Source organism: Durio zibethinus, chromosome 6, assembly GCF_047325235.1.
Source record: "Durio zibethinus cultivar Kanyao isolate XHJ-2024 chromosome 6, ASM4732523v1, whole genome shotgun sequence".
NCBI classification, from domain to species: Eukaryota; Viridiplantae; Streptophyta; class Magnoliopsida; order Malvales; family Malvaceae; genus Durio; species Durio zibethinus.
The window spans coordinates 15115137-15259315 of NC_143167.1; the positions used below are offsets into that span (position 1 = coordinate 15115137).

The 144179-nt window shown below is 30.2% G+C and overlaps 1 protein-coding gene and 2 non-coding genes across 3 annotated transcripts; 2 read left to right on the forward strand and 1 right to left on the reverse strand.

The window, feature by feature from the left end:
- The first annotated feature begins 63923 nt into the window (after positions 1 to 63923).
- LOC111284338 (putative LRR receptor-like serine/threonine-protein kinase At1g56140) lies at positions 63924 to 101212 on the forward strand. The gene is made up of 6 exons (XM_022873032.2): positions 63924 to 64099; positions 64180 to 64310; positions 64686 to 64899; positions 65835 to 66066; positions 100460 to 100610; positions 100700 to 101212. The coding sequence occupies exons 1-6, from the start codon at positions 63961 to 63963 to the stop codon at positions 101027 to 101029; spliced, it is 1197 nt and encodes a 398-aa protein (XP_022728767.1). The 5' UTR covers positions 63924 to 63960; the 3' UTR covers positions 101030 to 101212.
- Positions 101213 to 106843: 5631 nt separating this feature from the next.
- Positions 106844 to 106949, forward strand: LOC149518463 (small nucleolar RNA R71). Its single transcript, XR_016343415.1, has one exon. It is a non-coding gene; the product is annotated as a small nucleolar RNA R71 (small nucleolar RNA).
- A 2932-nt stretch (positions 106950 to 109881) lies between these two features.
- On the reverse strand, positions 109882 to 109988 carry LOC149518464 (small nucleolar RNA R71). Its single transcript, XR_016343397.1, has one exon. It is a non-coding gene; the product is annotated as a small nucleolar RNA R71 (small nucleolar RNA).
- Positions 109989 to 144179: the final 34191 nt, after the last annotated feature.

The window sequence follows — 144179 nt, forward strand, 5'->3', positions numbered from 1 at the left end:
AAAGAAAAATAGGAATGCTTGAATCAAACTTGTAAAATAAAGAGAATGCTTTGCTAAAAATAAGAAAGTAAAAACAATATTTGAAACTAGAATAATGAAAGAAAAGATCTTGCAAAAATACTTCTTTAATTGAAAAGAAATAATTTAAAGAACAAAAACTTTGGTTATTAGCAAATTTGTCACCTAAGCCAATAACTCATAGTAAAAAGAAAGAACTAAAGAACTAAAGAGAGAAGAGAATAATCAGATAAGGGATAGGATGATGAAATGAGGTGAATGACCTCCCTATTTAAATGAGGGATTCAGCCAAAAGGGATAACTTTACACGATTTTGATTTAAATTCAAATACTAATAGATGTAGGCTATCTTGATCTTCAAATGAGGCATGATCGAATGGGACTCTTTCTTCTTGAGAATGCTTGGCTGAATGGGATGTTTAGAAAGTAATCTTGGCCTTTGATCATTGCTTAATGCAAACTTGATTAAATTTGCACTCTTGGTTTGGCTATGATGGGTTTCAAAGTGAAGTGATTGATTCTTATCCAAACTCTTAAAGATGTAGCTTGAAAATCTTCAAAAAGATCAATGAAAGAATCCTTTCCCAACACAAACATCCTTGGCTTAATCACTTAATGTTTTTCTAGGCTTGAAAGTTTTCAATTGATCATTATCTTCTTCTTGGATTTGAAATAGTCGTATGATAGAGTCCTTGTGCCCTTAAACTTGTAATGAAACTCTCCTTAAGATTGGTGTGGCTGAATAGGATAAGGTGATGGAATCCTTAAAGTTACAAACTCTTTCAAACTTGCATTATCCTCTCTTGCAAATATCTTAGCCGATTGTCAAGGGAGTGTCCTTATGCACTTCAAACACTTGCTTTGTCACATGATTGGATGAATTTAGGCCAATCTCGTTTGGCTATAGGCTTTCGAGATAAGGTAAAAAATGCTCCTTGCATGCATGGATTGCATAAAAAAGGAGTACATGAGCTAGAAACCCTTCAATCATGAAAACAACATGAGAAATACCAAAAATCAACCAAAATTTAAAATTTAGCACCACTTTTAGCATGTAAAAACACTATATTTTAGGCTTCTATCACTAATTTTCTTTTTCATTCTTTTGTTTTCTCTTCTTTTCATTTTTTTTTTCAAGTTCTACCTTTCTTCCCTAATAATGCATAGCTCAAAGATGATGCATAAATGCCTTAATGAATGTTGGGTAAAGGACCAAAAGGTAGAGAATATAAGAACAATGGCTTGGGTATATAATGTGGTTTAATGATAAAGAAAGGTATCATTATGCTCAAAATGGGTGCAATGGAAGAATTCGATCAAGTTTAGCTTGAAAGGCTCAATTAATACAAAGAGGCCTATATCATTTCTCTAATCATTTTTCATCTAGGATTTAATCTTAAGAGATGATCAAAACAAATTCTAGAACATGAAACACAACTTTAAAGATCAATAAAAAAAAAATCTCATACTCATATAATCATGCACTAGATAAAAAATGCAATTCAATGATTAAAGTATTAACTCACAAATGAAAACTCATACTAAAAATTTCATTAAACTTGATCATCGTCTCATTTTTCACACAATATTGAATCTTTTCATAAAGTTATATTCATTCTCAATCTCTACCTATCAGTGGCTTCATGAAGAACTAATCAAAGAAATTATATTAATGATTTAAGATACAACAAGTCAAGCCTAATTTCAAAGCAAAACTCAAGGAAATTTTGAAAAAGTTTGCAAAAATTTTGAGCAATATTCCCATACCCCCAAACTTAAAGAACATATTGTCATCAATGTGTAAGCAAAAAGAAATAAAGCATAAGAAAGGAACAAGGGAAGTCCTCTATCATCATTGGAAACATGGTGGCCAAATGCATGAAGTGTATTGCTAAACCTTGTGCTCCTAGTTTTCAAGCTTTTATTCAATTACAAAAAAAAGAAAATACTTAAAAAAAAACATCAATATGTATATAGAAATATAAGCAAAACAAAAAGAATAAGTAAATGAACAAAACATGAAATGTAAAACTTGGATTGCCTCCCAATTAAAGGTAATAGCTTCACATTCATTGGTTTTAAAAATTCACTTTACATTTTGTTCCTCCATTTACCCATTTTTTTTTACACCAATTATGTAATGATAATCTCTAAATGACTTAGGTGCTCAAGGGTTGATTTGTATCCCACCTTTATGAATAGTCTAAGCATATTGTAATCTAACCTAATAGAGGTGCTCATTGGCTTTAATACCAATGAATTAGGTACCACCAAGAAAAGTATGGGTTTAGGCTCTAAGATGGACAAATCCTCCAAAAATGGTATAGGTGTAAGATTAACGAGGGTTATGTCTAGTGGTGAAGTCAAATGGCCCCAATTACTATTTTTGAAAAATGGGTTTTCAAGCACATGCATTTCCAACTCATCAAACAATGGATTTTCAAAGAATAATGGAAATGGCATGGTTATACTATAAGGCTTAAATTCTTCTTGAATATGACTCTCGCTATGACCTTCTTATAGTTTGGTGTAAGAAATTTATCTATCCTTTCTAAAAGCCTTTTTGTTTGCTTTTTCCTTCATGGATGGTCTTTCTTGAGGAAGCTTAAAGAATATGGTGTCTAAAGCTTCGGGCATAAGATTATGGAATAGATAGGCAACTAGATAAATAAATTCTTTGCTAATGAGTTCCTTCTCATCTTTAAGCTCACTATTAGATTTAACAAAAAATGTGTTTAAAGGCTTAAGTGATTAATCTAATAACTTTGCCTTATCAACACATTTATCCTTCTCATCCATTTCCACATAATTAAGTAAGTGGTCTTTAATGAATTTGGGAAATGACATGAATGGAATATGAACATCAACTTGTTCTTAAATGCTATCTTCTTTCTTAACTCCCCTATATGATCCGTAATCATCAACCTCTCTAGCGATAAACTGGTCCTCTATTTCCACAATCCCTTCATCTACAACTTTAACAAAATGTGGCATCCTTACCACAATGGGCTCCATATAATCATCATAAAACCATATTACACCCCTTTTCCCCAAATCATCCTTTAATGTGCATTCCTCTTTATCTACCCAACTAAGTTTTGACTTTATAGTACTAGGCAAGGAATCTTGAAGGTAAGTATTTATCTATGTGCATTTTGACCAAATTGCACAAGATTCCTACTAAATGCCTCTTGAGTTTGGAGGAATTTATCCTTAAGGGATGTCTTTTTCTCTTGTTGGAGAGATGGTAGTGAATATAATGTAGATGAAAAGTGATATGAAGATGAATGGTATTGTGATGAAGAAAAATATTATTATGGTGGAACATAATATGGCATTTAAAGGAATGATAATGATAGTGGAGAATATTAGGGTGGTGAGGTTATTATGGAAATGAAGGCTCAATAGGATAAGTAGAGGTGTACTTAGGTGGTAAACTAAAGGATTGCCTCAAGCTAGTATCCTAAAATGTGCTTAGGATTACTGTTCTAAGTTTGACTAGTGTAGGTGTTTGAGTAAGATTGGGTTTGTTGGTCAAGGGTAAACCAATACTATTGTAAATTCCACCATGCACTTTACCATTAGAATATTAGGTTGGAAATTGATGGACTAGATTAGGCTTAGGATCACTTTTAGTTTTATTGACCTCTATCTCATTTGTTAGAGAGCCTAATTATGTGGATAAAGCTTTAAAGATTGCCTATCTTTTAGCATTCTTTTCATCACATGACCATTATACTCAGTAATCATCAACAGAAAATGGTCTAGTTAGGTCTTTATGGTGCTCAGTTGCCATATAAAAGTTGAATTCCCACATAAGAAGTAAAATAAAACCTAAATAAGAAATTAATAACTATTTATACTAAAGCTATCTACACTAACCTATCTACAGTAAAAGCTATGGAATTTTGATGAGCTAATCTACTATAGAGCTTATCGATGGATGATATTAGACTAAAGACTAGCTTCTTAGTCCTAGGCAAGTGTCCTAAAAACTTGATCAGGACTATAAGTGCATAGGCCATTCAAGTAATAAAATGATAAAGTAGAGTATTGTTTCCTCAGGGATTGATCGTTGGAAGCTTAGAATAAGTACTGATTATCAATATATTCTAACTATATTTAGCTTTATCAAATATCAAGAAATGTTCAAAAATAGAATTGTCATGCATGATGCATAAAAACTATGCATAAAGGGTAAGATAAAAGATAGGTAAAATAGAATCCAAGGGCTAGGCTCATTAATGTGGTTGCATAATAAAAAAAGGATAGTATCAAGCTCTAAAGGGGTGATTGTGAAAAATATGATCAAGGTTAGCTTTAAAGACTCAAATGATCTAACGATAGCCTAAATCATGTCCTTAGTTCAATGTTGCCTAGGATTTCACCTCAATAGATGATCAAACAAATTCCAGAACATGAACACTACTTTAAAGATAAATGTAAAAAATTTCATGATCACATAAGTATGCACTAAATAACATGTAATTCAATTATCAAAAGATATACTCACAAATGAAATCTTGCAATCATCAAGCAACCTACTCAAAAATTCCTCTCATGCTTTGCACGACATTCATTCTTTTCCTTATGCTATAATCAAATGCAATCATATTTCTATCATTGGATTATGAAAAATCCACTAAGGAAAGCAAAGTAATGACTTAAAGCAAAAGCATTTTAAGCACAATTGCATGAAAATTTTGGAAAATTTTGAACAAATTTCATTTGTACCCTAAAACTTAAAATACACATTGTCCTCAATGTGAAACAACAAAGAAATTAAGTGTGAAAGGTGAAGGAAATTCCCTTTATTATTATAGATGTCATTGTTAAAGCCTCATAGATTGCTACCTTTTTGTAAAGTTCCATAAAATACCTTTTACAACCTACAAAACCAAAAAAAAAAAAGTTGGAGACAGCTAATTTTGTTTAGGACATTTTGTTATTTTAATCTGGATTTGTCTTTGTAATTTGGCCTTGATCATCAATTTTCAAGCCCATAACATGATTCATTTTTAAATGCTTAAGGATGAGGCTTAATGTGGACTCATGGTGAAGCCCATTGCATTGGCTCGAATAATACCCAAAGTGACTCGATAAAAGGCCCAATAAAAGGGTCGATTAATGATTCCTTTTAAAAATCCATTAATGGACCATTATTGACCATTAAGTAAAAAAATAATAAATATAATAAAAATATAAAAATATAAAAAGTAATAATAATAAATATAAATATAAATATAAAAATAAATAAAAATAACTTGGCCTTAAACAAAATAAAAATAGCAATAATAAAAAGAAACTTAAAAAGCCCAATTGAAACCATAAACTTAACAAATAAAGCTTAATCCAAATCGAAAGGCTTTTTTTTATAGCCCAAAATATGGCCAAAATAGGCCATTCAGTTAGCCTCATTTAGAGGTAAAGCCATGCAAAATAAAATAAAACATATGCATGAAAGTGGCTTACACATGGACATGTGAAAGTAAGGAAAATTGATGAAAAGCCATGCCATGGAATGTGAAGGAAGGCTAAAAAAAATGAAAGAAAATGCATAAGAACAAGGAGATTGCATGGAGGTTTGGCAACGACAGGCAACAAAAAACTGAAGCAGAAGGGGAAAAACTCGCAGTAGTTAAGAAGTAAAAAAAAAGAGGAAATAGATGGGGGTGGTGGTTCAGAAAGAAAAAACTTGAAGTAAAAACATGGCAGGCAAAAATATAGCAACGGGTAGATGAAAAAAAAAAAAGAAAACTATAAGCAAGAAAGTAATTGAAAGCAAAAACATAGGTAGCAAACATGCACCACAAAGAAGTAGAACAAGCTAGAAAAAATAAGTAAAGAAATAGCAAAAGAGTGCAAAGAAAAGGCAAGTGGTAGTGGGCTAAAAAGATAATAGTAAAAAAATGAAAACCAAAAGTTGAAGCTAGAAACAGTGAAGAAGAAATTGCAAACAAAGAGAAGATAGGAGCAAGCAATAGGAAAAGAGTAGCAGAAAAAACTAGAACCAAAAAAGAATGAAAAAACATGCATGACAACAAAAAAAGAGGGAAAAGAAACAAAAAACAAAAGACAAGTGAGGGGTCTTCACGCACAGTAGGACACGCCAGTGATAGCTAAAACTAGGTAGAAACAAGAAGAAGGGCTATGGCAGTAACAGGATTCAACAACACCAAGGACAAGAACCAGAAAAGAAAAATAAAAATTTTTTGAGCAGTAATGAAAAGCAAATAGGCAACAGGGAAGCAAAAAAAAAAAAAAAAGACCGAGAGGTTTTATAGCAAAGGTTTGTTTTTTCTTTTTTATCATTGAAACTTTGTTCTTCTTGTTGTCACATGCTCTTATTTTCCTCTTCTAGTTTCGTTTTTATGCATTAACATGTTGCATGCATTATTTTTTTCTTCTTTCTCTTTGGCATGAACTTTGTATCCAATTTTTAGTGTTTTATGTCCATGCACGTTCAGTTGTTGATGGTAGTTTCTATTTACATTGTTTCGGGTTCATGAGGAAGTTGTTGTTGCCACGTTTACCTCTTGTTAATTTGTTTGTGATCTTCCTTTCTTATTCACCCATGCTCTTAGCTTTTCATGGATTGGAAAGTGTCATAATGTATCGGTATAAAGACTCAGTTGTTATATGTAAAAATTTAAGATCATAAAAAAAATTAGGGAGTCGCCACCAATTTTTTTTATGATGTGATTGGCCATCTAAAAATTTTATCTTTTTAATAAAAAAATAAAATAGGTTTAAAACTTTATTAAAAAAATATTTTTGGTTTCAGACAACTAGATCGGGTTCGAAAGTTGGTTGTGTGTGAAAAAATTAGCACCCCCACAATGCCCACAAAATTGGTGCCAATTAATTATATGCTATTTGTAATTCTAGATGAAAATGGTTTCTTATATGAAATTTGATTATAATTCCCTCTATTTTTAGAATGAAAATTAATTTAAAGAAATCTTTATTTAGGAATATTATAAAAATTTTAGATTAAAAAAATACCTTCAAATTTCTCAACATAAAGGTAGAATTCAAAGATAATCTTTCCATCTAAGATTTATCATAACATTCATTCAAAAATAATAAAATAACACTCTTTGTAAATGTTAATCATTGATACCTTTGCAATATTTAGACAGATTACCAACAATTATATTTCATGGAATACTATTCTAATTTCTTTTACTTAAAATTAATTTTTAAGAACTTTTTAAGCACTAAAAAGTGAAAAGTAATATAATTAATATTGAACATCAATAATTAGAACAAACTTATATATGCATTATCAATGTACATATTAATATGAAAAATGAGATGTATGCAAATAAGGATAAAACATGAATTTAGAAATCAGGTTTTCAAATATAAAGAGATCACTTGGACTCTCTAACATCTAGGCAAAGTTTGGGTGGGACTATTTATATGTAAAATCCTGTTTTATTGGTTATTAGTTCTTTATTCTTTAAAAGTTTTGTTTTAAGTTATGAAAATATATGAAAATTCTTAATAAAATAAAATTTCGTAAATACTCCATCATGTAGGTAATGTTTAGGAACAGATTATTTGATAAAAAAGTTTTCATATAAATCCTTAAAAATTTTGGGATTTTGGATGGATTAAGATTTCGGACTTGACCTAAAGTTTAGGGTTTCACCTAGGATTTTGGGATTTCATTTAGGGTTTAAGATTTTAGCTAGGGTTTAGGGTTTAGGGTTTAGGGTTTCACCCAAGGTTTCAGACTTTACCTAAGATTTCAGATTTTACCTAAGGTTTAAGGTTTTATTCTAAAGTTTTAATTAGGTTTCGATTTTAGGAATTTACGAATATCTTTAAAAATCTCTAACATCTAGGCAGACTTTTAGAGTAGGCTTGTATTTCATAATTTCTAAAAATTAATTTATATATTTTTTTTTACTTATTTTCCTTTTCATTAAAAATTTTATTATTATTAAGATTTATTAATCTTTTATTATTTTATTTTTATTATTTAATAATTCCCCAACACTTAGGCAGAACTATTATTTATTTTTTGCTATATTATTATTATTATTATTATTATTATTATTATTATTATTATTATTATTATTTTAAAATGATTTTGAGCTCCCTCCAACATCCGGCAAAGAATTCAAAACACTTTTTTATAACGTATATCTTTATTTATTATTACTATTATTATTTGTTCTATTTTTATTTCTTTTGGTATAAACCTGAAATATACGAAAGATCAACTATATAAACAGTAAATGAAAATATGAAAATTGCATAATCATCGAAATGAACATACAGCCTTGCGTTCAAAAAACATGAAGACAAAGGATGAATATCGCAAATAATAAAAAAAACAAGACCTGATTAATTTCATGTTAATGTTAACCTAATCTAAATACTTCCTAACACGGGGATGACATTGAAAGATCAATCAATCCTAGGAGAACTAGTGAGTTTGTTCAATTTTCATTCCTAAGCTGCCTAAGGGAACAATATTCAAACTTTCCCCTCTTATATGAACTCAGGCAAATGCATCATGCAATCTGTCAAATGGAGAAAACAAAATTTCCTAAAGACTGTGGACTGAACTCTTTTTTTTTTAAAAAAAAAAAAGCCCCTAAAGCTTTTCCATTGTATATCCAACTAATAAACCCTAAAACATTACAGCCTCCATTTGCTGTGGATTATAGTAGAACCGTATAAGTATTACATGCAAAGAAAAATAACAAAGTAGAAGTAAACCTGAAAATGCAGGAAAGCTGAACTTACTGTTTTCTTTTCTTTGCTTCTTTTTTTTTGCTCAATTTCCTATAGTTCCTGTTCTGCTCCTTTGTTTTTCGCATTTTCTTTTCAATTTGTCTTCTGTTTCCGGCTCCTTCTCTTGTTTTTCCACTGCTGCTGTCCAGTTTTTTGCCCAGCTTGTTTCGGTTTTCACGCCCTATTCTTTTACAGCAGTTTTTATTTTGCTTGCCTGCTGCCCTCCACTTTTTGGCTTTCCTCCCTGTTACTGCTTGTGCTGCTACTGACTTTTTTCTTTTATTTCACGCTTCTTCCATTTTTGCCTGCTGCAGCTTTTGTTTTCTTCCTCTTCTCACCAGTTTTTCAAAACTACTTCCTCATTTCTTTTCAACTACCCTCACTCTCCACCTTGTCCTTACTGCCAGTTTCTTCCCTTTTTTCCTACCTCCTCCAGTTTTTTCTTTTCTGCCATTTGCGCTGCTTTCTCCCCTCTATTTTCGCTGGCCCCAGTTTTTGTTTTTTTTTTTTGGTAGTTTCGTTCCTCCCACATTGCTGCAGTTTCCTCATGTAGTCCTCCCCACGTTATTCCTTTTTTGTTTTTGTTACTGCCAGTTTCTGTTTCCTCTCCTTACTTTTTCTTTTCACCCATTCATTTCCACGTCCTGCTTGTTTAGTTTTCTGCCTCATGCATCCCACGTTCATGCCCCCTTTCCTTCTCCACGTTACCAACCGAACACGCTTCTAGCTTTCACGTCATTTTTTTTTTGTACATATATTATGGGCTTCCTTTATAATTTATTTAGGCTAAACTTTTTTTTTAATTTATTTTTTTAATTATTAATTATTAATTTTTTATTGTTTTATTTTTATTATATTATTATATACATTATTATATATTTTTAAATTTATATTTATTTATTTGGTTTCTTTTTATTTGTTTATTTTCCAATTTTTCAATTTCAATTTTAAATTTTTAAATTTTAAGTTCTAAGTTTTAAGTTTTAAGTTTTAAGTTTTAATTTTATAATTTTATATGCTTATATACTTATTATTATTATGGCCATTAATGGACTTTTACGATTGTGCTTTTTATCAGGCCATTTTTGGCCTTATATAGAGCATTTAGAAGTAGATCATATATTGGGCTTGAAAAATGAAGATCGGGCCTAATTGCAAGAACAAACCCAGATTACAAAGTAACTGGACAAAATTAGGTATTTATTGTTGCCTTTTTTTGTATATTTCTGAAGATCAAGAGTAATGTAAAGACATATAACAATTTTATCTTGATATTACTTTCTAAGGGAATTTTTTTTTGCTTTTGTTTTTTTGTTTTTTTTTCTTGCTTTATTTTTTGTTTTTTTTCCTTGTTTTGTTCTTTTGTTTTTATTTTTGTTTTTCATTTTTTTGTTGAAGAATGATCGGCATAACACCATAAGTCAAAAATAAATGACGACCAAGATAAAATCACAAGTCAAAAATAAAGAACGACCAAGACAAGACCCTAAGTAAGAAATAAATAATGAATGACTAGGACAATACCATAAGACAAAAATAAAAGATGACCGGGACAACACCACAAGCTAGAAATAATGAATGATCGAGACAACACTGGAAGTAAAAAATAACAGACAATCGAGACTACACCATAAGTCAAGTATAACGAATGACTAGGATAATATCGCAAGTCAAAAATAAAGAACGATCAAGACAATATCATAAGCCAGATATAAAGAATGATCAAGATGAAATTTTCACTGGTGCTACTTAAGCTAGCTTAAATTTTCCTTAGTGCAAGCTAATTGAGCTTAAAATTTTCATTAAGTGCCAACTAAACTAGGCTTATATCTTTTCATGAGGTACTAGATAAGCTGGGCTTAAATTTCCATTGGTGCTAGACAAACTGGGTTTAAATCTTTTCATGAGATACTAGATAAAATGAGCTTAAAATTACATTAGTGCTAGTGAATACTAGACTTAAATTTTTTCATGAAATGCTAGATAAACTAGGTTTAAATCTTTCTTTGGATGCTAATTAAACTGGACTTAAATCTTTTCATGAGGTGTTAGCTAAATTAGGCTTAATTTTCATTAGTGCCAATTAAACTAAACTTAAATCTTTTCATGATGTGTCAAATAAACTAGGTTTAAATCTTTCATTGATGCCAGTCAAACTAAGCTTAAATCTTTTCATGAGGTGTCAACTAAACTGGGCTTAATTTTCATTGGTACCAGCTCGACTAAGCTTAAATTTTTCTGAGTACTAGATAAACTAGGCTTAAATTTTTCATGAGTTCTAGGTAATTTGGGCTTAAAACTTTATTGGACTAGGTAATCTAGGCTTAAAACTTTATTGGGCTAAGTAATCTGAGCTTAAATCTTTCATTAGATGCCAACTAAATTGGGCTTAAATTTTCATTGGTGCCAGTTAATAGTGGGTTTAAAATCTGGGTGCCAACTAATCTGGGCTTAAATCTTTTCATGGGATGCTAGCTAAACAAGGCTTAAATTTCCTTTAGTGCTAACTAAGCTAGGCTTAAATCTTTTCATGAGTGCTAGCTAAACTAGGCTTAAATCTTTCATCAATGCTAGTAAGACTAGGCTTAAAATTTTTTAAGTGCCAGATAAATTGGGCTTCAATCTTTTCATAAGTGTCAGCTAAATTGAACTTAAATCTTTCATCGATATCAGCTAAACTGGGCTTAAATTTTTTTGAGTGCCAGATAAATTGGACTCAAGTTTTCATTGTATGCTGGCTAAACTAGGCTTAAATTTTTTCATGAATGCGAACTAAATTAGGCTTAAAACTTCAATTGTGCTAGTTAGACTGGGCTTAAAACTTCAATGGTGCCAGCTATACTAGGCTTAAATTTTCTTGAGTGCTAGATAAATTAGGCTTAAGTTCTTAAGAATTGGCGATCCCTATCATAAATGAAAAAGGTAAAAATTTTCTTTTCAAATGGATTGAATCATTTAATATATAGAGGTTTTTGTTTATTCAAAAAGGTTTCTCCACCTAAAAGGGATAAAAGAGGCATATAGTTTTTCTAAGCAAGATCATAAATGAAACATAGTTTTCCAAAAAATGAATCCCTTGAAAATCAAACATGTTAAACACTTTCTTTAGCCTCTATATGTGACATTTTTATATGCATCAAGGTTAGCTACAAAGGGTTGAGATTTTGAAAAGTTATTTAGGAATGGAACAAGGTTGAGATTTTCAAATTAACCTTTCTCAAATGTTTGGCACTGTGATATTTTGGATCTTTCAAAAAGGTCTGATTTATTGTTGTTTAGCATCCACCTTATCTAATATCAAGAATGGCTTTCAAAATTTGCTTTAGACAGCCTTTTTTAGGGCTTTCACCCTAAGCCACATTTATTTTTCTATTTTTCCCTTTTTTTTATTTTTTTATTGATTATCACACCATGCACTTAAAATTTTCAAACCTAATCAAAAGGGATTAGTGGTCCAAACAAAAAATTAAGTAATAAAAAAGGACCAAAAGGTTTATGGGTTTTAAGGCCATTTTTTTCAAGAAAAGCTCTTTAATTTTTAAGCATCCATGCTCAATCCAATATGGATTTTTCATAAGATGTAACGTAAGCCAAGGTTTGGGGCTTTCAAAAAAATGGGATAGACAAGATAAAAATAAGTGTATAAGGGTAACTAAAACTAAAGACCATTTTTCATTTGAAACATACACTAAAGTACATCCCCTTTCATTTTTTTGTGCTTTCCATCTATTCATTTCTTTTCTTCTTTTTCTTTTTTTTCTTTTCCTTTGTTCTTTGTTCTTTCCTTTTTCCTCATTTTCTTCAATTTCTTTTCTTTTACTAAGTGGATTTAAAACATTTTGGAAATGTTTTTTTTATATTGGGCCTTTGCCCTATCATAAGGGATTCCATTTGGATATCACCATTCTTAACCCTAAATGCATCCTTTTTTGCCCTTCAATATGGATGGTGATCCTTAGTTAGGATTTATTTTGAAAGAATATTTATCAAGCTCAAAGGGATAGCAAAGGATAAATTTTCACATCAATGAAAAGATGATGAAAGATGGCCACTTGTCATTCAAGCATGATCACTTAAATTGAAGAGTAATTCCCTTTGGAAAAATGAACTTAAAGAAAAGTTTTTTTCAATTCCCTTTGGAAAAATAAACTTAAAGAAAAGTTTTCATTTCAAAATTTTTTTCATTTTTTATCTAGTCTTTCTTAGGCCTTTCACTTGGCTTTTCATGTTTGGTTTTTCCTTGTTTCTTTTCTAAAACTTTGAATTTGTCAGGACTTTATTTAGCTTGATTTAACTTTTTAAGTGCATGATGTCATAACCATTTTTCTTTTCCTTTTTCTTTTTTTTTTCTTTTTTTTTGTTATTTTTACATACCCCCCATAACTCATATCTAAATTCATTTTGCCAGTAATGCATTTCATGAAAGAAGCCCCATTTTAATAAACCATCCTTAATGAAAGCTATTATAAGAAAAGAGTTATATGAAATGAATGAGAAAGAGTTATATAGAATAAACCCATTTAAGGTATCAAATGGTTTATATCACTTTACCAAAAATAAAATGAATGGGTTGATTATAACTCACGTTGTCCTAACAGCAATAAGGTCTTTCTTTTTTTATCAACATGCCCTCAAGACATATGGAGTAGGTAATTTTAGGGTAAAAAGTTGAAAGGTTGGTAAATCTAAGATCATTTTACAAGACTTGAGTTGGCTTTGATTTTGAAAAATTTTTGGAACTACAGTGTAACATTTACATATCAAATTGCTACATCTAAATTTTTTAAAAATGTTATGCTTGCCTGATCTTCTAGGAATCCAAATTTATTTCTTCCTTTTTTAAATAGATGTTTCATTGTTAATTACATTGAAAAATAATATTACCCCTTAATCATAACATTATCAGGTGAGGACAAGATTCATGAATTTAATGTTATGGCTTTTGAAGTGTTATGACTGCTAATTGGAATCAACTAAAAGGCTTAAGAAAAAGTGTTTAGGTATTTGAAAATTTTTTAATAGTGATCACCAACTATTTTGAGACTCAAAACTTTTTTTCCCTTATTTTCTTTTTTTTTTCTTTTTTGCTTTTTGTTTTAGCATTGCTCTTTATATAACCTTAGGACTTAACTATGTGAGGCTTTATTCAAATCTAATAATTTTTCCCTTTTTACTATTTTTTGTTTCAAAGAAAACCTAAAAGTCCAAAATTTAAAAGAAATTTTGATGCACACTTATGATGCACAATACAAATTCATAAATAGCAATATAAATCTATGGAACACTATGATGCACAAGATTTATTCATGTAACACAAACACTTAAACATGACCAAAAATTCACGTTCCTAATAGTATTCTTAAGATGACACTCAAACTTATAGAAACAAAAGTTTCCCTCTTAACACCTCAACTTTAGCATTATTGATCACTGACTCCACCATTATCTATCATCAAGACCACTAATCAGTTCTTTAAAGTTCTCAGGATCTATGTCAATCAAAACCTGAATTGTATTCTTGAAGGCAGTATAGTCTTTTAGAGAATGCCCTTCAACCCTATCATGTAATTCACACTCTCTTAATCTCTATATGCTAGCAACTTATTTGCCTTTTAAGGAGCTAGTTAATAATTTTCTTAACTCGAACATCTGTTCCTTAATATTCAACTGTATTTCCATTACTCTCTCTCTTATCTTTTCTTGTGCTTTCTTGACCCTCTCAAACCTAGCTTACTTCTCTTCTTCCATAACTCGAGAATTAGAGTGGGTATTATACTTGTGCAAAACTGTTTGAGCTAACTTCTTTAGCTTCACTATCTTTAAACTGCATTTTATTAATCATGAATTAAAATGAATGGTATAATCATTATTGTTGTTATTATCAATATTATTATTATTATTATTATTATTATTATTATTATTATTATTATTATTATTATTATTATTATTATTATTATTAGTTTTCTTTTATTAATTTACATGTTTGCAATGAATGTAATGTAATGCAAAATAAGTATTGCTTTGGATCAATCTAAGTAAAAAAAAACATCCATTAACCATAGAAATCTCTAGACATCAACCAATCATTCTTGCATTAAAACCATAAAAACACCTAATTTGAGCATACTGCTCCCTAGCTTCACATAAGAAACTCAATAATCGCTGACTACAATGTTGAGTCAATATGACCTCTCGCTTAAGTTCTTTAGCTCTCTCCACCATTTCATTGGCTTTTTGCACCGCCTTATAGATTTGAGAAGTTAAGTGCTCTATATACTATTACTTTCCTAAGCTTTTCGCTCTCCTCATTTCCTGAGCTTCCACTTTTATATTACAAGTATGGGCCCAATAATCCTCTCTCTCTTGCCATTCAGTCAAAATTTTATCTATGTGGTTTTGATTGTTGACTAATTGGATTTCCAAGCTCATCAACTCCTGTTCTAAAGCTTTTTCTCCTTTTGCAAATTAGAACTCCTATTTTGTTCTCCTTTCAGTTTGACCCTTAGTTTCTCGTTTTCCTCTAGTCACTTGGCTACCTTTGTAGAGACTTTAGAAAGTTTATCTTTGCACTTTTGATGTTCTTCAGTGAGTGCAAAGATAACTTCCTTATTTTCTTGAGCTCTACTATTCTAATACTCCACCATCTTTTTTAGTCCTTCCATATCCTTCTTGGATCCCCTTGAAGGTCCAATGTTTATCCTCAATCTCTTATTTTCTTGGCAAAGATCTTGCAAATCTCTTTTCAACACCTTTTGCTCCTTAGTCAACTTCTGTAATCCATCATTTTCCATCATCAAATTATACCTCAACTGGTTAACCTGATCTATCATTGTCATATTCTCTTTTTTTATTTTCATTCTTTCTATCTAGAACTCTTGCTAAGTGATCTCAAGAGCTAACAATACTAGCTCTGAAGTATGAGTGAGCAACTGATTTGAAACATTACTAGTAAGGGCTTAACTTCATTGAGTCTCTTCATTTTCCATGCAAAACCCTTTTTCATAACATTATCTACATATCTGACTTTGTATATCTGATTAATCAACTTCCACTCCTTGATGACCTCTCAGACCTTTTCATATAATCAGGTGCCACATAGTCAAACTAAAGTGAACTAAGTCCATGACTTGCAGAGAGGAATTGATGGGAGTCATTTTGCCTTTGAACTATGAGAGGTGCATAACTCATTGCCCCTTATATCTCTAATAATGATACCCATGACTCATTTCCACAACTGTACAAAATGACTGTGGGAAGCATCCAAGGTGTCTTTCATGTTACATCCTTACTAGTAAGCTTTAAAAAGAATGACCTCCATTGACTTTTTGTTTTATCCCTCCACCATTTTTTAGTGACAAACTTCTTGATGGGAACACAATGAATAAAGAAAGGCTGAAATGAAATTTTTTCTTTTCCCTAAAAGTGACTTCTAAGCTAAACATAAAGCACTTGAGCACATCCTATGAATTGCCCCTCACCCTTCTTCTGATACAAATTAAGTGATCTAATGGTCTCTGTTAAAATAGTTAGTGAAAGATTTGTACTTTTATCCAATTGCTTGAAAAAGTCAACCATTGATGAGTCTACATGTCCTAATACTTTGGGGAATATCATCAACCCATACACAGCCAAAGCAAACAAATCCAATGCCTAATTAGTATCAAGATACTTTTTTATATACTCTAATAGAAAGGTTGATGGAATGGTCTCAACCCCATTCTTTTCTTTTTTATGCTTATCTATCTCATTGACCCTTATTTGATAATCTTGGCTAACTTCTTTCTATATTTGGTGGTCATTTGCTCTTTCAAAAAACTTATCTTAATTGGCAGGCTCTATCCAGAGTAAATATGAATATTCTTCAATTATAGGGGCTAAGTCTTGTTGGTTAAGCATAAAACAACGATAAGATGGATTCTAAAACTATATTGCATCCCAAACTAGTGACTCATCAATCTTCACTAACATGAGCGTTGCCTCATCAGTCCTTCAAAAAATACTCATTCTTTTGTACTCCCTATTGTTGCCATATAGTTTCCAATTTAGCTACATCATTCTAACTCCAATCCACATGCACTAATCCCTAAATAATCTTTTTTTTTTTGTGCTTTATGATTGGCTTTTGACTTTCAAATAATTCTTCCTTGAGGCTAATGCTACTAATGACTTCATGAGTGCTTCTTTTACTGTTGATTGACCTAAAACAAATAACCCTCTTAAAATGTAATATCTATATGATGTATGCAACAAAAGTAAATGTTATACAAATAAAAGAAATGAAAGATCCAAACAAACAAATAATAATAATAACAATAACAAAACAATCATATTATACAACAAAAATAATAGAATACATACAATGTCCTAACCTTTGGTAATTTTCTAAAAGGTGGCATGGCTCTACCCTAGATAGGCTTCCTATGGCTCATAATATGTTGGGTTAAGATTTATTCATCTAAAAGTTTCCAAATCAACCTTACATCATTATCCACTACAGACTAATAAGGCACACCAATTCTCACCTATTATAGGCTTCAAATGGAAATAGTTTGATATGAGTGGAAGTGTTTCACTAACAAATGCAAAGGTTATCACCTCACAAAGGCGTAGCCACTTCACTTTCGCTTAATAAGGATGGAGCCTGATCTAGAGCTCATGCATGTTAGTGAATATGCAAAGGTGTGCAAAGTGACATATTAATCAAAATAATACAAATAAATCATAAGCACAAAATTAAAACAAAGCAATAACTAACATGCAATTTATTTTATTTATTAACTTATGTATTTTTTTGAAAAATTAAAATAAAGGGAATTAAATTAAAAATTAAATAAAACCAATTAAATCCAAAATTTTTAATAGCGTATACTTAAAAAAAAATTTGGCCTGACTCTTAAAAGATCCCCAGAGGAGTTGCCAAGCTATCATAACGTATCAGTCTAGAGACTCGATTATTAGATATAAAAATTTAAGATCATGAAAAAATATGAGGAATTGCCACCAATCTTTTTTAGGGTGTGATTGGTCACCCAAAAATTTTACCTTTTTAATAAAATAATAAAACAAGTTTAAAACTTTATTAAAAAGATGATTTTGGTCTACGATAATAAGATCAAGTTTAGTGGTCAGGTACATGAGAGAAAGGATTAGCACCCCCACAACGATCACAAAATTGGTATAAATTAATCATGCACTATTTGTAATTTTGGATGAAAATGGTTTTTCATATGAAATTTAATTATAATTCCCTTTATTTTTAGAAAGAAAATTAATTTAAAGAAATCTTTTATTTAGAAATATTATGAAAATTTTAGATTAAAGAAATACCTTTAAATTTCGTGACATAAAAGCAAAATTCAATGATAGTCTTTCCATCTAAGATTTATTGTAACATTCCTTCAAAAATAATAAAATAATACTCTTTGTAAATGATAATCATTGATGACTCTCCAACATCTAGGCAGAGTACCAATAATTATATTTTATGAAATGCTATTTTAATTTTATTTACTTAAATTTAATTTTTAAAAATTTTTTAAGGAGTAAAAAATAAAAAAATAATATAATTAATATTCAACATCAATAATTAGAACAAACCTATATATGCATTACGAATGTACACATTAATATAAAAAATGAGATGTATGCAAATGAGGATAAAATATGAATTTAGAAATTGAGTTTTCAAATATAAAGAGACTACTTTGACTCTCTAACATTTAAATAGAGTTTGGGTGTGACTATGTATATGTAAAATCCTGTTTTATTGGTTATTTATTCTTTATTCTTTAAAATTTTTATTTTAAGTTATGGAAATATAAGAAAATTCTTAATGAAACAAAATTCCCTAAATATGCCATCATTTAGACAGCGTTCAAGAATAGATTATTTCATAAAAAGTTTTCATATAAATCTTTAAAATTTTAGGATTTTGAATGGATTAAAATTTTGGACTTGACCCAAAGTTTAGGGTTGCACCTAGGGTTTTGGGGTTTCCTTTAGGGTTTAAGATTTTACCTAGTGTTTAGTGTTTCACCTAGGATTTTAGATTTTACCCAAGGTTTTGGATTTTACCTAGTTTTTACCTACGATTTAGGGTTTCATTCTAGGGTTTGGTTTTGATTTTAGAAATTTACGAACCTCTCTAAAATATTCAACAACTAAGCAGACTTGTATTTCATAATTTCTAAAAATTAATATTTATATATAAGACCTGATTAATTTCATGTTAATGTTAACCTAATCTAAATGCTTCCTAACATAGGGATGACATTGAAAGATCAATCAATCCAACGAGAACTAGTGAGTTTGTTCAATTTTCATTCTTAATCTACGTAAGGGAACAATATTCAAACTTTCTCCTCCTACAAGAACTCAAGCAAATGCATCATGCAATCTGTCAAATGGAGAAAACAAAATTTCCTAAGGACTGTGGACTGAACTCTTTGTTTCAGAATACAACCCCCTAAAGCTTTTCCATTGTATATCCAACTAATAAACCCTAAAATATTTACAACCTCCATTTGCTGTGGATTATAGTAGAACCGTGTAAGTATTACGTGCAAAGAAAAATAACAAAGTAGAAGTAAACCTGAAAATGCAGGAAAGCTTAACTTATTTTTTCTTTTCTTTGCTTTTCTTTTTTTTTTTTTTTTTGCTTACTTTCCTCTAGTTCCTGTTCTGCTCCTTTGTTTTTTGCATTTTGCTTTCAATTTGTCTTCTGTTTCCAGCTTTTTCTCCTGTTTTTCCACTGCTGCTGTTCAGTTTTTGCCCAGCTTGTTTCCGTTTTCACGTTTGATTCTTCTACTGCAACTTTCTTCTACTGCTTGCTTGCCGCCCTCCACTTTCCGGCTTTCGTCCCTGTTACTACTTACGCTGCTACTGATTTTGTTCTTTTATTTCATATTTCTTCCATTTTTGCTTGCTGCAGTTTTTGTTTTCTTCCCCTTTTTTCAAAACTACTTCCTCCTTCCTTTTCAACTGCTGTCCCTCTCCACCTTTTCCTTACTGCCAGTTTCTTCCCTTTTTCTCTATCTCTTCTGGTTTTTTTTTTTTTTTTTTCTACCTTTTGCACTGCTGCCTCCCCTCTATTTCCGCTGCCTCCATTTTTTTTTTTGGTAGTTCCATTCCTTCCACGTTGCTGCAGTTTCCTCATGCAGTCCCCACGTTCTTCCTTTTTTGTTTTTGTTATTGCCAGTTTTTATTCTTGGCAGTTTGTTTCTTCAGTGTTTGTTTCCTCTCCTTACGTTTTCTTTTCACCCATTCATTTCCACGTCCTGCTTGTTTAGTTTTCTGCCTCATGCATCCCACGTTCATGCCCCCTTTCCTTCTCCACGTTACCAGCCGAACATGCTTCCAGCCTTCACCTTTTTTTTTTCTTTTTTTTTTAATGCATATATTACGGGCTTCTTTTATAATTTATTTGGGCTAAACCTTTTTTATTTTTTTAATTATTTTATTTTTATTATATTTTTATATTTAAATTTATTTATTTGGTTTCCTTTTATTCGTTTATTTTCCAATTTTTCATTTTCAATTTTAAATTTTAAAATTTAAAATTTAAAATTTTAAGTTTTAATTTTTAATTTTAATTTTAATTTTATAATTTTATATGCTTATATACTTATTATTATTATTATTATGGCCATTAATGGGCTTTTATGATTGGGCCTTTTGTCGGGGCATTTTGGGCCTTATATGAAGCATTTAGATACAAAAATAAGCTCAAGCATAACGTGAAATAGGGCTGGAAATGAAAGGAGAAGAAGCTAGAAAAATAAAATAAAAAATACAAACTTTCATTGATAAAAACTTTAAATAAACAAAAGTAGCATTTTACTGTGAGCTTGGTACAACAAATATAACTTTAAATCATAAAGAAAGTTAATTTAAAGCATGAAGAACAAAGTTAAATGAAGCTTAAAATCCCAAGCAAAAACAGCAAGAGTGTTGTTGACCAAGACGTCACTTGTAAGGAGAACAAAGAAAATAAAAATGAAAAAATTTTCAAGAACTAGTTGGCTACACCCTTTTCTCTCCTCACATGACTTTTTTGAAAAGCACTCTTCTAGTCCCAACTCAACCCTACAATGGTCCCTTTTTGAGCCACCGTCACCATCCCAATAGGCCAGTTGGAAGATAAATTTTTGCTATTGGCTAGAAACAAGGAAAAACCATGACTTATAAGGCTATTTTCTTCTCCATTTTGTGCATTGTTAAGCTAACCTCCACTTAGGACATGTGAGCTTTCATATCATCACTCAAAATGAGCCATTTGGCAACTGGAATGAGGTAAGAAACTAAATCTGGTTTGAGCTAACAACTTGGTGTTAACTTGGCTCTAATGCATATATGCCCTTTAAATGACCCCATATGCTTCTCCAATCAACCTTATCCATGAGACAATCTCTGAACTGTCCATCCTAAAGTCCCTCCAAACTGTGCAAACTAGAGATAAAAAGAATGGTAGCTACTTGTCCCTTTCCTTATGGTCCTAACTTTTATTTTGTGGTCGAATTGGTCCCTCACTTTTTCTTGCATTAATAGCTAGTTCTCTTGCTTCAATTTTAGTTAGATTTTTAGCTTGTTCTCTTGGCTTTCTTCCTCTTTAAGGTTTCCAAAACTAGCTTGCGGCTTCCCTAATTCAGCTCCATACAATGCAAGCTACAAAATGTAAGACATAAAGCTTAAACAAGCTAATTGCTAGCTCATGGCTTGGGCATCCCTTAGTCATGGCTTGGCAACTTGTTTCATATCTTCATGGCTTCTTTTCCTCCAAATACCTAGTTCACTTCACCTCCCTAGCATCCCTCACAAAGGCCTTGGCACAATTACCCCATTAGGTTTGGCCATAGCTAGCATGAAGGCACTAGGTTTGGGCATATTTCCAATTCACTTACACATGCAACAATTAAAAAAAATAGGTGGTTAATTAAGCAAAAATTGATCAAGTAAGACATAAAATCAATCAATTAAGCATATGATAATTCTATAAAAAATAAAATTATCACACCCTCAAACTTAAACCTTTTGCTTGTCCTTAAGCAAAATCAACCTATGCTAAAAGTAAATTTCACTTCCTATGATCAATTAGAAAATTTTTCTTCAAAAATTGCATGATGATTATAACTTAAGGTAAATCCCAAACTAATGGTAGGCATCAAAATTATCTAAGAATGTGCATCTATTCAATTGAAGTTCCTTTGTGTGCATTATTTAACACATATCATTTCTTGCAATCTAGCTATGAATACACAACCATGGAATTAACACAACATAATCAAAGTACACATACATTCCATAAGTTTACCTTTGTCACCTCTCTCCACTAATGTTAGGCCAACATTAAACTCGAGATCATTAGGTCTTTACTAGTTTGTAATGTTAGGCTAAGGTAGAGGTAGGATAGAAAAGATTTTTTTAGGTTCAAGTGCTCTAATCTTGCATTACAAGACCAATTAGAGAGCTTCCAAGGCTTTAGCACCTCCTAACTTGAACTTTTTCCACCTTCTTTATTTTTTTTGAGATATTTTTTCTTTCTTTTTTCTTCCTTTTATTTTTTTTTTTATTTTTCTCGTATCCCAAATATGACATAGCTCTCTAATTATGTCATAAGTGATCTTTATGCACATAGGGCAGGGACAACAAATATGAAAATGCAAGAAATGGTCTAAGTTTATTGATATGGGTGCTTAACAATAAAAGGGTAACATAAGGCCTAAAAGGGGTGACTACAAATATATGCATTACAGTTGGCTTGAAAGGCTCAATTGATCCAAGGATGGCCTAAGTCATTTCTCTAATTTAGTGTAACCTAGAATTTTGACTTGAAAAGTGATCAGACAAATTCTAGAACATAGGCACAACTTCAAAAATAAAATGCAATTCCTAGGCTAACATAAACAATCACTAAATGACATACAATTCAATGATCAGAACATATACCTACAAGTGAAAGCTTGCAATCAAATATCAACAAATTCTAAAATTCATCTCATACTTTGGCTAAGTTTATTCTCTTCCCAAAGTTATTTTCAAGTCAATCATGGTTTCTATCATAGGATCAATAACAATCAACCCAAGGAAGCATACTAAAAACTCATACCAACTGCCAATTGATCCTAAGTTTGAACAAATTTTTGAAAATTTTTGAAAATTTGGCCTAAATTTTTCTCACCCTCAAACTTAAAATGCACATTGTCCTCAATGTGTAGGCATATATGAATTTAAGCATAAGAGGTGAAGAACACTCTCCTAACTGGTTGAGGTTTTTCCTTGAAGTTCCTATGATCAACTTTATTTTTCTTGGGTACAAAGCGCACAAATAGAAAATGAAACAAAGCAAAAAGCAAAGCATAATGTAAGTTGCAAAAAACTAAAAATCCCTTTCTATTGTTTCGAATGTAATCATGTAAGTCCAAATGGTGCCTTTATTCATATCTACAAGGAACAAAAGAGAAGGGATTAGCAAACATGAACTAAATAAAAACATTAAAAAAATGAAAGAAAAAGGGATAAGAAGCTTGGGTTGCCTCCCTAGAAGTGTTGATTTGTAGTTTATGGCTTGATATTCTTTTAAAGCTCAAAATGGCTTAAAAAATAGAATTACAAACTAAAACTGATCAACAACTCCACCAAAATAGTGCTTCAACCTTTACGCATTCACGTTGAATGTTTTTTTCATGTTCTCATCCATAATTTCAATGGTCCTATGGGAAATTACGCATGTGATCATGTAAGGACTCTTACCACATAGGTTTCAACTTATTTGGAAAGAGCTTTAATTGAGAATTAGAGAGCAACACCTGCTAGCTAGCCTTGAAGCTCCTATCCAAGTTTTTCTTGCCATGCCACTTTTTTGCCTTTTCCTTGTAAAGCTTGGAGCTTTCATAGGCTTGTAATCTGAACTCATCAAGCTCATCAAGTTGCAACAATCTCTTTTCACTAGTTGCATTCAAATCAAAGTTCAGATTTTGTAAAGCATAAAATGCCTTATGTTCCAACTCAGCTAAGAGGTAACATGTTTTCCTAATTTCAGCTGGTATAATGACATCCCTATAGGAGTTTTGAAGGTGGTCTAGTATGCCCAAAGTGAGTTGTCTAATCTCTTTGACCAATCCAACTTTAAGGGATTCATTGCTTTCTGAAGGATCCTTTTAATTTCCTTATTTAACACCTCAATTTAGCCACTAATCTATGGGTGGTAGCTAGTACCAACTTTATACAAGACTCCATATTTCACAAAAAGCCCTGTAAAGTGTTTGTTGCAGAAATGGGTCATTTCATCACTAATAATAGCTTTAGGTGCCCTAAAATGAGTAAAAATGTTCTTCCTAAGAAAGTTCATGACCCCTTTGGCATCATTAGTGGGTAAGGCCAATGCTTTCACCCATTTAGAAATATAGTCAACCACTACCAAGTTGTAGAGGTTACCATAGGATAAGGTGAAAGGTCCCATGAAATCAATACCCCACACATCACAAATTTTCATTTCAAATATATTGTTTAGGGGCATTTCATGTCTCTTTGAGATGTTCCCCACTTGTTGGTATTGATCATGCTGGGAGACAAACAAGTGTGCATCCTTAAACAACGCAGGTTAATAGAAACTAGATTGTAGCACTTTAACTACAGTTTCTTTTCATGCAAAATGTCCTCTATAGTTTGATGTATGAAAATGTCTAAGTATGCTCTCTACTTCATGCATGGGGACATACCTTCTAAAGATTTGATCCTTGCATTATTTGAATAGATAAAGTTAATCCTAAACATAGTACCTGACATCATGCAAAAATTTCCTTTCTAGTGGTAGGACAATTTTGGAGGAAGGCCTTTATAACCAAGAAGTTAACATAGTCTATATACCAAGGTAAACTGGAGTAGCCATAAGTAAAGAGTTGCTAATCAAGGAATGTCTCATTTTTTACAGTCTTACTCACTCCACTAGCCTAGACAGATGATCAATGACTTAATTATTAGACCTATCTTTAATCTCCAAATCAAACTCTTGAAGAAGAAGGATCCATCAAATAAGTCTAGGCTTTGCATCTTTTTTTGCTATCAAGTACTTGATGGTAGAGTGATTGATGTAGACTATCACTTTTACACTGATGAGATAGGAGCAAAACATATCAAATGCAAAAACAATAGCTAAAAGCTCATTTTTTATGGTGGCAAAATTAAGTTGAGCATTCGAAAGAATCCTACTTGTATAGTAGATAGCATGGAATAACTTACCTTTCTTTTGTCCTAAAACTACCCTAACTATGTAGTCACTAGCATCACACATAAGCTCAAAAGGAAGGTCCCAATCAAAAGCTACAATGATAGATGTCAAGATCAATTTCTTTTTCAAGGTCCTAAAAGCAGTCATGTATGACTCATCAAATCTAAATTGCACCTATTTTTTAAGTAAATTGCATAAGGGCTTAGAGATCTTGGAGAAATTTTTAATGAACCAACTATAGAAACCAACATGCCCAAGAAAGTTCCAAATACCTTTAACTGTGGTAGTAGGTGAAAGTCTCTCAATGACCTCAATTTTAGCATGATCAACCTCAATGCCTTTGGAAGAAACCTCGGTGGTGGCCATGCAAGAGTATTGCAAGTGTACGAGCCGCACAATTAATATAGATTGAAAGTATTTTGAGCTCTCATCTCTTTAAAGATTGGGTTTCTAGTCTAAGGCAAATTACTGAAATTAGACATCTAGGATATGTTTGGATCAAAGGGAAATTTTTGTTTGATTAAACTAAATTAATTAAATTAAACCTATATTAACAACTAATTAAAACTAAAAATTATACCAAATGAAACTTTAACCCTAATTACTAACAAATTATGAAAAACATCTTAAATTAACCTAAAAAGTTACTAAAAGTGGAAAGTTACCTAAAACAATAGTTGTTAAAAAAGGAAAGTATCTAAAACCTAACTAAAATGGTTCTAAATTAAAGCATAGAAATTATAAAAGTAAAATACAATAATTAATCATGCATAATATGAAATTAAATTGAATGAAAAGAAATAAGATTGCAATTTACCCTAAATAGTAACCTAAACCATAAATGACATTTAAATGCATGAACATAACGGTAAATGGCATGGAACTAAAATCTTAAAATGAACTAAATGGTATATGGGCTATGGCAAAAACACAAATACATGAAATCATAAATCTAAATTACAAAGCAAATTAACAACAATTAAAACCAAATAAACATGTAAATGAAGCTTAATTTGACTAACAAACAAGCATACATGCAAGCATAATTGTAAAGGCAAGCTAAAGGCACAAATTAAAGACCAAATTTAGCAAATTTAGGGGTTGGAATAGAACCTGGAACAGCAACAAAAATTAGTCCCTAAAACCTAGCAAAAGGACAAAAATGTAAAGTTAAACATTTTAGAAATAAACCCTCAACAGACATGGACATTACCCTACCAATCAAGACTGTAAATGCACACGATTTAAACATGAAAATGACCTAAAGTGTATCATTTAACTATTGTATCCAGATTTAAAGACTTATCCTAACCAAACATTTAAACATAAAATGAAAAGATTGAATTCCAAGTAGGCATTTCATCAAACACTTCAAATAGTAACATGTAAGCAACTAAAAAAATGCAACCTAATCTATATGGCAGCAAATGACATAAACAAGACTTGAATAATAACCTAAAGATGAATTTTTATAGGGCTGGAAATAGCCAAAACCGAACTACATAGTACTTGAAAAAGAAAAGTAATAAAATAAAACAAAATGGACCACTAAATAAACCTATGAGCTATAATGCAAGAAAAGATAACATGAGATGCATGGAAACATTAAAAGAAACATCATGAACTTAAATTAGACTTAAAATGCAACAAAAAACCTAGAAGAACCAACCCCAAAAAATCGAACAGAATAGAGACAAAAATAGTGCTGAAAATGCATCATGAAAAATGAGAACCACGTGGACCTTGTTGCCTAAATGCTAGCGTAACTAAAGTTATATCCATGATGTACTCAATGTAAAGCCATATCTTGAAAATAGACTTAAAAAACATATAAAAAAAAATGCATAGGTGAGTAGGTCCAAAAACCAAATAGAAATAGGTGAAAAACTAGGTTGAAAACAGTGCATGAAAACTAAACAATAAAATGAGCTAAAATAAAATCAAGCCATTTAAGACCCCTTATATGATTTCTCAAACTCGAGGCCACTTTAAGCTTTCATCCTCAACCCAAATCCAAGATCAAACAACATAAAAATGGTAGAAACTTAAAGAAAAACCAAACTGAACATAGTGGAAAAAAAACAACAAAACAGTGTTGGAAACAAAGTAGCTAAAGATTGAAATTTCATTAACTTAAAAGTAACCAAAGTGTTTGAAATTTGAAATGGAGCTTAAGACATGAAAGATAATTGAATGACAAATAAATTGGCTAAGAAAATAACCAAAAAAAAAAAAGGCTCCTCATTTAGCTTAAGAATAACCCAAGTGTTTGAAATTTAAAAAAATAACCCAAAAACAAGGGCTAAATGGCAATCAATGGCTTTTAATAATACAACTCAACCCTTAAAATCCTAGCTCAAACATGGATTGTTTTGGAGTTGAAAAAAAAAAAGAAAATGCAAAGGCTCTCTTGTCTATGTCATTCGTCCATCATGTGAGCTTCCAAGTGTGGTCCAGTGAAAGGATCCTAATTAGCCATGTGTGAGGTATGTTGGCTGAAAATTGGTAGCAATGGGAAATGTTTATGCACCATATTCCTATTTTAATGAATTTTACCTCCTTTTTTCAATCTTATTCCTCATTTACATGGTCATGTACCCTCTAATTTTTGCAACAAAAAGCCTTTCTCAAACCCTAAAAATCAAAAGCAACATAAAAGAAGAAATTTGGTAGCATTGGGTAATAATTGGCAATCCATGATTTGTTCATCTTTGCATGTTCTTGTATAGATCCTTGTGTATTCTTGCCATCTATTGGGAAATGAGGAAAATTCCAAGTTATCTTCGCAGAATTGGCCCCAAAATTCCCTCCAAAACGGTGACTACCTAGCCTCGGTAGAAATTTACATTCCATGCAGCTCATGCGCACTTGATTTGGCTTGAATAATTTAGGCAAGTGGCTTTGCATTGGCTTCTGGTCTTTGCAACTTCTCCACCTCTTCCAAGCTTCTTCAAGGTCTGAAATTCACCATTTTCCTTCCCATGTAGCTCATGGACAGCTAGCTAACTTAAATAACAATAAAATGTACAACTCTTAAAGCCAAATAAAATGCTCATTGCTAGCGCCATTTAAAATGTGACTACCTTGGGTGTTTGCACCAATTTTTGCTTCCAACTTCAGCTTATAAAATTATAATTTCAAGCTTAAATAAATATCTTCAATTATGGCTCAAAGCTAACTTAAATTCAGCTCCAAATAACTTACAAAACTACCCTTAAATAGCCCACAAAAATGATGCCATTATTACCTTGTTGTCTCCAAGTTTTTGTCTAGCCTCTTGCATCCAATTTGGTTTCCAAATTAGCTCTTTAATTCAGCCACTTGTCTTGAATTTGCCCCTTCAAATGTATTTCCAATTTAATCCACCTCAATCTTCCATTTTCCTACAATTAGGACAATTAGCATGTTTAGGTAGAAAATTGATTTAATCAAGCAAAAATCAAGTATAGAAGTATAAAAATTTAGCATAAAAATCCTATGATATTTTTATAAAAAATAGAATTATCAAACTTGTGGCCTAGTACCAATCTTTCTTGTACCATAAAATGAAACTTTTCCCAATTTAATAGTTAGTTGGTTTTTTCACATCTCTTTAAGACCAAACTAAGGTGAGCCGAGCATTATGTGAAGCTATCTCTGAAAATAGGGAAATCATCCACAAAAATCTCAAGAAAATCCTCTACCATATCGGAGAAAATGGCCATCATGTACCACTAAAAGTTAGCAGGTGCATTACATAATTCAAAGGGCATCCTCCAAAAGGCAAAGGTCTCATATGGTAAATGTGGTCTTCTCTTGATCTTCTAAGGCGATGGTGATCTAGTTATAATCAAATTAACCATCAAGGAAATAGTAAGACTCATATTCAAATAACCAATCGAGCATCTAGTCAATAAAAAGAAACAAAAGGTGGTCTTTCTTGGTCACTTTATTGAGCTTGTGATAGTCTATGCACATACACCAATCGATAACAATCTTCATGGAGATGAGCTCATTATTGTTATTAAAGACAACAATTACTCCACCCATTTTCAGCTTGTAATGCATTGGGCTAACCCATGAACTATTAGAAGTGGGATAGATGATACAAGCGTCATGATGATTGGGGATTTCTACAAACGCATAGATCGTTCAAGTAATAATAATAACCTAAGGTCGAGATATTGTCCCACAAGGACTAGCTAAAATGGCCTAGACTAAGTACCTAGTATTTCCACACTTTCTCTATAGTTAATTCAATTAAAAAAAGTATACAAAAGTAAGCTAGTAGTAACAAGAGTAGAAAAAATAAGCAAAACATACTATTAACAAAGGACATACCTATAACATGTAAAGCAAGCATACTTAAAAACCTATTCAAAACAATAGCTAAAATACTAGGAATGAAATCTAACATGCTTTGAATGTAATTCTAATCTAAGAAACTAAAATTTAAAAGCTCAAATAACAACAAAATAGCAACTAACAACTAATAACTAAAATTAACTAACATGTAACCAAAAAAAAACTAATAACTAACTTCCAAAGGAAATGTAATCTAAAAACTTCCTAAAATTGATCCAAATAACTTCTTAATTAAAGAACAGTAAGTAAGCAAATATCAAAACACAATTGAAAGGCAATTATAGAACCAAAATCACAAGATCAATAAGAAAAGTGCTAATCGAAATTAGAAATTCAAAATTGGAAATTAACCAAATGCATGGAAAAACTTAGATATACATTTCTACAAATCAAATGAACTAAAATTGAGCTAAAGCAAATTAGATCTACAAGATTACTATCAAATTCATCAAAGAAATTCAAGAAAACAATGAAAAATCAAGCTCAATGAACTAGAACAAAAACTGAGTGTAGTGAAGAACAAAATAGAGCATGTAATAGAAAATCATTGAAACAAAATTGAAAATCATGGAATTAAAGGCAAGCAATGGAATCTTTCCAAGTAAACACATCAATTAAAAAGTGCAAAGTAAGAAAAGATTAAACTAATTGCCTAACTAGGAGAAAAGTGCCTTCAAGTGCCGTTACCCACTCAAATACCAACTTTACTACTAGATACAAATTGAAACTTTTTAGAGTTTTGTATAATGAATTTGAACAAAAAAATTTTCAGATTTATATAAGTATGAATTAAGAGTCCATAGAAAAGAATTGGATCAAAACTCACAAAAATTGATAAAGATCTAATGGAAACACTATAACTACCTTAGTTGAAAATTCTGCCAAACAAATTTAAGCAATCAATGAAAATACACGAAATTGAACAAGAAATCTTAAAGAACTTGAACTTTTATTGAAAGATTTTTAAAGTTCATGTAAAATAAAATCAAGAAAAGCAAATTTTGCTAGAAAATTAAAGTAATTTTCTCCTAAATAGCCCTCTAAAAGAATAAAGAGGAAACTATTTAAAGAGAAAAGAAAGTAAAATGTAAGAAACTAATAAATGGAAAACCTGAAAAAATCTCTAAAAGTCTCTCATGAATGGCAATAGAAGGACATGCACACTAATTTCGGCCTTTCATAGCTTTTTACACCAAAATGCCTCAAAAATAAGTCCAAAAGTTCTAGATTTCATTTTTTTACATTTTTTTACCTACACAATGGATATTTATGCATTTAGGAGTATTTTTGCAAAAATTCTTAAGAATCAATCAAATATTCAAGAATAATTGTGCTGAAAAGGTATGATAAAATTCTAAAATTTTAGTGCAATCAAACACCCAAACTTAAGCTTTTGCTTGTCCTTAAGTAAAACAAGATTAAGCAAAAATTATCACTAACTTTCAATGCTTCATTCATCATGAATACCTCTTGGATTGATTAATGGATATAACAAAAGTAAAATGATGAACGTGTGCTAATCTACAAAAATCAACCTAAGTCAAGTTTCTTCTTAACTATGGTTTCAAATGCAAGCAATACATCTCTCAAATTGTTGCATGAAATCTAATGATGTTATGTAAAATGTGAGAATTCAGAAACAAAGATCAATAAAGTGTGATCAAGTTTCATAAGTTTGCTTATTACATCTCTTTCCATAAATGTAGTTAAACATTTAGGACTTTATAAGCTTGTAATGTAAGGCTAGGGTCAAAGTATGATAAAGTCATTTCAGGCTTAAATATTCTCACAATACTAATACTTTATCTAGGATCATTCATTGTTGAGATCTTAAAGGAAATAAGTTTAAGCTTTTCTATAGAATCACCCTTAAACTTACGTTTAGCTTGCTTTTTCTTTCTTTTCTTTCTTCTTTTGCTTTTTACCATTTTATTTCCTTGTCATTCTTTCTTTTCTTTTCTCTTTCATAATTTTTTTCTTTTGCAAGCACTTTTTAGCTTGTTTATTTTCCTTTTCCTTTTTTTTCTTTTCTCTTCTTTTATTTCTTTTTTTTCATTTTTTTCTACCTTTTTAGAAGCTCCACCCTTTCTCCCTTATAATGAATAACTCAAAAAAGATATATGATTGTCTTAATGCACATAGGGTAAGAGATTAAAAGATAGGAAATATCAAATTAAAGCTTGGGTTTATAATGTGGTTTCATAACAAAAAAAAGTATCATTAAGCTCAAAAGGGTGACTATGGAAGAATTAATTCAAGGTTAGCTTAAAAAGGCTCATTTGATCTAAATATGGCCTATATCCTTTCCCTACTCATGAGTCTTTTAATATTTCACCTTGATAGATAATCAAAATAAATTTTAGAACATAAAACACAATTTCAAAGACTAATGAAAAAAAATCTCATGCTCATATAATCATGTACTAGATAAAAAATGGAATTCAATGATAAAATTATTAACTTACAAATGAAAACTCATACTCACAAAGTCACTAAACCTAAGCATCATCTCATATTTCACACCATATTCAATCTTTTCTTAAAGTTATATTCATTTTCAATCTCTACCTATCATTGGCTTTATGAAAAACTAATCCAAGAAAGCATTCTAATGATTTATGTTATAACAAGTTAAGCTTAATTTTAATGGCAAAACTTAAGGAAAACTCTAAAAATTTTGTAAAAATTTTAAGCATTTTTTCCATACCCCCAAACTTAAAGAACACATTGTCTTCAATGTGTAAGCCAAAAAAAATGAAGCATATAATAGGAACAAGGGAACTCCTTTATTATCTTGGAAGCATGGTAGCCAAAAGTAAATGTAACCTTGGCCTGAAACTTGTGCTTCCTCTTTTCAAGCTTTTATTCAACCTATAAAACAAAGAAAACAACTACATAAAGAAACAACATCAATATGTACAAAGAAACAACAAAATAAGCAAATGAAAACATCAAAATATGTAAATGTAAACAAAAAGAATCAACATGAAAAGTAAAATTTGGGTTGCCTCCCAAAAAGTGCTTTATTTAAAGTCAAAAGCTTGACTTTTATCAGTGTTAGAGAATCACACCACATTTCCTTCCTGCATCTACCCACTTTATTCTTTTCTTTTGCACCAAATATGAAATGACAATCTTTAAATGATTTCAATGCTCAAGGGTAGATTTATATCCCACCTTTATGAATATTCTAAGTATATTGCAATATGATCTAATAGAGGTGGTCATTGGCTTCAGTACCAATGAATTAGGTACCATGATGGAAAACATGGGTTTCGACTCTAAAATGAAAAATTACTCAATAAATGGTATAAGTAAAAGCTCAACAGGGTTGTGTCTGGTGGTGGAGTCAAACGACCCTCGTTACTATTTTTGAAAAGTGGGTTTTCAAACACATATTTTCCAACTCATCATATAATGGATTATCAAAGAAAAATGGAAATGGCATCTGTAAACTATGAAGCTCAAAGTTTTCTTGAATAGGACACTCATTATGGCCTTTTTGCAAATCAATGTAGGGAATTGAGCCATCTTTTTCAAAATCTTTTCCATTTATTTTTTTCCTCCATGGATAGTCTATCTTAAGGAAGCTTAACGAATAAGGTGTCTAAAGCTTTGAGTATAGGATCATGAATAAAGAAGCTACTAGACAAGTAAGTTCTTTACTAATTAGCTCATCTTCATCCTTAAGTTCAATACTAGATTCAAAAAGGAATATGTCTAAAGGCTTAAATAATCTATCTAACAAGCTTGCCTTATCAACACATCTATCTACCTTATTAATTTCCATACAATCGGGTAAGTGATCTTTAAAGAATTTTAAAAAAGGCATGAGTGGAATATTAGGCTCAATTTCTTATTGAATGCTTCTCTTTCTTAACTTCCATAAATGATCCATTCTTATCAACTTCCCTAGCCATAGAATTATCCTGAATGTCCATTATTTCTTTTTTTTTAACTTTTGCAAAATGTGACATCTTTTACACAATGAGTTCATCATCATCATCAAACCATAACAAAGTTACCCTCCTATAATGATCTAACTAACTAGGTTTTGTCTTTATAATGCTAGGCATAGGCTCTTGAGGGCAAGTATGTAAAATATATGCATTTTGACCACATTGCCCAAAATTCCTAATGCATGCCTTTTGTTGGTCTTAAAGGAGTTTTGATATGGTTTGATGCCCTTCAGTTAACATCTCCTTAAGGGATGGTTTTTTTCCTTTATAAGAAGTGATGGTGAATATTGTGTGGATGAGAGGTGATGTGAAAATGACTGGTGTGTGATGAAAAAAAATATTATTGTGTTGGAACATAATGTGAAACTTAAGGTACTTGTGGTGATGGTGGAGAATATAGGGGTGGTGAAAGGTACTGTGGAAATGAAGGTTTGGTGAAATAAATCAGGGTGTACATGAGTGGTAAACTAAAGAAATGCCTTAGACTAGTTTTCCACTTATTCTTAAGATGATTCCCCCAAGGTTGATTATTGTAGGTGTTTGAAGAAGATTAAAATTGTTGATCATATGGACACCTAATATGATGGTAGTTTCCACCATGCACTTTAACATTTTCATTTTGGCTTGAGAATTTATGGATAAAGGTTTCTAAGTTATTCACTATAAGTCTAATTTCACATCTAAATCTTTAAAAGCCAACTTTCTTTTGGCTTCCCTTGCATCATTTGGACATAATACTAAGTAATCTTTAGAATAATAAGGTCTTGCATGGTCTTTACGGTGCTTGGCTACCTCATAAGGCTTGGATTCCCACATGAAAAGTGAAATAAACCCTAAACAAAAACATAATAGTTATGTATAGTTAAACTATCTAGACTAACCTCTCTATACCAAAACTATGGAAACTAAATAGTGATGCCTATATTCTAGTCTAAAATGTGCGAAAGCTATGAAAACTAAGTAACTATTCTATGTATGGACAACTAATGAAATGTGACAACAAAGAAACTTAGATTGTGTGCAATCTAAGGAAACAATAAATAAGGTAAGTTAGTGACTAGCCTAGCAAATGTACACTAAAGGTGAATCAATCTATAGATGAGCATGGTGAAGTATGATATTAACCTAAGACTCTTGACAGCTAATCCTTGACAATGGTGCCAAAAACTTAATCGAAGATTTTCACAAGCTTACAAATCATTCAAGTAACAATAGTGACCTAAGGCCAAGATTCCTACAAGCATTAGCTAAAAATACCTAGACTAAGTACCTATTGATTGATACTTTTTAACCTGCAAGTACATAGGTTACATCCAAGTAATAAAGTGAGAGTAGAGTTATCATCCCTTGAGGATTATGTTGGGGTGTAAGGTCAAGTACCTAAGTGATTCCTTTAAACATTACTTTTAGACAAACCAAAGAAGTTGCTGGTCAAAATAGAAAAAAAGAACTTGAATATTATAAAAGGCAAACACCTAGGTCACCAACTATCACTTAGTAGCGATAAAGACTAGCCACAAAAAGTAAATAAAGAAGAAAGCAATATTGCAAGGTAAATAAAGTTGAAAAATAAGAGAACAAATGATTTTTTAAAGAAAATGAATGATGGTCGAATATAACAAATGAATGGAAATTATCAAAAATAAAACCTAAAAGCTTTTAAAAGTAAACAATGGTACTTGAGAAATTTAGATTGTGCATGCAAAGTAAAGTAAAGAAGCTTTGAAATGAAAATGGAAATCAATTTTGTATTGAAAACTAAACTTAATAAAATAAAACATGTAGGATAGTCCGTCACCCTAGCCAAAAATAAATGAAACTACAAGAAAACTTTTAAAAATAAAAAATTAAAGAGAAATAAAATGAAATGAAGTGAAAAATGAAATGAGGGATGAGGGATACTTTTCAAGTGAGTTACAGTAACCTATTTATAATGGATGACTTAGGCTAAGAAGGATGAACCTAGACACTTTTGATTGAAAATCTAAAATATTCAGTAAGTTATTGAAAATGATTCCATGATCTTATTGATTTATTTCCTTTAGCTTCAAACTCTATTAGAATGGAAAGAATTTGTTTCCTTTAACTTCAAACTCTTTAAAAATGAAAAAAGTCCTCATGCAATCTTCCTCTTTGGCCAAACATGCTAGCTTGCACTATTGGGCATTTTTGGCTCGACTAAAATATGGGCTGCATGTTGTCAACTATGCATGAATTTTAGTCCTCCTCTTCTATGCATGGCCAAATGGTGCTTATCACCTTTTGCATGGTGATTGTATGGATTTTGACTTTGACTTCCAAGTTAACTAATTTTTTCATACAGACCTGAACATCATGAATTTGACACACTAAGGCCTTCAATTCATGAAATTTTTCAAAATTTTAAGTCTAAAGTGACTTATAAAAAGCTATAAATTTTATGGTCATCACACCCCACACTTAGGTTTTTGCTTCTTTTCAACCAAAATCCTCAAATTAACAAAGCTAACATTGAAATAAATAAGCTCAAAGTCAGAGCTTCACAAATTATCAATCATCCACTATGGTATAATGTCAAGATAGATGTCAACATTATTAGACATAAAACTCATTCAAAAGTGAGCTTTCAATTTCATGCAACTTTCATGCATGTTAAGTTAATCTATCTCTAATATATCCATGTAATCTAAGCAAAATGTATGTTAAATATGCCATCATATATCAATTTAAAGATACAGCATACTTCATATGTTTACTTTCCTTGTTCCCTCTCCACTAGTGCAGACTTACATACTTGACTCAAGATCAATAGGTTTTTTATTGGCTTGTAATGTAAGGTTTAGGTTAAGGTAAGAAAAAGGAGAAATTTTAGGCTTAGAACCCTTTTGCTTATTTTGAAACTTTTAGAGTTGATAACTTTGAAACTTTCTAAGACTTGAAGCATCTTTATTTTGATTTTTTTTTTACTTAGCCATTTTCGGCTTTTCTTTTATTTTTCCTCTAGCCATGTTGGCTTTTCATTTGCCTTGTGCCTTCCTCCCAAATATAACTTTGTTATCTTTATTATATCCATTATATGCATAAGCAATATGGGTTGGGTGAAAATAATAAGAAGGATAAAACATAAAAAAAAGCTTGGGCTCATTATTGTGGCTAAATAACAAAGAAAAGGAAATATAAAGACTCAAAATAAAGGTACTAAGGATGATTTATTATAGGTGAGCTTGAAAAAGCTTAAACAATCTAAAGAATGCCTAAATCATCTCTTAAGTCAAGTATAACCTAGGATTTTAATGCCTAAATCATCTCTTAAGTCAAGTATAACCTAGGATTTTGCCTTGAGGGTTGAGTAGGCAAATTCTAAAGTTACACTCATACCTTAAATTTTTATGCAACTACATACTTACACTACTCTTCACAAAAATTGATGCATGTCAAAGATCAAGACTAAAATGCATAAAATATAAAAATCAAAATCCAAAGAAAAACCTATTTAAGACATCATTTCATGCTTCACTACATTCACACTTGTTTTAATATCATACTTAAGTCATTGATGAACAATTTAAGGAAAATTAACTAAGATTGCATTATCATGACTAAAGGCATGTTAACTTGGTTTGAAAACAAAGATTTTAGGGACTACTTAAAAATTTTCATGAAAAATGTTTTTAGCACAAAAGATTTGCCTCCCACATTTGAATTGCATTATATTTTAATTAAAATAGTTAAAAGGCTAAGGTAAAGAAAAACTCCCCTATCTTTGTCTCTTAACACCGAACGGTTTGGACTCCTTTAAACATCTTAGCTTCATCCTTATTTCAAAAAACAAACAGAAACAAACAAGATAAAAGCATACATGTTCTAAGAAAATGATGAAAATGTAAACTCAATAAGGAAATGTAAAACTTAAAAATATAAAACTTGGGTTACCTCCAAAGCAATGCTAGTTTTGGTCAAGTTGGACCATACCTAAAAAATCTAAAAGGTAACATAATTACTCTAACTTAACACCAGCATCTACCCATTCAACGGTCTTTCACTTACCATATCTTTATTGACAAGCACCAAATGGCAATGGTGCTAAATTATTATGGCTAAATTTTTTACCTCTAGTAATGTCTTCATTATAGCACTAGCTAAACTAAGGTAACTAGGCACTGGCTTTAGTACTAGTAAAAAAGGTACAACCATGAAAACTATAGGGTTAATCTCTATGGTTAGTTTTGCTAGGTTGAGTGATGTGTTTTCCTCATTTTGCTTAAGCTTCACAAGGGGTGTTTCTAAAGGTTCAAGCAAATTTTCAAATAAGCATCCCTCATCAACTTTCTTAGCTACACCATTTAATTCCATATCATACATTTGATCATTGTAGGGTTGGGGAATTGGCAAGGGTAGACTAGAAGGCTTAGACTTACCTTTAATGGGACTACTGCTAGACTTTTAGAAAATGTCCAATCCCTAAACTGATTCTACTTTTCTTTCATCAGAATGATCATTCACTTCTACCATTTCTTCACAATCGTCTTTTACATCAGGTTCTTTCATAAAACTAGGTAGGTTCACTACCATAAGCTCATCCATTAGATCTTTATCATTAGAAAAATAAGCCTTTTTTTCCCATAAGAGTACATATCATTGCATGCCTCCTTACCTTGTTTCTTAGGGTTAGAGTCTATGTTACTAGGCAAGGTTCCTAATGGGCAGTTGTCTATGGCATTAGCTAGCTAGCCTATTTGAGTTTTCAAGTTTTTAGTGGATGTGGCTTGGTTTTGGATTAGATTCTGAGTTTACGTAAGCTAGGTTAGCATCTCATCCACACTTCTTTTCTTAAGGTGGAATGTATGCTAAAAAAAAGTATTGTTATGATGAAAGGTTTATAAGATATGTAAGGGTATATGTGGATAACTGCTATTGACTGCTCTCGTATGCATCTTGAGTGTAGGTGTTTAGGTATAAGTTGGATTAGTTATCTTAACACCTATCATTATAGTATTACCTATTATAGACATTACAGTTATAAAATGAGCCTTAAACTAAATGGTCATGACTAGGATTTTGATTTTTTCAAGCGTATCTATCTTTTTGGCTAAAAAGGCTAATTATGAGGTTATGGTTGAAGAAGGTCTAAGTCATACCTTTCAATAGCACTTCTTAATCTAGTATTTTGGAATGGAGGTTGAATGTAGGAATAATCAAATGATGCAACGGCATAGTCCACAAAGGTTCTGGCCTTATTGCAATAAAAGTTAGACATAACAAAAAAAAAATAACACATTAGAATAAGAAAATAAAAATATAAATTATAAAGCAGAAAGAAGTGTTATCAATATTGGTCTTCTAGCATTGATATAATCCCTGACAATGGTTTCAAAAACTTGATTGCTACTTTTTAGCCTACAAGTGCATAGGTCGCATCCAAGTAATAAAGTATGAGTAAAGTTATCATTCTCTCAAGGATTATGTTGGGGTGCAAGGCTAAGTACCAAAATGATTCCTTCAAACCTTTTATTTAGACAAACCAAAAAAGTTTCTACTTGAAGTAAAACAAAAGAACATGAATATTGTAAGGGTTGAACACCTAGCTCACCAATTATCACTTGGTAGCAGTAAAAGCTAGCCACAAAATGTAAATAAAGAAGAAAACAAGATTACAAGTAAACAGTGTTAAAAAATAAGAGAACAAACAGTTTTGTAAAGAAAATGAATGATGGCCAAATATAACAAGTGAATGGAGATGATCAGAATAAAACTTAAAAGCTTTCGAAAGTAAACAATGGTGTTTGAGAAATGTAGATTATGCATGCAAAGTAAAGTAAAAAAGCTTTTAAATAAAATTGGAAATTGAATTTGTATTAAAAGCTAAACTTAATAAAGCAATAAATGTAGGCTAGTTTGTCACCCTAGTTGAAAATAAATGAAACTATAAGACAACTCTTAAAAATTGAAAACTAAAAAGAAATGAAATGAAGTGAAGTGAAAAATGAAATGAGGGATGAAGGATACTTTTCAAGTGAGCTAGAGTAGCCTATTTATAGTACACAGCTTAGGCTAAGGGGTTAAACCTAGACACTTTTGAATGAGAGTCTGGAAGATTTTACTAGTTTTTGAAATTGATTCTATGGCTTTCTTTATTTATTTCCTTTAGCTTCAGACTCTTTTAAAATGCAATCAGTTTGGAAGATTTGGCTGGTTTTTTAAATTGATTCCATGATCTTCTTGATTTGTTTCCTTTAACTTCAAACTCTTTAAAAATGAAAAGAGTCCTTATGCAATCTTTCTTTTTGGCCGAACACACTAGCTTGCACTATTGGCCTTTTCTGGCTCACCTAAAATATTAGTTGCATGATGCCAACAATGCATGGATTTTAGCCCTTCTCTTGTATGCATGGCCAAATGGTGTATATCACCTTTTCATGGTGACTGCTTGGATTTTGACTTTTACATCCAAGTCAACTCATTTCTTCATGCAAACTTGAAATCATGATTTTAAACACATTAAGGCCCTTAATTCATAGATCTTTTCAAAATTTTAAGTCTAAAGTGACTTGCAAAAAGCTATAAATATTATGGTCATCACCTATTATCTTCATACTGCCTCTATAGTTAATTTAATAAAAAAAAGTATACAAAAGTAAGCTAGTGGTAATAAGAATAGAAAACCATAAGTAAAACATACTATTAACAAAGTACATACCTATAACATATGAAGTAAGTATACATAAAAAATAAAAAAAAAAATAGCTAAAATACTAGGAATTAAATCTAACATGCTTTGAATGTAATTCTAATCTAAGAAACTGAAATTAGAAAGCTTAAATTACAACGAAACAACAACTAACAACTAATAACTGAAATTAACTTACATCTAACTGAAAATAATTAATTATCATTATATTTTTTATAGAATTATCATAGAGTTTTATGTTAAATTATAACACTTATATACTTAATTTTTGCTTGAATTAATCCATTTTTTACCTAAATGTGCTAGTCACCCTAATTGTAAGAAAAAGAAAGATTGAGGTGAATTAAATTGAAAATACATTTGAAGAGGTTAATTCAGGGTCAAGTGGATGAATTAAAGATCTAAATGTGGAAGCTAAATTGGATGCAATAAGCTAGTCAAAGACTTGAAGAAAATAAGACAATAGTGGCATCACTTGTGGGTTGTTTTTAAGGTTGATTCTTAAAAGACTTAAAGCTATTAAATGAGCTGAATTGAAGCTAAACTTAAGCCACATTGGATGATATTTAAATGTTCATTTTATAGGCTGAAAAAAGGCAACAAATAAAGGTTATGTGGATTGCTCCAAAGAAAATGGAAGTTGGACAAAATGCTTTACATGTTTAAAGCTACCAATCCACTTATAAACTTACAAACTTTGGCTACATAGAAAAGGAATTTAACCACCCATGTCTTGTATATTTCATGCAAAGTTTTACACTTCAAAATGGCCTAAATATGGATAAGCCTCTACCCTAAAATCATAGCTGACATTAAGAAAGAATTGGGGAATTTTCAAAAAACATGCAAAAGCATGCTATCACCTTGCATGTTGCCAACTCAACTGCCAAAAAGGAAAACCAGCTACTATTTCATTCAAAACTAAGCCAATCACCCTACACATTAGCCAATATTGTACACTTTACACACTCAAACACATGTTCTCCATGACTCTAAGTCAACTGGATTAAATGAGAAAATTTGTGAGCTAGTTGTGCATTAAGTTTAAAGATGTTGTCTCCATTTTCTAAAGATGATAGTTGGCTATCTTGCCTAATTAAGTGTGATAATTTTCAATTCAAAGATGGTCATTAAAATGGGGAGATATAGGAGGGTAGGATACAACTCATCCTTGAAGAAAAATTGGTGTTTTAGATAGTTTTTAGGAGAAAAAAATGGGTTCTGGTTTAGGCATAAAACTGTTTTCAATTCTCTTAGTTCTTATTTAATTTCTTTTTCATTCGGTTAGTTGTTTTGAAAACTTAATTTCATATGTTTTTAAGGATTGTTTGTCTTTAATTTCCAACATTGTTCTTCTTAATATGCATTTTTATTTTCTAGTTTTAATTTGTGGAATAAAGCACTAGTTAGTTTCGGTTTTACACTTCTAGAATTTCCAAATTTTAGTTCTAGCTTTCTAGCTCATGTTGCATCCTAATTTTCATGATTTTTTAACTCTAAAACTTGATATCAATTGATTGTTAAGTCCTTTAAATGTCCACCTTTGGTCTTTCTTCAAATTCTTCATCAAATTTTACTTTTAGGTAAAGTTTAAAAATATGTTCAGATTTGGTTTTACATGTTGCCATGTTTCATTTGAGGGCTATTTGCCTATAAATTATTGATCATTTGTGGTTCATTTTAGTTTATGAAGTATGTCTTATGAAGGATGTTTAAGATAAGGATAGTAATAGAGCTTAAGGTTGAGAAATCACCTTTATGGCTCTTAAAAACTTTAATCTCGTAGTTCTATTAATTTTTTGTTGTAGTCATTTAAATTTTAAGCACTTTATATTTCATGTTAGTTAATTCTCAAGTAATTTTTTTACTTGAACATTGCTTACATTTTTTAATTAATTTTATTTTATTTCATAAAACCATTATGTTGTATGTATACATGTTATTATCGTCTCCTAGTATAATTACGAACTAAAATTTTCCATCTAGGATTCTAATGTAGCTTAACTTGTACTTTGATTTTATTGTTCCTCTTTTCGGTGTTTTACCTAGTTAAATTGGTCATTTTATTTGTGCTTAGTGCTCCTAATTATATTGTACTAATTATATAAATTAGAAACCTAAAGTAACTTGACAAAGTGATTTGGGGGTTGTTAATACTACTAGACATAAGGACCTAACAACCAAATCATTTTTCTAATTAGATATAAATTTATTAGGAAATTAGTAACCTTAATAATCCTTAAGAGGAAAAGTTAATGGGAACTTTAGTATAACTAGACATAGGGAACTAAAGTTCTAGACTTATTAAAATGACATATGCATAGATAAGATAGAAATATTCTTACTTGCATGTGTAGCCATAATAAGGGCTTTAGGCTTAATGAGTTTTTGAAAGTTGGAATCACTATAGACATATAGGATTTTAAGTGGCAAAGAGATTTTCACATGTTTAGACATAGACTTGTGAATAAACTGACATTCTCAGTTAAAAATTTACTTAGGAATTTTTAATTAAAGAGAAGAGAATAAACCAAGTGAATCAATTAAGTGAAATTAAAACCCTAGAGCTTTCTTTTTATGATAACATGCCTTATTACTTCATCCATTTCCATTTATTTTTCATACAATTTTTATTAGTTGTTTGTTGTGTAATTTATTTTTCATGTACTTTAAATTTATGCAATTTAATTATTTGCAATTTAAATTTAATGTTTCTTTAAAATTTCAAGCTCTATAATTTTTGTTAGATTGGAATATACCTAGGGTGTCCAATTTTAGTAGTTGGCTCTAGATACCACCACAGTTCTTGAGAGACGACACTCGGAATCAAAATTTCCACCTTATTACTTTATGAGCCATATATTTATGGTGTTGGCAATAAGTTTTTGGAGACATTGTCGAGGATTCTAGATGTAGTTTAGTACTAATATTAATACCAAGCATGCCTAAGTGTAGTTCAGATCATTTTTTTTCTTAGTTTATATACAAATTATTTTAGCTTTTAATTTCTTTTTATGAATTACGATAACCTATCAAGTCTTTCTAAGCTTAGGTTTTAGAGTGATTATACCTTATCTCACATCGATGGATTTCAAAACATTATGACTGAACCTTTAGGGCATAATACCTTTAGAGATTTCACTTCCCCTTTTGAGTTTGAATTTCAAAACCAACGGTCATATGAGAGTTTAAGGTTTAGGAATGCTACTGATGAGTGTGAATTACAAACCATTAAAGCCTTAACCTCTCAAATACTAACTCTGGCTAATAAAATAGATACCATTGGAGCTCAAAATGACCCTAGCCTTGTCCATTGATCCTTAAGCCTATTTCCATGTTGTAATAGTTGTGGTAGAGATCACTTTAGTAATAGGTGTCCGATTACCATTGAACCTATTTAGTTTGTGGGCTACCAAGATAGTCAACAATTTGAATTATGTCTAAACACCAACCCTCTAGGGTGAAAAAATCATCTAAGTCCTTTATGGGATATGAATCAGTAGCAATCATTCAATTTTATACTTATCTATTCATCGACTTACCAAATTGAATTTTCCCTACCTTAATATCCTTCACAACAATATCCCAACCCACCACAATATTCTCAACCTTACGACTTGTCTCCTCAATACCTTTCAGATCCAAAATATCCATCAACTCTCCATCATTAGATTAATTTCCTACACCATAACGATTTCCATCACAATAGTTTTTTCCTTCTTAAGAGCAAACATGATCTTAGGAAGAAATGCTCAATACAATTGCATCACAATAGTTTGCTGTTCTTCAAATGCAAGACACTCTTCTTCAAGAACAAGTAACTTCCACCAAGAATCTAGAGATTCATTTAGGTCTAATTGATAACATCTTTAGCAGCCATGATTGCATTAAAATTTTAGCATTTTTTTACCTCTTTTAGGCGCAATTTCTCTTGAAAAAGGGAAAAAAATGAGGAATTTTGGAGATTTTGGATACATTTTGGAGGATTTTTGGTATTAAAAGAGAGAAAAGATCAAAACTAGTGTGCTTGTGCTACATTGTCATCTATAGGAGTTCTTCTCAACCCTTTCTTCTATATTTCCTTAGCATAATTTAGCTTAGTAAAATCTTATTTCAAGTCCTAATTCTTATATCTCTCATTTGGAAATGTTACTTTTAGTTTATTAGTGCTTTACTACCTTTGTCATAACTTTACAAGTGGCTGAAAGATAATAGGTTCATTAGTGTAGTTGGAAGCTAATTTTGAATTTGTAATTTTTAAAATTTTTCAAAGGTTTATAATGCATAATTTGTACACTTAATGGCCTAAATTTTTGGCAATAAAATGAAGGAGACAATTTTTATAGAATATCTATACTGAGATCATTATAGAATATCTGAATCTATAGCCATTTGGGAAGACTATGTTGTTGGCATTTCCTTAATAGCTCTTTGACTCTCTCCTAAGTGTCTTAGAGATTCTCACCATCCACTCATATAAAGGTGGTGATTTTATTCCTTAACTTAGCAGTCTTGGCAGTCGAAAAGAATTTTGGTATAAATTTTTGTACCAAATCCTCCCAAGTGGTAATTGATTTAAATGGTAGTGAAGATACCCAACTCTTTGCCTTGTCCTTAAGAAAAAAAAAAGCCTTAGTCTTATTGCATCATTTACAACACTGTTATAATTAAAAGTATCATATAATTCAAGAAAATTTAACAAATGAAGGTTAGGATCATCGCTTGGTAAACTGCTAAACTATATAGAAGTTTGGACTATTTGTATAGTTGAAGGCTTGATCTTACAATTATTAGTTTGTATGGCTAGCCTTTGGATGGATGGTTGAAAACCATAAGCACTAAGGATAGTATAATCCCTCAAAGTTCTTGGACCTTCATTGTTTGTATTCGCCACTGGTGGTTAGGTGGTGTTGTTTGCTTTATCCTTATATGCTTTAAATTTCTTTCAATCTTTTGGTCGAATGGAGCTAAGTCAACACTTTTAGATCTATCTATACAAACAAGAAAAAATCAAAACAGATAAAAACAAATGAAAATAAACATTTAGATTAGAAAAGATTAGAGAATCCTTATTGACATTGAATCAAACACCACTATAATCCTCAATAATGGTGCCAAAAGCTTGATTGTTTATTTTCTTAATGCCTACAAGTGCACAAATCTTAATCAAGTAATAAAGTGATGAGAGTAAGAGTATCTTCCCACAAGGATTATAGAATTAAAATGTTGGGTGGATTGAAGTACCAAAGTTGATAAAATAAACATTTATATCTAAACTAATGAAAACTTTGATTGATTTGCAAAAAAAAAAAAAAGATAAAAGAATAAAAGAAAGATTGTATAGGCCTAGATCTACTTAACCAACTATCAATTGGCAAGTATTAGATTTGGCCAAAACTAGATTTTAAGGAAATAAGAAGGCAAAACTTGAAAGAAAGAAAGAAAGAAGATTTCTGAATGCTGAATAGAATAAAAGTACAAGAAAAAAATGGTTGAAAAAATCATGCACAAACTGAACTTGTATTGAATCTAAAAGCAATAGCCAAATACTATGAACAAGAAAAGAGCTTGAAAAACCAAATGCTACTTTTTAAAAAAAAAGAATATTTGTATAGTGAATCAAAATTTAAGAAAACAAGAATTTTTGTAATGACTAATCTGTCACCTTCGCCTAATAAAAAGAAACTTAAAAAGAAACTAAAAAAACTAAGAACTAAGAAAAAACAAAGAATGGGAAGTGTGGGATGATGGATATAACAGCAAGCCTTTCCATTTATAGAGGTGGGTTTGGCTAAGGGGTGAAGATTAACATTACAATTCCAATTTTATCCTAACTCTTCATGATACAAATTATCTTGATCTTTAAGGGAGTTGGCCGAAAGTGGAATGTTCATTCTTGAAGAGTCTTGGCCAATCATGCTTCTTGGGATTCCATCTCAGACCTTGGACCATGGTTGCCTCATCTTGATCTTGAAATCCTCAATGTGTTTGGCTAGGCTTGCAACCCAAGACTAGGTATTTGTTTCTCATCCAAGCAACTCATAAGCATAATACAAAAAATCAAAAACAATGAAAACCTACATTTTGGTACCAATATGTTGCACCCAAAAGTGGAAACTATTTTGTGGTTTGTTTAGGTTTGGTTAAACAAAAGAAATGAAAGAAGAAACCAAAATTCAATTGACTAAAAAGTTTGCATGCCAAAATCAAAAAATAATGGGCTGATTCACCACATTCTTAGAAAGAACGAAGGAAAAGTGATAAGAATCAAGGTTAACTTTCCATAAAACAAAGGTATTGTTTAGATAAGAATTAAAGAGAATACAAGTATGCAATTCTAAATTTTATTGATGAATAATCCAAAAGTCGCTAGCTATTACATCATATAGATTATATATAAAAAGGGTAGCTAGATAATACTCCTAAAGTAAATCATGGGCGGTAATTACAAAGAAATAGAAATATCTAAGATATTCCTAAGTAATGAGATCTTTTATTGATTTGGTCAACTAGGAAGTCTCTCAAATTTACCTAAATAAATATGAAAGATTATAAAACATCAAATCTATCATAAAGTTGCAAAATTTTCCTCTTTCCATATCTTCCACACACAAGGCCCAAATATGAGGCCTGCCATGCAAAACCTATATACTAGGCTAATGACACGCTTAGGCCCATAAAAAACCCAAACATGCAAAAGCCCAAAAGACCCTATTTGGTGTAGTTTCCATGCAAGTGATCATTATGTTGAATATGAGTTTCTTTTCCTCAACTTCACTAATCAAAGTATTCAATTGGATCAAATTTTGTCTACAAGGCAATTCAAGGGTCAATTGAAGTTTTTTGGCCCTACCAAGGGATGGCATAATAGGGTCTTGATCCAGCCAATCAAGATAATGGACCATATGAGCCTCTATAATGTCTTTATGGGTCTCATCATATGTGTCTTTACCTTTTTGTACTAGCTATAAATGTGCTCCCTAAACTCTTGGAAATCGGTATGCAATTTGATGTATTTACTTATTATCGAAAATGTTAAATGATCATTTAAGGGTAATTTGGATTCTATTGTTGATATTCAGTGCATTCTACATAGTGGCATAGCCACATTAGAAAATTGGGGCATTTGGCCCCATTGAAATTTGAAATTCTTCTCTAATATATGCATTAATTTAAGATAAATCATAAATTAATTTTACTAAATTTAAAATTTAAGATAAATTGACCATACTGAAATGAAAATTTAAAAATCAATTTATAATATAATAAAATAGTATGAGGTCAATAAGTAATTAGTGAAAAATAGATATCATATAAAGAGTAGTTTAGACTAGAAAAATATTAATTTTATTTATGTATTAGTTTTTTTAATATTAAAATTAGTTTTGATTTTACCAATTGTGATTGATTATACAAAAGATAAATTTTTTATGAAGTTATTAATATAAGAGAAATTATAATCATATTAAAATATTGCGCACAAAATATCAATGAACTAAATCTAATAGACAAGCCAATCAAACAATGAACCAATATATGTTGGATAAATCCATCATAAAGTTTAACCAAACTTGAGTTGATAACTCAATGTTTTAAGATCTTCTTATTGCCACTAAGTCAAAATCTTACTAGCAATATACAAAGAACCCTTTTAGTAGTGGAAAGAAGTAAAAAATTTATTACTTAAACCAATAAAAGATAACTTGATGAACTGTTTAATTACATATATTGAATAAATACTTTTGATATATTAAAGATGATTTTCAAAATATGAAAACTCTTTAAAAAAATTGTAAAAAAATATTTTGAAGATTTCCTTTTGGATTATTCATAAAATCGATGGTCAAATTTTTAAATTTCACAAGCGAAACAACCGGTTTTAAAATGTTTATTTAATAATTAAATAATTTATTATTTTTTAAATATATCTTAACAGATACATGCTAACTCTCCAATCTCACTTGTCAAACTTAAAACTTCATTGTTATGCAAGATAATACTATTTTTCTTTTAACTATTTGTACTTAATTTTTGTAATGCTTAATTTTTGTAATGGCATTATTATTTAGAGATTTTGTATGAAAATATATACTCATATTTTTATATTTTAAATGATATTTTTTAATCTTTATATACATTTTTTTCTATTTTCAAAGATTAAAAGTAAAAAAATAAATTAATAAAAAAGATAAAGAATACCATTTGTTTGAAAAAAAGAAAGAAACTATAATTTTATGAAAAATAAATAATATAAAGAAAGAATTTGTTTTTGACTCTATTGAATGACATTTCTAGCTACACCATGGATTTCATAGTAGTTTACTTCTCTAGGCTTCAATTGAATTGTGATAAGAGTAAGCTTTCATTGCAATTATCCTTGCAAAGCCACTGTTTACAGATGATGTAATCACAATTATAACCAGACTCATTTTTATGTTTTTCTGCTAGGCACTTATAATCATCCCCTAAAGCTGATGAAAGAAAAAGCACAAATAATGAGAGTTTAAGATCTTTTTCTCCTCAGCTTGATACTACAGAAGAAACTTGTAAGCAAGGAAGAAATTAGACAAGCCTCATATTCACCCAAATCAACTTAAGCTTATGGGACCTATAGATTGAACCTATTCTGATCATACAGGTCCTTGATTACATTACAGTAGGTTTTTAGTGGCATTTTTTTCAATGTTTAACGGCATTTATAAATGCCACTAAAATATTTGTGACATTTGCAACAAACACCAATAAGAGTGTTGGCTATACACGTGTCAGGAAAAATAGCAGTGTTTTCTATAAAACGTCGCTATATTAGCGGCATTTGTATGTGAAAAATGTTGCTATATTAGCAGTGTTTGTATTTGGAAAACACCACAATATTAGTGGCATTTGTATCCGAAAAATGGTACTATTTTAGCAGTGTTTGTATATTTGAAACACTACTAATTTAGTGGCATTTTTATTAGAAAAACTTTATTAATATAGGGGCAATTATATGATAAGAAGTCGTAAAATTAGCAACGGCTATATAAAAAAAATATCGCTAATTTTAATGGCATTTTATGGTACAAACGCTACTAAATTATTCATTTAATGGCATCTTTGACTATGGACACTACGAAATTAAAAATTTTATTTTTTTTTAAATAAGAAATTTAATTTTTTTAATTTGTTAATATTTATTATTTTCATTAACAAGAAATGTTAAAAGAAATAAAAACAAACTTAAATTCAGAAAATGAAATTAATAAATACTTAATCATGTTCAAATATGCATCTAATTAACAAAAAGTTTAATAATTAGTATAATAACATTCAATTTTTTTAATACATTAACAAAAATAAAATAAAAATGTATGAAATTGATGATTGTATAGATTTGGGAAACTACCAATTGATGAAGGAATTTTTTCACTTGGTCACTAGCTTGCTTAAAAACCTATTGAATAATACCATACAATTTTTAACACTTCATAGTAAGCTATATTTATATTAAAAAATATAAATATTTACTAAATTTAATACCTAAGTTGGTGGACCACCGAGATCAGTTCCTGGAAATTGTTGTTGCATAAAATTCATAAGATGATCAAATTGATCAAGCAACTACTAAAATTTTGCATGCTCTTGCTCTATTCTAGCATGTTCTTCCTCAATTTTGGCATACTCCTAATTTTTTTCTGCTTCCATTTGCTGGAAATATTGTTGTATAGTTTGCAACTCCTCTCTTAATATCGAAATGTCTTGCAAATACTGACTTGCTGAGAATGTAAATTATTGAGAGCTATGTCCATAGTAGGTAGATGGTGTTGGACCCAATCCAAGGCCTCAAACCCGTACATGCCTTTCTTTTTTAGCAACTTCTATGAATATTGATTTTCCAATTCTTGCATGTTGATAGAACTATCAAATGCTACTTCAATCTTAGTAGTCATTTTCTCTTTCGCTTTCTCCTGTAAATTAGTCACATACAACTATCAAGTTTAATGATTAATTGATAATATGTTAAAAAGAGTAAATATTTACTTTTGTTAAAATAGATGTTACAAATTACCACAATTTCTTTTGTTTCGACATTCATGTAAGATCCGTCTTTTTTTGTGTGTGTTAAGCAAAAAAGTTTCACAGTCCAATTTTACCACCCATCTCAATCTCCTATACAAAAACATATGTTATTGTTACATACATATCAACTACAACTTATTAATGCATATCAAACCTGTCAATCAAGTTTAAAAATTTTGAATAATTTTAATATCATGTATTTAATCTTCTAATGTGTTAAAATATAAATATAATCGTAAATATATATTTTGGCCCCTTAACAACATAATAGTCTTAAACAGATGCAAACAATAAAAGTATTTTGACTTTTCACACATATCAATCATGGAAACCAAATTCAATTATTTGGACAAGTTTAATATCATGGATTAAAGCCATACAAATTGTTTAAAGCCATCCAAAAGTTTATAATGTACTTTTGCCTTTTAAAGGCCAAAATAGTCCCAAGTATACATAAATGACAACTTTTTCACATATATCATCCATAGAAACCAAGTTTAATCAATCGGACAAGTTTAATATCAAGTATTGAAGCTATCCAAACTGTTAAAATAGAACAATAACAACAAAATTATATTTTTACCTAAATAGACGTAAACAATAACTTTTTCATACATATCAACTGTGGCAACTAAGTTCAATACTTTCAATAAGTTTAATATCATGTATTGAAACTATCAAAACTATTAAAACAGAAAAATAAATGTTAATTTGCATATTTACCTTTTAACAGCACAAAAAGTTCTTTCATTAGAATAAGTTTAAAATTATAAACTTACTATTTCTTTTTGCTTTCTTGCAAAACTTTTTGATCCACTTATGTGGCTATATTTTTGTTGCTTTCTGCTACCAATCCCAATTTGTTCTCTTTCTTGTCATAAAACATAATTATGTATATGGTAGAAATACAAATATTACCAACTTCAAGCATAAAATACTTTCATTATTTCATTCTACAATACAAAGTTATAAATTAGTACCTCTCCTTTTCTTGAGAACCAAACTCTAACTAATTGTTCATATTGCCACCTAATCATATTACGGGATAGATTTTCCATTGTCGCCTCTATAGTAGTATTTTGATTGAAAAACTTATTCTTCAAATTATGCTTATAGTCTTTCCATTTCTTTCCTAATGACTTAAGCACAAATAAAGTTGGCATTTCAAGTACAAATCTTAACTGTAATAATACAATAAGAAAAGTTTGAATAAGTAAACAAAAAATAAAATAATTATATTTGATATGTAATTAATTATACTTATACCTCAATAAAGTTTAAAGCATCGACCTTAACTTCTGCTGAAACTTTATGCCATGTTTCATAATGAATAGGCAATTTCATTCCATTACGGGCAAGCATGCCTAGAAATCTAGCCAACAGTTAAGCCTCTTCACAAATTGATTGCCTATCAGAGTTTACAGATACTACAATACACTCATTCGGAGGTAGTGCAAACAATTCCTTCAAAGTTGTCCTCCCTCTGGTCTTTCGTTAACCATTGTTATCAACTGCAAATAATAAAAAATCAATTAGTAAAATGCCAATGCTTTAATCATTATAATCGAATTCTAAATATGGGGTATATATACTTGTATTCAAATTTAAAGCATAATCAATTGACAGGATACTATCTAAACTTGGACCTCCCATATTGCTAGATCCAATAGCAGTTGAAGGGTTAGAAGTGACTAAGTTAGAATTGATAATATGTTCATTCCCCTTCAAAGGATTTAGTCCATAGCCAATATCAACATATGCCGCAGACGGTTTTGAACTAATATTCCTTTCAATCTACTCCTTTGCATTGTAGCTTATCTACGTCATTAAAGGGAATATATAAAAGATATTAGTTTTGAACATATATAAAGACATTGAAAATTAAGAAATCATAACCTACGATATATAAATAACATATCGCTTTAATTAAATCAAAAGATAATGTATGATTTAGAATACAATAAATATACAATAGTGAATGCAACATTAATTATATACAAGCATTTACTACATTATGTTTTAAATATTTGAATTACAAAATATAGATGATCCATCATGGTTCATAAATGTCTTCATTAACATCTTTGTGGACCCACTGAGCATAGGTACTGGAGATATTTTCATCCAAGTTTTGTTCAACAAAAGGATAACATTTAGTTCCATGTTTAACATCATCTTTGGTATCTAACCCCATATCAACTATTCAAAGAACAACAAACCAACCCAATTTTTTAGGATCTTTAAAATAAAAAACTTGTTTGAGTTGAGATGAAAAAACATAAGCCTAATCACATAAGCCCTTGCACTATTCACATCAGCCCAATCACACCGAAATAAGACCACTTTCCATTTGCCATAACAATCCAACTTAATGATTCGTTAATCATGCCATAATAGTCAACATTTCCCTCAAAGGGTTTGTGTCCCTAATAGTAGCATAGCTAGTAATGGATGAAGTAACAACAACTCCTAAATTTTGTGTACTTCTAAACCTCTCACAGGATTTAGTGTGAAATCTAAATCCATTGATGATGAACCCTTTGTATCATTTCACAATCCTATTTAGACTTTGTGAAAGACACTTCACCTCTTCACTAACAAGCCTTCCACTCCAAACCTATAAAAGGTGGAATAAATATATATATGTTATTAATGTTAGTTATACCGTAAGCATTCTATATAGATTTCTCATAATGGGAAGTATGGCATTACTTACAGTTGTTCCTAACCATTCATGAAAGTTTTTAATGAACAACTTATCAAGCTCTCGAGAGTTTAATCATCGATAATGTGCACAAGCTCTCAAATTATTTCTATACTCACTATAAAACATCATGATAAAGTATTAACAACAAGAAAAATACAATAATCTATGATTAATGGAATGAATTATTTCCTTGTAAGAAAACTTACATACGAAATGATTCAATTGAGTCATGATCGAAAATAACATATCGATGTGCTTGTGTCCATGATTTATCATCTAACTTCATCATGTCAGCTTTGCCTATTGGTTGTCCAAAACTTTCAAAAAGATAAGTGTAGGCAAAATCAATATGCTGCATACCAACATTTCTCGATGGTTTATTAAATCTTATTTCAACATCATCCAAATAACAAGAACAAAATGTCATACATTCTTCTGCTAAATATCCTTCAGCAATAGAACCTTTCGGATAGTGTTTATTGCGACAATAAGACTTTAGCCTCCCCAAAAACCTATCGTATGAAACATTAGTCATATATCTTTTTAACTAGAGTGGCATGATCATCAATAACAACCTAATCAATCTATTAACAAATAATACCTTTCGATAGAATACATTCATCGATAATAAATTAGCTCACTAACTTTTGCTTCATATGGAAGGTAGATAACCAAATGTATCATAATAGTGAAAAAGTTTGGAGGGAAAATCTTCTCTAAATGGCATAAAGTAATCGCGGCTCAATCTTAAAGTTTATCAAGCTCTTCCACATTCATACAATTCTCACATAGAGATTTAAATATTCTACTTAATTCAATTATCGTAGAAGTGACTTCAATGAAAAAAGTTTTTGCTCCTTCAAATTCACATATTTCGATATATTTGATACATAGCCATCTAAAACTTTGACATTTTTCAAAACCTTGCAAAACACATCTTTTTCAGCTTTAGAAATCCCAAAACAGCCAAGAGGCAATCGATATTTGCGATTAGCAAGTAACTTTGGATGAAGGTCAAGGCAAATCCTCATATCAACTATGTCAAGCTAACTATTTAAGTCATCATTTGATCTTCTATTCACATTAAGAATTGTCCCGATAAAATTTTCACAAACATTCTTCTCTATGTACATCAAATCAAGGTTATCATATAATAAATTATATAATTATATTCCCAATAAGGTAACTAAAAAAAGATACTTATTTTTTTTCACAACTCAAACTCATTGGGATCATCTTTTTCATCGTCCTCTTCATCACTTTGAACATTAAGATCACCAACTTGAGTATTAGTATCACCAAGTTGCATAATATGAGGCCAAACACTTTCAAATATGTCCCTCACTCTTTTTCTTGATAGGGTCATTTTTTCATAAGTGAAATTGATATCTTTTAACTTTGACAAGATATTAGACCTGCTAATTCGTAAAGGCGATCTCCTCAACTCTTCAATTCCATCAAAGAGATGTTTTTAGAATCTAAATCAAAGATTATCATCTAACCATCAATGATGTCCCATATAACAGAACTTCCTACCATTAGGTAACCACTTCAAACATGCCTGTGCAGCACAACATAGATAAGTATAACGACTTTTTATACTCTAATTAGATAAATTCACATAAGCAAAAAAATCATTTATAGTCTATAATAAAGCAGCACGTATATTGAAGTTCTCTTTTTTTGAAGTATCATAAGTCTCAACTCCTTCCTATAATTGCTTTAACTTTTTAATAAAAGGTTGTAAGCAGATGTCTATATCATTACTTTGACTTTTTTTCTAGGAATTATCATAGACAAGATAAATGAATATTGCTTTATAGCAATCTATAGTGGCAAATTGTAAGGAATCAATACAACTAGCCAAGTACTATAAGAGTACTCATCATTTTAAATGAGTTGAATCCATCAGATGCTAGTCCAAGCATAACATTTTGAGGATCAGATGCAAAGTTTGGAAACCTATAATGAAATGATTTTCATGCCAAAGAATCTATAATATGCTTTAATGATCCATTATTCATCCACTTTTCATGATGTCACCTCATTGAATCTGTAGTTTTGGAAGACATAAAGAGTCGTTGAAGTCTTGGTATTAATGAAAAATAACATAAAACCTTAACAGGCTTCTTTTTGACATAGACTTCATCACTATCCTCATTGAACCTTTCATCGGGGTTTTTGTCCACCCAATGAGAAATACCACACAAATGACATGATTCTTATTTTTTTCTATCACCCTAATACAACATGCAGTCATTGGGATAACTATGAATTTTTTCATATCTAAAACCCAAATCCTTGATCATCTTCTTTGATTCCTTACAAGATTTAGGAATTTTTGCAAACGGAAACATTTATTTCATAAACTCTAATAATAAAGTCAGAGAGTTTCCTGTCCATCCACATAAGCATTTTAAGCGAAATAGACAAACACAGAAAGATAACCTTGAATGCTTTAATCCCTCATAAAGTTCTTCATTCATATCCTCAAGCAACCTATAAAACTTTAATGCTTATTCTCTAGGTTGTTGGTCACCTGCACCTATCCTAGGTTTACCAAATTCATTCATTTTAACATTGGACTGATTAAATCCATCATTTTGGGGAGACGAATTATGAAAATGTTAGTTATGAATATTAAAAGCATCTTGAACATGCCTTCAATGTCATTAGCTATAAAAAGATCATATTGGTGTTAGGAAGCCCTCAAAGTTTAAGGAACTCTAGTAGAAGAACTTGATGGTATAGACTTTCCATAAAAATACCAATTAACATATCTCAAGACAAATCCAATACAAATTAAATGTTCGAAAAGAACTTCACGCATTTGCCAATCGATATTAGCACATCTCACACAAGGGCATAACATCATATTATCTTCACTTGTATTCTCAAATGCAAAATTAAAAAAATTTTCCACTCCATCTCTATACTCTTGACTTAATCTTGACTTTTACATCCAACTCTTATCCATTTAGTACTTGTTACATTATTTGACCAAATGTATATAAATAATTTATATGAAAATGAACATGTAAAATACTTAAGTTTACTATGTTTTAAACAAAAGATAATAACAAGACCAATATTTACAAAAGATGAAAACTCCTTGTTATGAAGTATTTTCTCAGCTACTTGATATAAAGCATTTAAAACTCTACTGTTAACCTATACAATACCCTAGAGTATTTGTTGTTGGGGTTGAAATAAGGTAAAAAAGGGTTCAAAGGAAACCCAAAAAAAAAAGAAAATGAAAGGGAAAGGGAAGTGGATGATGGGTTCCAAAAGGGTATTTATGGATGGTGGGTTTTAGAGAAAATTTTTAAACCAAAAAGAATATCACAAATTGCAAATGCTGAAAGAATAGTAGAATGAAGTAAAAGCTAAAGTAAATAACTAATGATAGTCAAAATAGGGTTCTAAAAACTGAAGGAAAGGAAAAACAAATTGTAGTTGGTCTGGAAAGAGAAATAGTAGAATAATTAAGAAGAAGCTTGAAGTTAGTGATTAGATATGCTAAATTTGGGGACAATTTAATTGGACTGCATTATTGAAGGCGTTTACTAACAAAAACGCCTTTAATAATTTCCTCTTAAATATTTTTTGGGTATATTATAGGCACCTACAATAGTCTCATAGTAAAATTTTAAGGTGATTATTAAAGGCATTTATGCCCGAAAAATGCCTTCACTAATTTTCTTTAATTTTTATAATGTATTTATCAAAGGCTTTTTTAGTAGAAAACGCCTTTAATATTATATTACTAAAATTTTAAGGGGTTATTAAAGGTGTTTATTCAAGAAAAATGCCTTCACTAATTTGTTCTAATTTTTTAATAAAGTTATTAAAGGCGTTTTTTGCATTATACACCTTCAATAATTTTTGTACAAAATTATTGAAGCCATTTTTTTAGAATAAACGGCTTCAATAATTTTTTATTAAAAATTTATTAGGATTATTAAAGATGTCTTGTAGCAGAAAATACCTTTAATATTTCACTACTAAAATTTTAAGGGGTTATTGAAGGCGTTTATTTGAGAAAAATACCTTCACTAATTTGTTCTAATTTTTGAAGAAATTTATTGAAGGCATTTTTTGCATTATATGCCTTCAATAATTTCCTATTAAAAATTGTTTGGTATTATTAAATGCATCTTGTAGCAGAAAATGCCTTCAATATTCTACTACTAAAATTTTAAGGGGTTATTGATGGCGTTTATTCGAGAAAAATGTCTTCACTAATTCATTCTAATTTTTGAAGGAATTTATTGAAAGCATCTTCTAGTAGAAAACGCCTTCACTAATTTGTTATAGTTTTGAAGAATTTGGTGAAGGCGTTTTTTGCATTATACACCTTCAATAATTTTTGTATGGAATTATTGAAGGTGTTTTTTGAGAATAAACAACTTCAATAATTTCCTTTGAGCAAATTGTTTGGGATTATTTAAGGCATCTTTTAGTATAAAATGACTTCAATGATTTTAAATGAATTATTGAAGGCGTTTCTTCCAGAAAAATGCCTTCACTAATTTGCTCTAATTTTTTGAAGGAATTTATTAAATACATTTTCTGCATAATACACCTTTAATAATTCCCTCCATTTTTATCATAAGAATATCAATAAAGGTGATTTTTTATTAAAAATGCCTCAATAGTTTTAAGGGGATTATCGAAGGCATTTTTTGAGGAAAAATGCCTTTAATAATTTTCTTTGAAATTTTTTTTTTGGATTATTAAAGGCATCTTTTAGTAAAAAACACCTAGTAAAATTTTAAGGGGATTATTGAAGGTATTTTTTTTCAAAAAAATGTCTTCACTTATAATTTTTATATTCATTCTCTTGTCTTGAACATCGGAATCACAAACTGCTAGTACAGAGAATGATTAAAAGCTACATTAATCAACCAAACCAAGCCCATAAACACATTTCTATCAGACTTTTGGTTTCTTTATCTCTATTGTCGCCATTGACCTTCAACAACTCAGCAGCGCACACCTTTCTATTTATCGATATATCTTTATTTTTGTTTACTGTATTATTTATATTACTCGATAGAGGTATTTTTTTTGGTTCCTTACTATTTACATATGCATATATATTTTTATTCATTCATCATAACCATCATCATCCAAGTACCTTTCATTTATGTGTATGCTGTTTCTATGTAGTTTTCTTTAAATATTGTGATTTGCTGAATGGTATTGTGTGATATTGTTTTGTTGAATGGTATTGTATGATATCGATATGCTAAATGGTTCGCTGAATGGTGTTTCTGAACACATTGCTGATTGGTTTATTGAATGGTGTTTCTGTACGTACTATGGTATTGGTTGTATTTAATTATATATATTGTTAAATTTAGACACTCAATTTGGTGTATTCGTATAACTATGATCAAAATCACAAGTATTATGGACTCTAGACAACATAATTCTCCTTTTACTAAACATACACAAGACACACCTGTAGGCCAAAAAAGAAAAAGAAAGGGATGAAATAAACAAATTAAAGTGAGTGACACAAAAATTCACGTTGACTTCAGTCAAAGTGGGTAGCCTGTATTTGAAAGAGCTTCCAAGCTGGCTACTCGTATTGGTGCCATCATCCGGAGTAGCATTTCAATTGCGTAAACCAATTGGCAACGAGTTCCTAATGATCTAAATGATGGTGTATGGTAGTCAATTGTGGTATGTTTATTCAACTATTTCATAAAATTAGTTAAATGATCATTTAATTGAAATTTAATGTGTTCATACTAATTGTGTTAAATTATTTAGGAATGGTTTGACATCTCAATTGACTATAAAAAAAATTGTGTTGTAATCTGCTAGGAAAGCATTCAGAGACTTTAAAAGTAGATTGACAACCTAATATATTTTACCATCGACTGATCATGGTGATGTATTGGTTGTTCCACCTATGTCATATGAAAATGTAATAAGTGTTGAAGATTGGAGAAATTTTGTTAGAGATTGGCTATCAGAAGATTTCTCAGTATGTAAACCCATTACTAAAAAAATTGTTTATAAGATTTTATGCAATATATTCGATATCTTTATATGTGATTGACATAATTTCTTTCTTTTGTAGAAAATCAAAGAAAACTAATGGAACATTCAGGCCAAACAAATATATCACCATTAAATAGTGAGAAATAGATATGCAAATGTGAAGTATGAGCTTGTAAGTATTCACGCACTTGTTTTATACTCATTAACGAATATTTATCAGCATTTATTTCATTGATTTGATTCTTATATTATGGTAATTTAATAGAAATCAGCAAGCTCTGGCACCAAAACTTTTAGATGGGATGTCTAGAAACAAGGACATCTATGAAAAGATAGATCTTTTACAGATGAAGTAATCGAAGAAATGGCTAAAAAGATTGTATGTATAACTGCTTATTTAATATCATGTATGATTGGCATTATAGTTGTATGCATGACTTTATACTAGCTTGTATAGATTTGTTGTTACAGCCTATCTTATTATTGTCTTTCAGGATGATTATGTTACCAAAGTTAAATTTGGTGAACTGGCAATTCAGTATGGCAAAGATCCTTTATCTTTAGCATTAGGAGCTAAAGAAAGGCCTGGTCGAGTTCATAAGGTTGGTAAATTTGTGTTGCCATCAAAGATTTTAGTAATCAACCCAAAACCTCGTAAATCACAAATGCATAATATGAAGCAATCATTGAGCAACAATAGCAATGACTTGATGACCAAGAGCAACACCTCAATAAGCAACAGCAAAAACTCGCTGCTTTAAAGGCCATATTGGTAGTAATGCAGTATAGCATGCCTGTAGGCCAATCGGATAGCGTCGTCCACATAAGACAAGCTTCTTTTGCAAGTCAAATAGGGAACCCAACCTCCGCTACTAGCCATGAAGTATGATTTTGTTTATAAGTTTAATATTAATTTGTTTATTATATTTATTGATTTGGTTTTAATACTTATATTTCATTATATATTATAGCAGGATATTAGGACTCAGAGTATGACCCTTGCTTAGGCTATCATGGATGAGTTATCTAATTATTCACTCGATCATTTATCCAGAGAAAACTGTATAACCATTGAGTTTGAAGAAGGGTCATTTGATAAACCATCATTTTCTTACATTGGTGTGGATGAGGTTAAAGAATTTTGTAAACTGGATGAAATATCAGCTATTGATATTGTTACTTATATGAGGTTAGCTTATAAATACAAATATAAACACTCAATATGTATTAATCTATATTATGGTGTAATACTAACTAGTATTATTAATTGTTATAGTGCAGCTTCCTATATAGAAAGGTCAAAGCGAGATAGTTGACCCATAAATTTAGATTCGTTGATCCTAACTTCATTAGTGAGTAGAGTGGCACAGTCGCTTTTCGTGCTAAACATGTGATAAACAGCATGCAAAAATTGGCTAATTATTATTTGCTCCTGTATAGCGTAGTAAGTTATATTCATACAAATAATTATTCCAACCTTATCTGAATCTGATATGATGCCTAATCTGAGTATATTATTCTTATTATTTTGCAGTTATCATTGGGTGCTTATTGTGATTGATACCAAATCCTTAATGCTGTACTTACTTCATTAAGCTAATCCAATGGTGATGCCTAACGCCAAAATCTAAACTTTTATAAAGAGGTATTACATGTTATTATATTATATATCTTCTGTTTCTTCATAAGTAATTTTATTTATGTATTAAGTAATTTTTTTCTTTTCAATTTAGGGTAATATCTGCATCCAATAAGAAGGCAAAGAAAAAATGGGTGTCATTACCGGTAAATGTGAAATTTATTCTTTTATGTTGAGTTTGTGTAGATAAATGTTTCCTAAACCCACTAAATTTAATTTTTAGATACTTCATCAATCCGAAAATATTGAATGTGGATATTATGTCCTTCATTTTATGCGGAAGATAGTTTGATATGATTTTATGACCACATCATTCAAGGTTAGTATAAATTTCATAAAGTCATTATATCTTTAAAAAAATAAAAAGCTAAATTATATTCTCGTTTATTAACATTTACTTTTAATATTTTTTTTTTAGTGGGAGAGTAAAGAAAGTTTCATGGTAGAATGTAAATATATGAGGATGTATTATTATTGAATGGTGTGAGTATGTATTATTATTTATTGATAAACCTTAAGGTTGGACATTATTGGTTGAATGTAAATATATGAGGATCATTTGTTATAATATTTTTAACATGCCATGTTGAATGAATAATTTAAGTTTATAGATTGGGGTATTGGTTTAATATTATTGGTATATATTTCTTTTATATGAATACACATATATTAAGTACGATTAGTTGAGAAAAGTATATTAATATGGCAACATTATCATTTTTAAATTCAGATGTGCGATCAATTTATTGAAATACAAGAATGTTCATAATGTAAATTTCAAAATGTAATTCGTAGTATTACATATATAAACCAAATGTTTTTTGGGCATAAACCTACAACTGACTTCACATATATAATTAAACAAAAGTTTTTTTGATGGGATTACTGAAGGCGTTTTTAGTAAGAAAATACCTTGAATATTCCCTAACAAAATGTTATTGAAGGTGTTTTTGATCAAAACCACTTACAATAATCCCACCCAAAAATTTATTGTCTAGATTATTAAAGGCCTTTTGGGCCAAAAACACTTTCAAGAATCTACTACAACTTTTTTGTATGGATTATTGAAGGTATTTTTTACAAAAACCACCTTTAATAATCCCACTTAAAAATTTATTGATTGGATTATTAAAGACGCTTTTAGCCAAAAATGCCTTCAAGAATCCATTCCATATTTTTCCTGTAGATAATTAAAGGCGTTTTCCTGTCAAAAACGCTTTCGATATTCCATCTCCAAAATTTTTTAAATCGATTGGTGAAGGCGTTTTTGCCCAAAAAATACCCAGAATAATCCGTTACAAATAATCATTGCAAAAACCCCAAAAAAGGCTAAAATGAGGGATCGAACTTGCCACCTTATGGTTAACAACCGTATGATTCTTAAATTTTGATAAGATATTTATTGAAGGTATTTTTTACCAAAAACGCCTTCAATAGTCCTGTGGATTTTTTTTGTGCATTTATTAAAGGCATTTCTTGTAGAAAATGCCTTCAAAAATCACATACATTTTCTTATGAGGAGATTATTTAAAGCGTTGTCTACCAAAAACACCTTCAATAATCCCTTATCAATTTTTTTAATTGGATCATTCAAGCTATTTTTTGCCAAAAACATTTTTACTATTCACTCAAAATTTTAAGATAGGATAATTGAAGGCATTTTAGTCCATAAACGGTACTAATATCAAGTCTTGGGTAGCGTTTATAAGTAAAAACGTTGTTATTTGAATATTTAGTGGCTTTTTGATAATAAATGCCTTAGGTTTTATAAAAACACGGAAGCTAGTGTCATTTGTAAGTGAAATGCTGCTGTAAAATTGCCACTAATCTTCTATTTTATTGTAGTGTTAGTTACAAGGAACTCAAACAATAAAGTTAACCAAAAGTTTTTCCATGCTTGTCACAAAACAACAATGTACTTCAAGTACAAAGGTAATCTATCATATATCTACATGATGCATTGCCAATGGTATATTTAGCAGTTAAAAAATTAAACACATCCTAGAAAATGATACCTTTGCCTAAATATATACTCCATAATATTGCCATCTCTAATTCAAATCTCAGGCCTAAAAAATTCAAATCATACCTAGACTTGTCACCTAGTGATTCCCTCAACTTTCTCCATGGTTCTGATTCGCCACCTTTAAAAGGACTAAAGGAGTCATTCACCATGCACATAGAGATTCCTTTTTCAATGGAGAACTCTTTAAAAACAAAGGCACACCTCTGAAACGTTGACTGCTCCATACCTCATCTTTTTCCACATACCCGAGTTCCTTGATGTTGGATCTTGTAAAATCTCACAGCTTCCGACATCCCTAGCGGCTGGAAGGAATTGATGAAAAGTCAACTGAAAGTGGGGATGATGCCCATGAGGGTTCCCCCAGCAAGCTTCGAAAAGGATTGACAACTCAGTGATGGCCCTCCCTTCTATATTATTTTTTTCTAGACATTAATTGCAATTAGGAAAGTAGCAATCAAGTAATAACGACAATAGCATCTCGAAGCCAACAACAGACAACCTCGACACAGAAGTTCCAAACTCTGTTGAAATACCAAACTTCTCGTCTCGCTTACCTTCTCTATAATTTCTGGAGGATTAAGGAGTGTTTGACTCACTGGAGACAAAACTTTGATTCCAGCCGAAGAGCGGAATTCTGTCAAAACAAAGGCAACATTTTATCTGCAATAGAAAGAAATCAAATTTTAAGAAAAATGAAAAATAAAAGAAACCAATAAAAATAAGGGCATTGTGATATTATGACTAGAGCATTCTCTGCAACCACAAACAAAAAGAAATATTATCATATTTTCAAGAAAAAAAAGGTTAAAAAAAAAGAAAACAAAATACTGTAGGCGTTGAAACCGGAGGGGCCGGCACTCAGACTGTTTGATTGTCTAGAGTCCGAACGGCACACCTTTTTTTATTATTACATATACGCTCCATCCTAAAGGACACAAATTTGCAATTCCGTTCCATCGTTTAAAACAATGCAACATTGAATCTTGTCTCCATCCTTCAAGTTTTTGCCCAAAAAAGAAGAAATTTTAAAATTGAATAAGGTGGCAAACTCGAGGCAAACAACTTATGTTGCTGTTTTGTATTCCAAGTCACAATGAAACAGTCTTGACCGGGACTGGGTGTCTACTCAGACTTCAATAATGGCTCCCCCAGTATTGCAACGCAGGCAAGTTATGGACTTTATTTTCTTTCATTTCTATGATAAATTAGGAATATGGCATCGCAAAAATCATGATCGATTGGCTGGTTGTAAATTGTTGCGATGATAGGTAGCACCAGAAGTTAACTTGGATTGGTCTTGTTCATACCATGGCCAGAGCTTGATGAGTCATATGTACATGCTCTAAACTGGAGATTACAAAGGGTTATATGTTGTTTATGGATGATGTCTGCTCAACTTTTTGGCCTTACTACTGCATTACTTTCCAATGTTTTGTCTTGTTCTACCAAATTCTGCTCTTCTGATTCTGGATATAAATTTTAATACATACGTTTTATGCTTATTCTTGCAGTGATATAATCTCAAACTAAAGTTAAGGAGTTGGTCTCTGATGGCACCTTCTTCCTTATTCTTTTTCCTCGGAGGGATTGTTGTGCTAATAATATTATTGATTATGATAGCAATCTATTGGAAAATTTTCAAGCCAGCAGGGATGATGAGATTTACGTCACAAACTGCAAGGCGGGCAGGTAATGGAATTGATGAATAACAGATAAAGAATGTGTTATCCTTAGAAATCATTGGCTGCTAAAGTTTCTGTCTCTTGCAGCATCGCCAGATTTATTTAGTGGGAACCTACGAACTATCAGCTATTTTGACTTCAAGACGTTAAAGAGGGCAACCAAGAATTTTCACCCCGAGAATCTCCTTGGCAGAGGTGGATTTGGGCCTGTCTACAAAGTAAGCAAGCTTGATACAACCAATTGAACTTATTATCTGGTGCATTAGCGTGTATGTATATATTTAATTTCCATGTATATCTATAGTGTAAGATATGAGTCGATATGTTTCTCTTTAATTTTAATGTCTAAAGTTGAAGATTGCAAAATCATTTGAGAAACACTGGATCAACTAGATAAGCAATGTTTCAGTCAGTTATCTTACAACTTAAAAAGCTCAATGTTTTGTAGCTTTTGGGTATATATATATATATATATATATATATATATATATATATATATATAGGGTGCATAGGTCATTTGAAACATACAATAAAAGCAAGAAGGGTATAATTTGGTAGGAAATATTAAGATTTTTTCTTTTGACTTTTGATAGGGAAAGTTACGAGATGGAAGATTGGTTGCTGTGAAAAAACTGTCCCATGACAAATCCCATCAAGGAGAATCAGAGTTTCTTGCAGAGGTGAGGATGATCACAAGTATCCAACACAAGAACCTGGTTCGCCTTTTGGGATGTTGCTCAGATGGGGCTCAACGGTTGCTCGTATATGAATTTATGAAGAATGGTAGCTTGGACCACATAATATATGGTATAACTCACCCCAGTTCTCTGTTTTCTCTTGCTTTGCGTTAACTAGATATTAGTTCATTATGACAAATACTCAATTAAAAACAAATAACCAAATACAATACACAACTTTTATTGTGACAAGATCTACAATTTTTTATTAGTAAACTTTCAAGAGTACAGTCACTATTTTTTTTCTCTTTCACAATATCATGCACCCAAAACTCATTAAGCCAAAGAACTATCTCATAAGTATCCTTCAAATCTCAAACAAATGTCATTTGCTACACGTGAACTTGACGAGACCAACTGTTGTGCTAATGACTAGTTGGCATTATTGCAGGCTTGCAGCCGTGGTAGTTTTTTAATTTTTGTGAAATTGATCACTAATATAAAGCGAGAAAATTTTCCACTCAGTCAATAGTTTGATATGAAGGTTCCTGATTACTGAAAGAAACATATCATGATTTTGCTTAAAACCTATGAAGCATGTAGACTTCTGAATGTCTCGCGTACTTGTGTCATATTTGCATTCGGCATTTTAACGCTTACGACATGCCGAATACGGGTCAAATTTGGGTAGATACAACAAAGGAGAAAAAAAAAAAAAAAAAGATGATTATCATATGGATAATGACACCATATATTATTTTATTGATATGTCTATTATCATTTTTTTTTCACAAGAAAAATATCTTTTAAAAATCAATCCATTATTTACTATATATTTTTAACTGATGATTATAATATACAAAATTTATTTTTTATTATCATATCCGTATCTTAATTTTTTAAAAATTATCATATTATTATATCTGTATTGTATTACACATGTATCATGTGTATGTGTCCGTGTCTATGTACTTGTTCATGCTTCATAGCTTAAAACCATTTCTAATGCAAAAATTCTCCAACTCGAGAATACTAATTTTGTACTTAAAATGTCCTATGACACAGGAAAAAGCGTTATCTTCTTGAACTGGGACACTCGGTTTCAAATAATGGTAGGCATAGCTCGAGGGCTTCAGTATCTACATGAGGATTCGCATCTAAGGATTGTTCACAGAGATATAAAAGCAAGCAACATTCTTCTTGATGACAAGTTTCACCCAAGGATTGGAGATTTTGGGCTGGCTAGGTTCTTTCCCGACGATGAAGCTTATCTCAGCACCACATTTGCTGGAACTTTGTAAGCCTCTTCTCCAACCCTACGTAATAAACAACTCGTGAAGCATATATGAAATCAACTCTCTATTTTCTGGTTAGTATAGATTCATTTCTCTTCTTATCCCTGCTATAAGAAGAGTGATTATACAGCAACTCCCATAATAGCAGGACAAAGGCATTTACATTCTAGGCGACAAAATGAACCACCACAATTACTAATGTTTTGAAATCCATTCACCACTGCATTAATGTTTTGAAAAACATTATCAGCATTTTTTACTGTTCCCTGTCTTCAAATCTTCACAAGTTTCAAAACTGACTTTCATGAAACTGGTACTGTTGCTTCTTTTTCTACTTCACTTATGGAAAGCACGTCTTAACCAACATATATTTTAATTATCTACGTACTTACATAAAATTTGAACATTAGTGGTTCTAGTATAATTCATAAAAATCTTGTCTTCTTATAAGCTTGTTTTTTATTTTTGAAAAATCATATAAATTAAATTTGATAATATTGATCCAATTATCAATGTGATAGAGGTGTTCATGGGTTAGTTCCATGCTTGACATTTATAGCTTATATACTATCCAAGTTTGATTCAACCCGATATTTCGAATCTAAATTTTTTCTCAGCCCAACCCATGTGAAAAAAATAAAACCCAAGCTACCCATTAAGCCAATTTATAGAATAAAAAAAAATACTTTTTAAAAAAAATAAAATATTGAAACAAAAATTTACAAATATTTTTTGTAATTATAATAATTTAATTACAGTTATGAAATTAGGGTTGGGTACGAGCTTTAATTCTTGTGTCTGAGGCTCAGCCTAAATTTTAAATGAACAAAATTTTTTTTTCCAAACCCATTTAATAGGTTTTAATTTTTTGTTCAAATCTTCTTAGAACTTAAACGCGCTTTCGAGTTGTATTGGTCTGTCCTTCGAGCAAGTCTATAATGAGATTAGTTACTTCCCTTTAACTTTACTTACCATATTAAATTTGTTGACTAACAACTTGCATAGATAAAACCAATTTATTTTGGTAAACTTGACATTTTTTTTCATTAGGATAGATCTCTTATAGATGAAAAACTCTAATTAACAAAATATTATTATATTAATATTAATATTAATATATGTATTAAAAGATATAAAAATATTATTTAAATAAACAATTATTATTTAATATTATTTTCTTTAAAGTTAATTAATATAAGTTCAATTAAAAAATTTTTATAACTATTTAAAAACCTAGTTACCCATAAAAAAATTCTATTGTCAACATTTTGGAGTTTATCAAAAATAAATCTCTCTATTTTTTATATTTAATAATCTAAATCTAGAAAACATTATTTTTATTTAAATGAAAACATATATAAATAAATTATAGAGAAGACATAGTTTGTAGAATTTGTTCTAATTTGGTATATTTGAGATGGAAAAGTATAAAAATTTAAGTAAAACAAAGTAATAACAAAGCACAAAAAGTTTTTGATTTGATTTATTCTTCACTTGAATCAATTTACTGGGAAAGATCTCACTTAGAATAAACCTAGCTTCGATTTGAAGAATTTAAGTCCAACTTTCTTAAAGTCTACATCACCCTCCTAATGTCTTCGCTCAATCTCCTAGTTTGCTCTCTCTCTTTGATTCACCTAATAAAAAACAAGGAAGATTTTTTTTAATTAATGCCCTTTTTTTTATAAAATTTAAGGTTAAATTGAATAAAATTCAAATGCAAGTAGATATGATTGATCCACTAGTTTAGAAGATCAATCCATTCTTTAACAAAAATGTTCATTAGAGTTTTTAAGCTAAAAAGGATCGATCCCTTTTGAAATAGGATTGATCCCTTAACTAAAAAAGGCCATGTCAACCAAAATAAACTTATTTCATATGCCTAAGTTGTCATGTTAACAAAGTCAATGCCACACCAAATATGGCAATGACTACGTAGCAAAGTTAACAAAGAGTTACTAAACACACTTGTAATTAAACCAACATTTTTAAATTCAAGTTGTACGAGGACGAAATTTTTTGAATTACACTAGAGGAATTAAATTTCAAATTTCTTATGAATATAGAAATTATTTGCATAATTTGATAATTGATTTTATTCATTCAAGTTGTCACATCAGCAAAGTCAATGTCTACTTCATCAAATCAACAGTCATGTCAATATTTTTAGCAACAAAACTTTAGTAGAATTAATGATTGTACTAATATTATTAAATCAAAATAGCATAAGGACTACATTTGTATGAATTACAATAAATAGACAAATTTTAAAATTTCAATAATACAATGATTGTTAGCCTAATTTAACCTATATTTTGTTGTCTTAATTAGCTCCTCTCACTTTATTAATTAATGTCTTGAAGCTCAATCAAATATGTGTTGGCTTGGGCTTAAATATTTAGGGCAAGCCCCTTAATAAGATTTCGCATGTGTATAAATATTGTCACATCATCAAAGGAAACAATTCAAATTTGTACATGTGGTAAACTAATGAAAATATATAGTAAAAATTTAAAATAAATTTTTATTTCCTTTTTCTTTTTTATAAGATATTTCTTTGTTTTTTTGTTTAAAGACTAAAAAGGTTTATAAAATAAATTTTATTCTATAAAAAATACAAAATTATAATTTTTATTACATTTTTTATTTCTTGTAAACTTTTTCCTTTTCCATTTTCACAAAAATTTAAAACAACCAAAATAATAAAAAATAAAATAAAATATATCTTTTCTTTTTTTTCTCCCATCCCCTTCTTCTCTCCCTAACATCTCCCTACCCTCCCCACTTTATGGCTAGATCTAGCCATTATCTTATTAGATTTGGCTATACTAGCTTATAGAGATATAAAACTTCTCAAAAAACACTCACATTGGGTATACTAGATTTATGGAGATGTGAAACTCCTCTAGCTTTAATTAATAGTAATAATCTCATCTTAATCATTTACTAAGGTGACAATGAAAGATAATTATTTTGTTTAATTAGTAAAAGCAATAAGATCACTAGTACCTCACTATTAGTGCTATAATTGTCACATGTCTCATTTTGCATGCATTAAAGCTTTAGTGATCATTTGTGTGAGAGGACAAATTTAAGCCTAGTGACATTCTATACTTAAGATATGATAAAGTGTACTGATTTAAATTGAAAAAGTAACTTATATCTCAATAACAAAATTTTGACCAATAGTACAACCATATCAAATTTTACATAAACCTAAGCTCCAACTTTTTAACCAAAAACATTGTAATAGAGTGGTTTGGTAAAAAGAACTACAACCATGTCTCCTATAGAAATATAACTAAAGACAATTTTGCCTAGTGCAATAATGTCTATTAAGATGTTCTTTTGAGATTTTTAAAAATCTTTTCGAGAGTAGTCCAATGATCATCTCCAAGATTACTTTGATATATACTAACCATTCCAACAATGAAACAAATGTCTATTAATTGTAGTAATGGTTTTAGTGACCACTAGATGAATTTGAAAACAAAAGATGGAGTCGCCACCAATCTTTTTTGGCTAAGTGTGATTGGCCACCTATTAAAATTTACCTTCTTAATAAAATTTTAAAATTAATTAAAATTTATTAAAAAGATAATTTTTGAGTCTATGACAACAATTTGAGTTTGTGAGTCAGTTACGTGTGAGAAAAGATTAGCACCCCCACAGCGCCTATTTAAAACGATACCAATTAATCATGTGGTATCTTTTAATTTTGATTAAAAAATGTCTTAATTTTGGTATTTAAAAATTAATTTACTTAATTCTTTAAAAGCATATTTTTCATTTTTAGTATCCTTGAAAAATAAATAAGAACCTTATATTGAAATATTCCTAAAAATATTCCAATATGTTGACAATATCAAAAGAAATTATCTCATCTAAGAAATTTTTAAGAATCACTACTTGGAAATCTAAAAAATTCTATCCTCAATGGTTCATATTTGTTTCTTATATTTATGTTAAAAAAATAAAATATGATATCTATAATTTTAAAAACAAATAGTATTTTTTAAAACTCATTTTTATGCCATTTATAAAAAATATAAAAAATCTTTATTGAAAATTAATCTAACTGTTCCAATACATTGGCAACATTTTAGATAGATTTTCTTACTGAAAGATTCCTAAAGAATCGCTACTTAGATTTCTTTAGGATCTCATTCTTAAAGATTTTTTGTTTGTTTTTTTATAAAAAATATTAGAAGTCATGTAAATATACAATTATCTACAAATATATTTATTTCCTAAAAAAACACAATCTTATTTATTAAAAAAACTGTTCAAATTATAGAAAATAACTATAAAATGGAAATTTTTCATATTGAAAAAAAACTTCTAAATATTCTAGTACTTAGGCAATTTTTAGAAGACTTTTCTTACCTAGGAAATTCTTAAGAATCACTACTCGGATTTCTCGGAGTCCCATCATAAAAAATTCTCATTACTTAATTTTATTATTTAAAAAAATGCATGCTTTTATAAATATTCATATTTTTACCTTTTTATAAGAATTGTTGAAATTAATTAAAATTTTTGTATTGAAAAGAGTTTCTAAATATTCTAATACTTTTGTAATTTTTAGAAATCTTTTCTCATATAGGGAATTCTTGAGAATCACTACTTGGACTTCCTAGAATCCTATCATCAAAAATTTTTATTTCATTTATTAATATGTAATGCAAACAATAAAGTAGAATATGCACATGAAAAATATATAGTACTTATTATTATGTTATACACTTTATTATTCATTTTAATTATGTTTTAATCTTCTTTAATTATTTTACAATTACCACTAAGAATTTTTGTTAAAGGAACAATGTAAACAAAATCTTTTATTGAAATTTCTCTAGATACCCTAATATTTTACTGGTATTTTAAAAGAATTTTCTCACTTAGGGCTCTCTTGGAATCTCTACTCGAACTTTCTTAGAATCCCATCATTGAAGATTGCATTTACTTTTTTTATTTTAATTCTAATTTTTTTAATTAGTATTATTATTTTTAATGAACTATTTTTTTTAAAGATAAAATTAATTAATCACAATACTCATGTATTATTATGTTAATTTCATTAGTAAAAGAATAATTACATCAACATCTAACATAATTTTAGGAAACTAAATGAATGAAAATCTTTTGTATTAAATATTTTCCTAAATACTTTATTACTTTGGTAATATTTTTCAGAAAACTATTTTTACCTAGATATTTTAAAGAATCACTACTTAGATTTCTTTAAAATCATCATCGAAAATTTTCATCATCATAATCATTATTATCATTACTATTATTATTTGTTTTACACAAATCTAAAGTGCATGGGAACTAATTTGCATTTAAAATAAGTTAAAGTGCAAAAATTGAATTGCGTAAAAATTAAAGTGAACATGGAAATTTAACCAAACTAGCAATAAAAAGAAAATGCATTGGATTTGAATTATAATCATATTTGAAAGAACATTAGAGAAATATAAATGATGGTATAAAATGTGAATGAAAATAAGCCTTATTGTAAAAAAAAATTCAGCATCTTTTTAAACCTTTGTAAAGTTGTGAACAACCCAAAAAGAAGAGAAAACATGACTTTGAACTAGGTGGGATAGTGCTATTAAAAAATAAAAACCCAAACTAAAAAAAAAATAAAACTCTAGCCTTCCCATGAGTAACCATCACACAACAAGGACCAGTAAACCTAATGAATATTTAAAAATCAATAACCCAGTACAATACAGCATTAAATAAATCAACTTAAAACTATATTGACCACAACTTCCAGGATGTCAAGCTGAAAATACACATGGCGTGTAAAGAAAAAAGGAAGCCAATTCAATTAACACTAAAACATTTACATAAAAATAAGCTATATAAATGAAAACACTATAATAGCTTAAAAACCAATTGAAATCATGCTGCATGAAAGAATAAAGAAAGCTAACTTGAAACCCTTTCTAACTTTGCTTGCTCTTTGGAACAAAAACTTCATTTCCATAAAATCACTTCCTTTAATTCCTTAACAGCAAACTTAATTAAAGGGAAATCTTGATTCCCATAAATAGCCAATAAGTAAAAAGAAGAAGAACTAATTAGCATTTTTTATTTTTTATTTCTTAGGTTTAAAAGTAAAGCCTACCTCTCCCTTTGTTATAATAAGTAAGCAACTAGTTCTTGATTCCCATAAATAGCTAATGGGTAAAAAAAAGAAGAACTAATTAGCATTTTTTATTTTTTGTTTCTTAGGTTTAAAAGCAAAGCCTATCTCTCCCTTTGTTATAATAAGTAAACAACTAGTTTAAAGAACCCATATTTTCAAAAATGTGCATGAAAAATGACTCATTGCTTTCCATCTTCCCTAAAGGCAACAAAAAAAGGTTTAAATTCATTTCCAAATAAGAAGTTAAAGCCCTAGCATGTCCAAGAACCAATTCCATTCTTATTTTTAAGAAACAAAAAGAAACAATTTTTTACACATACAGCACATGAACTGTATGGGGTAATGGAGATTTCATTTACTATTACTCTTTGAAAGGAGGAAAACAACTAAACTAGAATTAAAGGATATTATTTTTTTAATATAAAACTAGAATGTATTTGCATTATCTTATCCTCTATTTGCTGGTTACCTTACTAAAATCATCAATCTGGTGACACAAAGATGCAGCAACTATAAAAAATCTTTCCTAGGAAGAAAAGTGAAAAGAAAATTAGATAGCCCCATGAAAAAAGATAGTCATGAAGCTACCTTTACTCCTATTTTTTTCATTTTATCCTATTTATACTAGCTTGAAACTCTCTTCTATAGGGTTTTTCGATCTTTCCATGTTCCTTTTTTTTTTTTTACAAACTCCTCTTTCTTTTTTCTAGTTTTCCTCTTTCTTCCCTTCAGTAGACCCCTTCTTCAAAGCACCAAACACTTAAAAAATATCTCCTTTGGTGAATATAGACCCTTGGATCAAATCTCATCCAAGGGTCAAAGTTTCTCTTTTTTCTTTTTTTAAGGAACAAACTTTAGCCATTGGATCAAGATCAATGAGAGATCAAATGGTCCACATTTCTCACCGTATAGGTTGGATTTTTATAGCCTCTAAACCCATGGAAAGACCATTTTAGCCCTAGTACAAAGTTTTCGGTATTTAAGCCATTTTCTTAGAAATCAATGTTCCCAAGCTCATTTTTGAGATTGTAAAACATCAAAAATTATGAAAATATTATAAAATTGAGATCTGAAATGTTTCATGAAAATTCAAGCTTAGGAAGGCCAAATTATGAAAATACCCTCATAGGGATATTTTGATAATTTTCACATTTTTTGAGGTACTGCTATGATTTCAAATGCACAAAAAATCATGAATTATTATGAAATTAAGATCTAGAAAGTTTCATGAAAATCAAAGCTCAAGAAGGTTAAATTACAAAAATACCCTTAAATGGGTATTTTGGTAATTTCACACTTCTTGGAGTATTGCTATGATTTCAAATGCATCAATCTTGAAATATTATGAAATTAAGATCCAAAAAATTTCATAAAAATCTGAGCTCAGGAAGGCCAAATTACGAAAATAACCTTGTAGGGGTATTTTGATAATTTCACATTTTTCGAGGTGTAAGAAAAATTTTATTGTTTTAAAAAATTACCAAATTTAATTTTAAACCACATTGATTCTAATTAGGTTATGAACTTTGAGGATTGACCCCAGTTCTATTTATTTTGACCAAGTTTTGTGTAATCTTGACTTTATTTGACTAATTATAACTCTATTTACCAAGTTTAACTGGAATTGACCAGAGTTAACTTTGGGATTTACTCATTTCATTTATTCTTTATTTCTTATTTATCCACATGAAAAGGTATCATCCATATAAATATCATGCGAAAGTATTTGACAATAACCATACAGGTCTCATTTTTTTTTTGTTTATTAAGCCTAAATATCAAAGCATTTTATGGGCTCTTAAAGGGGCCTTTTTAGGGGCTTCAAATGGACTTTGTTTGGGTCTCTAAATAAGCAAACTTGTGTAGTTTTTATGGGTTGTAAATGGGCTTCGGTTAACTATGCTAAAATGTTCCGAATAAAATTTAGTGTCTACAATTGTCCCTCTTTGTATATTTTTGAGAATAGAAATAATGCAAAGACATAGACAACAATTTTGTTTGAATGATGCTTCTGAGAGTTTTTTTTTTTTTTTTGAACTTGTTTGAAAATGACTCCCCCTAAATAGAGGCTTTGAAACTTAAAAAAAAAAAAAACTTGTTTGAAAATGGCTCCTCCTAAACAGAGGCTTTGACACTTTAAAAATTTTGTTTGAAAATGGCTTCTCATAAATAAGGCTTTGACATTTAAAAAACTTGCTTGAAAATGGCTTCCTCTAAACAGAGGCTTTGACACTTTAAAAAAAACTTGTTTGGAAATGGCTTTTCCTAACCAATGGCTTTGAAAACCTTAAAAAACTTGTTTGAAAATGGCTCTCCCTAAACAAAACCTTTGACACTTTATAAAACTTGCTTGAAAATGGCTCCCCTTAAACAAAGGCTTTGAAACTTTAAAAAACTTGTTTGAAAATAGCTCATTCTAAACAGAGGCTTTAACACTTTAAAAAGCTTGCTTGAAAATGGCTCCTCATAAACAGAGGCTTTGAAACTTTAAAAATATTATTTGAAAATGGCTCCCCCTAAACAAAGGTTTTGAAACTTTAAAAAAACTTGTTTGAAAATGGTTCTTACCAAACAAAGGCTTTAAAACTTTAAAAATCTTGTTTTTCTTTTCTCTCTCTTTTCTTTTTTTTTTTTTAATTTTGAAACTGGATTAGAAATGACTCATGATGTTATGGCTCGAGGGTTTCACAAGTTGTGATTATTTCAAAATAATTTCTCATAGTTTAGTCTTTTACTTGAATGATTTTTCCTTAAAAAAAAGTTCAAATTTTTCTTATAAATATATTAAATGTAATTAATGAATGCAATGAATGCAATATATGTAATGCAAGTATTATTAGAAACTAATATGACGCATCCAAATTGTGGTAACAAGGTTCTTTAAGTCAATCTTTTCTAATTTTCATTTTTTTTGAAACAACCAATCTCAATCCCGATTTGCATATTCTAGGAGCTACTTTCTTGTGAACTACGATGATCATTTGCTGATATCATTATCCAACACTACTTCTAACAAGTTTTTACTTTGATTTGATGAATTTGAAAATATGTGCTTTTCCAAATCTCCCCTTTTTTTGTCTTTTTTTTTAACTTCATTATCCTTGATTTTCACAAAATAATGTAAAACCTGTTATGAATATTATCAATTGTTTATCATATTTCAAATTTCATGAATAGTGTAATGAATTAGCATTTCCTACATTTTAGAGAATGAAGATTATCATAAGCAAGGTAAATTAGAGAAAGGTGAATATTTATTATGGAAAGGTACAAGGATATGTCCAATAAGAAGCTTGAACACTAGTTTAAACAAGAGAATTGTATTTAGATAGTGAAGATTCTGACAATCATGAACAATATTCTAAAATTTTTCCTCTTAAAAACCCATTCCATTAATACATGTAATCTTTTCAAGTTAGTTGTATTGGGCATTGCCCCTATACTTGGATATTTCATTTGCATCTAAGTCATTTTTTTAGGCTTTCAACTTAGATCCTTTCTTTTGACTCAAACTACCTTTTTTAGGTTTTCAATTATGAGTCCTCCTTTATTTTTTGTTCTTTTTGTTGTTATTATTTTTTTATCTTGTTCCTTTTTTGTGGTTTCTTGTTTGTTGTTTTTTTCGTCTTCTTCTCAGGCATAGTATTTTTTTACAACATCTGAATTTATCGAGTTTGGCAAGTCATCCCCATCCATCTCTGCCAAGATCAATGCTCCACCTGAAAAAGCTTTTTTGACTACATATGGACCTTCCCAATTTGGTGTCCATTTTCTTTGATTATCATGTTGATTTGAAAGAATTTTCTTTAAAACTAATTTTCACTCACGGAAATGCCTAAATCAAGCTCTTTTATCATGTGCTTGAATTATTCTTTTTTGGTACAACTAACCATGGCAAAGATCTATAAGCCTTTTCTCTTCAATGAGGTTCAATTGTTCGTAATGATTTTGGACCCATCAATTTCCTCTAAATCTACTTCCTTCAAGATCCTTAAAAAAGGAATCTCCACCTCAATTGGCAGCACAGCTTCCATCCCATATACAAGTGAAAAATGAATGGCCCTAGTAGATGTGCACATTGATGTCCTATAACCATGCAGTGTAAAAAGTTACTTTTCATGTTAGTTCTTATAAGTATCAGTCATTTTTTTCTATTATCCTCTTGATATTTTTATTGGCAACTCTACTGCTCTATTCATCTTTAGGCAATATGGAGCTGAATTATGGTGCTTCACTTTAAACTGAGCACAAACATCCACTAACATCTTGCTATTCAAATTGCAAGCATTATTAGACATGATCTTTTCTAGAAGGCAATATCAACATATTATCTCCCTTTTTATAAACTTGCATACCACTGCCCTTGTCATATTAGCTTAAAAAGTTACTTTGACCCATTTTATAAAATAGTCAATCACTACAAAAATGAATCAATGTCCATTAGAAGCTTTTGGAGTGATGGGTCCAATTACATCCATCCCTCACATGGAGAACGACTATAGAGTTGTGAGAACATGTAAAGGGATTGGAAGAGCATGAATCTTATCTGCATAAATCTGGCATTTATGGCATTTTTTAACATAGTTGATATAGTCACTCTCTATTGTCAACTAATAATAACTTGGCTTCATGATTTGTTTAGCCATTATGTGGCCATTTGCAAGTGCTCCATAAGTTCCTTCATGCATTTCTTATAGCATTTTCTTGGCTTTAATAGCATTTGATCCCAACTTTTCTTGTATAAAATTTCTCCTTCAAGGAAAAATCCCATAGCCAATCTTTTGATAATTTGTTTGTCATTTTCTAATGCATGTTTTTGGTATTATTGGTGCTTGACAAATTGCATGATATCATAGTACCAAGGTAGGCCATCAATCTCTTCTTCAATAGTGGAACAATGTGCTAGTGATCCTTGCCCATTTAATAGGATAGGTTAGATTTCCATCTTATCACACACTTTAAACATCACATTCAATGTATCCAAAGCATCAGCCATTTGATTTTCTTTTTAAGGTCATGACAAAATTGGACATTTTCAAATTGTTTGATCAAATCTACCACATACTTTTGGTATTGTACCAACTTTGGATCTCTTGTTTCTTGTTCACCACTTAGTAATAGATTACCAAGGCCGAGTCTCCATGGGCATCTAACACTTTAATCTTTCTTTCAATTGCCATTTGTAGGCCCATTATGCATGCTTTGTATTTTGCCACATTTGTTGGTGCAATTAAAATCTAATCTTACAGTGCTTGGATGATAATTTCCATTAAAGGATATCAAAACTACTCTAATCCTATGCCCTAAAGCATTCGAAGCTCCATCAAAGAACATTTTCCATGACTTTTCGATTGGTTCCCTTTTCTCCATTTGGGATATGGTCATTAAATCTTCGTCAGGAAAGTCCAATTTCATAGGCTCATAATCATTAGTTGCACACTCTACAAAGAATTCAGCTATCACACTTCTTTTGATCACCTTTTGTGATACATATACAATATCATATTCAGAAAGTATGACTTGCCATTTTGTTAACTTTCCTGACAATGATGGTTTTTCAAAAATATACTTAAGAGGATCTAACCTTACTATTAACCAAGTAGTGTGGTATAGCATATATTGCCTGAGTCTGTGGGCTATCCAAGCTAATGCGTAGCACATTTTTCTCAATTAGGAATATTTAGACTCATATTCAGTGAACTTCTTACTTAAGTAATAGACAGCTTGCTCTTTCTTGCCCATTTTATCTTGTTTCCTTAACACACATCCCTTAGAATGGTCGTACACTATAAGATACAAAATCAATGTTTCTTCATAACGAGCGATACCAACACTGAATGATTTGATAAGTATTCTATAATCCTTTCAAAGGCATACTGACATTCCTCATCCTATTTTTTCGAATCATGTTTTTGAAACAACTTGAAAATTGGGTCACATTTAACAGTAAATTGAGAAATAAAGTGGGAAATGTAATTCAACCTTCCTAGAAAACCCCTTACTTCTTTTTCATTCATAGGGGAGATAAGTTTTGGATGGCAAGTATCTTATCTGGATCAACTTCAATGCCCTCTCACTAACCATAACCCTAACAATTTTCATAACTTAACACCAAATGTGCACTTAGCTGGGTTTAAGTTGAGTTGATATTTTCGTAATCTTTTGAACAGCTTCCTGAGATTGGTAACATGGTCCTTTCTTTCACAAGATTTTGCAATCATGTCATCCACATACATCTTTATTTCTTTTTGAATTATGTTGTGAAAAAGGGTTACCATAGCTCTTTGATAAGTAGCTCCTACATTTTTCAATCCAAAAGGCATAATTTTATAGCAGAACATGCCCCACATAGTAACAAAGTTTTTTCCATATCAGCAAGGGCCATTTTAATTTAGTTTTATCCATAAAAACTATCCATGAAAGAGAATATGGAGTGCTTAGCAGTATTATCCATAAAAGTATTAATATGAGGCAAAGAGAAATTATCTTTTGGGCTGGCTCTATTCAAATCTTTAAAGTCTGCACACATTTAAACTTTTCCATCCTTCTTGGGAACTGAGATTATATTAGCCACCCATTACAGGTATTTGGCTACCTCCAAAAAGCCTGTATTATATTGCTTTTTTACCTTTTTTTTATTTTTAACAACATGTCTTGCCTCATGCGCCTCAATTTCTACTATACAGGCTTACATTATGGCTTACATTCTGGTTTCAATGGCAATTGATATTCTACAATATCTAAACCGAGTCCTGGCATATCTTGGTATGACCATACAAACATATCAATAAACTCAAGAAGTAATTCTTCTAGCCTTCCTCTTTCTGTGTGTGAAAGGGTTGTGCCCATCTTATCCTCCTTTCTATTTTTCTCATCACTTAAATTGACTATGCATGTAGCTTTCACATCAGGTTCAATTTGTTTCCTTGCTTGTTCCATTAGTTTTAATAAATCAGGGGGTAAATTGTTGTCATTCGAATCCTCTTCATTATCAAGTTCATCAATATGAATAAGTTTTTCAAAGTCAAATCTTAGATTGTCATCATCATTATCCTTGTGTTCATTATTTAAAAACCTAAAAATTAATGAAATTGAAATGATGTAGGTGTATATGTGGGAAAAGAAAAAGAAAAGGAAATTGTAACTTTGAATGAATGAAATAATAGAGGGAATGCAAATGAAAAACACTAGTCATTTTATTGAAATGATAAAGGAAAGATAAGCCCATATAAAATTCTTTCAAATGCCCTTGGGCATAAGCGTTGCAAAAAATTAACTCACTGCATTACTTTGTGAAAGATTTAAGGATAACTGGCAACTTCATTGATTTCTAGTTGTTCAACTCTTCACTCATAAGACATGGATAAACAAGAAGCTTATCTTTCTGAATGGTTGTTACTGCATCTCTTACCATATAGATATGGAGTTTAAAAAAGGCTTTTCCCAAGTTTAGCATAGGTTCCCTTTGTGTGACCTCTAGTAGATTAGAATGGGTATATCCGCCTAAATGAAATGTATCATACAATTAAGGGATGATCATTCTTTTATATTCTGGCTTACATCCTTTAAGCCAAGCCAATCTCTTTTTTTTTTTTTTAGTCATGGTTTTTTTTCTTTCTATCACAGTGACTTTAAATCCCAATCTAAACCTTTCATTATTTTCAAATACTCTTGATGGCTCCTTGATTCCTTACAAATTTTTTCCAAGTCCATATCTAACACACCATCCTTTACCAAGTGTTTATTTGACAACCATTCCAATTGCACTTGATAAGCATAGAGTGAGTAGTTTCGACCCCTTCCCTACATAAGTTGCATTGATGAATTCAAATGATCTAAAAAAGCACTGCAATGCCTCTTCTGTAACCTCTACATATAGAGCAATCATGGGCTTGGTTACCAACTATTCATCTTCTTCAAAAACACTAATCAGTTAATGTTCAACTATAAACTTTACTTTTTGATGCAGAAATGATAGGACAGCTCCTACCATATGAATTTATGGTCGTCCTAATAGGCAGCTATAAGATGGCAAAATATTCATGACTTGAAATTTTATAAAGAAAGTACATGGCCCTATTTGCATTGGTATTTCAATATCCCCTAACACTTTCCTTCAAGACTCATTGAAAGTCTTTCTTGCCATATGGTTGGTCTTCATATGTGATACATCAATGGTTAATTTTGTTAGGGTAATCATGGTCATGTCATTGATTGAAGAGCCATTGTCAATAAGAACTTTGGCTATGATATGACCTTTGCACATAGTAGTGATATGAAGGGCCTTGGTACCGTCCCATCCCTTAGGTGAAATTTCATCATCATTGAAAGTTATGAAATTTAAAACCATAATACTTCCTACAATATGGTCAACATTCTCAACAAAGATATTATAGTCCACATGTGCTTGATTCAACACTCTCAGTAGGGTATTTTGATGCGATTTAGAATTCAATAATAGTGACAACAAAGAAATTCAAGCAGGCATCTTGTTCAACTACATTACTACGCTATATTTAATTAACTTTAAGAACTCATAGCCTTTTTTTTTTATGATAGGTTCTTTATATTGTGCATCTCAAGCCACTATAGAATGAGTCTTATATTTTTCTTTCAACATTTTTTCTCATTCTTTAGCTTTTCCTTTTTGAGCCTTCTCTATCATTACAGGAGTATAACATCTCCCATTCCTTGTCATTCCACCTACCCTAGTTATATTTGTAGTACTAGTGGCATTTGGATCATTTGCAACTTGACGATCATTTTATTCTTATGCCATGACATTATAATCATACTTGCATGGCATTACCTTATTACTCTGATAAAGGAATAGGCTATGGACTCGAATTATTATAGGTTTCATAGGAAAAAATGGGTTGTTTTTTCATCGAGCTTGGTTTTGGGTTGTAAAAGATAGTTATTAGTTTAAGCATAAACTTGGGAACATATTTTCTAAAGATTCTCCTCCTACTGCATTTATCAAGGATTATTCTTGCACCCCACTTGGTTTTTCATTACAATAAATCATTATCAACTTAAGTGATATTTGGTGGGCATACTTCTTGAAGACCCTCATTCCATCGCATTCATTGTGTTTTGATCATCTTATTCATAAAACTCTACTAAAGATGAATCCATCATTATTTGTAGCATTTGGTGAAACACACCACAATTTTAAATTGAGTATCCTACCATATTCATATGATAAATACATGTTTGGGCTAGATCATAGTCTTTATGATGGATCTCTTGTTTTGAGGGAATTAGGTGAAGCATGTCAACTTTGACTAAGTTTTCAAACACTTGACCCATTAGGGTTTTAACTTCATCAACACTACTCTTAACAGGCCTTACCAAGCCACTATCTATTATGTAGGCCAATGGGCATTTAGTCCTGTCATATTTCTCAAAATCAAGAGTTTTAAACAAGAGTTTTATAATCCTGCCAATGGTATTCCTTCACATACATTGGTCCATAAATATCTAAATGGATTAGATTCAAAAGTTGAAATGTCCTTTTCTTGTCATATTAAAAGGTTTCCTGCAAGTTTTTACTATAAAGCAAAGAATAGGCCATTTTTAGCCACCTTTTTCATCCTATCTTGGCAAATATAACCCAATCATTTATGTCATTTAATAGAATTAGACATTTTATCAAAAAAAGATTCAACATAAAAAGCATAACTACTATTATATTCCAAATCCAATGTAAACAAATCATTATTCAAATAACCATGACTATAATAACTTATTTTCTAAACAAATATCCAACTAAATACACTCAAAATGAAAAAAGAAATCCCAACTTCAATAAAGAAATAAATCAAAGTAGTTGCATTGAATTGATAGTGTATACAACACATTATGTAAAAGGAGCACCCATTAAACACCTTGAGTTGGTAGGTTCCAACACCAAGGACCTCTACCCAATTTTCATTACCTATGGTAGCATAATGGTTTGTTGTTGAAACTTAATTTTAATTTACAAATTCTTCTCAATCCTAACTTATATGTTTTGTTGCTCTTGAATCTATAATCGAAAAAAAAAAGAGAATAAGTAATATATATGTAAGATAAATTACATGTAAGATATATATACGAACAAAATCATATATACTTACTTATTAAGTGGAAGTGAAAGCGAGAGCCTAACTTAAATTACTGGTTGTTAAACAAAATCACAATATGAAAATTGTTCATATCCATAGCATAAGTCCTTCAATACACTGAAACAAGAATTTTTTTTGAAAGTTGTATAATCCTTACCTAATTGCTTTATCTCTTTTTCTCTCTTTTCTTCTCATGAGAAAACCCTTTTTTTTTTCTCTTAGTTATTATTTTTTATTAATGGCCAAATGCCATCATGTTTTATAGAAGACATGGGTAGCCTTTTTTTTTTTTTTTACTTCTAATGAAAACTACCTAAAGTAGTTTCATGATAATAATATAAACTACCTACGATAGTTGGTTTCATGGGGTGTAACTTACCCATTATGGGTGGTTACCAACATCTCTCATTTGCATAGAATGGGTGCCAAACTCTTATGATCTCAAGAACATTTTCTCTATTCTTTGCATCGGGTTCATACAAGAAAATAAGTTATGCAGCTAGCATACTTCAAGAGCTCAGTTGCTATATGACTGTTAGATGTATATGGCAGCTCATAATCACATCTAGTCATTTATACAATTGTTAGGTATGTATAGTAACTTTTAAGTATAAGTAGAGTAAGTATGCAACACCTTAGATTCATTCAATCACATTTCAAGTTTCTCATTATCTTTCTTTTATCATTTTGCATTATACACTAGTGTATTAACAATTATGTTTGACATTTCAAATATAATTGGTCGACTTATGAATACAGCCAAATATGACACCAGAATGATCTTCCCTTCTTCTAAAATCTCTCTATTTCAATTCTATTGCTATCCAATTATGTCCCATTAGATCGAATCATTGATGGCCATCGACAATAAATCTAAGATAGCTAACATTGAACTAAAATTTTAACAAATAGTTGAAAGTGCTTGGAGTGCTAAATATGAGATCCTCTTATCTCAAAGGTCTCACACAATAAATAGCATAGATTTATTCTTATATTACCCTTGTTGATCAAACAATGCACATGTGTTATGAAACATATACTACGGTATTACTCTCTTTTTCTTGAGGAGTGTATGTCTTTCATCATTTATATATTAATATTGTATAGGTAATATTATGAAACACATACTATGGTATTACTCTTTTTTTCTTGAGGAGTATATGTCTTTCATCATTTATATATTAATATCATACTAGTAATAGTTTGATACTTTTAGTATTTAACTTAAGTCCATAACTCTACCTGATTTCATATAATCAATAAGACTTCCACCTAGCATATTAAGACAAACAAAGTGAATTGTGGGTTTATTCACTTTCGATTACAAATCTCGATATCAAATGATCTCATCTTGATCCCTTATCAAGGCGATTCCATTTTAAGCTTAGACTCTCGATCCATCGCTTAAAACTAATCTCATTTCCATTGTGCCAAACCATTAAGGTGATTACTTGTATGAGAAGGCCAATCATCTTTTGACATACCTTTTGAATCATATCATATATGTACATATACATATACAAGTGTGCATGCATCTAAAAAACAAAGTACTAAACTTTAATGGCATTAATTGTATTTAATATAAGTTAACTCAAATGAGAAAAATATCATTCATTATTCATATAAAATTGTTCAATCAGTACATGTACATCAACATTTATGCAATCCTATAGATCTTACATGGCTATTAAACACATCTTTATGTTTGGGCTTAGTAAATGGATATGTAATCATCTTATGCATAGAAAGTACTACATGTTAACTTTTTTTTGTGCAACCATGTCTATCATGTAGTTATATTTAGTATCTATATGTTTGGTCATAAAATGATATTTGGTATCTTTTGTGAATGCAATTGCAACTTGACTATTGCAATTCACTAACACTGAGTTGGACTCATCCTTTTCAAATCCCAAATGATTCAAAAATCGCTTAAGCCAAATATCATTTGACACTATCGCTGAAAAATGTTGTAAATTCAACTTCATTTATTGATAGTGCTATACAAGTTTGGTTTTTACTGCTCCATGAAATAACCCCATTATCTAGTAAGAAAATGTAGCCAGAGGTAGATTTTCTTTTATCTAAATCTCTTTCTCAATCGGCATTTATATAAGCAACCAAATGCAAATCACTTCCTTAATAGCACAATGAATAATCCATAAAGCCTTTTAGATATCTCAATATCCTTTTAATGGTTTTGAATAAGGTTGACCTAGATTAGATTGATATCTACTTACTATGCCCATGGCATAGCAGATGTTTGACTTTGTACATATTATAGCATAAATATGGTTTCCAACAACACTAAAGTAAGGAATTCTTGCATTTATTCCTTCTCATGTGGAGTCTTAAGACATATTCTCTAGTTAAGGAAGCCTTTACCTTTCAGCATAAAAGTATCTATCAGCTTGCAATCTTGTATATTGAATCATTCCAAAACTTTTTTAATGTATTACTCTTATGAAAGAGCTAACTTCTTAGAACAATCTCTCATAATTCTTACACCAAGTATGTAAGCTGCTTCACCCATGTCCTTCATTTTAAAATTTGAAGGCAACCAGGTTTCACCTCAATGATATACTTCATGTCATTCTTAACCAACAGTATGTAATCCATATAAAGTGACAAGATCACAATTTTATCTTTGTCTTTTTTGACATATACGCAGTGGTCTTTATCAATGATGATAAAATCATATGAAATTATCGCTTAATGAAAACTAATATACCATTACCTGAAAGATTTTTTAAGACTATAAATCAATTTTAATAGCATGCACACTTTGTGCTCTTAACCTTTGTCAATGAAATCTATAGGTTGTTCCATATAGATTTCCTCTTCAAATCCTATATTTAGAAAAGAAGTTTTCACATCCAATTGATGTAACTTAAAATCTAAACTGGCTATAATAACTAGCAGTAAGTGTATCAGGGTAAATCTCACAACAAGAGAGAAAGTTTCTTCATAATCAATTCTCTTTTGTTGAGTTTCCATTTTTGCTTCCAAATGGGCCTTACATCTTTCAATTATCTCATTTGACTTATGCTTAATCTTGAGAACCTGTTTGTTTCTAATTGTTTTACGTCTTTTAGGTAGATCAAATAGTTTCCAAAAATAGTTTGATCTCATAAACTCCATCTCTTCTTTTGTTACTTTCATCTATTTTTCTTTTTACAAAAGATGAGATAGCATCTTTAACATTTCTTGGCTATTCTTTACTTGTGGGATAATAAAAAATGCTTCCCATTATATGTCAAAACAATGTCAGGGAATATTTTCATGATTACTTCGCCTGACTTATGATTCTTGTGAAACTAATTCACCAAATTTATCATTTTTAGTCATGCTTCTGCTTAAATAAGATATTGTTAATTTTTCATGAGGAACATGCATTAATTCATTTGGAACTAACAAATCATTTGCTTTTTTAATCACATAAAGAGACATTTCCTGATCTATCTCACATATTTTTTTTTAAATTCATTTTCCAAAAAAATAGCATCCTAAGATTCAAATCTAGTTACACTTCCACTTAACTATTCACCTATGAACACATATCCCTTTGAATGCTCAAAGTATGTTACAAACATACTATTTTTGCCTCAAGGACCCAGCTTTCCATGTGGATGAGTGGTCTCATATACATAGGTAAAACAACCCCAAGGTTTCAAATTATTGAGATCAGGTTTTCTCCCAGTCCATAATTCATAAAAGATAGACATAACCAACTTGGAAGTTAATTTATTGAGTTTATAGGCAATAGTTTACGATGCATCACCCCAAAAGGTGATTGGCAAATTTGCTTAGGCCATCAAAGACCTCACCATTTTTGGAAGAGTCTTATTTTTTATCTCCATAACATTATTGTGTTTGGAGTCCTTGGAATGGCCAATTGCTTATCAATAGCTTTTCATCATGTAATTGTCTAAATTGATCGGACAAATACTCATGTCCTTAGTCCATTTTTAATGCTTTAATGTTTCTGTCTAATTGATTCTCTACCAAGGTTACAAACTTTCTAAAGCACTCTAATGTTTCAAACTTGTGAGAAATCAAATAATCGAACTCGAAACATGTAAAATCATCAATGAATGTGATTAAATATTGACCTTCTTTCCATGACCTAATATTCATCGAGCCATAAATGTCAAAATGTATCAATTGCAATAGAACTTCAGCTATAGTTCCTTTACCAAATGGTTCTCTTATCATTTTTCATGCTAGGCAACTTTCACATAATGGTAAATTAACTTTCTCAATAGGCCCAGTAATCCCTCTTTTGCTAACTATCCATTCTTTGTTGACCTATATAGCCAAGTCTAGCATGCCAAATATTCACATCAATATTCACATTAGAATCAATCATGAGGGAAAAGCTTAGATTATTGTATGAAATCGTATCTAACATAATAAAACCATTTGACAAATATATAGATCCATAATAAGTTATATCCAAATACAAACTTAAACTAGTATTGGTGAAATTCAAAATAAGTCGTAAGAAGAATAGTGGCAGAAACTAAATTTCATTGAATGTAAGAAGTGAAAAGTACATCATGTAGGATAAAGGTGTTTCCACCTTGCACACATAGCTTACAAGTGCCAATTCCTTTCACTTCAATCCGTGAATTATTTCTTACATAGATCCATTTTGTTTCATATGAAATTTGACGAAAATCCACGAATGCATTTTTGTCTCGTGCTGAATGGTCTATGGCCCCTAAGTCTGCAGTCCATAAAGGATGTGATTCAGTTATTATAATAGTACTAGAAACAAACATAGTACTTTTAGCATTATATAAAAATATTTTAAGGGTTTGTACTTTTTTTGGCTCATTAGTTTTTGTTAGGATGAGCCTTGAAACCTTATCTTTTACCGGTTTGGCCATTCTTTGGCCTCTTAGGAGCTTTCTTTTTGTTCCCATCATGTGGCTTGTGCTTGAAGCGTAAAGCTTCTTTTGAACTAGATGAGGCCATATAAGCATTAGCACTAGGCTTAGGTGCTTCCATACGATCTTTCTGTAGTTAAAAATGATGGAAACATTATTGAAAGTCATTATAATCTTATTATGGGTAAAGTGCACTTTCATGTGCTCCTAGCTATGTGGCAAAGAATGAAAAATAGCTTGAACCTATTGTTCATCTATCAAAGTGTGGCTAGCCTCTTTCAACCTACTTATCATGTTTGACATCTTTTTCACATGCTGCCTCATATTATGATTAGGTGTTTCTTGTATGTGTCAAACCTGATAATAAGCTACCTTAGTTTGGTAACTAAAGTTGCACCAAACTTTGCTTTCAGGGCACTCCATATCTCTTTGGCTATTCCATGAGATAATAACTCATGTATAATATCATTTTCCATACTATTAAGCAATGTAATGCATGCAGTGGAGTTTTTCTTTATCTAGACCTCATAAGCCGCTTTGTCCTTCCTATGTTGGGATGTATTCTTTTCCTTAGGCTCATTAAGGACATTGTTCAAAACATCAAGAACCTCTTGTTCTTGAAGTACATATTGATTTTCATACTCCAGTTCTCATAATTGTCCCTATTCAGTTTCTCACCCTTGTTTAACTTAGCAATAATGTTCTTAGAAGTAGAAGCCGTTTCAAAGTATAATTCTACATTCAAAAGACATAAGCAGTAATTAATGCCTAGCATTGTACACTTCTAATTTTTGACACAATGTCACAAATAAAATAGTGACAATCATTCACATAAAAATGAAACGAAGAGGTCACTATGTTCACAATGAAATTTTATTTTTTAAATGTGTTTGATTATCACTAATTTATTTTATTGTGCAAAATCAATCATTCTAAGATAGAACAAATTAATTATCTTAAAACTCCCATAAACCATAAGGTTACCAACATATAATCAATAACACATATATATTGATTTCAAACAAGCAAGTATTATGAAAACATAATTTGAATCCATAAACATGTTCCTATATATACATACTAAATGTTAATAAAACATGTTCCTAATAATTTCGAATGACTTGTCTAAGAACAGGGATAGATTTTATAAATTCCTTTAATAGTCCTACATTCACATTGCTCATCCATAGAGGTTCAAAAATTTTTTATTTCCTATTATGCAGACTTAGGTAGACGAGAGGGTCATACTTCTCTTTGCTTCCATTTTCACATATTCCTTCATAAAATTCTTAATTAATGTTTCCCACTTAGGTACACTCTCCAAAGACATCTAAACATCTGGAAGAAGATTATTTCATTTAGGAGTCAAAAGGGTACCCATCAGCATTTCATATTTGATATAGTCATTCCCAATGTGCATGCAGCCATGATAGACCAATTCTTGGATCATGCCATTGACCTTGATGATATATCTTTCAATATCATCATTTGATCCATTCGGTATTGCATCAATTCTGCTATTAGCCTTATCACTCTCAGAAACTACACCAGCATTCTCATAACAATAGGAGTCTTCACAAAAATAGTCCTAATTTTCTATAACAACATAGGACAAAAAATCATGAATTCATGAGTCAATAGAAGTAAAAAAAAATGATTAAGACTTATCTCCATCATTCTTTTATGATTCGACATCCCAAAGTCAATGAAGGACAAAAATATATATAATTTTTTGTTTAAGGTATTTAGACACCTATCTAGAAACAAAAAAAAATCCAAAACAGCAAAACACCAATGGCATTTACTCCATTTTGTTTATTCCAAGAATTATCACAACATTAATTATACCAAGAACATAAAAATTAAGTAAACTCCTATGGATGTTCGTAATCATGCAAGAACATATCATATTTCAATTATGAAAAACATACAAATGAACTAGAATATAAGCCAATCCTAGCTTTGATACCAATGTAAGATAAACTATATGTAAGATATATTTACGAACAAAGTCATATATACTTGTTAAGCAAAAGTGGATCGAAAGCTTAACTTGAATTATTAATTGTTAAACAAAATCACAAATTGATTGTTACTTTTAGTAAAGCCTGCAAGTGCATAGATCAAGTAATAATAATGGAGGTATTCTAGTATCGTCTTCCAAAGGATTATAGATTGTAATGTTGGGTTGTTCACAATTACCAAAGGTGAAAGCCTAAAATCTTATTATCTAAACAAATGAAAATTTAGGGGTGGGTTTTGGTTGCAAAGCAAAGAAAAGAAAGATTTGAAAACAATTGTAGAAAAAGATCTTGGCTTCACCAAATGTCATTTGAAAGGTAAAAGAATATAGCCAAAGACTGGATCTAAAAGGAAATAAGTGTAAACTTGAAAACAAGAAAAATAAAGATTGCCAATTGTTTGGAGTAATCTTGAAACAAAGATTGCACGAAAATAAACTTGTAGAGCATGAAAGTGAGTGATAGTCAAAACTTGTAAAAGTAAAAGAATGCTTGAATCAAACTTCAAAGTAGAAGTAAGCTTTGCTGAAATAGAGATTGGAAAAAAAAGATATGAAACTTTAAAACAATAAAAGAAAAATCTTGGAAAAAATATTTGTATTTAAATAAAAGAAATTAAAGAACAAAAACTTTGTTATTGGAAAATCTTTCACCTAAGCTAATAACTAAACTAAAAAAATAAAAGAACAAAAAATTAAGAACTAAAAAAGAAAAGAGAAATGAAGAATGGGATGATGAAATAGGGTCAATTGCCTTCTTATTTATAGAGTGGGATTTAGCCAAAGGGGTAGGATTTACAATATGTGTTTTCAAATTTAAACTCTAGGTGATAAGACTCATTTTCATCTTCTAAGGATGCATGACCAAATGTGATTCTTCTTGCTTGAGTGTGCATGGCTGAATAGGGTTTTGAAGAAATGATATTGGCCCTTCATAAATGCTTGATTAAATCTTAATAAATCTTCACTCTTTGATCTGAGTAGGGCTTAAGATTTTAAGAATAGTTTGATTTTTCTTCAATTATCTTGAAATTATGTTGCAAATTCTTTCCTTTATCAAAACTCCTTATAGGATGAGCTAAATAGTCCATTATGAGCACAAACACTCTTAGCCAAATGTATTTTGTCTCCATTTTTGTGAAAATTGCATGAAGTCCTTCTTGAATAGAGTCTTGGCCAAATGGAAGAGATAAAAACCTTGTGCTTGCTTGACTTAATTGAAAATAGTTTATCTTGGATAAAAACACCTTTGGCCAAACATGTAAGAGTTCATGGTAGCTTGAACTTCTTCAAATATCACAAGTGTGCTTGATCTCCTCTTAGAAGTGAGCCAGCTGAATGCACGTATAGTCAATATGCAAGCAAAATTCTTTCATGGCTAAGTCAAGGAGTCACACTTGTATTAGATCTCTTTTGGCCAAATATGAGGAAGAGTCCATGTACAAATAAAACTTTATCTTGGCCACAGGGATGAATGAATGTGCATTAATGTGGTTTGGCTATGAGTTTCCAAGATTAGGCTGAAAATGCTTCTTACATGAAAATAAAGATATGAGCTTGAAGCCCTAAAATCTTGAAAACAACATAAAAGGTACAAAAATTCATCCAAAATTTAAAATTTAGCACCATTTTTAACATGTAAAAACACTATATCATTCGGTGCTCTCATACACCTACACTTAAATATTTGTTTATTCTTAATCAAAACCTCAAATCAATAAGACTAAAGATCATTAAACATACATAGAAGGTCAAAAATTACATATAATTCCTATGATGCACTATTGCATAATACAATGCTAACTATAGATATAGAGTTCTAAGAAAATTCTTTGAAAAATAAGCTTCTAATATCTTATGCTCATTACACATATACATCTACTCAATCTTTAATTCATGCATACAATTCAACTAAAAAAATGGAAAATACCTCATCATATTTTAATTTAAAGATAGAATTGACTTCATATGTTCACTTTCTTCATCCTTCTCCACTATTACTAAACTTACATACTTGACTCAAGATCAAAAAGTCTTTAAGGCTTGTAATGTAAGGCTTAGGTCAAGATAAGAAAAAAAATTTTGGGCTTAAAAACCCTTAAGCTTACTTTCTTTAAATTTCTTGGACTTTGAACAATTGGGAGCTCTTTTTGGAACTTTGACTTGTGAGGCATCATTTTATTCTTTGTATTTATGGTACTTTTTTTTTTTTGGAAAAAAATACTATAGCCATTTTTGGCTTTTGTTAGGCTTTGCCTTTGTTTTTGTTGTTTTCTTTCTTTCATTTCATTCCTTGTGCCCCCTTCCTCTCAAATATATAAAAATGTCCATAATACACAAGTAAGCATAGTTAGGTTAGGTAAAACCAAAGTAAGGATAATCATCAAGAAAAGACTTATTGGTTTGTTATTTGGTTAAATAAACAAAGAAAAGGGAATATAATAGGCTCAAAGTATAGGTACTAGGGATGCATCATAACAAAGTGGCTCGAAAAAGGCTCAAACTATCCAAATAACTGCCTAGATCATCTCTTAAGTCAAATATAGTCTAGAATTTTGTCTCAGGGGTTAAGTAAGTGACTTCTAAAGCATTTATTCATATCCTTAAATCTCATACAAATCCATATCTCACAAACTTTCACAAAAATCACAGCATTTCATATAAAGAGAATAGAAATATATGCATAATAATCATATCCAAAGAAAGACATGTTTAAGAATTCTTTTCAAGTTTCGTTACATTCATATTTTAAACCTCATATCATACTTTAGTCATTCTTGGAAAATATATGCAAATTCAACTAAGTAAGCATAATACAGAGATTTAGTATGTCAATTAGGTTTGAAAGTAAAAATAGGATCACAATTTTAAAAAGCATTTAAGTTCAAAAAGCATCTTTTCCTCCCCACTTAAATTAAACAATGTTTCAAAACAAAAAACAAGTGTAAAGAAATACTCCCTAAATTGACTTAAAGGCCTAATGTCTATGAGCCATCTACCCGCTTCACTTTACCCCTAAAAAACACAACTCAAACAAAACATTAAAACATTCCTATCCTACAAAATTAAGAAAACAAAAAGCATAACCATTAAAATAAAACTTGGATTGGCTCTTAAGCAACACCAGTTTTGGTCAAGCTTGACCATTGCTAAATCTATTGTTCATCTTGTACCTTTAGGAAGGAGCTTACCTTGTTGCCTCATTTTTTGTGAAATAACATAAATAGACTCAATCTTAAAAAGTGTACTAGTTCTCCTAGCAGGGATAACATACACAAAACTTAAATTTCTTATAGGGTTGACATGATTGGAGCTAGTGGTTGCCAAATGGTTTTGCATCATAAGGTTAGGAGTTTTATCTATTAGGTCAAACTCCCTAAGGTTTTCTTTTACCTTGATTGTATTTACATCATCTTTATATTTAATTACACCATACCTTCCAGTTACAAACTACAACTTCTTGTTTTTGAATCTAAAGGTAAGGCTCTATTAATGCTCTATCAGTCAATAAGAAGGGTCTTACTAACAGTAATGGAGCCTCATCATCCTCTATGTTTAAAATAGTAAAATTCATAGGGAAAACATATTCACTAACTTTTAAAAGCACATTTTTCAATCTCTCTTATGTTGACTTGGCAGATTAGTCAAGAAACCTAAGGTTGTACTTTGCATGCTTCAGTTCTTCATATCTTGGCTGTATAAAAATATTCATAGGTATTAGATTTATGCTAGAAACAAGATCATAAAAAACATTATAAAATTTTAAATGTCTAATTTTGTAAAGAATAGTAAAACTCCCTGAATGTTTTTGCTTTCTAAGTAGGAATTGTTAAAGTTTAGGGCTACATTCCTTTAAAAATGTGACTTCCTTCAACTCTTTAAGCGGTTCATTTGGAATAGTCCTTATGATAGGTGGTGTTATGTTGAAACACTACCTATACATTTTGGCAATCATCATTAGCTTTTGTTGTACTTTTTCTTGGACTTTCTTCCCTTTTTTTTTTCTTATAGATCTTCTTCTTGGATAGCTCGTTCTTGCTCAAGATGAATGCTTTCTAATAATGTTTTCCCTATTTGCAGTAGCATTTACCCTTTTTTAGTAGACCCTTCAATGTACTCTTCAGGATTTTTTTCATATTCCATTTTAGTAGTTTCTTCCTCTAGTGTTTTTCTTCAATATTTTAGGGGCCTCTAATTCCATGAGGTCAAAAACCTCCATAATTTCTCTTTCAAATCTCAAGAGTTCCTTATCTTCTAATATGTCTTCATTTCCCATAAAATCTACTTCAGGGTGCTTCACAAAATTAGAGAAGTTTACCACTACAAGTTCATCTATGAAATCATCCTCCTTATTAGAATCCTATATCCCATCATTTACCATACAATAGACATCATTACATACATCTTTATCTTATCTTTTAAGGTTAAATTTAGTGTTTCTAGGCAAGGTACCTATAGGGTGATTTGCTATGGTTATCATTTACCAAAGAATAGACAACATTACATCCTCCCTTACCTTATCTTTTAAGGTTGGATTCAATGTTTATAAGCAAGGTACCTATAGGGTGATTGGCTATAGCATGGGCTAGTTGACCTATATGGTTTTCTAGGTTCTTGATTGATGCAGCTTGGCTTTGAATGTTGGTATTGTCTACTTGTATTAGTTAGGTCAACATATCCTTAAAATTGGGTTTCTTTTCTTAGGACGGGTTATAAGTTGGTAGATTAGGGCAATAGTTATTGTTTTAGTTATTGGTGGGTTGGTGGTTTGATTGGTTCCAAGAAAAATTAAGGTGGTTTCACTATCTAGGGTTGTAGATATTATTATAAGGATTGTTGTTTGGCTTAGATTACTAGATGTATTGGATAAGTTTTATCATATATTGACATCTTTCACTAGAATGGGGACTTTCACATATATCACATGACACAAAAGGCTTTTGGATAACATTCACATGGTTGGCTTATGGTTGGTTTCTTAAGGCTTTTATCTTCTTGGTGAGGGTGATTAATTATGAATTGATGGATGTGATAGCATCTATTTCAAATAAACTAGCAAACTTTTTACTTACCTTTCTCTCAATCCCCACTGGTAGTGGTTAACAACCAACTCTTCAATGAGCTCATTTGCTTCCTCAAGAGTCTTGCTCATAATTGCTCATCGAGTAGCTGAGTCTAAGGTGGTTTTTATGGATGGTGTGAGACCATTGTAAAATATTTGAATTTGAAACCACTAGGGTAATTCATGGTGTAGGCATTTTCTTAATAGCTCCTCAAATTGTTCATATCCATCATATAATGTTTCACCATTTGCTTACAAAAAATGTGGTGATCATATTTCTTAGCTTTGTTATTTTAGTTGGTGGAAGGAGTTTAGCTACAAACTTTTAAACTAAATCATCCCATGTGATGATTGAACTAGGTGGTAATGATGACAACCAACTTTTTGCTTTGTCTTTGAGAGAAAAAAGAAATAATCTTAGTCCAATAGTTTCATCAAAAACACCATTATAGTAAAAAGTATCACATAGTTCAAGAAATTTAGAAAGGTGAAGATTAGGATCATCACTTGGTAACCCTCTAAACTGCATAAAAGTTTAGACCATTTGTATAATTAAAGACTTGATCTCAAAGTTGTTGGCTTGAATTGTTGGCATTCTAATGGATGGTTGAAAACAATCTACATTGGGAACTACATAGTCTCTAAAGTTCCTTGTCCCCTTATTGTTTGCATTAGCCATGAGTGTTAGTGCAGGTGGTGTTAATTACTCTTTTTTTATTCTTCTAAATGTTTTTTTCAATTTCTTAATCAACTAGGGCTAAGTCAATACTTTTAGGTTTGCACATGCAAATAAGAAAGGATCAAAGAAAAGCCAAAAAATAAAAGAAAATAAATAAAAGAAAAAGTGTTTAGATTATAAGAGTTTAAGAAATCTTTATTGATATTGTGAACACCACTACGATCCTTGCGAATGGTGCCAAAAACTTGATTTTTACTTTTATTATAGGTTGCAAGTGTACAGATCAAGTAATAATAATGAAAGTATTCTAGTATAGTCTCCCAAGAGATTATAGAATTGTGATATTGGGTTGTTTACAATTACCAAACGTGAAAACCTAAAATCATTATATCTAAACGATTGAAAATTTAAGGGTTTTGGTTGCAAAGAAAAAAGAAAGAAAGATTTTAAAGAAATTGTAGGTAGAGATCTTGACTTCTCCAACTATCACTTGAGAGGTAAAAGAATATAGCCAAAGATTGGATCTAAAAAGAAATAAGTAAAAACTTGAAAACAAGAAAAATGGATATTGCCAATTGCTTGGAGTAATCATGAAACAAGTATGCATGAAAATAAACTTATAGAGCACGAAAGAAAGTGATAGTCAAAACTTGTAGAAAGTAAAAGAATGCTTGAATCAAACTTAAAAGTAAAAGTAAGCTTTTTCGAAATAAAGATTGGAAAACAAGATTTGTAACTTTAAAACAATAAAAGAAAAGATCTTGGAAAAAATACTTCTTACATTGAAATAAAAGAATTTAAAGAACAAAAGCTTTGTTGTTGGCAAATCTGTCACTTAAGCCAATAACTAAACTAAAGAAATAAAAGATCTAAAAGCTAATAACTAAAAGAGAGAAAAGAAGTGAAGAATGGGATGATGATATGTGGTAAATGGCCTCTCTATTAACAGAGTGAGATTTGGCCAAAGGGATAGGAATTACAATATGCATTTTTAAATTCAAACTCTAAGTGATAAGGCTCATCTTTATCTTCTAAAGATGTATGACTGAATAGGACTCCTCTTGATAAATCTCCACTCTTGAATTCGACTAAGGCTTGGGATTTCAAAAGTGGTTTGATTTTTTCTACAATTATCTTGATAATTATCTTGCAAATTTCTTCCTTTATCAAAACTCTTAATTGGATGAGCTAAAAAGTTCATCATTGGCACAAAATCTCTTGGCCGAATGTTTCTAGTTTCCATTCTTGTGAAAATTGCATAAAGTGATTCTTGAATGGAGTCTTGGCTGAATGAAAGAGATAAGAATCCTTGTGCATGCTTAACTCAATCAAAAGGAGATTTTTTTTTTGGATAAAAACATTTTTGGTTAATCATGCAAGAGTCCATGGTAGCTTGAACTTCTTCAAATGTCATAAGTATGCTTGCTCTTTTTTTGGAAGTGAGTTACTCGAATGCATGTATAGATATTATGCAAGCAAAATTCCTTCATGGCTAAGTAAAGGAATCACACTTATATTAGATCTCTTTTAGTCGAATATGAGAAAAAGTCCATGTGCAAATAAAATTCTATCTTGGTTACATAAATGGATGAATGTGGAACAATATGGTTCGACTATGAGCTTCCAAGATTGGGCTAAAAATGCTCATTGCAAACTTGCATGAAAATGAAGGTTATAAGCTTGAAACCCTAAAATCATGAAAACAACATAAAAGGTACAAAAAATCATCTAAAAATTAAAATTTAGCACCACTTTTAGCATGTAAAAACACTATATAATTTGGTGCTATCAAATAGGAAAATTGTTTGTATCCATAGTGTTAGTCCTTCAATACATTAAAGTAAAAATTCCTCTTGACAACTATACGATCCCTGTCTAATTACTCTATCTCTTTTTCTCTCTTTTTTTATTGTGAGAAAACCCTTTTTTCCCTTAGTTATTGTTTTTTATTAATGGTTGAATGCCATCATGTTTTACAGGAGTTATGGGTGACCTTTTTTTATTCTAATGAAAATTACCTAAAGTAGTTTCATGATAATAATATAAGTCACATAAGGCAGTTGGTTTCATGCGATGTAACCCACCAATTATGGGTAGTTACCAACAATATAAGAACATGTAAATAAATATAAGTGCTAGCAGAGCTAGGCTTGAGTTTAACTTTTTTTTTACTCAAAATAATCATAAGCTAAGTGATTCAAATTTTTCACAGTTGTAGTATTTAACTTTGTTGATGTTCTTCTTTCTATGCTCGGCCACACTGCTATCTTTTGGTGCTAAATTTTTAGAATTCTTCTGCTTAGCTCCATTTTGTTATTATGCTTAGGCCATTTTCCGTTGCGTTAATTAGCATGAGCTACATTAGCAAATAGCATGGGTTGCCCTTTTATGCTCCTATTCAAGTTAAGGATGATGAGGTGTCATCTAAAGTTCTTACATTATCAATATGAGTTAGCACCAATTTTACTAGGCTCTAAAAAGCCTCAACAAGGGAGTTTATAACTAATTGAACCTATTGTTCATTAGTGAGTTCAGTTTAATCCACTCTTAACCCTCTTATCATTACAAACATCACCTTTAATTGTTCTATCATAAAGTGTGAAAGATTTGTAACATATTGATGAAACTTAACCATTAAGTTACGAAGCCTAGTTATAGTTGTTCCACCAAATTTCAATTTTTATTCATGCTACATTTGTTTAGCAAGTCTACAAAGTCTTAAACTCTTTAATATGATCATCACGCACTTCCAATCCTTTTTAAACTTTGTAGGCCTCTATGCCTTTATGTTGGGTCATATTCCCTTGCTCAAGTGAATCTATGCTATTAGTTATAGTTTTAAAGACTATTTTATATAGAAGATATCAGATCTTCCTATGTTATATATCATTATTATTCCATTAAACTTCTTTTGAAAAATCTATTATTGTACTTTTAGTTATCATATTCCCTTTATCACAAAAATAATTAAACCATAATTTCTTTTGTAATATCGAACCATAATTTTTTTTGTAATATTGAAAATTTCACTTGTAAGATCCATAATCATCTTTAGTTCTATAAGATGAAATAAAATGTCAACTATTTAAAGTAAAATATGGAGACTTATTCTTTTTATCCAGATTATGCAATATTTTTCATCACCTGCATAAAATAAAATAATCATGGCATATGACATAGTGACATGGATGAAAACTATATTCCATAAAAATATATATATATATCTAAATACTAAATATTAATGCCATAATTATCAATTATTGGACCAAAATATTTATTTGTTAAGAAAAATTAATTTCCAACTAATTGTGAGAGTGAATTTTAAAGACAAAAATTATATGATGTCATAAGAAAACTAAAAAATATATATTTTCATAATTTTTTTATATTCTAGAAAATATATGAAAGTTCACAAATTAATTTTGAAAATTTTTTGTAAAAGTCTATTTTAAAAACTATGCCAAAAAAGACGTTACACGTGCCCCCCACGTGGCACTTGCACAACTAAAAGACAATTTTTTTATCAAAAAAATTTGCTTTATTTTTCAGTTTAGTCTTTTGAACTTTAAATCCTTAACTCATATTAATCACACAGTGAAAAATTTTGAATATTACATTCATGGAAAGCTTATGAGACAAAGATTCTAATCATGTAAATTTCATGCCTCAAAGTCCAAACATGTGAGAAAAGCTACAGCTAAAATTTTAATTTTTTTTTTTTTATAGTTTGACTATGATTTTTCTCCCAAAATATAAGTTCTTTGAATATCAAAATTTTACCACAAAGTCATACTACACTAGGGTACATACAAGTTTTGGTCTAAAGTATGTGTTTAAATTTTCACCATTAAAAATCATTTTAACTTGTTAAAATAATTATACTATGCTTGGTTACAATGAAGTAATATTAAAAGATTTACAATTACCTACCCCAACGCTAATTTAATTTCCCAAGATCAATTTATCAATATTTACTTCATACATCTTCAAGAATCTACTTCTTATTGTACTCTTTCAATAGCTTTTTTATTCTTTCTAGTTTATGGAATAGTTACTAAAGTTGACCACAAATTTTTATAATCCAAGTCTTAAGGTTCTAAATGTATACTTGAAGATTATATAAGAAAAAGTTAAGAAAATAGAGTATAGCAATTAGAATTAACACATCTTATTAATTTTCACAAATATATATGTGCCTATTCATATAACACATCAATTTTATTAGGAACATGTCTCTAATATCATTTAAAATATAATTATAACTTAACTCATATTAAAAATAACATAATATTTAAACGGATATACTAACTAGTTTGCATAATATTTAAGCTGTTATACTAATCAGTTTGGATCTACTTGACCCAACACAATATTTTTCTCTTTATCCCTCTTTTACTCTTCTTATTTCCCTTTCTTTAAAAACTTAAATATGAATCTAACTCCTTTCATTCAATGTCAAGCTTAGATCACAAGATTATTTTGATTAAGCATATTTTTTTCTTTTTGGTTTCTTTTTTTTTTTTTTTCCTTTCTTGATTAATTCTCTTCTTCCACTTCTATCTAACCCTCACCTTTTTCCTTCCTTTTTCTAGATTAGAATCAGAATCAATTTCATTCATCTAGCATCTATAAACTCATACAAAAAGATATCGGTCGTTATCCTTTATTTACATTACAACCTAATTTCAACACATTTTCGGATTGTCATATTTCAAGGTAAAAAATGATGAATATATGAACTAGAATTACCCCGACAATGTTGGGTCGTAAAATTCTATTTAGTTTAAAATCTTGAAGGCTAATTAGATTCCAATTGTTTTCAATTTTATAACATTTCTAGAAAAATGTCGAAGAGTGAAATAAATGAAGAATCCAAAAAATGAGAGAAGATAAGACGAGTTAAAAAATATATTTGCAATCTAAACCTAGATGTAACTTTAAGTTTTGCATGGACATTAGTGGATTATATATTTCCTGAGATTAATTTATTTGCAAAATTTAATCTTAACACTTTTTTTTGAAGCTTTTAATCAAAAAACTTTCTATCATTTTAAAAGTATGAAATGAAATAGGCATTATTTACTTATATGTATTTTAAAGTTGGGTTTTTTTTTTTAGGAAATGGATTATCAATATATATATATATATAGGAAATGTCTAACCTTTAATAATTTGAGTCAAATCGTGGAAGTCTAGAATGAAACATTTCAATAGGTCAAGGACCAATGATAAAGTATAACCAAAATTATCAATATTTGTTTCTAATATTGTGTTTTAGGGAAAAAAACATGTGTTTTTTAGATGAAATGAATTAGGAGTGTATATGTGTATGTTTTTACTTTGGTGCATTAATCTTTGAATTGATTTCATTATGGATGTGTATTTGGTATAACAGTAATTTTATTGGATTTTGGATTTTATCACATGACTGTGTATTTGTAACTTATGTTTCATTGCATCTGGTTTTGTTCAGAGGCTACACAGCTCCTGAATATGCGATCAGAGGAGAATTGTCTGAAAAAGTAGACATATATAGCTTTGGAGTTCTTGTGCTTGAAATAATTAGCTGCAGGAAGAACACAGATCTTACTTTACCATCAGAAATGCAGTACCTTCCAGAATATGTATGCTTTTGTATTTAATATTTAATTATAGAAATGATATAAATTAATTAATTAGTTAATTGATTGATTATTGTGTTGATACTAGCTAGGCATGGAAGTTGTTTGAGCAATCACGTGTACTTGATCTGGTAGACCTACGAGTGACACATGATGGGTTGGTCAAGGAAGATGTGTTACGGGCAATAAATGTAGCGTTCTTTTGCCTCCAGCCTCATCCAAACCAAAGACCTCCCATGTCTAAGATTGTTACTATGTTAACTTGCACTGTTGAAATGGTCGAAACGCCAATTAAACCAGCCATTTTAGATCGAAGGCGTAAGAAGAATGAAAACTTTTCCCTGTCTTGGGATACTATGCCAGATCCTTTCCCTTCTCCACTTGAAAGTGAGTCCACACCATCATTTCAGCTGCCTCATTAAAATCATTTGTCAAGGTTAAGGACACACCTTATCTATGCATGCATGGTTTTGCCATTTTTGCTATGTGATATTACTCATGGATCTAACTATAGCTATAAAAAAGGGATTGTTCAATATAGTATAGTATAGTACATTTTGCATGCTTTTTTTTAGCTTTTGCCCTACTAATGAGATTACAATATTCCTGGATAAACTTATTCATGGCTATTGTAATTACTTAAAGAGAAGTTTATTTTTTAAAAATTCCTTTACAAATGTCATTGATCAACTTACCAACAAAATTTTGACTACATTAAAAGATCTATTTATTTTGTTACTTGTAGTTCAAATTTTATTGCTTAACATAAATCTATATATGATCGCACTCAATTTTATCTTTTAAATATTTTTCATCACCTGCATAAGAATGATTCTTACCTTTCACAATCATTCATATTTCTAGAACATACTGTTAGGTAGAAATTTGAATGCTACCTTGGCAATTTAACTAATTCATTCAAACAACTAAACCTTTAATCATCCCAATTTCTTATCACAGGGGTAGGGAAACACAACTTAATATAAAAGATCATTTTACATTGGGATAAAGTTACAAATTCTAGAAATGAAGAAAGGAACGAACAACAAAGCAAATTTAAAAGTAAAAGTAACTAAAATGCAAATTTCAATTAAAAATGAAGATCCATAAGTGGATTTGGACACCTTCATAGCCCGTACATGTCAGTTTTCCATATCAATTTTCATCCGAATAGCCCTCAACACCATATTTTTCAATTGCAAAAAGGAGAGGAAAATGAACAAGAAAGCATAAGTCATGTTTTTAGGAAATTATTGCATTTGCCTGGGTAGCTAGTAGTGGAGATCTGGTTAGCTATAAAGAAGCTATTAAAAATGAAAAAATAGTAAACAACTTATTAAAGTATATAAGGAAAGTCCAAGAAATGGTGGTTGGTGAAAATGCTAAAGGATAAGAAAGCAATTGTTGTGCTACCCATAAGTATATGGATCAAGCATTAGTGCATTAATGAGTAGAGTATCGTTCCTACAGAGATTGTTGATTGTTGCTTTTTATATCACCTGTAAGTGCGCAAATCGCATCAAGTAATAGTAGTGAGTGAGTAGAGTATTGTTCCCACAAGGATTATGTATTGTGATTGTTGGTAATCAATTGTCCCTTGGTGGTTCTTAAGATTGGCTGAATATAACAAGAATACTAAAAGAATCAAAAGCTTTAGGAAAAGTTTGACTATTGGCTAAAAATTAGAAAGCATATAAAACATGATTTTGAATGCTTGTAAAGAAAAGAAAATTATGCATGAAATGTAAATAAAGAAAGCTTGTTTTGAAAGAATGCAAATAGAACTTTGTATTAAAGCTTTAAGAAAACAAGATTGTATTGGTTCTTAGACTAGTTTGTCACTCTAGCCAATTTGTAAGAAACCTATAAAAAATCTAAAGAAAATTGAAAAGAAAAAAAGAAAAAAAGAGAAGAGAAGTGTTGTGGAATGGGATGTGTTAAAAGTGAAGAGAGCCTTTCCATTTATAAAGAAACATTCGGCCAAAGGCGGTTGGAATTATAAAGTCCTATTATAAATCAAACTCTAATAAGATTAGGCTTTATCTTAATCTTGAAGTGCTATGGCCAAATATGGAGTCTTCAATTATAGAGTGTCTTAGCCAAATGGGTCATAGGTTGATCTTGATCATACATGTGTCATGCCATTCATCATCTTGCAATCTTGATGAAAGTCTCAGATAGGCTTGATTATCCACTTTTGGAAATTTATCTTAAGAGTTTATGATCAAAGCCATATAGTTGCTTTGATCATAAACTTTTAAGATAAATTTCCAAAAGTCCTTTTTGAATAGAAAATCTAGCCTTTATTTCCTTGATAGTGTTCTTCTTGCATAAAAACTCTTTCAATATAATCAAAGAGTCCTCTTTTAATAAGATCTCTTCTTGGTCAAATACACGTAGGAGTCCTTGTCCAAATAAGATACTTTAATAACCAAATGCTTGTAGGATTCGTATTCCAAATTGGATTTAGCTATACTCCCATCTTGCATTGGTCAAATACTAAATGGATTAGGATTAACCTAATACTGCATGGAATTGCATGGCCTTGAATGGCCTCAAATGGTCTTTGCATCCCATATGCATTAAACCTAAATATCAAGAAATCACACATTAAACACACCAAATTCAAGCAAATTTTCAAAATTTTGAGTTGAAGGGACTTGCAAAACACTATAAATTTTACTTCTATCATACCCCCACACTTAGCTTTTTGCTTGTCCTTTAAGTTAAGTCCTCAAGTTAACTATACTAATAATCAATACAAATGCATACAAAGTTAAAATTTCACAAACTATCAATCATGCTCTATAGTATAATAGAAAGATAGCAATAAACATAATTAGACAAGAAATTTATTCAAAATTATGCTTTTAGTTTCATAAAACTCTCATGTATGTAAAGTTAATCTATTTCTAATTTATACATACAATCTAAGCAAAAAGTATACAACATATGCCATTACATATCAATTCAAAGATAGAGCACCTTCATAGGTTTACTTTCCTCATTCTTTTTCCACTGATGTTAGGCTTACTTACTAGACTCAAGATCAAAAGGTCTTTATTGGCTTGTGATGTAAGGCTTAGGTCAAAGTAAGATAAAAGAAAATTTTAGGCTCATAATCCTTTACTTACTTTTTCTAACATTGGAATTTGAAAACTTTAAAACTTTTTAAGACTTGAGGCATTTTTATTTGACTTTTTTTTTTTCATATAGGTAATTTAGCTTTTACATTTTTGCTTTTCTTTTTTATTTTAGCCATTTTGGCTTTTATTCTTTTGCCTTGCTTTGCACCTCCCTTCCTCCCAAATGCAAATTTTTTCTTTTAACTTTGTCCCTAACATGCATAAGCAATACAAGTTGGGTAAAAGCAATAAGAGGGAAATTTCATTGAAAAAGGTTTAGGCTTATTATTATGGGTAAATAAATAAAGAAAATGGAATATATAAGCTAAAAAATAAAGGTAATAGGGATGCCTTATTATAAGTGGGCTTGAAAAAGCTCAAATGGTCCAAAAAATGCCTAAATCACTTTTTAAATCAAATACAGTCTAAGATTTCTCCTCGAAGGTTGAGTAGGCAAATTCTAAAGTTATACTCATGCTTCAAAACTTTATGCAATTTTATACTCACAAAATTTTCACACAAATTGATGCATATCAAAGATTAAAATTTAGTACATAAAACATAAAAATCATAATCCAAAGAATAGCATACTTAAGACATCATTTCATGCTTTCATCACATTCATACTTGTCTTAATATCATACTTAAGTCATTATGAATAAATTATGAAAAATCAACTAAGTTAGCATTATAATGATTTTTGGCATGTTAACTTGGTTTAAAAACAAAGATTTTTAGGAATACTTTGAAAAGCTTTTCAAAATAGTTTTGTGTAAAAAGTTTTCTTCCCTTAAACTTGAATTGCACAATGATTCACTTGAAATATTAAAGCATTAAGGGTATAGAAATACTCGCTTATCTTTGTCTTCTTGAGAGGCTGAAACTTGTCAAGACATCATTTTCATCTTTTCTTCATTCCTAAGAAAACAACTAAAAACAAACAACAAGATAAAAGCATACCTTTCCTAAACAAAAACAAAGAAAATATAAAGTTTGAAAATGTAAAACATAGGTTGCCTTCCAAATAATGCTAATTTTGGTCAAGCTTGACCATACTTAAGAATTGAAGATTACCATTTTCTTTTAGGAAGGAGTTTCCCTTATTGTAATAGCTTTTGTGGTATCACATACACAAATTTGGCCTTAGAAGTTAGACTAGCTCTCCTAGCAAGGATCATATAAATAGGATTTGGGTTCAACCTTGGGTCTTTTGAATTTACACTAAGGGAATGTGTCTTGGGCTTACAAGGAGTTGGGTTCTTAGGGCTGGCTGAGTGGGTTTTCACTATTGGGCTTTTGGGCTAGTCTTTTTGGTTTGGTTAGGCTCTTTATTCATGAGTTTTTCCTTATCTTTTTATTATAGATATCTCTTGGACATCTTTTTTATCGTTTCTAAAAATAGCTTTACCAATTTTAAAGGTAATTCTTTTATCTTTAAATCTTAATGTGACCTTATAGTTATAAACATCAATTAAAGCACCTGAGACCATAAGGAAAGGTATACCTAATAGAATTGAGGCCTCACTATCTTTCATATTTAAAACAACAAAATCAATAGGAAAAACATATTTACCCACTTTCACAAGTACATTTTCCAATACTCCTTATAGTTTTTTTATAGATCTACTAGCAAAGTTGTTGCTGAAATTTAGAGGTTGCAATATACCAGCTCCCAACTACATAAAAATATGCAAAGGCATTAAAGTTATACTAGAACCTAGATCATATAAAACCTTATCAAAATAGAAGTGACCAATAGAATAAGGTATAGTGAAACTCCTTGGGTCATCTTACTTTATTGGAATAATTTATCAAAATGTAGGGCTACACTCATAAATAAGTGTAACAGTCTTTAGCTTCTTAAGTAGCTCTTTCCATTTAGGTTTTGACATTTATTGGGCTTTTTTGAATGTCTTCCTTTAGGTTAACATCCTTAGAGTTATTCTAACACTTTTTACCTTACGGTTTTACTCTTACACTTCCTTCACCTCAAGTTATATACTCTTCAAGAGCACTCTTCTAACTTGTAAAAGCTCTTCATCATCCCTTGTTGAATTCATATATTCCTCCTCTTCTTGAACTTTTTCTTTATGGTCTTTCTCTATTTCATGGTTCCTATCTATCTCTTCAAGTTCATTATTTTAGAAAAAATTATCTTGAACTTCTACCATTAGGTTGAAACTTGTAAGAATCTCCAATATAAACCAAAGTAATTCCTTATCACCCATTACCAATTCTTCTTTTACGCATTCCACGTCAGGCTATTTCACAAAGCTTGGCAAATTCACCACTATAGGCTTATCCATAAGATTATCCTCTTCTTCAGAAAAAATAGGTCCCTTATTTCCCATAAGAATATAAAACATTGCACATTTCCTTACCTTGTTTCTTAAGGTTGGATTTTGTATTATTTTCTTGGGGTGGATTATGTGGTTATTGGTTTAGGAAAATGTTTTAGTTTAGATAGTGTTTTGGTGGGTGGGTTGGTTTTGAGTGATTCTTCTAGCCTAGGTTGTAAGTATTATTGTAGGTATTGTAGGCAAGCTTGGTTTGTTATGCATATTAGACCAACTCTACCTTGAATTGGCATCTATCAACATAATATAGTCCTTAAATATCATAAGTTATTAATGAACTTTGGATGGCTTGGACAAGGATGATTGAGGTTTGGGTTTCTAGGGCATCTATATTTTTGGTAAGGCTAGCTAATTATAATGTGATTGAAGTGAATGTCTCTAATTCATAAACCTCAACAATTTTTTTTATGTACCTTTCTTTCAGTACCTCATTGGTAGTTGTTCACAGCCACCTCATTAGTAGTCGTTCACAACCATCTCCTTAATCAACTCATATGCATTATCCATTAACTTTCCCATTATAGCTCATTTAGCGGCTAAGTATAAAGTAGTTCATATAGTTGGTGTTATCCTATTGTAGAAAATCTAAATTTATAGTCATTATGGGAGGCCATAATGTGAACATTTTCATAACAATTCTTTGTATCTCTCCCATGCATCATATAGGGTTTCACCATCAAGTTTTGAGTCTAAACTAGTCTGCATAGGTGGCATTAGCCCATCGTACAAAATCTGAATTTGCAGCCATTGTTAAAGGCCATGATATGGATTTTTTGCAATAGTTCTTTGTATCTTTCCCATGCATCATATAGGGTTTCACCATCAAGTTGTCTTAATGTTGTAATTCTATTCATCATTTTCACCATCTTAATAGGTGGAAAGAATTTGCTGAAGAACTTCTAGACTAAATTGTCCCATGTGGCGATGGAGTTGGATGGAAGTAAAGACAACCAACTTTTTATCTTATCTCTGAGAGAAAAAGGAAATAGTTTTAGTCTTATAACATTATTAAAAACACCATTGTATTTAAAAGTGTTGCTAAGTTCTAAAACGTTAGAGAGATAAAGGTTTAGATCATCATTTGGCAACCTTCCAAACTGAATAGAAGTTTGGACCATCTGAGCAGTTGAAGGCTTTATCTCAAAATTATTGGCTTGTAGTGTTGGCCTTTGTACGGATGATTGGAATCCATCAAGGTTAGAAACAACATAGCCCCTTAAAGCTTTCTAACCTTCATTTGTTGCATTTGCCATTAGACTTCTATTTTGTGTAGGTGTTTGTTCTCTCTTTAAACGACTAAATGTTCTTTCAATTTCCTTGTTAAATGGAGCTAAATTAACACTATGAGATCTGCACATGCAAACAAAGAAAAGATCAAAATATATTAAACAAATAAAAGTAAAATTGTTTAGATTACAAAGTAGTAGAAACCCTTATTGATATTGATCTTTGAACACTAAAATAATCCTCGACAATGATGCCAAAAAATTTATTTTTATATTGCTTGCAAGTGCACAGATCATATCAAGTAATAGTAATGAGTGAGTAAAGTATTTGATAGCACCAAATTATATAGTGTTTTTACATGTTAAAAATGGTGCTAAATTATAAAATTTGGATGAATTTTTGTACTTTTTATGTTGTTTTCATGATTTCAGGGTTTTAGGCTTATAGCCTTCATTTTCATACAAGCCATGCAAGCAAGCATGTAAGAAGCATTTTTAGCCCAATCTTAGAAGCTTATAGCCAAACCACATTGACCACATTCATCTATCCAAGCAGCCAAGATAGGTTCTATTTGCACATGGACTCTCCCTTATATTTGGCCAAAAGAGATTTGATTCAAGTGTAACTCTTTTGCTTAGCCATAAAGGAATTTTACTTGCATAATGACTCTATATGCATTCGGCTAGCTCACTTCAAATAAGACATCAAGCACACTTGTGATATTTGAAGAAGTTCAAGCTACCATGGACTCTTGCATGATTGGCCAAAGGTGTTTTTATCTAAGAAAAACTCTTTTTAATTGAGTTAAGCATGCATAAGGATTTTTATCTCTTCCATTTGACCAATACTCCATTCAAGAAAGACTTCATGTGATTTCCACCATAATGAAGACTAGATGTATTCGACCAAGAATGTTTGTGCTTATGATGGACTCTTTAGCTCATCCAATGAAGAGTTTTGATAAAGGAAGGAAATTACAAGATAATTATCAAGATAATTGAAGAAAAAAAAAAACTATTCTTGAAATCCCAAGCCTTAGCTAAATCCAAGAGTGGAGATTTATCAAGATTTAATCAAGCATTGGTCAAAGGCCTTGATCATTTCTTCAAAACCCCATTTGGCCATGCACACTCAAGCAAGAAGAGTCCTATCCTGTTATCCCTCCTTGGAAGATGAAGATGAGCCTTATCACCTAAAGTTTGAATTTAAAAACACGTATTGTAAATCCTACCCTTTGGCTAAATCGCACTCTATAAATAGAGAGGCCATGCATCCTATTTCATCATCTCATTCTTCACTTCTCTTATCTTTTTTAGTTCTTTATCTTTAGTTCTTTTATTTCTTTAGTTTAGTTATTGGCTTAGGTGATGGATTTGCCAATAAGAAAGCTTTTTTTTTAAATTCTTTTATCTCAATACAAAAGTATTTTTTCCAAGATCTTTTCTTTTATTGTTTTAAAGTTTCAAATCTTCTTTTTCCGTTCCCTGTTTTGGCAAAGCTTTCTTCTACCTTTAAGTTTGATTCCAACATTATTTTACTTTCTACATGTTTTAGCCATCACTCTCTTTCATCTTTTACAAGTTTATTTTCATGCAATATTTGTTTCAAGATTACTCTAAGCAATTGACAATCTCTATTTTTCTTGTTTTCAAGTTTCACTTATTTTATTTTATATTCAATCTTTGGCTATATTCTTTTACCTCTCAAGTGACAATTGGTGAAGTCAAGATCTCTACCTACAATTACTTTCAAATATTTCTTTTCTTTTCTTTGCAACCAAAACCCCTAAATTTTCAATTGTTTAGATATAAAGATTTTAGGCTTCCATCTTTGGTAATTGTGAGCAACCCAGCATTACAACCTATAATCCCTTGAGAAATGATACTAGAATACTTCTATTATTATTACTTGATTTGTGCATTGTATGCTATATGAAAAGCAATAATCAAGTTTTTGGGGTCATTGTAGGGGATTATAGTAGTGTTTTCAATATTTTTTAAACTCCTATAATCTAAACTTTTTATTTATTTATTTATTTTCTTTTGTTTTTCTTTGATCTTTTCTTATTTGCATGTGCAAATTTAAAAGTGTTGACTTAGCTCTAGTTGATCAAAAAATTGAAAAAACATTTAGAGGAAGAAGAGAGTAATTAGCACCACCTGCACCAACACTCATGGCTAATGCAAACAATAAGGAACAAAGAACCTTAATGGACTATGCAGTTCCTAATCTAGATGGTTTCAACCATCCATTAGATGGCTAGCTATTCAAGCCAACAACTTTAAGATCATGCCTTTAATTATACAAATGGTCCAAAATTTTATGCAATTTAGAAGGTTACCAAGCTATGATCTTAATCTTCACCTTTCAAACTTTCTTGAATTATGTGGTACTTTTCACTATAATGGTATTTTTTATGAAGTTATTAGACTAAAATTATTTTTTATTTCTCTCAGGGACAAGGCAAAAAGTTGGTTGTCACTATTACCACCTAGTTCAATCACCACATGGTATGATTTGGTTTAAAAGTTTCTAGCATAGTTTTTTCCTCCAACTAAAACTACAAAGCTGAGAAATGAGATCCTCACATTTCTGCAAGCAAATGCTAAAACATTATATGATGGATGGGAACAATTCAAGGAGTTATTAAGGAAATGCCCATACCATGGATTACCCAATGGCTTTAAATTCAAATATTTTATAATGGTCTCACATCACCCATGAGAACCATCTTAGACTTAGTTGCTATAGGGGCAATTATGAGCAAGACTCTCGAGGTAGCAAATGAGCTAATTAAAGAGATGACTGCTAACAACTACTAGTGGGGGATGGAGAGAAAGGCAACTAAAAAATCTACTGGTTTATTTGAAATTGATGCCATAACCTCCATAAATTCCTATTTATCCGTCTTACCAAAAAAATTGAAGCCTTAAGAAACCAACCCCAAGCCAACCATGTGAATGCTATCCAAAACCCTTTTGTGTCATGTGATATATGTGAAGGTCCCCATTTTAATGAAAGATGTCAATATAAGACAAAACATGTCTAATACATCTAGCAATCTAAGGCAAATAACAACACCTACCGTAATGCAAAACCACCCAAATTTTTCTTGAAACCAATCAAACCACCAACCAAAACAACAACTATTGCCCCAATTTACCAACTTACAACCCACCTCATGAAAAGAAATACAATTTTAAAGATATGTTGATCCAATGATGTAAGCCAACAATGCCAACATTTAAAGCGAAGCTACATCAATTAAGAACCTAGAAAACCATATTGGTCAACTAGCCCAAGCCATAGCCAGTTGCTCTATAGGTACCTTGCCTAGCAACACTGAATCTAACCTAAAAGGATAAGGCAAGAAAAGATGTAATGCCATCTATTCTTCGGTAAATGATGGGATAGATGATTCTGATGAGGAGGATAATTTCATTGATGAACCTATAGTGGTAAACTTTCCTAATTTTGTAAACTAACTTAAATAAATTTTGTGGGGAAAGAAGACATATTAGAATATGAAGAATTCTTGAGATTTGGAAGAGAAACTCTTGAGGGTTTTGACCCCATAACATTAGAGGCTTTCAAAAATATTAAAAAAAACCTAAAAGAAAAAACTATTAAAATGGAATATGAAAAAGATCCAAAAAAGTACATTGAAGGGTCTGCTAAAGAAGGACAACTGCTATTGGAAGTAAGAAAAGCATTATTAGAAAACATTCAATCGAGCAAGAAGAAATAGTTCAAGAAAGGGCTATACAAGAAAAAGAAGGAGAAGAGAAGGAGAAAGACTAAAAGAAAGTGTAAACAAAGCCAAAGATGACTACTAGAATATATAGGTAGTGTTTTAACATAACACCACCTGCCCTAAGGCCTATTCCAAATGAGCTACTTAAAGAGTTGAAGGAAGTTACATATTTTAAGGAATGCAACCCTGAACTTCAACAACTCTTACCTAAAAGGTAAAAAGATCTAAGAAGTTTTACTATTCCTTGTAAAATTAGACATTTAAAATTTTATGATACTCTTTATGATCTTGGTTCTAGTATAAATCTAATGCTTATGAATATTTTTTATAGTGAGGATGTGGAGAACTAAAGCCTAGAAAGTACAACTTTAAGTTTGTTGACCGATCTACCAAGTTGCCACAATGAAGATTGAAAAATGTGCTTGTAAAAGTTGGTAAATATACTTTCCCTATGGATTTTGATGTTTTAGACATGGAGGATGATGAAGCTCCATTACTATTAGGAAAACCTTTCCTATTGATTGCTAGAGCATTAATAGATGTCTACAACTCTAGCCTTACCCTTAGATTCAAAAACAAGAAACTGTAGTTTGTAACTGGAGGGCGTAGTGTAATTAGAGATGAAGATGATGTAAATACAGTCATGGTAAAAGAAAACCTTAAGGAGTCTAACCTAATAGATAAACCTCCTGATCCTATGATTCAAAATCATTTGCCAACCACTAGCTCTAATCATTTTAACCTTAAAAGAAATTCAAGTTCTATGTATGTTATCCCTACTAGAAAAATTGGTACACCTCTTAAAATTGAGTCTATTTATGTTATTCCATAAGGAAAGAGGTAACAAGGTAAGCTCCCTTTTGAAGGGATAAGATGAACCATAGATTTAGGGATGGTCAAGCTTGACCAAAATTAGCACTGCTTAGAAGGCAACCTAAGTTTTATTTTAATGGTTATGCTTTTTGTTTTCTTAGTTTTTTAGGATAGGTATGTTTCAAAGTTTTGTTTGAGTTGTTTTTCTTTTTAGGGATAAAGTGAAGTAAGAAGATGCCTTATAGACATTCGACCTTAAAGTAAATTTAGGGAGTATTTCTTTTCCCTTATTTTTTGTTTTGAAACATTGTTTAATTTAAGTTGAGGGGAAGATGTTTTTGAACTTAAATGTTTTTTAAACTTGTGATCCCATTTTTTCTTTTAAACCAAATTGGCATACTAAATCTCTATATTATGCTCACTTTGTTGGATTTACATATATTTTCCAAGAATGACTAAAGTATGATATGAGGTTTAATTATAAATGTAGTAGAGCTTGAAAAGAATTCTTAAGCATGTCTTTCTTTGGATATGATTATTATGCTCGTGTTTCTATTCTCTTTATATGAAATGCTATGATTTGTGTTAAAGTTTGTGAGATGTGGATTTGCATGAGATTTAATAATATGAATAAATGTTCTAAAATTCACCTACTCAACCCTTGAGGTAAAATCGTAGACTATATTTGACTCAAAAGATGATCTAGTCGGTTCTTTGGATAGTTTCAGCCTTTTTCTAGCCACCCTATTATGATGCATCCCTAGTACCTATATTTTGAGCTTATTACATTCCCTTTTCTATGTTTATTTAGCCACATAATAAACCAATAAGCCTTTTCTTTAATTATTATCCTTATTTGGTTTTACTAACCTAAATGTGCTTACTTGTGTATTATAGACATTTCTATGTATTTGGGAGGAAGGGAGGTGCAAGGAATGAAATGAAAGAAAGAAAATGGCAAAAAAAAAAAAAAAGGCAAAGCCTAACAAAAGCTTAAAATGGCTATAGCATTTTTTTTTTTCTAAAAGGAGCCATAAATACAAAGAATAAAATGATGCCTCACAAGTTAAAGCTTTAAAAAGAGCTCTCAACTGTTCAAAGTCTAAGAAATTCAAAGAAAGTGAGCTTAAAATCTTATGCCTAAAATTTCCTTTTTCCTACTTTAACCTAGGCCTTACGTTAGAAGCCTAAAAGGCCTTTTTATCTTGAGTCAAATATGTAAGTCTAACATTAATGGAGAAGGATGGGGAAAGTGAACATATGAAGTCTATTCTATCTTTGAATTGAAATGTGATAAAGTATTTTGCATTCTTTTTACTTGAGTTATATGTATGAATTAAATATTGAGTAAATGTATATTTGTAATGAGCATAAGATATTGAGAGCTTGTTTTTAAAGGAATTTATTGTAACTCTATATCTATAATTAGGTTTCTATTATAAAATAGTGCATGATAGGAATTGTGTGCAATTTTTGACCTTGTGAGTATGCTTATTGATCTTTAGTTTTGTTAATTTCAGGTTTTGCTCTAGGACAAGCAAAAATTTAAGTATAAGGGTATGATAGCGCCAAATTATATAATGTTTTTACAAGCTAAAAATGGTGCTAAATTTTAAAATTTTTATTAATTTTTGTATTTTTTATGTTTTTTACATGATTTTAAAGTTTTCAGCTCATAGCCTTTATTTTCATACAAGCATACAAGGGGTATTTTCAGCCCAGTCTTGGAAGCTCATAGCCGAACCACATTGATCTACATTCATCCATCCATGAAACCAAGATAAAGTTCTATTTGCACATGGATTCTGCCTTATATTCGGCCAAAAAAGATTTGATTCAAGAATGACTCCTTTGCTTGCCATGAAGAAATTTTGCTTGTATAATGACTCTGCATTATTTCGACTAGCTTACATCCAAAAGGACACCAAGCACACTTGTGATATTTAAAGAAATTCAATAGACTCTTGCATGATCAACCAAAAGTGCTTTATCCAAGAAAAACTCTTTTTGATTGAGTTAAGCATGCACAAGGATTCTTCTCTCTTCCATTTGACCAAGACTCCATTTAAGAAGGGCTTGATGCAATTTTCACCAAAATGAAGATTAAATACATTCGGTTAAGAGTGTTTATGCTTATGATGAACTATTTAGCTTATCCAATGAAGAGTTTTGATAGAGGAAGGAATTTGCAAGATAATTATCCAGATAATTAAAGAAAAATCAAACTATTTTTGAAATCCTAAGCCTTAGTCGAATCCAAGAGTAGAGATTATCAAGGATTAATCACACATTGATCAAAGGCCATGATCACTTCTTCAAGACCCCCTTCGACCAAGCACACTCAAACAAGAGGAGTCCCATTCGATCATCCTTTCTTAGAATATGAAGATAAGCCTTATTACCTAGAGTTTAAATTTGAAAACACATCTTGTAAATCTTACCCCTTTGGCTGAATCCCACTTTATAAATAGGAAAGCCATTCACCCTATTTCATCATCCTATTTTTCACTTCTTTTCTCTCTTTTAGTTCTCAGTTTTTAGTTTTTTTTATTTCTTTAGTTTAGTTATTGGCTTATGTGACAAATGTGCAAATAACAAAGCTTTTGTTCTTTAAATTTTTTATTTTAATACAAGAAATATCTTTTCCAAGATTTATTCTTTTATTGTTTTAAAGTTTCAAATCTTGTTTTTCTAATTTCTATTTTGGGAAAGCTTACTTCTTCTTTTCAATTTGATTCAAGTATTCTTTTACTTTCTACAAGTTTCGACCATCACTCTATTTCATGCTCTACAAGTTTATTTTCATGCAATCTTTGTTTCAAGATTACTCTAAGCAATCAACAATCTCTATTTTTCTTGTTTTCAAGTTTTCACTTATTTCTTTTTAGATCCAATCTTTCACTATATTCTGTTACCTCTCAAGTGGCAATTGGTGAAGTCAAGATCTTTACTTACAATTGCTTTCAAATATTTCTTTTCTTTTCTTTGTGACCAAAACCATTAAATTTTTAATTGTTTGGATATGATATTTTAGGCTTTCATCATTGGTACTTGTAAGTAACCCAACATTACAATCTATAATCCCTTAAGAGACGATACTGGAATAATTCCATTATTATTACCTGATTTGTGCACTTGCAAACTATATGAAAAGTAGCAATCAATAATGTTCCCATGAGGATTATATATTGTGATTGTTGGATGTAACTCAAGTACCAAAGTTGTTAATCTACTAGCTTTATATGTAAAAGATTGGAAAAAAGTGCTTGATTGCAAGTAAAAGTAAATAATGTAAACAAAAGAAAGCATTAAGAGCAATTATGTATATAAGCTAAGAAATAACAAACTAATTGTCACTTGGTAGTTCTTAAGATTGGCTGAATATAATAAGAATACTAAAAAATCAAAAGCTTTAGGAAACATTGACTGTTGGCTAAAAATAAGAAAGCATATAAAACAAGATCTTGAATGCTTGTAAAGGAAATAGAATTGTGCATGAAAAGTAAATAAAGAAAGCTTGTATTAAAAAAATGCAAACAAAACTTTGTATCAAAAAAACCTTAAAGAAAACAAGATTGTACTGGTTCTTGGACTAGTGTGTCAACTTAGCCAAGATATAAAAAAGCTATAGAAAATTTGAAGAAATCTAAAAAGAAAAAAGAAAAGAGGGAGAATAGAAGTGTTGTGGAATGGGATGTGTTACAAGTGAAGAGAGCCTCCCTATTTATAGAGGATGGTTTGGTTAAAGAGGATTGGGATTACAAAGTCCTATTGTAAATCAAACTCTAAGAAAATTAGGCTTTATTTTGATCTTGAAGTGGTATGGCCGAACATGAAGTCTTCAATTATGGAGTGTCTTGGCTGAATGGGTCTCTTTGGTTGATCTTGATCATACATGTGTCATGCCATTCATCATCTTGTGATCTTGATAAGAGTTTTAGCTAGGTTTGATCATCCAAGGCCATATAGTTGATTTAATCATAAACCTTTAAGAAAAATCTCCAAAAGACCTTCTTGAATGTAAACTCTAGTCTTTGATAGTGTTATTGCATAAAAACTCTTTCAAGATAATCAAAGAGTCCTCTTTTAAAAAAATCCCTTCTTAGCCAAATATATGTAGGAATCATTAATAATCAAATGCTTGTAGGATTCCTATTCCAAGTTGGATTCAACTATACTCCCATCTTGTATTGGCCAAATATTAAATGGATTATGATTAACCAAATCTTGCACGGAATTGTATGGCCTTGTAAGGAATCGCATGGCTTTCATGTCTCATATACATTAAACCTAAAAATCAAGAAACCACACATTAAACACACCAAAATTCAAGCAAAATTTCAAAATTTTGAGCTAAAATGGACTTGTAAAACACAATAAATTTTATTGCTATCAATTGTAAATAAATTAATAGTAATGACCAAAATTATAACACATTAACTATATTCAAACTAATTATAACACTCTAACTATATCAAACTAATGGAAGAACCTAACTATGCAAACCAAAATTAGCTAATTTAATTAAACCAACAAGCAATTAATAATACAAAATAAAGTTAATATAGAAACCAATAAGCCTAAATTGTCTAAATTGAATTAATTAAAACAATGCATTAATTGAATCTAATGATCCTATGAAGCAAATTTACCTAATAAACGCAATGCAATAAATGTAATTAACATGCATAACATTAAAACTAAAATAATGCTAAATTATAGAATAGAGTTAACTAGCTAATGTGATAACTTAAGCTAATAAGAATAGAATAATGAAAAGTGACAAAATCTTGAAAATTGGAATTTTAATTGGAAATCAATACTTTAAAATTGCAAGAACAAACTTAACTTGAAAATTAAAGAACTTAAACACAAATTAAAAGTAACAAAACTAAATTGAAAATAACTAAGAAGCTAAATTAAAATTTTAATTACAAGAACAATTAAGTAAATTAAAAGCTATTTAAATGAGAATTTAAAGATAATTTGTAACTTAAAACTAAAGAACATTTAAAGGAAACTTAAGACTGATGATTGGTCTATCACCGCTAGTCCATGATTTTCCTAAGTCTAATTCCTAGCTATTTATAAATGAAAAGTCTTAATGGTCTATTTGGATTGAGTTCTTGAAGAAATTTTACTTCTTTCTTGAATCTTGGTTGAATATGAGTGAATCACTTCTCACAAATACATCAAGATTGATTCCTGGCTTCTAAAGGTTGAGTAGAAGCTAAAGTAATTTTTTAACTCTCCCTTATGTAGAGACTTGGTGTAATTTAAGCTCTCTTAACAACTCCTAAAAATTTTGGAAATGTAACTTTCAGATAACTTATAAAATAGACTTATTTTCAATACTTAATGAGTTACTTTTTCTTTGTTTTTGGTAAAATAAGCTTTTTTGACTCTTAATGTGCTTAGTTTGATGTTTTCTAGGAAATCATGAAGAAAAGATTGAATATTGGTGAATCCTAAAGAATCATGGAGTTTCTTGATCAATCTTGGATGATTCTTGGTACATTTGGAGTAATCTTGGACTGTTCCTGATGAGTTCTTTTTTATTCTTTGAAATCTTGAAGTTGAAATAATGAATTTGCAAGATTTGCTTTGCTGAATCTATTTTAGCTAGAATTGATAAATCTTGTTGAAAATTTTAGAAAATTCATGCAAGAATTGTTTAAATGATGCTTGGCTATTATTAGGGATAGACGTGTAATTTCAAATTAACTATAACTCCATGGTGTTTTATGTAAGCACACATGCATGGGATTACTAATGGATGACATGGTATCAAGTTTTTTCTAATAGGTGAAGAGGGATGATTTTGAGGCTTATGTGGCATGATAACTTGGAAGTTTTGTCCATACTTGGAAAAGTCCAAATAGCCCTTAGTTTTCTTATTTCAAGAAGGTTTCCCACTTTGACTAGAAAATCCTATTTTGAATGGGTATTGCTACAAAGGATAGGATTTGCATGAAAATAGAAGAGCAGTATAAAAAAGGGGTAGTACATGAGGATAACAAAACTCAAAATTTTACTCTCTCTTTTCCAAAAACTTTTCAACTAGAAGTATAAGTCTAAAAGCTAAGAAATTGATTTCAAGATTTAAGCTCAATTCAAGAAAGGCCCAAGAAGTGCTAAAGCCTAGTCCAAGTTAGAGTTCTTATTCAAAAAGACTACCAAGGGTTTAAAAGTAATTACAAAGCATTATTTTCTCTTAAAAGAAGCCCTAGCCACCATCTACCTATCCTTCTAACTTTAGGATTTGTTGTATTCTTGTTTTAGAAATAGCTGGCTTAGGCATTAGGAAAAATCATGATTGGGGTGACGACTAATCTTTAATTTAATAGCTTTCTTCCTTTTTTAAAAAAGTTTTATTGTTCCTAAGCTTTTCTTTACTGTAATGTAAGATTCTTCACATTTCCTTTCAGTTTTCAAAGCAATTTAAGTTTTGGTTCTTGTTTATTTTTCAATTCAAATCAATTTAAGTTTATGTGATTTACTATTGTTTATCTTTAACTTGATGCTTTCATGTTTTAATTAATCAATTCTAGTTTGGTTTACATGTTAATGCTTTGGTATTGAATTAATTTCTTGTTATCTAAGTTAATTAATATTAATTTGGTTAGATTGCATGTTCTTAGATTTAACTGAATTTGGTTAAGGTTTAATTAAGTTAATTTGTTTAAATTGCATGCTACTAAGGACGTTTAGATTGGTTTTGATTTTAATTCAATTCAAAGCATACAGAAATTATCTTTAGGTTGTTGTTAGAGTGTTTTTGCATAACTATCTGTTTACTTTACATTTGCATCATTAAGTTTTTATTATACATTGTTGCTTGCATTTAATTTTAGTAATCTTGCATACTTTGGGTTTAGTTTCTTCTTACATAATAAGTTTCAATTAGATTAATTTAAGTTGGTTGCATTTTAATTCACTTAGTTACTTGTTGTTTGTATTAGTTTCGGTTTAATTTCATCTTAATTTATTGTTATTACATGTTTTTAAGTTTAATTACATTATTTAAGTTTTATTTTGATTAGTTTACTTAGTAATTGCATTCTTATTATGATTTCTCCAAACATAAGTAATGATGAGACAATTTTAGTACTTGATTCACTCTATTTACAATCCTTATGGGAACAATACTCTATTTACAATCCTTATGGGAACAATACTATACTTACTCTATATTACTTGTTTCGATTCTTTGCACTTGCAGATTCTCAATCAAGTTTTTTGTGTCATTGTTGGGGATTTGTGCAGTTAATTCAATATTGATACTAAACATCTTTTTTGTAGTTTGGAGTTTATTTTTCTTGTTTAATTTGTTAGATTCTTCTTGTGTTTCATGCATATAGCTGAGACTTCTAGTTTAGTACCCTTAGATAAGGAAATTGAAAAGGCTCTTAAAAAGATAGAAAGGGGGAAAAATGAGCAACTATTAAGCAACCAATGGTTGAAGATTAAGAGAATCAATAACATTAAGGGACTATGCTATCTCGCAATTAGATGGCTTCCAACCTAGCACTAGAAGGCTAGCCATTCAAGCAAATAATTTTGAATTAAAGCCATCTATCATTAGCATGATTCAAATTTCAATCCAATTTAGTGGGTTACCAGTGATGACCCCAATTTACACTTGTCTAATTTTTTGAAAATTTGTTATACTTGTAAGTGTAATGATATTACCAATGATGCCATTAGACTAAGATTATTTCTTTTTTCTCTTAAAGATAAAGGAAAGAGTTGGCTAACTTCTTTTTAATCGAGCTCCATCACTATATGGGATGATCTTGTTCAAAAGTTTCTAACAAAATTCTTCCCATTGGCCAAAACTATCAAGATGATGAATGACATATTGCATTCCAACAATGTAAAGCTGAATCCTTGTTTGATGCATGGGAGAGATATAAGGAGTTATTGAGAAGATGCTTACATCTTGGTTTGCCCAAGTGGTTACAAGTCCAAATATTTTATAATAGGCTAGTGGTGCAAGATAAATACTATTATTGGTGGAGTTTTGATGAGCAAGTCAATTGATAAGGCATATGACTTGATAGTGGAGATGGCCATGAACAATTATGAATGAACTAATGACAGGTTAGTTCTAAAAAAAATAACTGGGGTATATGATTGATAACCTAACCGCCCTTACTTCTTAAGCTGCTACCTTAGCTAAAATATTTGATTCTTTAAGAAATAACTTTACACCTAACCATTATCAAACCATATAAAGTCCTTTTATCTTGTGTGATATTTGTGGGAAAGGGAACCATTCTTAAGATAGGTGTTATATTAGAGCCGTATTTATCCAATTTGTTGCTCAATCCAAGCAACAAGTTAGCCTATACTCAAATACCTATAACCAAGGTTAGAAACACCATCCAAACATTTCTTGGGGTAATAACTAGGGGCAAACATCCACTTACCATTCTAGACCCATGCACCTACTTAGTTTTCATCAACTATAACTACCCAATACCATTCACCTCCCTTACCCTAAGAAAAGAAACCATTCATGGGAGGGATGTTCACCTAAATCTTACAAAACCAAGTAGCTTCCATTAAAAATCTTGAGGTTTAAATGGGTCAACTTGCTAATGCCCTCATAAACCACCCCCAAGGAACCATGTCTAATACTTTCGAAAAAACCCAAAAAGACAAGGTAAAGAGTGATGGAATTCCATCATCACCTAAAAAGATGAGTTGATTAAAGGTGTGAAGGAAGTTAATTCTGATGATGAGTTGAAGATAAAAAAAAACTTGTTTTAGTGGACATGCTTAGTTTTGTCAAGCTTGTTGAAGAAAAAGTGAAAGACACTAAAAAAGATCAATGTGAATATGAAATTAAAGAGGATGATAAGCTTGAGATAGAAGGCATGAATATGAAAAAGGAATTAGCAAATGAGGGTTGTTGGATGATAAAATGATTCATGATGTTATGGTTAAAAAATCAATTGATGAAAGACCATTAGTTGAGGCCAAGCCAACTATTAAAGTTATGGAAGAAAAGGGTAAGGAAAAGACAAAATTCAAGGTAAGGAAAATAAAGATAAAGATAAAAAGAAGCTTACTCTAAAGATGTCTGCTCCATATGGGTAGCAATTCACTCTTACACAAAAATTTAAAAAGCCTATTTTGGATAAGCTACTTATTGAATTAAAGAATCTTATACTTACTGATGAGTGTAACATCTTGCTTTAAAGGAATTTGCCATAAAAGTTTACTTATTCAGGGAGTTTTTCTATTCCTTGTTCTATTGGTTCTATCTCATTTAAAAAAACTTTATGTGATCTTGGTTTAAGTATTAATTTAATGCCTTGTATATTTTTAGGAAATTAGGTGTTGTAGACTTGAAGCTTTTAAGAACTTATGTGAAATTGATTGATATATATATTTAAGCATCCTTTGAGAATGGTAGACAATGTCTTATGAAAATTGATAAGTATGCATTCCTAGTGGATTTTCTTATGATGGACATAGTTGATAATAAAGAGATCCCTATTATTTTAGGGAGGCCATTCTTAGCTATGTCTAGGTTTTTAATTGATGCTCACAAGAAGGAGCTTATTATGAGGTTCCAAGTTAGGGAGACAACATTTAAGTTAGGACCCCTAGCACCTTTAAGAAAAATAAGTTTTTGGTGGATTTTGTGAAGAAAGATGCTAATGGATAAAATGCTAAGAATGAGCTAATTTATTTAAGTCCAACAAAGAGGAAAAACAAGTTAATGGATGCTAAAAGGAATAAGAAACCAATAAAGAAGGAGGTGAAATCAAAGTCACCTGAAATGAAGAGGAAAGAGGAAGTCATGTTGATGTAGTTGTACACACCCAATGCTTTAAAGCACCATCCTAATGAGAATGTCAAAAAAAAAAATGGTTAAATGGATGGATGCTTCTATAAATAAGGGTGTGGTAAATTTACAAGGATGAGGATTTTTTATAGTAGTCAAGCTTGACTATAACTAGCAGTTTTTAGGTGGCAACCTAAGTTTTAAATTTTAGTTTTGCATAGTTAGGATTAGTTTTATTATTTTGGTTTTTATTAAGAACACGTAAAGCTTGTTTTGTTTGCTTTTACTTTTGTAGGAATAAGGAACAAGAAAGGTAGGATAATATCTGGCACATGGATAATTCTTACAATTCAAGATTCAATCTTGGTGAATTAAGGGAGGATTTGTTTTCCTTGTGTGCTTTATTATTCTATTTTTATACATTAAGGACAATGTGTTGATCAAGTTAGGGGGAGAAAATTTTTGCAAAATTTTTAAAATTTTTTGTTTTTAAGCTTATATTGCTATGCTTTGAATCATTATATTGCTACCTTTAATTATTTTCTCATAACCCAATGATAGGACTTTAATTGACTTTAATTATAGCTTTTGCAAAAGAATGAATTTAGTGAAGTGTAGGATGAATTCTTGATTTTGTTTCTTTTTAATTGTTATATTTTCACATTATTGAGCACTTAGTCTTAATCATTAGGATGCAAGCATGTTTGGGTAAAGTTTATGTAAATGTGTAGTTACATTTATCTTTAAAGTTATGTGATTATTTTAGAATTTGTTTGAGCATCTATTAAGGTGAAATCATATATTACATTTAATTGAGGAGATGATTTAGGCATCTTTGGATTATTTGAGCCTTTCAACCTAACCTTTATATTTTTATCCTTAGTTACCCCTTTTAAGCCTAATATATATATATATATATTCCCTTTTCTTTGTTTTTAACCTATATGAAATAGCCACCCTTTGAATTATTATTTTGTCTTTCTACCTTACCTTATGTGCATATGGATCAATCAATCAAAATAAGAAAAGCTATGTTACATTGGAAGGAAAGATGGAGTAAAAAAAAGAAAAAAAAAAAAAAGAAAGAGGGTGCAAAGTATGTTTGAACAATTTAAAAGGCTAAAAAACAATTTCAAACAAAAAGAAAAATGATGCTCAAGTGACAATGCATATTGTTTGGAGAAAAGTTGAAAAAAAAATAAAAGGAAAGAAAAATCTAAGATTGGTGTTATACAATTCTCTTGAAAGCTCTCTAATCAAATAAAAAGATCCTAAGTAATGCATGTGTATGGATTATTAGCTTAAATTTTCCTTTATCTTATCTTAACCCTAGGCTAATATATAAGCTTAATAAAGACCTATTGATATTGGGTTAAGTGTGGCTACATTAGTGGAGAGAGTATGTGAAAAGCAAACTTTAAGAAATTTGTGAATTCTTTAAGGTGATTTGTTAAATTCATGTTTGTAGAACTTTAATTGAATGCCTGGCGTTGATATGAGATAGATTATACACACACGGGAAAATTTGCAACTGGAAGGGAGCTTACTCTTGAATGAGTCTTCATGTTTAAACTATGTTTATGATTTTCTTTAAGTTATATCCATTTACTAAAATAAATTTGGCTATTAGTGGAACATAAAATAATGTCACTAAATATTTGTTTTTCATCATCATATATATTTCGTGATAAAAAATTAAATGTCATAACGTTTGTCATGTTTACGTTTGCGCTATTGCTAAAAGTCTAATGTGATAATGCCAAATATCATCACCTATTGTGAATCTACTATGACAATAAAATCAAACATCATCTTATGCCTTTTTTGTGATGTTAGATTTTGTCAACTATTTATGGAAAAAAAGGTCATTAAAGGCTATAATCATCATAAAATAAATGATAATATATTAGTGATTATATACACCTAATTTTATTTGAGATTTTTTATTTTTTTTACTTGGGCTCGATTTTGCAATTGAGCTTCAACCATAATTTTTTGGGCCTAGCACACTATCCATTTTTAAAAGTTTAAGGGTCAGACCTAATATGGGCTTCACAACGAGGCCCGTTGTATAGGCCTGAATTAATGATACATTAAAAAAAATTGAATAATAAAAATAAAAATATATATAAGAAAACTTTGGCCAAAAAAAATATATAAAATCATATATAAAAGCAGAGAAAGCTTGGAAAGCCAAAAGGAGAAGGAATCCAAGATGAACAAAAACAAAAGGCCTGAATGGGCCATGGCCTCGTGAGCATTAACCATTTCACGTGTAAAAAAAAGGTGGTTGCTTCAAAAACAAACAATGAAGAAAGGGCTAGGTTCATAGAAGAAGAAAGGAAGCATGAAAATCACGTGAAAGGGAAAGGAAAAACTCATGCAAAATAAGTGCATGGAACGTGACGCTAAACGTGAAGAAACTGCCAGGGAAAACTGCCTACTGCGCGTGGAATTGTGAAGGGAAAAAAAAACTTCTTCATGCAGTTCCATGGGACGTGGGCTAAAATGACAGTAACATGAGGCAAAAAAGGGGAAGCACTGGGGCACGAAGCAAAAAAGAAAGGGCAGAAACCAGTTGGAACCAAGAGTGGCATGAGAAAGGATAAGAACCATAAAAGAAGAAAAGGAAAAGCTGAATAGAATAGAGGGAAGACGGGGAGCAAAAATTGAAAACGGGAACCAAAAAAAAGAGAAGAAATAAGCAGAAATGCAAAACAGCCAAATGTGAAAAAGGAAATAGGAAAAAAAAAAGCTGCATAGGCAGCCCGTGAGGAAGAAGCAAAACTGGAAAGGAAAGGCAAACCAAAAAACCAAAAAGACAGAATGCAAAAAAATGAAGGAAACGGAAGCGGAAGAAAAAAAAATAGTGAAAACCAAAACAAACACCAAAAAATGAGAGCATAAATAGGGATTGGAAGAAATACAAAACCGAAAAGAAAAGGTAAGCTGGGCGCTGAAAAAGAAGAGCAAAAAATGAAGAGAAAGAAAGAAATCAACAGAAAATTGGCAGCTCTTGAAGACGTAAACAACAACAAAAAAAAAAAGATAAGGCTTCACATGAAAGTTTTTGGTTCTCTCCTTTCTTTTTTTTTTTAAAAATACAGAATATTGGTTGTTGTGGTTTTTCTTTTTGGCAAATGGCTTCTTTATGGAAGCATAAAGCTTCAATCACTTCATGGCTTCCATGTTTGTTTTTCATTGTTAATGACTCATCTCTTCATGGCTTCCATTTTTATTTTCATTACCATTGTTAGTCATAAATGGTTGAAAAAAATCCAAGACTTCCCTTTTTAAATATGTTTATACGTTGGCATAGGCACTTGATTTACGCATTTTGTTTGATGGTCTTTCATGGTGACTAGTTTCCTATATATGGTTGAAAGAGTCCAAAACTTCACTTTTTGAATATGTTTGTACGTTGGCATGGGCACTTGATTTAGTTATTTTGTTTGCATGATGACCTTTCATGATGATTAATCTCATGGTGACTAGGAAGTTTAAAGCTTTGCATGCCCACATCTTCTCTATTTATCTTAGCTTGTATGTAAATTAATTCCCATGTTTTTAAATTGCTTTTGATGAAATTCATTCCTTTTGCACCTTAAAATTATTAATACTATCACACACTTTTTTTTTCATGACAATGCAAAATTATATAATAAAAATTTTAAAAGAAACCCCGGTCTAGATGTTGTAGGTAATAAAAATTAAATTCTTAAAACAATAATAACAATAATAAATAGTTCTGCTTAGATATGTGGGAATTATTGAAATAATAAAAATAAAGTAATAAAAGATAAATAAATGATAAATAAAATATTTTAATTAAAAGGGAGATAAAAGAAAAATATAAAAATTCAAATTTTAGAAAAATATAATAAAAATAAAGTAATAAAAGATACATAAACGATAAATAAAATTTTTTAATTAAAAGGGGGATAAGAGAAAAATATAAAAATTCAATTTTTTGAAAAATTCTAAAAAGTGAGCTTGTACAGAAAAATGTATAAAAATTAATTTTTAGAAAAGTTATAAAAATGAACTTCCTTTGAAAAATTTGCCTAATTGTTGGAGATTTTTTAAAGAGATTCATAAGTTTATGGAATTTTAATTAAAACTCTAAAACACAACCCTAAACCAAAACTTTAAAATTAAAACCTTATGATTAAAATCCTAAGGTCGAGACTCTGAATAAAACCTTAAATTGAGACCTTATATTAAAACCCTAAATCAAAACCCTAGAGAAAATCATAATCCTTAAGTGAAACCCTAAACCCTAGGTAAAATCTTAAACCTTAAGCGAAACCTTGAGACCATATATTAAAATCCTAAATAAAAACCTAAGTCTTCCCAAAACATCGAAACCACCATAAAATTCAAGGATTTGTATAAAAACATCTCACAAAATAATATGTTCCTGAATGTCACCTAGGTGATGGAGTATTTAAGAAATATTATTTCATTAAGGTTTTTTGTATAATTTCATAATTTAAAATAATGAAGAATAATAAAGAATAAAAATGTAAAATGGGGTTTTAAATGTGAAAGGTCATACCCAAACTCTATCTAGAGGTTTGAGAGTCCAGATGGTCTTTTTATATTTAGAGACCCAATCCCAATTAAATCTCCTCATTATTCAAGACACTTTTGCATATATTAATTTTCTTCCACACATTATGCATATACATGCATTTCAATTATTGTTGTTTATGGTTACTATAGCCTTTTCCATTTTTATGTCAAAGTTTATTTCAGAAAATTGATTTCAAAAATAAAAAAAATAAATGAGTTTAAAATAATATTCTAACAAATATAATTTATGGTACCATGCCTACATGTTGTGAGGAATATAATTATTATTTTCAAAGAATATTATTTTTAATTTTAAGGAAATGATATGATAAATCTTAGACAAAAAGGACTATCTTTAAATTCTGCCTATATGTTAGAGAATTATAAGGTAATCCTTTAATTTAAATATTTTCGTAATATTCTTAAATAAAGATTTTTAAATCAATTTTCTTTCTAAAAGATAAGGGGAAGTTGTTTGCCTTGAATTAATGCTTATTTTGAAATGAAAAAACATTAAAGATAAATAAATTTGATTAAAATTTTGAAAAAGATTTATTTAGTACATGTTTTTAAGTTTTATATTTTGGTACTAAATAAATAATATGATTTTTAAAGTTTCAACAAACCTTTCTTGGTTTCATATTTCTCAAACCAAATCTATCTTTAAAGATTATTTATTTAAGCTTAAATGAAAGTTCAATTGTTGTTTTTAAAGTGAATTTATTTATTTTGGACTTCATACAATTTTGATAATATTGGTTTTCAGAAAAAGATTAACTTAAGAAAGTTGTTTTACAAGAACAAAGTTTTCCAACATTGAACTTATTTTATTTTTCTGTATTAATTCATGAAGTTTTAATATTTGAATTTTATATGGTTGGAAAGATCTTTGAGTCTACTTTCTAATGGATCAAACAAAATCAAAATCCAAATTTTCTAAGAAAAGATTTTGAATTTTTACTAGACACTCTGTAGTTGTCAAAAAAACTGCACAAGGGGTAAATTTTAAAATTCACTATAATTCGTACTCAATGAATTAGGTGATAAATTTTGTATGGATAGAAAGATCTTTAAGTCTAGTTTCTAACTCTTCAAACGGCTTGTGATTTGGATTTATATAATTCAAGATATGATTAAATTAGTGACCATAGTGCAAAATAAGAGACAACCACCCAGCCATTGACAGGATCGATCCCTTCATGGAAGGGATCAATTGGGTCATGTTTTTTAAGCATGAAATGGCATAAAACTTGAACCAATCGATTCCCTCAAGGAATAGATTGATTGGGTCTGGGTGAAATCACACCAACGACTATTTTTTTCATACATTCAACGGCTACTTTCGCTTCCCAAGCTTTTCCAATGGCTACTTCTTCAATTTCTCTATAAATTGGGAACTCCAACACACCAAGAGGATTGCTGCATCAAGAGAGAAAGAGCCAACAAGCCATATTTTTATTCTCTAAAATAATCAAGAGCTTTTAGAGCTTCAAAGTCTATATCTTTCTATTTATTGTTTCCAAATTATATTTGTTGTTCATTCATCATTTTCTTGTACTTAACCTTAGCAAACACTTAGCCTTAGAGAGGTTGTTCTATTGTTTGTAAAATTACCTTCGATATACAAGGGTGGAAGAGAACAAGAGGTGAGGTATCATCTTGAGAGCTTTGTAGTAAGATTGGGTAAAATACTACAAAGGGTAAAGGTTTCTATCTTAAGCCTTAGAAAGAAAAAGATAGCTTGTATTTTCAATTCAAGAATAGTGGATTGAAGCCTCGGTGTGGAAAATCAAGAAGAGGGGATGTAGGTGCCTTGGGGAGAAGGATCGAACCTCTAGAAATCGTTGCGTTTGATTTCTCTATCCTTATCTTCTTACAATTTATTGTTGTTTATATTTGATTTTAGGTTTATTAATTGTTATTGTTTGCATTATATTTTCATCAAAAGTGCTTATTGCTTTAATTTCCATTCAACTATATTGAAATTATTGTTTGGGAAAATTTTGGAGAAATTCAATTCACCCCCCTCTTGGATCACCATTTCACCTAAAAAACTAACAATTGGTATAAGAGCTTTGGTCTATTTTTATAGGTTTAACTACCTTAAGTAAAGATCTTATGGCTCAATTTTGGTTTCAAGATGGTGAAGAAGTCCTCAAAGCTCCTATGTTTGATAAATATAAATTTTGTGAATAGAAAAATAAGATGAAGATGTTCATAATGGCCCAAAATTTTAGAGTATGGAATGTGATGGAAAAAGGGCTTAATACTCCTTCCAAAGATGCAAAATATATGAAGCAAATAATAAATGATGCAAAGGCCAAGTGCATTCTCTACGGAGCTTTAGATGATTACAACTTCAGCTTGGTCTCAAAATGCTCAACCTCAAATGAGATATGGAGAAAATTGGATGAGCTACATGAAAGACAAATTTCCAACCAACATCCATTATGTCTCATGGCTATTGAGGAACCAAAGGTAACCTCTAACTCTTGTGATTTAAACTCTTATACTTTTGATGAGTTACAAGGTGCTTACAATGATTTAGTAATTGAGTTTGAAAATATGCATTTCAAACATAAGAAATTGATTTCAAAATTGAAAGTTGAAAATGATCTTTTGATGAATGCAAAAAATATTTTAGAAAAGGAAAATGAAAAGTTGAAAATAGATTTAAAATCCTCCCAAAGTAGAAATGAATTTTTAGAAAAAAAAAATTTGATGAATTGATGAATGAAAAACAAAAGCTTTTAATAGTTCATTAAGTACTAAAATGATTAAATGTAATTTTTGTAATTTTCATGGTCATACTATACATACTTGTTCTATTAGAAGAAAAGTCCCATTTAGAATTAGGCAAGTATGGGTTTCAAAAGGAACAAGAGACTTGGTAACTAACTTTCAAGGACCCAAAGCAATTTAGGTACCAAAAATCAAATGAGATTGTCTCTTATAGGTGTGCTAGAGAAATGAGCTACAATGTGAGATTGAAGATTAAATACTTTAGACACACAATGGAGATGGGTAACCTCTAAACTTTTATTTAAAGAGGATTTGAATTTGGTTACCTATTCTTGATGAAATTTGAATGCTTGATTGATTATGCAAAATTTGGTTGACATTGATAACAAGACATATGTTGCATAATCCTAAAAAAAAAATATGAGCTTGAATTGAATATGCATTTATTTTGCTCTTAAGTATGTTTGAGTTGCTTATTGAAATTAATTGTGATGTAAGACTTTTCTAAATGGTTTGAAGAACTTAAATGTGTGTTTAAACATATTTGCCTATCTTAATAGCCTTTTTCAAGGAAATATAGGGATTAAGAGTTGACTTTTTGTTTTCTTTGTGACCACTTGAACAACTTTGTTTTGTCATTTGAAATTTGTTGGAATGGTTCAAGTTGGTTAAAAATGAGCTTGACTAGTTTTGAGATTTATTAAGGTATCTTTCAAGCAAAAATGAGTTTTAAAGTGAAAAAATCAAAATCCTAAACCTATTAAGCTTTGAATGATTTATCCTATGGTATTTTGCATAAATATACTTGTATGAATGATTTTAGCATGATGGAAATGATTTTTGTGACTTTTATGCATATTGATTTGTAATTGTTGAATATGCTTATATGACCATGTTGATTAAAATTACTCAATTTGTTCTCAATGCTTGGATGTGTGAAATTTTTTTTGTTATATTTTAAATTGTCATAACTCTTGATTTGTGAATTGATGAACATCTTGTGCTTAAGTGATATATATATATATATATGTATATTGATTCTTTATTCATAAATGATGATTGATTCAACTTGACCTTAATACTTGTGATTTGAAAGAGCTTAAATTGTTTATTTCTTAATTTGTGAAATACCTTTGTGATGTGCTTGCTCTTATGCTTAAATCATAAATATTGATGTTTGATTGTTCATCTTTTGATTTTTTTTTATAGTCCTGAAATATGCTTTAATTCTTTATCCTTACTAATTCAAGATTTATTTCTTCTCTTGTGTTGATGAATTGATGAACATTATGTGCTTAAATGGAATATATTGATTCTAGGTTCATCTCTAGTATTGGTCAAGATATATGCTTGTATGATCATTAATTCAATTTGACCTTAATGCTTGTGGTTTAAAATGCTTGAATTGTTTATCTCTTGATTGTGAAAGATATTTTGTGAAATATGCTTATTTTTGTGCTTAAATGTTTTATTAATTTTGTGAAATATTTTGGATCTTGTGCTCAATTGATATATCTCTTGATTTGTGATTTTGAATATGATGAACAACTTGCTTCTAAATGATATGTGTTATCGGTTCATCTATTGTTCTTGTCAAGTGTGTTTATATATGATAAATGTGGTTTTTCTTGACTTGACATGGTTGCAACATGACTTAAGTAAATGAATTTCTTATTATGCTTATTTTTAGCTTAAGTCATTGCTAATTATTGCCTATAATTTGTGTAGACATATTTATGCTTTTGTGCTAAAATTTTCTTGAATTTTTTTTATAAATATGTCATCCTTGAATTTTTAGTTTTCATATGGCCTAAAATTTATTTTGACATATTCCTTGGTATGAATATTGAATATGTCTATTTTGTGTTCATGAATGATCTAAAAGATTTTATTTTTGCACATTACATGAGAACTTTTGCTTTAGTTCCATTCTTGTGCTATTTGATCTTTAAATTAATATATGGCCTCTAGTTTAAGTATATATCTCCCTTGCAATTGGCAACTTGTGCTTAATGAATAAATTTTGTTTTGCCTATAATGACTTAGAATATGGAATTGTTTTCTAACAATTGGTATAATTTTCTTGGTGCTTCTAATGAAAATCTTTTGTCAAGAAAATTTTTTAAATCTACGCTAGGAGAACTTGAAATGAGCATGAATGAACCTATATTTTTGAAATTTCAAGTGGAGCAAGTAAAGCAAGTCATCTTCATCAATCAAGCCTAAGTGCATCAAAGACTTAGCTCAAATGATGTGGAATAGATGATTCAAAGCCTGACTCAATTACAATGAGCACAACAACATAGCTTGACAAGGATGGAGGTAATTGTATTGAATCTATGCTATGTGCCTATGATTTATAATGTTTAATGCATGATTTAATAAATGCTTGCTTTTATAGATGCAAAAATGAGATATTATGTTTGAATTTGTGAACACCTTGCATAAATTAGTCACCAAGCTACTTGATAAAATTTGTCTTAATATTTTTTAAAGCTTGGATTAATTAATTCACCTTCATTAATATTCATGCCTAGTTTTTGATCGCTTTGATTAATAGTTTTTATTGCATGAATATTTGTTTTCATCTTTGGACATGGATATGAGTTGAATATATTGATTTGTTTTTTTATCTTTCAATTGCCTTGACTCATGGATTATGAACTTATATTTTTAAAATTTTATATACATGTTCATTGATTAAGATCATTGAGATAGCATGTACCGCATTATGTCTAAATGTTTTGTATATTTATTGGTATATTGCTATATGTGATTTGAAATGCTTTTGCATATGCTTGTATGGTTTTGATTGAAAAATATGTTTGAATTGTATTTATGTACTTACATATGTTTGGATTAAGAATATTGCTTTGCATTGAAATAATTTGGATTATAATTGAATAATTATGCTTTCATTATTTCTTTGCTATAGCATATGTGCTCATCATGTTTGGAAAATCATGCTTATATAATATTTGTTATGACATGATGATAATTGAACCTCATTGCTTATTAGTACTCATGATTTATTATATACATATGAGCTTTTGGTTCTTGTTTGGATAGGGTAGCTTATGAAAGATTACTATTATCATTTATGCATTTATTGAATGAATATTTCATATGCTTGAAGTATGTGTGCTCTATGAAAGGTGTTGAATAAAATTGCTAAAATCTAGCAACAATTGGTATCAAAATTGCTAAAAGTTTTTTGAACTTTCATAGATGCTTATTTATGTGCCTATCCTTGATATAGCTTGTACCTCTCATGCAAAATTGTGTGTGCCTTATATTAATTAATCTTTATTTTGAAAATGAGGAGAAATCTTATAATACAATTTTTTTATTTGTTTTGTGATAACAATTAGTATGTTTTATCATAACATATCTTTAACAATTGGTATTCATAAAAATTGATATGAGCTTGTATACATGTGCTTGAATGCACACTTAATTGCTATTGATGTTTTAGGTTCTAAGCACATCTTATGATAAAATGATTTATGAATAGGTTGCATATCTTTTATTATCCTTTTGCTCATAAATTTCATATGATTAGATTGAATGACTGATTTTGTGCTAAAATGCTAAAATTGGAGATACTTAAGCTTTTGTGCTTGAATACATGTATGTGAACTTCATTGTGCATGTTACACTTGATTACATGCATTCAAAATACTCTTGATATTATTGGTATCAAGCATTTTGTCCCATGCCTTGAATTGATCTCTCTTTCTTTTGAAATGACAAAAAGGGGGAGAGAGCTTAAACATATTTCTTCTTGTATGCTGATTGTAATTAATATAAGAGTTTAAACATTTGGTATAAAGAGCATAAACAAAAAGGAGGAGAAAATTTTCATGAATATATTTGCTAATGATAACTCTTTGTGTTTATTTGTTCATTAATATGCTCATACCTTTTTGCTATGACAAAAAGGGGGAGAAATATCATATGGACAAATTTGCTTGTGCTTGACATGCATATATTTGATTGTGCTTATTTGATATATATGCTCTAACATATGTTTGGTGAGTTGTGTTGGATTAGGATGCATAAATTAAGGGGGAGTTTTCTAAAATGTCTTTCAAAATCTTAAATGTTTCAAAAAAAGTTTTTCATCAAGCAAATTTATCTTTAAGTTTTGTCATATCAAAAATGGGGAGATTGTTAGCCTTGAATTGATACTTATTTTGAAATGAAAAAACATTAAAGATAAATAAATTGGATCAAAATTTTAAAAAAGATTTATTTAGTACATGTTCTCAAGTTTTATATTTTGGTACTAAATAAATAATATGATTTTCAAAGTTTAAACAAACCTTTCTTAGTTTCATATTTCTCAAACCAAATCTATCTTTAAAGATTATTTATTTGAGCTTAAATGAAAGTCCAATTGTTGTTTTTAAAGTGAATTTATTTATTTTAGACTTAATACAATTTTGATAATATTGGTTTTGAAAAAAAGATTAACTTAAGAAAGCTGTTTTACAATAACAAAGTTTTCCAACATTGAACCTATTTTATTTTTTTTGTATTAATTCATAAATTTTTCATATTTGAATTTTATATGGTTGGAAAGCTCTTTGATTCTACTTTATATGGATCAAACAAAATTAAAATCCAAATTTTCTAAGAAAAGATTTTGAAATTTTACTAGACACTCTGTAGTTGTTAGAAAAACTACACAAGGGGTAAATTTGAAAATTCACTATAATTCGTACTCAATGAATTGGAGATGAATTTTATATGGATAGAAAGTATTTTAAGTCTAGTTTCTAAATCTTCAAATGGTTTGCGATTTGGATTTATATACTCAAGATATAATCAAATTAGTGAGTATAGTGTAAAATAGGAGATAACCACCCAACGATTAACAGAATCGATCCCCTCATGGAAGGGACCAATCAGGTTGTGTTTTTTAAGCATGAAATGGCATAAAACTTGAACCAATTGATCCCCTCAAGGAAAGGATAGATTGGCTCTGGGCGGAATCACACCAACAGTTATTTTTTTCATGCATTCAATGGCTACTTTCACTTCCCAAGCTTCCCCAACGGCTACTTTTTCAATTTCTCTATAAATTGGGTACTCCAACACACCAAGAGGATTGATGCATCAAGAGAGCAAGAGCCAACAAGCCATATTTTAATTCTCTCAAACAATCAAGAGTTTTTAGAGCTTCAAAGTCTATATCTTTCTATTTATTGTATCCAAATTATATTTGTTGTTCATTCATCATTTTCTTGTACTTAAATTTAGCAAACACTTAGCCATAGAGAGGTTGTTCTATTGTTTGCAAAATTACCTTTGATATACAAGGGTGGAAGAGAACAAGAGGTGAGGTATCATCTTGAGAGCTTTGTAGTGAGATTGGGTAAAATACTACAAATGGTAGAGGTTTCTATCTTAAGCCTTAGAAAGAAAAAGATAGGTTATATTTTCAATTCAAGAATCATGGATTGAAGCCTTGGTGTGGACAACCAAAAAGAGAAGATGTAGGTGCCTTGTGGAGAAGGACCGAACCTTTATAAATCATTTTGTTTGATTTCTCTATCCTTATCTCCTTACAATTTATTGTTGTTTATATTTGATTTTAGGTTCATTAATTGTTATTATTTGCATTATATTTTCATCAAAAGTGCTTATTGTTTTAATTTCCATTCAACCATATTGAAATTATTGTTTGGGAAGAATTTGGAGAAATCCAATTCACCCCCCTCTTGGATCACCATCTTACCTAAAAAGCTAATAGAAGTATAGTTAAATTTAATATGAAAACCATTTTTGTCCAAAGTTATAAATAGTGCATGCTTAATTAGTGCCAATTTTATAGGCATTGTAGGGGTGCCAATGGTTTCCTATGCGTAATTGACTCTCGACCCTTTTTCTATTTTTGTAGACCAAAATTATCTTTTTAATAAACTCATTGTTTTATTAAAAAGATAAAATTTTTGGGTCATCAATCACACCTTAAAAAAGATTGGTGGTGACTCTTAATGTTTTTTCATGATCTTAAATTTTTAGCTCTAGTGATCGAGTCTTTGAACCAACACATTATGATAGCTTGGCGAATCCATTAAGGACCTTTGAAAGTCAAGCCAAAAATTCTAATCATGCACTATTGAAAGTTTTGAATTTAATTGATTTTACTTAATATTTAATTTAATTCCCTTCATTTTAATTTTTTTTCAAAACACATATATATGAAATAAATAAATAAATTGCATGTTAGTTATTATCATGTTTTGATTTTGTATTTGTGATTCATTTATGTTATTTTGATATACTGCTTCGTATATTTTTGCACACTATTGCAAATTCACTTACATACATGAGATCTAGACTTAACCTCTGTCCTTAATAAAAGAAAGTAAAGTAACTACACTCTCGTGAGGTGATAATCTTTGCATTTGCTATCAAAACATTTTCACTCAGATTAAACCATTTCCATTTGTAACATATATTGGGTGAGGATTGGTGTGCTTTATTAGTCTATAACGGACGACAATGTAAGGTTGATTTGGAAACCCTTAGACAAATAAATCCCAACTTGGCATATTGTGAGCTATAGGAAGCCTGCCTAGAGTAGAGTCATGCCACCTTTTTTAAAAAATTACCAAAGGTTAAGACACTATGTATATCCTGTTATTTTTGTTGTATGATATGTTTGTTGTGTTATTATTTGGTAGTTTGGATTTTTTATGTCTTTTATTTGTTTAGGATTCAATTTTGTTGCATACGTCATATAGATATTGCATTTTAAGAAGGTTATTTGTTTTAGGTCAATCAATGGTAAAAAAAGCACTCATGAAGCCATCAATAGCGTCAGCCTCTAACAAGAATTATTTGGAAATCAAAAGCCAATAAAAAAAATCTAAAGGAAAGAAAGAGACTGCTTAGGGGTTGGTTATTTTTCTACCTTCCACATTTGGTGCACGTGGATTTGAGTCAGAATGACATAGTCGAGTTAGAAACCTTATGGCAACAATGTGGTGTAGAAAAGAATGAGTCTTTTTTGAAGAAGTATAGGATATGACACTACTTATGTCAGTGAAGATTGATAAGTCACTAGTTTAGGCTATGATACAATTTTAAGATTCATCTTATCGATGTTTCATGTTCAACCAACAAAACGTAGCCCCTATAATTGAAGAATATGCTTCTTTACTCTAGATAGAGTCTGCCAATCAAGACAAGATTTATTAAAAGGAGTAAAAGACCACCGAATATAGAAAGAAGTTAGCTAAGATTATGCAAATAAGGGTTGAGGAAACAAACAGGCATAAAAGGAAAAGAAAGAGGTCAAGACCATTCTGTCAGCCTTTCTATTTGAGTGTATAAAGAAGCATCTTGATACTAATTTGGGATTGGATTTGTTTTCTTTGGTGATGTAAAGGTCGAGGATATTCCCCAAGGTATTAGGACATGTAGAGGCATCAGTGATCAACTTTTTAGCTGGTGGATAAAGGTATAAATCTTTTATTGACTATTTTAGCAAAAACCATTAGATCACTTAATTTTTATAAAAAAAAGGGTGAGAGACAATTCATAGGATAAGCTCAGCTATTTTTTGTTTGGTTTAAAAGTCATTTTTGAAGAAAAGAGAATGTATCATTTCATCTTTTCTCCATTCATTTTGTTCCTATTAAGAGTTTGTCATGAGTGAATAACAAAGGGATTGGATAAAAGGTCAATGGATGTTGTTCTTTCTAAAGCTTACTGGTGATGATGTAACATGAAGGGCTTATTAGATGTTTTCCACAACCAATTTTTATAGTTGTGGATATGAGTAATGGGTACTATTGCTAGGGAAATAGGGGGTAGTGAGTTATGCACCTCTCATGGTTCAAAAGCAATATGATTTTCGTCAGTTCATCCCTATGACTCATGGACTTAGTTCATTCGAGTTTGAATTTAAGGCACCTAGTTATATGAAAAATGTCTGAAAGGTCACTAAGGAGTAGAAGTTGATTAATCGGATGAACCATACCAAATATGCAGATAATATTGTAAAAGGGTACCCTAAATGGAGAACGAAGTGAGTTAATGAAGTTAGGGCCCTACTAATAAATGTTTGAGATTAGTTTAACTAGTTGAGGTATGATTTGATGATGAAAGATGATGCATTACATAAGTTGGCCAAAGAGAAAAAAGTGTTGAAAAGAGATTTACAAGATCTTCAAAAGAGAATAAGAGATTGAGGATAGATATTAGACCTTTAAAAAGATCCAAGAAAAATGTGGACGAATTAAGAAAGATGGTGGAATATTGGAAGAGCAAAGTTAAGAAAACAAGGAAGTGATCTCTGCACTCACCAAAGAATAGCAAATATGGAAAAGTAAACTTTCTGAAGTCTCTGCAAAGGTAGCCAAGTCCTAAAACAAAAGTGAGAAGCTAAGGGCTAGATAGAAAAGAGAACAAAATAGGAGTTTTGATTTGCAAAAGGAGAAAAAGGTTTTAGAGCAAGAGTTGATGAGAATGGAAATTCAGTTGGTCAATAATCAGAATCACACAGATAAGATATTGATTGAATGGCCAAAAAAACAAGATTATTAGGCTTATACTTATAATATGGAAGTAGAAGCTCTGAAAATATGGAAAGCAGTAAGCTTAGGGAGGCAACAATACATAGAGTACTTACCTACTCAAATTTACAAAGCTATGTAGAAAGCAAACAAAATGGTGGAAAGAGTTGAAAAACTTGAATGAGAGGTCATACTGACTCAGCATTATAGTCAGTGATTGTTGAGTTTCTTATGTGAAGCTAGGGAGCAGTATGCTCAAGTTAGATATTTTATGGTTTTAATGCACGAATGATTAATAGATGTACAAAGATTTCTATGGTTAATGAATGTTTATTTTTACTTAGATTGATCCAAAGTAATACCCCTTTTGCATTATATTACATTCATTGCATACATGTAAATTAATAAAAGTAAATTAACAACAATAGCAACAACAACAACAACAACAACAACAACAACAACAATAACAACAACAACAACAATAATAATAATAATAATAATAATAATAATAATAATAATGATTATACCATGCATTCTAATTCATGATTATTAAAAGAAGGTTCAAGGATAGTAAAGCTAAAGAAGTTAGCTCAAGCAAGTTCTGCACAAGTATAATACCCACTCTAATTCTTAAGATATGGAAGAAGAGAATTCAACTAGGCTTGAGAAGGTCAAGAAGGCACATAAGGAGAGAAGGGAGAAATGAGGGAAATATAGTTAAATATCGAGGCATAGATGCCCAAGTAAAGATAATTATTAATGAGCTCCCTAAAAGGCAAAGAAATTGCTAGCACATAAGGATTAGGAAAGTGTGAATTCTATGATGAGTTTGAAGGGCATTCTATAAAAGACTGTATTACCTTTAAGGATATGATTCATACTTTGATTGACTCATATCCCATAAAGTTTAAAGAGCTTATTAGTGCTTTTAACGATTTATAGTGGTAGAATTGTGAGTCAATTATACTAAAGTTGAATAGACAAGTAGGGAACTTGTATTTGTAAGTTTGGGTGTCATTTTAAGAGTACTATTGTGAATATAAATTTTTAGGTTAGGTTTGAGTGTTTGTATTGCATGAATAGATCTTATGCATCATAAGTGTATCATGGATTCACATTGTCATTTGATGTTTCTTTTAACTTTTAGACTTATAGGCTTTCTTTGAAAGAGAATTAGTAAAAAGGAGAAAATGTTAGATTTAAATAAAGCCCCACATAGTTAGGTTCCAATGTTATTAAAAAAAAAGGATAAAAAGGTGAAAAAGAAAAAAGGTAAAAAAAAAAATAAAAAAAAGAACTTTTGAGCCTCAAATGAGTTTACGATCCTTATTAGGAATTTCTCAAATACCTAAACACCAATTCTTAAATAATCCAGTTGACTCCATTTCAGCAGCCATAACTTTTCAAAACCTATGAAGTTGAATTTATAAACCTTGCCTTCACCTAATAATGTTATGATATCAAAAAGTGATATTCTTTTCCTAGACAATGAACAATGAAACAATCATTTTAAAGAAAATGTGGTTCTTAGAAAAATCAGGCATATATGATATTTTCAAGAATTTAAAAGCCATAATTTGATGTGTCAATGTTACGCTATAACTCCAAAAAAATTTTGAAAATCAAAACCAACCTAACTCCTATAAAGTGACCTCAAACTTACCAACCTTTCAGCTTTTTACCCAAAAGTTGGCTTGACTTATGTGTCTTAGGAGGATGTTGTTAAGATTTAACAACCTTTCAATCCTTTTACCAAAAAAATTGGGCTAGCCCATGTGTTTCAAGGGCATGTTGATAATGAAACTTGCCAACCTTTCAACTCTTTACCTCAAATTGGCTTGACCCATACATCTCAGTAGTCCGTTGATCAGATAAGAAAAACCTCATTGCCTTTAAGACAACTTAAGCTATGATCAACCTATTCGTTCTCTTTTTGGTAAAGTGATATGAATCATTTGATACCTTAAATGGGTTTATTCCATATGACCCTTTCTCGTTCATTCCACATAACCCATTTCTTGTAATAACTTTCATTAAAGATGCTTCACTAAAATAGGGCATCCACCATGAAATGCATTACTAGCAAAATGAACTTAGGTATGAGTTATGAGGGGACATGTAAAAAAAAAAAAAAAGAGAAAAAAAACAAAAGAAAAGGAAAGGAAAAATAAAATTGGTTATGAGCATGCACTTAGAAAATTCAAATAAATCCAAATAAAAACCTGACAAAACAAAAATTTTGAAAAAAAAAATATATAACCAAGATGACAAAGCCAAAAAAAGTCAAGAAAGCCAATAATTCAAAAAAAAAAAGAAAAAAAAACCTTTTGAAATGAAAAACCTTTCATCAAGTTCATTTTCCTAAAAAGAATTGCTTTTTAATTTAGGTGATCATGCTTGAAATGACAAATAACCATCTTTCATTATCCTTTCACAAATGTAAAAATTTATCCTTTCTTACCGTGTTAGGCCTGATTAATTTTCTTTTAAAATAAACCCCAACTAAAGATCACCCTCTACATTGGAGGCAAGAGGGATACATTTAGGGGTTTAAAAATGGTGATGTCCAAATGGGTTTGAACATTATACATGTAAGTAGAAGTATAACAATCAGAAAATTTTTCTATCAATAGTTTTTTTGTTGACTATAAAATAAAAGAATTAATTTGCTGGAATAATTCCTTGGTTAGGAATATCGTAGCTTTTTCAAAAAGAAGAATTCTCCTAAGCTTGTTTAGCTTAGAGGAATTATAATTTTCAAAATATTCACATAAATTCAAGAACTTGTTTATCTCTTGAATACTGTATTGATTTTCTTCCAAAACAAAGAAATCAATATCTTATTGTTTTAGCAGATTAGTTGATAGAAGGCTTTGGAAATCTTTCTTTAAAACTCTAAAATTCTTTAGCCTGGTTGACTAAGAATTCAGCTAATTTGGTCATCCCTTTTCGGAAGCTAGATTTGTTTTCTAAGAGATAGAATTTCCAAACATTGTTCAACAAATTGTAGACTTGTGGTTCAAGTCCAGGATTATAAAAATCTTTGATCTTTGGGTTAGAGAGTTTTGTTCTTTCAAGCAGTTGTTCTACTGAAGAAACTATTTGAGAATAACTCATAGGTGTCCATTCATTTGGGTATTGAGCAAATTAAGAGAATTCTGGTTGAATCCTCATAAAAGAAGGTCTATATAGTGGTTGTTGGTAGAGATATAGTCCTTGATTAGGATTATTGTAAAAGCTAAATCATGGGTTAGGATTTGTAGAGAAAATAAGGGTCTTAGAGAAGAAGAAGAAGAAGAAGATTTTTTACTTGTTTTCTTCTTGATAGTTCTCCATTCGCCTGTGTCATGGATAGATTGTTTTCCTCGATCCATGTGGTCAGCTCAGATAGTCTGCAAGGAGTTTTTGTCTCCATTGATTAACTCTACCTGAAAATGATATTGACAAAGACTATTATATCACCTAATTCTCCTGGGATTACCAGAGAGCTTTCTGTTTTGGAGAAAGTTTCTTACTGCTTGGTATCTATTCAGATAACAAAGATCTCAAGGGCTAAAAAGATGTGAAATCACTGTACACCATTTTTTATGGCTAATAAATTTTTTTCAAAGATAATATAATTTATTTCATTCAGTTTGAATTTATGAAAATTGTAGCCACAAATCAATTCATCTTTTTAATGAAGATTTTTTACTTTAAGGACACATCCCCAATGTTCATCATTGGCATCTATTTCTAAAATTAATAGGTCTTCTTGTTTAGGTAGATAGACTTTAGGAATAGTGGTTAGTTTTGATTTGATCTGTTTGACAATATCAAAATCTGTTATGGTCTAGAAAAATCATTATCTTTACGCAATTTACGCAAAAGATAACCTTTTGTTTTAGAAAGGTTTTTAAAAAATTACATGTCATAATTAAGTATACCTAACAATTATTGTAGCTGTTTGACGTTATCCAGTTGTTCTAAAAACTCCTTGATCTTTGAGATAATATGATCCTGCAATGTTAGTCCATTTGCAGATAAGTTAAGACCAAGAAATTCTATTTCAATTTTTTCGAGTTTAACTTTTTAGGATTCAAAATAATACCATGTAGAATAAATTCTTGAGCAATAATATTCAGGTGTTTCCTGTGTTCATCCAATGTATTAGAAAATACTAAAATGTCATCAATATAAACACAACAAAATTGTTTATGTTTGCTAAAAATATTATCCATCCAACACTAAAATATTTGAGGGGCGTTGCATAGACCGAAAGGCATAATAGTCCATTGGTAGTGGCCTGTTAGTGCACTAAAAGCAATTAAGGGTTTAGATAAATCTGTAAGCATGATTTGCCAAAAGCCAGATTTACAATCAAACTTAGAAAAATATTTAGCATTTTTAGCTAAATTTATCAAAACATCTTTTCGAGGAATAAAATAGCCATCAAAAACTAGATTTTGATTTAATTTCTTATAATTGATAACCATACAGGGTTTACCTCGTTTGATCTCAGAATGGTTTCTTACCAAAAATGCTGGACTGGAGTGGGGACTGGTGTTGGTTCTATCAGACATTTGTCAAGCAATTTTGAAATTTGAATTTCGAATTCATATATATCTTGCTTGGTATAGATCATGGGTTTTACTCTGATAATCTATTTTGGATCATGAAGAGTAAGTTCACAATATCTTGGACTTCACTTCTAGAGTTTCAATGGTTGTTCACTGAAGTTTTCTTGCAAAATCCTATAAAGCCAATGTTTTTCATTTATAGCTTTAATTTCAGAAATATGGGTTATTTTTAGGTGAAAACCACTATCACAAACATGTTTATGCTTTGATAATAAAGGAAAATCTATTGATTTTTTATCAATAGTAAAGGTAAGATGATCTAATAAGACAAAAAATGGTAAATATTTATGAATAAAATTATTTCCTAGTGAGATGTCTCCATGCATGTTAGGAAAACATAATATTTTAGGAATTATAAACTTCCTATCATTTAAATCAACAGGAACATTTTTAGCTTTTAAGCTAACAATGGTTTCCTTACCATCAATTCCTATATTATAATATGATGCTTTATGTTTTGCCATAGGGTTGAAGATAAAAGCATTAGGTCAACAGTTAGAGATTGTTGCTCCTGTGTCAATCAAAATATCTAAACTATATGGTTTATAATTTTGAAAATAAAAATAACCTTGTATATAAGTATAATATCAAACCTTTTTGGTGAATAGAATCGTTTCTGGTGTAGAAACATGAAAATTATTTGTAAAATGAAACATTTTAATTTCTTCATTCTTAGTGTTTCTAGAAGAAGAAGTGTGTGAATTTAACACATAATTTACATAATGATAATAGGATTGGTTATCACCTGTACCTTGCTGAGATGGATTATCTCTTATAAATATTGGAATTTTACCTGTATGATGCATGTTGTTTGCTCGTCGTAGGGTTTCTACACTATTTGTACTGTGAAAACCTGAAAAAGAACTTCGATAAGGAGTACAAAAAGATTGATTACTAGTTATACTCTCTACATCATCATCTTGTTGATGATCAAAAGTATTTGTAGGGGGTAAAACCAGGTTTGGATTAAAACTGGTTGATCATGTGGATTTTTGAAGTAAAGATTTTTTCCTGATGAGAAAAGTTCTAAGCTTGGTACTTTCTGTTTTTCAGAAGTAGTAGAAATATCTTTGAGACACCATCCTTTTGGGATAGATAAATCTTCGAGATTGACCATTTTTGGTTTGATTTCTGAATCAAAACTATTTGGTTCAAAAATTTCTATAATATTTGAATCTATCAGTTTGATAAAAGTATTTATAGTATTAGTAAATTCATAAACTGCTAACTAGTTGATTGAAAGGTCATGTGAATTGGATTCAATATCAGAATTTGTTATTTTGATACGAAGATATAAACATTTTTCAATGTTTTCATCAAAAATAGAAATAAAACATTTTGGTTTAACTTTAAATAAAATTACTTCTGCTGCTAAATTGGATTAGATTCCACCAATTACAGCATTAGTAGGATTTTTAAAACGATTATCCATTAAAATAGCTATTATTGGAATATCTTTTGTAGATGAAAATAGTAGTTTAATGGTGATCAAAATCATACCTATATGGATGTATTTGACCTTTGGATATTTGGAAAGAAAATGCTTTATTTTCTTTTTGGTAAAAAGAGGAATTTTGATTGATCCTTGTTTAGAAACATTGGCAACAGTATCACCAGATAGTTTTTCTATAGAGCGTTTATACCAAGGCTAGAATTTTTTAATCCAACTTGTTTTGTAAATCTCATCTGATTTGATGAGTTGTAATTCTTTGATTTTTTCTTCAGAAATAGAATGAGTTTTTAATATTTTTGAGTTTAATCATACCTTCGCCTTCGATAGTTGTTGTACCTGTGAAAGATGTGACTAAAACATTGTCTTGGTTAGATTCAGCATTCAGCATTCAGCATAAAAATAAAATAAGATTCATAGTCAGAAGAACTATAATCAGTTTCAGAAAAAACTTCATAATAGATCTCTTCGTCAAATAATTTATCAGCAAAAAAAATTTAAAGAAAATTTTCATCAAGTTTTTTGATAATTTTCTTGGCACGTTTCCCTTTGTTAAGGCAACTATTTGCATAGTGACCTT

Bases quoted from the DNA above. Each gene is read 5' to 3' on its own strand.
- LOC111284338 (XM_022873032.2), top strand. From the start codon at position 63,961: ATGGCACCTTCTTCCTTATTCTTTTTCCTCGGAGGGATTGTTGTGCTA. The intron at 64,100-64,179 runs GTAATGGAATTG...TGTCTCTTGCAG, and splicing joins ACAAACTGCAAGGCGGGCAG to CATCGCCAGATTTATTTAGT. The intron at 64,900-65,834 runs GTATAACTCACC...CCTATGACACAG, and splicing joins CTTGGACCACATAATATATG to GAAAAAGCGTTATCTTCTTG.